We start from the raw sequence: 140740 nt of genomic DNA, 5'->3' as shown, positions 1-140740 counted from the left end.
AATTTTAATTTATACATCTTATTTCTTTCAAAAACTGTATTATCCTTGAAAGAGATTTAAATAATAATTTAAACATCTTTTTATTCACTCTCATAGTTACCATTTCTGGCACTCTTTATTCCTTTGTGTAGATCTAGACTTCCAGCTTGTGTCTTTTTTCTTCTTGAGTGACTTCCTGTAGCATTTCTTGTATGCAGTCTGCTGGTGATACATTCTTTCAGCTTTCATATATCTGAAAAATCTTTACTTAGCCTTCTTTTTGAAAGACATCTTTACTAGGTGAATTCCAGGAAGACACTTTTTTTCTTTCAATATGTTTAAGATCTTGCTCCACTGTTTTCTAGATTCATTAATTCTGATGAGAAATTGGCTGTCATCCTTATCTTCTTGTCTCTGTACATAATATGTATTTTTTCCTCTGGCTACTTTTAAGATTTTCTCTTAAATGAATTGGTTTAAGAAATGTGATGATTATGAAGTGCCTTGGTAAGGTTTTCTTCATGTTTTTGTGATTATGTTTGTTGAATTTCTTACATGTGTTAGTATATAGTTTTCATCAAATTAAGAAAATGTTCTGCCTTTAAAAAAAAATGCCTTCCCTCCCCTCTTTCAGAGATGCCAAATACATGCATATTAGATCACTTGACATTATCCCCCAGGTTACTGATGTTTTTCAATCCAAATTCAATTCAATTACAAATTTCAGTTCTTTTCTTCTGCAATTTCTAATCTGTCATTAATCTCATCTAGTATATTTTTCATCACAGATGTTGTAATTCTTGAAGTTTGATTAAAAAAATACTTCCATGTAATTACCTAATATATTTGATCTTTCCTCAAGCTTCTTGCACATATGAAATGGCATTATAACAACTGCTGTAATGTCCTTGTCTATTCATTTATTTTCAAAGTCAATTCTGGGTCAGTTTTGATTAGTTGGTTTTCTCCTTATTACAGATCATGTTTTCCTACTTCTTTGCATGACTGGTCATTTGCTGTTGAATGCCAGACATTGTGAATTTTATCTTGTTGGGTGCTAGGTATTTTTGTATTCCTACAAACATTCTTGAGTTTTGTTCTGGTATGTGGTTAAATTACTTGGAAATAGCTTAATCAATTCCAGACTTGCTCTTGAGAATTTTTTTTAGGTGAGACTACGGGAGCATTAAGGTTAAGGTTAATTTCCCCTACTACTCAGGCAAACTCTTCTGAGTACTCCACCCAAGTTTTATAATTGTGAGGTTTTTCATGCTCACTGGTGAGAACAGGCATTATTTTCAGCCCTGCATTTTTTTGGGGGGGTGGTATTGGTCTCTATAATAGTTTTGGGTAGGTTTTCCTTGGCCTCAGGTAATTTCCTCATAATGCTTGCACTGACCACTATTTAGTTGAATACTTGAGGGTGACTCTCTGAAGATTTGCCAAATTTTCTTTCTGTTTAGCTCTCTCTTTTCCGACATTATGCCCTATGAACTCCAGCTGTTTTGGATCCCTGAGCACCTTTATCTCTTTAACTCAGAAGACCACTGGGCTCTGCCTGTGTTCTCCTCACTCGGAGCCTCAGCCTGGAAACTCTCTCCACAGAGTAATCTGGGGCAATTGTACGGCTCACCTTGTTTGTTTCTCATTCCTCATGGACTATCTTCTTTCATTGCCTGATGTCCAGTGACTCCACAACCATTTTTTTTCATATATTTTGTGTTAGTTTTTCATTGTTTCATGCAGGAGAATAAATCTGGTTCCTACTACTGTATATTGGCCAGAATGTCCTTTTCTTTAGGAAAAAAACTAGCTTTATTGAGATATAATTCACATATCATACATTCCAAATATTTAAAGTGTGCAATTCAGTGGTTTTTAGTACATTCACAAAGTTGTGCAAATGTTACCACAATCAATTTTAGAACATTTTCATCACCCCCAAAAGAAACCCCATACCCTTTAACAGTTACCCCACCTCCCCTAATCCACTCATCCCATCCCGCACCTAGGTTTGTATATTCTGGTCATTTCATATAAATAGAACCATACAATATGTAGCCTTTTGTGTCTGGCTTTTTTCACTTAGTATAATGTTTTCAAGTTTGTGAAAATGTTCTAAAAATGATAAAATGTTCTAAAATTCACAACTTTGGGGTATTATAACTAATACTGTTTTGAATATTCATGTATACATTTCTGTGTGGACACATGGTTTCCTCTCTTCGGTATATACCTGTGAGTGGGATTGCTGGATCATCTGGTAACTCTATGTTTTCCTTTTTGAGGGACTTCCAGACTCTTTTCCAGTGTTGCTGTACCAGGGTTGTTCCCACCAGTGATGAATGAGAGTTCTGATTACTCCATATCCTTACCAACACTTTTTATTGTTTGTCTTTTTGATTGTAATCATCCTAATGTGTTTGAAGTAGTATCTCATTGTAGTTTCAATCGACTATAAATTAAATGACTAATCATGTTGAACATATTTTCATTTGCTTATTGGCTATTTGTATATCTTTCATGGAGAGATTTCTATTTGGGTCCATTGTACTTTTTTTAGTTGGGATGTCTTTTTATTATTGAGTTGTAAGAGTTCTCTATATATTCTGGACCCAAGTTTCTTGTCAAATATATGATCTGTGAATATTTCCCCCGTACTGTGAGTTGTCTTTTCATTTTCTTGATGGTATCGTTGAAGCACAAAAGTTTTTAATTTTGATGAAGTCTAATTTATGTATCGTTTTCATTTGTTGTTCATGCTTTTGGTGTTATATCTAAGAAATCATTGCCTAATCCAAGATCATAAAGATTTCCCCATGTGTTTTCTTTTGAGAGTGTTACAGTTTTAGCTCTTACATCTAGACTTTTGACCTATTTTGAATTAATTTTTGTATGTGAGTGAGGTAGGGGTCCAGTGTAATTGTTTTACATGTGGATATAGTTTTTCCACCACCATTTGTTGAGAAGACTATTCTTTCCCCATTGAATGCTCTTGGCAACCTTATCAAATATCAACTGACCATAGAAATACAGGTTTATTTCTAGACTCTTAATTCTCTTACACTGATCTATATATCTGTCCTTCTGTCACTACCACATTGTCTTGATTACTGGTTGCTTTGTAGTAAGTTTTAAAATAGGGAATTGTGAGTTCTTCGTCCTTGTTTTTTTTCAAGATTGTTTGGCTATTTTGGGTCCTTTGAGTTTCCACATTATATTTAGGATTAGCTTTCTAATTTCTACAAAGAAACCAGATGGGGTTCTTATAAGAATCTGAAGACTTTGGAGAGCATTTCATCTTACCAATATTAAGTCTGCTGATCCATGCACATAGGATATATCTCCATTTATTTGGGTCATCTTTAATTTTTTTCCACAATGTTTAGTGCTTTTCAGAGTATACATTTTCCACTGCATTTGTTAAACATATTCCTAAGTATATGCTCTTTTTTGATCTTACTGTAAATAGAATTATTTTCTTACTTTCATTTTTGGGTTGTTCATTACTAGTGAATAGAAATACAATTGAGTTTTCCCAGCTTTATTGTGATAATTGACAAATAAAAATTGTATATAATTGGGGCATCTGGGTGGGTCAGTTGTCAAGTGTCGACTCTTGGTTTTGGTTCAGGTCATGATCTCAGGGTTGTGAGATCAAACCCTGAGTCTGGTTGGGATTCTTTCCCTCTTCCTCTCCCTCCCCCTTTGCACCTCCCCCCTACTAGTGCTTTCTATCTAAAATAAATAAATAAATAAATAAAATCTTTAAAAATTGTATATATTTATGGTGTATAATGTGATGTTTTGATACATGTATACATTGTGAAATGATAACCACAATCAAGCCAATTAACATATCCATCACCTCACATGGCTGTAATTTTTTTGTATGTAGTGAGAACATTTAAGATGTTTCCTTAGCAAATTTTAAGTATACGGTATAGTATACTATCGCTATCATGCTGGATATTAGATCTCCAGAATTTATTCTTCCTGAATAACTGAAACTCTGTACCCTTTGATCAACAACTCACAACTGATTTTCGTATATTGATCTTACATCCTGCAACTTTGCCAAACTTCTTAGCTTTAGTAGTGTTTTTGTGGATTCCTTGGGATTTTCTATATACAAGGTCATGTCATCTGTGAATAATGGTAAGTTTACTTGTTTTTTTTTTTCTTTTTCCATCTGGATGCCTCCCCCCCCCACTTTTTCTTGCCTAATTGCTCTGGCTAGAACCTCTTTCCCTGACCTTGCCCATCTGATAAACTTCACTCATTGCTGCTGATTGCTTTGCCATTTTCAACAATGGCATACATTGCTTCACAGATCCAATTAAATTTAGGCTCATTTGCCAGGATAGTTTTTGAGGTCAGTGTTTAAAATTTGTTCTGACCCCGGGAGGGCTCTTCTTAGTTGTCTCTTCCTGATTTTCCCTGGTAAATTAGCTGGCTTAGGGTTTAGGTGATATGTCTAATGAAATTAACAGTCTTCTCTTAATTGTGTTTCACCACAAGCTCCATTGTTGTGAGAGTGCCTTTACGTTTGAGCTTCCTCATACTCAGGTGCAAATAAAGCCAGTTCACTTGGGAAGGGCTTCAGAGATCTTTGTTTCGTCCTGCCTTTCTCCCTGGGCAAAATTTCTTTCTTTCTTTCTTTCTTTCTTTCTTTCTTTCTTTTTTTTTTTTAAGATTTTATTCATTTATGTGATAGACAGCCAGCGAGAGAGGGAACACAGCAGGGGAGTGGGAGAGGAAGAAGCAGGCTCCCAGCGGAGGAGCCCGATGTGGGACTCGATTCTGGAAGGGATCACGCCCTGAGCCAAAGGCAGACGCTTAACGACCGCGCTACCCAGGCGCCCCCCTGGGCAAAATTTCTAAGCCATAGCTCTGAGCCTGGGGCAGGGTCAGTGATGGCTTCTCGCTGAGTGGTGACTTTGCTTTAGGAAATGGGCACTCATCCCGGGCCTTTGGATTCCTGGCTTGCTTCTCCCAGTGTGGAATCTCAACTTTATGAGTAAGCTTCGGCAAGGGTAATGTACATCCCAGTATTTTCAGTGTGCCATCTCCAAGGGAGAGCCTTGTGTCACAGTGAACGCTGAGCAGGAGAGTCCCCAACCTCTTGCCATACTCACCTGGAATTTAGCCTCTGCAACAGGTAGCTGGGGGTGCGTGCGCGGGGGGAAAATGCTGACGAACTGCCCTTCTCTGGACGATACTATCACTTTTAAGTTGGAGCTGGGTGAGGAGGGTGCCCTGTGTTTCTTGGCTTCGCTTGCCAGGAGTGGAGTTTCCATCACAGTGGGCTGGGAGGGGGAGGAAGGGAACAGGTTATGGTTGAAATGCTACAGACTCTCACTGCTCTTGCCACGTTTTAGTAGATTTTCTTGAATAAATATTTCATCAGCTGTATGCCTTCAGGTCTGTTTCCAGAGACTCTCTATGTATATGTATATACACATTAAATATTTTATATATGAAAATGTATATTATTTCTTAAAATGTAGGTGTATTTAAAGAATTAACAAGTATAATAAGTATAAGAAATAGAAATACAATTATATATAATATTTAATTATATCAATATAAATACATATTTATATATATCAATATAAATATATAAAAGCTTAGAATTTCACCAGTTTTGCTGGGGAATGGGTCTGTGGAACTCTTCATATCGCCGTTTCAAAATGGTTTTTGAAACTTTCCTCTCCCCCCATGGGTTTTGAAACTCTGGAAATGGATGCTCAGCTGGGTGCTTACACAACCTCCACTGCAGAAGAGACTTGAGGATAGATGCTCCAGTGAGTCAAACCTCCCACCTTCTTTCTTAATTAAAATTATTTTCTAGCCACACATTAATTTGTAAAATAAAACTCTTGTTATCTTGCGTTTAATTTTCCTAGCTCTTTTGGTGTAAAAGGGCACTCATAATCTAGCTAGTCTCCTAATCTTCTTTTGGGATTGGATTCATTCTCTCCACCTTGGCGGGACTGGGGCGCATGGGAAACAAGCCTGTTCAGTGTGTCAGCCCTCTTCCAGCATTCTCGCCACCTAGTGGGCAAATTTTGTACGGACCACCTTGAGCGTGGATTACATTTAGTGGTCTCTGGCACCCTCCAGTGATAAAACATATTAGTGCAGTGGTTTCTGGTCGTTTGATCATATTCGATTTGTGATGAAGTGATTTTTAACCCAGTGAATATGATCACCCTTGACAGGAAGCAAATTTGGAGTTAGCTGAGGGGCCAAAGTAAGCAACCTGTATGCATGTCCACAGGCTGCTGGCTGGCATTTCCCTTGGGCGTGGGTTGGGTTTGGGCCCATTGTGAGGACATTTAAGGCATGTGCTTCCTTAGGTCTCTAACTCCAGTATTCCTGCCAGGCCAGCGTCCAGAGTTACCCTATGGTTTTGGACCCGGGCATCTAGCTCAGCAGATTTTGGTAGTAATTACGAAGGGTAATGGCAATGTCACAGTATGGTCCTTCTCCCAGTTTTGCCGGCCAACAGTGAAAAGATGAAGAAGAGAGGCTGGTCTGGGGCTTATTGGTTTACACCTAGACTTTCAAAGAACATAACACATCCACATCACTCCCTTGTTGGGGTTCCTATGATTCCAGATCTCCCCCCCCCCGATTCCACAGAGCAGCAGGGGATCACTTTAATGGTTGAGCACCAATTATTCCCATTCGTTTTACTCCAGCAGAGAAGGCATCCATTGGGATTGATCTAACTGCAGGTGTCCTACCACCCCAGCCCACTGTCTATTGGTTGTCAGGCCAAATTGCCTGAATTTGTGGCCCAAAGGTTGAGAAGCCTGTTGTCCTTGTGGTCAGTCCAAAGCTATGATCTTGTACTCCTGAGCTGTAACCTGTGCTCTGTTTAGCTTCATTGGACAGCCAGTCCAGGGACTCCGGTTCCTTATTTTATTCCTGAAGGATCATTTAGAAAAAACAAAATCCAACCTCTCTGGTAGCAGTTTGTTCTGGAATGTTGGTTTTAATTGTCGCAGGCCAAACCTCTTCTGCCTTCTCACCTTCCATGAGATTTCTCATATGAAAAGTCCTAAAACAGATCGAGGAACAATCATTTTTGAAAAACATGACACTGGGGGCCATCCTGTGTGAGGCCATCCCTGAAGTCAGAAGTTCTGCACTCTGAGACATCATTACAGGTATGGAGAGATGATGGAATGATTTCCTCCATCCATGAGACTTGGAAACAGGGAAATGTGTAAAGAGAGAGGAAACTGAACATCTAGCCTTGCTTTCATCATGTGAAGCCTCTGGGAGGGGCAAGGGTAAAGGAAAATTGGCCCCCTCTTTTTTGATATGCGACACAGCCCGTATGTGCTTTTGGGCACATGCCCGGCCCATTGGCCCTGACTAGAGCTAGGCCTGAGGCATTTGCACAAGTGTTTATATTTGGTCCCAAGCTGTCGCAGAATCTGAGTCCATCAGAAATTTCTGATTTACACACCCCTGGACAGGCTGCTCTAACTTAGCTGTCCTGGGATTAAATCTCACAAACCCTAGGAGACCTTGCCCTTGACATTGCTTATTGGAGAGGAGACAAACACCCGCATCCATTCTTGGTTCCCTCCCTGCAACGGCCGTCCCAAAGAAAGCTGCCTGTGTTCTCACTGGCTGATCTGTCCCATTCGGTTTAACCCCAGTTTGGATTGGGCTTATCAGCAGTTGGGTTGTTCAGTCACCACATTTGCCTTTTGCTGTTCCCTGCGGCCGCTGGCTGTTTGCATCCTGTAGGACCCAGTGCCTGGAGGCCTCACCCGTTAGAACTCAGAGGACATGGAATGGAGTGGGGGGGGGGGCAGGCAGAAGTTTTGGGAAAGCCAGATGCAAAATGTTGCACTGTATTCCGCAGGAAGGAGGTTTCTCAAGAAGTCTTTGATAAAGATGACCCCAAAACTATCAGCCTTATCTCCTATGAAGTGGATTTCTCTTTTTAGCTAATGGTAATTGACTTCTACCTGTACAGGGGGCGGGTTACGTTCGAATGCATAATCTTTCCCACTCCCCCCATTGGGCCCAGGTCCCTTTAGGTTTTATCTGACTGCATGGGGTTACAGGTGAGTGAGGGTCTCTACATACCCTGAACCAATTCCTTCATGGTACTTCCCCTTTCCCATCTCCCACTTCCCTCTGGAGGAAGGTGTTTTTTATTTTGGTTTTGGCTTTTAGAGTAATGATAGCAACAGTTTGGAGATGACTCTGTTTCCAGACCATCTTTTTGGTGTCGTGCTGTTGCGGCAATTAGAGCCAAGACAGGAGACAGACAGCACCAATAATTTGATCAGGAAATGTTTACTATAAGGAGTTAACTCATCAAACAGGTAAAAGAAGGTGCCAAGAGGTGCCCTCATGTACTTTCCACTACTTCTAGGTGAAGCAAGACTGGACAATGAATAAACTAAGGGCTTTGGAGAGGGACTCCGTACAGGGCTAAGACCCAGACCTTTCCCAAGAGGGCATGACTTTGCAAAGATATACAGCCTGCTAGAGGGAAGGAAATGTGTCACAGGGTGGGTCAGGGCTGGTCCGCAGAAGTGGTTCATCATTGCAGAGGCCGTGTGTGGGGGGTGGTGTGGGCTGGACAGGTCTATAGGAGTAGCTCCTGGGGTGGGGAGACAGCTGCCTGAGGATGCAGCTAGAGCAGGTCTGTAGAAATAGCAGCCAGGGAGATATGTTTGAATTAATGATCCCTACCCCCTCCATGGCCTTCCAGGGATCTGGAAAAAAAATGGAGTCTGGACTAAGCAGAAGCTTTCTAGAACACACTATTGAAAAAAGAAAAAAGAGTACACTATCGAAGGGATTCAAATATGAACCTTCAGGGGTCAGCAATCTGTTGGGGATTGGGGTGGTCAAGAGTTAAGCATAATGGTTTTCCTATTTCTGGAGGCTACCCTCATTTCTCCACCTAGCCTAGCACAGGTGGGGATATAAGGCTCTGAGATCTGGGAGCCATCTCTGACACATGAAATCAGGGAGGTCTTGGACCAAGGAAAAGCCTTGGGGTTTGGGGCCAAATTCCAGGTCCCAGGAGGGAAGACTCATCATGAACAAATGCTTCCGGGTGTGCTAGCTGCGTGACTCTTGTTCTAGGGATGCTGCGGTGACTGCTTCGGGTTGCTACGCTGTTCTGGTAGTTCTCCATTGCGGGTAGGCTGCTGGTCTGCAGTGGTGGTCTGCTGGCATGACATGGGAATTTACTGCCCTGTAAGGTCACTTCTTATTCCAACCCCTGGAGCCACTTCCACCCAACAGGGAGGAAGACCTGCAGGGGTCCCCATCATGGTTCCTCCAGGCATTGAGTCTTTTCTGGAGATGGGCGACCCCTGAGCCAAACAAGACAGAGGGGAGAAACCTTTGGTAGGTGGGGTGGGGGTGGGGATGGGGTTTCTTATTTCTTTTCTCACACTCTAGACCCTTCTCTATGTGGTCTGGGACTTGCTTGGCTCTACCACCAGATGTCGCTGTCCACTCGTACAGAAGCACAGGGAGCCAACTGTTGCCAGCCCCTACAAGAGAACGACGCACCAGGCAGCTGCAGAGTTGGTGGTGTGTCGGAGACTGCTTGCACCAGCTCACGAGAATTGCTGATTGAACAATCTCTCACTCGTCTATACGTGTCCAAGAGACATTATATCCACAGCTAATTACATTAATTTCTCAAGATCAATTACAGTTCCATTGAATACTCTGCTAACCTCCAACAACTTGTATATAAAATGTCAATGAGAAGCAGAAAAGAGAAAATGGCTAATACAAATACATATAACAAGCAAAAATTAAAAACCAGTTAAAGTTTTTGGTCATGAATAGAGTTGCCAGATAAAATACAGGATGCCCAAACAATGAATAATTCTTAGTGTAAGTGTGCCTCAAATATTGCACAGAATATGCTTATACTTATGCTAAGTCTGGTGACCCTAGTTAAGAGGCCAAAGTTGATATCTATGACTTTTATTCCTCTACCAATTTGATATTTCTCTTGTATGTAGCTAGAACCTCAGCTGGTGATGGATCTTCACCTGGTGGTTGAGAGGGAGATCTAAACCTTCATTCTTAAAGGCTCTGAGTACTAAGAAGTACTAAGATGCTTAGTGCTTTGGGTTCTAGACAAAGCCCTCCCTGCCCTCACGGTGCAGCACCAATCTGATCTCTCCTTAGAAATCTGGACCAATCTGTTCAACTAGTAGAGTAGCCCCTTTTTCTGCCTGTTGCGTTTTAATGTAATGGAAGCATTGTAGTGTGCCCTGGTGGAAACATTATCTTCTTGGGAACTCAGTTTTTCAAAGCAGCAGATCTCAAAGCTGCCAGCATGGAAAGCAAACATTCTTTGAGTAGATTATTAGGATTAATTATGGGAGAAACGACTCTCACTTCTATCGCTTGAGTCCCAGACTTGTGTATTCTGGCTCTGGGGAGACACTGCATCATATAAGGGTCTTTGATTCAAAGCATAAGCTGCATCCTATAAGCCAGAAGCCCATATTTCATGGTGTTATCTCTCAACTTGTGCCATAACTGAGTCTTCAGTAAGCCACTCCACTTTTTAAAATTAAAAAAAATTTTTAAAAAAAGATTTTTAAAAATTTTATTTGTCAGAAAAAGAGAGAGCACAAGCAGGGAGAGCAGCAGGCAGAGGCAGAGGGAGAAGCAGGCTCCCTGCTGAGCAACGAGCCTGATGTGGGACTCGATTCCAGGACCCTGGGATCATGACCTGAGCCAAAGACACTCAACCGACTGAGCCACCGAGGTGTCCCAGCCACTCCACTTTTTTTTTTTTAAAGTCTCCACGCCCAGTGTGGAGCGTGAACTCACAACCCTGAGATGGGGACCTGAGCCAAAATCGAGTTGGACACCTAACCTACTGAGCCACCCAGGCGCCCCCAAGCCACTCCCCTTTTAAATAGGCCAGCCCCTTCTGGGTGATGGGGAATGAGTTAAGACCAGTTAAGTCCATGCTACACTTCTTTTGCCGTGGAATAATTTCCTTGATTAGACACTGCTGTGGGGTGTTAAGTAGTTAAGGCATCCCAAGAGTCCAGGGATGCTGTTACTGGAAGAAGGATTATAGGCAGGGAAGGCAAATCCATATCCAAAATTTGTGCCCCTTCCACGAGGGAAGAAGTGCAATGGTATCAACCTGCCACCAGGTGGCTGGCTGGTTCCCCAGGGAAAGATGCTATCATGGGGGCTCCGTGATGGTCTCTGCTCTTGACAAAGTAGCCACTAGGTGGCAGCAGTAGCCAAGTCAGCCTTGATAGACTATGTTGATGAGCTCATGCCCAGCCTCCAAGTCTGTCACCATGGCCCCTTTGTTCATAAGCCCATTGGGCAAAACCCTGGGATGGCTGGGAATGAAGCTGACTGACATTGTAAAGTGTGCCATTTTGTCTACATGATTATTGAACTCTCCTCTGCAGAGAGCATTCTCATGTCACTTGGTGATATGGGATGGGACCAGTTTCACATTCTGTCCACTCCAAGAAGCCTATCCCCATACCTCTTCTCACTCATTCCTTGTCATTAATTTTCAAATAGTGACCCTTGATCCTTCTGAGTCCCTGACTGTCTCAGTCTGTTTGGGTTGCTATAACATAGCAACTGTTTGGGTGGCTCAAACTGCAGACATTTATGTCCCACTGGTGGCTGGAAAGCCTGAGAGCAAGGTGCTGGCAGATTCAGTTCCTCATGAGGACCCTCTTTCTGGCTTGCAGACACCTGCTTTCTCACTGTGTGCTCACATGGCCTGTCCTTGGTATGTGTGTGTGCAGGGAAGGAAAGAGAGAGAGAGAGAGATGAAGCTCTCTCTTCCTCTCCTTATAATCCCATCACAAGGGGCCCCTCATGACTTCACCGAAATCAAACTCCTAAAGACCCACCTCCAAATATTATCATATTGGTGGTTAGGCCTTTAACATATGAATTTGGGGGTGGACACAAACATTTAGCCTAAAACACAGACCATCTAACCAAACCACTAGTAACTCCTGTGAATCGCTGTGGGTCCATATTTCTTGCTATCTCTCAATCCAGCCCAAGTAGACCTGAGATGTACCTCTCAGTCTTCGGTTCCTGGGAAAGCTGTCCTTCACTGCTATCTTTCAGGGTCACCCCTGAATGGGGTCGTAATGCTGCAGCTGGCCACTTTCAGTTGGTACCAGCATATGGTGCTGACCCATCAAAAAACCAGGCTCAAGACCTTCTCCTTCCTTGGATGTGTCATGTGCTGGGGTGAAGTCCTGCTTTGCTGGAGCTGTTTTGCCATCATGAGGGAAGTCAGCCAATGTGGAGACAAGGACAGAGCAGGGAGAATCCTAGAGGAACAGGGCCAGGACCTCTGGGTTCAGGCAGCCCTAAGTGTCCCATGTCTGGAATCCCAGTTACGTGAGCCAATAATTCTTTCCTTGTTTGAGACCACTTTTTGGTGTGCTCCACAGGATCACTGACTGACACCACCTATAACAGAGGTCTGCACACATGCTCTGGAAGCATGGAGAGCTGCCCAGTAATTCTGCCCCAGCCTCAAATATTGCAGGGAAAAGGCCAAGAAGTTCCATCATACAAAGGTAACTAAAGTGTTGGAAATGTAAGGAGCCCAGACGTTACTCTTGTACAATGTAAATGCTTGGTACACAGTTCACAAATGAACGTTGCATGAAGAAACTCATTTAGAGAAGTGCTTCCATTTCCAGGAATGGTGGACTAGGTAATAACTCGAAATAACTGATGGGGCGCCTGGGTGGCTCAGTCGTTAAGCGTCTGCCTTCGGCTCAGGGCGTGATCCCGGCGTTATGGGATCGAGCCCCACATCAGGCTCCTCCACTGGGAGCCTGCTTCTTCCTCTCCCACTCCCCCTGCTTGTGTTCCCTCTCTCGCTGGCTGTCTCTCTCTCTGTCAAATAAATAAATAAAACCTTTTAAAAAAAGAAATAACTGAAATAACTTGAAGAAGATAGCAGATTGGAAGACTTAAATGACTTGTCCTAATGGATTTATAGGACATGAATCCAAAATTACAGTATGTATATTCCCTGCAAGCAGGAAAGAGACATTGACCAAAACTGACCACATACTGGGTCATAAAGCAAGCCTAAACAAATTACAAATGACTGAAATCATTCAGCATATGTTCTCTAAGCAAAATACTAGAAATCAATGACAGGGAGGTAGTAGATATCCTTATATGTTTGGATGCCTTTTATTTCTTTTTCTTGTCTGATTGCTTTACCTAGAACTTCTAGTACTATGTTGAATGAAAGTGATTTGCATGGACATCCTTGTCTTGTTCCTGATTTTAGGGGAAAAGCTCTGTTTTTCACCACTGAGTATGATGTTTAGACATCCTCCCATGTTCGAAAATAAATAAATATGCTCCCTGTGGTTTAGAGAAGGACTCAAATTAGAAATAAGATAACATTTTGAACTGGGCAATAATGAAATCCCTACATAAAAATCTTAAGGGGTACAGCTAATGTAGTACACAGAGGGAAATGAATAACCTTAAAATGTATATTGAATTTGATAGAAAATAAAAAGCCCGAAAATTAATGAGCCAAGCATATACTCTGCAAAGCTGGAAGAATAAAATAATCTCAAAGAAGACTAGAATGAAGGCAGACAGAAAGGGAAGAGCAAATACTGAGGAAACAATATCCAGCGGGTATGATGAAACAAGAGAGCAGAGAGCTGGTTGCTTTATAATATGACTGATATTGAAAATGACCCGGTGAATTTATCAAGAACTACAGAAAGAAAACAAAAATTACCCAAATCAAGAACAAAAAAGGGGACATTTTTTCCGGTCATGGAATACCCAAAGTGGAAAATGACAGTCTTCTAACAGCATAATGTGAATCATTTGAGATGAAATGAGAACATTCCTAGAAAAATCTAATCCAACATGGATATTTGACTCAAGGAGAAATAGAAAATCTCAGTTCTTCTAAAGTCATTGAATCAGTGGCCGAAAACTTTCCCACAATGAAAACTGGCTCAGAGAGCTTCACTTGTATGCCCTTGTAAGCAATTCTAATCTTACACAAATTCTTCCAGAGAAGAAAACAATTCTTTTGCAGGATAAACATTGTCTCATTTTATAAAAAAACTAACACAACCTAGATTGTGAAGCCTGACAAGGGCAGCAAAAGGAGGATTACAGCTTTCTCTCACTCAGGAATATAGATGCAAACATTTATTAAAAAATATTTTATTTATATGACAGAGAGACAGCCAGCGAGAGAGGGAACACAGCAGGGGGAGTGGGAGAGGAAAGCAGTCTCCCAGCGGAGGAGCCCGATGTGGGGCTCGATCCCAGAACGCCGGGATCACACCCTGAGCCGAAGGCAGACGCTTAACGACTGCGCTACCCAGGCGCCCCAGATGCAAACATTCTAAACAAAATATTATCACACTGAATTCCAGCTATAGTGCGGATACTACATAAAGGACAAGTCTGGTTCATGCATTCCAAGAAGGCAAGATTGGCTCGACACTAGAAAAATCTATGCAAATTTGCAACATAAAAAAAAAAACACTGTATAATAAAACTCAGAAAAAGTATTTTTCTTTTGAATAAAATCCAACAATTGACTTTAATAGACCCATCACACAAGGACTATAACAGCACTTTGTTTTAAGATTTATTTATTCATTGGAGAGAGAGAGAAAGTTACAGAGTGAGCGCGTGCATGAGTGGAGGAAAGGTCAGAGGGAATGAGAATCTCAAGCAGACTCCCCGCTGAGCTGAGTGCGGAGCCCCATGCAGGGCTCAGGGCTCCCGGTTGATCTCATGACCCTGAGATCATGACCTGAGCTGGAAATCAAGAGTCTGGTGCTCAACCAACTGAGCCATCCTGGTGCCCCTAGAACTTTCTTCATCTATGAGAGAATCTTATGCCAGGCATCATGTTTTATAATGTAATGTTTAAAAACATCCCTTTGTGGGGTGCCTGGGTGGCTCAGTCGTTCAGCGTCTGCCTTCGGCTCAGGGCGTGATCCCGGAGTCCCAGGATCGAGTCCCCACATCAGGCTCCCTGCTCCGCTGGGAGCCTGCTGCTTCCTCTCCCACTCCCTCTGCTTGTGTTCCCTCTCTCTGGTTCTCTCTCTCTGTGTCAAATAAATAAATAAAATCTTTAAAAACAAACAAACAAACAAACAAACAAACAAACAGTCCTTTTGTGACAAGGATGCCCACTATTCTCCCCGACGTTGCACCTCTGTTACTGTACCAGCGGAGAGAGTAAGCAAGGCAAAGAAATGAAATGTATATAAGAATTGAGAAAACAGTAAGAACATTGCTGTTATTCACAGATATTATGTTTAAGTATGTAGCAAGTCCCATAGAATGTACAGATAAATTACTAGAACCCATAAAAAAGTGTAGTAAATTTACCAGATCCAATTTCAAATATAGAAATGTACTGTATCTCTGTATATCAGCCAATGAATAGAAAATGACATTTAAGAAGGATACAATTTACAACTGCATTAAAAATGTCAGTTAAGTAGGGATTAATCTAAAGAGATGTCCAAGCCATCTGTCTATGGGAAAAAGTCTACATACAACTTCGTTGAGCATTTCCCCCCCCACAGGCAGGTGAAACAATTTTATTTCACAGTTGTCTTTAAAACCACAAAGACACTATGTTCTTCATGTAAAAACATTAGTGCAGATAACTGTACTTTCTAGAAAATGATTTTTTAGACCCTCTTGAAGAAAAATGCATACCGTTATATGGTTTCAGACAAGTTTCTTGGGAAAAAACCCATCTGGACTGATTCCTAAAACATACCATAAGACCACCTTGCATCTTTTGGTTCAAAGTATGCAGATAGTGTCATCCGTGTGTGCTCCTGCATTCTTACAGACTTGATAACACACATATAGACAGGTTTGTGACTTAATGTTCCATTGGTTCATCAGCCTTTTCTGCAGCTCTGTCAGCAGGGTAAGCAGGCTGAGCCTGTCTCTGTGGTTTTTCTTCAGGACCTTCCAGGAATGGAGATATATCATCATCATCATCATAAGCTGTAAACTCCAAGTCTTTAACAACAATTCCAATGGAAACATTCTTTGTAGTTACGTCCTGTTTTGCAGGAATATGTCCCTTGTAAGGCACGCAGACCATGTTTAACCAGTTCATTCAAACTGTACTCCATAAACCCAGACATATGTCTTTCCAAGTAAGTATAAGCTGACTGAGAATGGGCTCCAATGGACAAAGCTCTACAGTCAAAATAGTTGATGGATGGACAGGTTTGGAAAATGTGAGGGACCACAGCATCACAACTAGCAATAAGCTGCCCAGCACCATATGGTCTCCGGCCATATTGTGTTGGTATCTGGGTCTTGCTTCCAATTAGAGATGCAAGACAAGACACAGAAAGAGGTCTGTCAAATACAAATCTGGAATCCAAACACTTCTGCCGGATAAAATTACAGAACAGTCTAGCAGCCACAGTAAGTCCTGCAATTGAGATACCAATATGGTTGTCAACATTGAGAATTTTTTTTTCTGAAGAGTTACAAGCTCTGAGTGTGCTCTCTTCAGTGCAACCAACACTGCATGGGTTTTTGATTTCAGGCCAACTGTGGCTGAACCTTGTTTGACAGCTTCCACTGCATACCCAATTTGATGAATCTTGCCCTGAGGATTCCCTCCAAACCATGACATCATTGTCATACTGGTTGCAAAATATGGTTCCGGCACAGGTCTGGCTGCCTTCCTTGAGAATTATTAAAATCTATTAATGGAAGAAGGAGAAGATATTGATGGATTGAAAGATTCAATGCGGTAGGATGTTAATTTTTCCCAAATCGATTGGTAAATTCCCCTGAGAACTGGTTCAAGGTGCAAAATACCTGTACCTTTTTGGGGGGGGGCAGAAGCCGTGGAAACTGATTCTAATTAAAAGAAGCTCAGACCCTCTTGCTTGAGATGAGTGCTCTTCTCCTTCCCCCTCATCCGGGCATCCTCAAGGTTACAATCAAGAAGGGCCTGGTTCCCTCCATTGCCCACTCAGAATTCTCCCTCTTTGTCCTTGGGGGCCCTAGAACCTGGTCTTCCTTTCCCTAACCCAGGAGGTGACCTAGCGGGGTCCCTGCTATGGACACACCGCTGGTGCAGCTTCTGCGCAGAGTGTGGGTCCCAGGGAGATGCTCTCTCGGGGGGGGGGGGGGGGGGGGGGGCTCCCTGTGCTCTCCCGGGGCCGTCTCGCTCCATCCGGCTCTAGCCTCCATAAATCTGGCCCGGGCTCCCGGACCCGCGTCACCCTCCTCGGCCACCAGGGGTCTCCGTCCCCCCGCTAGAAGAGCTGGGTGGGGCTCCGGCGCGCGCAGACCCAAACAAGCGGAGACCAGGACCGTGGGGTGGGCTCAGGGACCTCCGAGTGACGCCAGGGGAAACTGAGGCTCGAGAGTCCAGGGTCGCACTAGGCAGGGCAGAATGGGGACCAGGGTGGCGGGGCTTAGTGACCGCCGAATGACGCCAGGGGGCTTTACCCGGGTTCTCAGTGCCTCCGGGGGGTGCGCACCGCCGGGGCAGCAAGCCTCGGTGTCAACAACACAAGGAAGGAAGGGAACGTGGGGAACGGGGCCGTGGCCTGTCGCAGGGCTGCAAATGAGTCCGGCTGCTCTGGAGAGCCGGCTGCAGCTCAGAGTGAAAGTGACCATAGACGCCCCGTGTCCCCGCAGTCCCTGCAGAATACAGACGCCCTGTGCTCCTGCGGTTCCAGGTCTGGTGTGCCCCCCCCCCCCCCCCCGAAGCGCTGGTTCGTGCACCGGGGGCGCGCCCGGGTTCTCTGGGCCAGTGTTTGTGAAGGAGGAACCGGAACTGCCCCAACGTCCATCCATCTACCGGGGTGGCCAGTACCGCGCTGTCTATTCACTCCGAGCCATCCAGCTCACAGGTTACATCCCAGCCATTATCCGTGTAGGAAGTTAGGATATGTGTAGGAGCAATATATGTCGGCGTGATTTTCGGGTACATTTGAAAACTTGGGACAAAACGCAAGGTGCTCAGCGTTTGCTGCAAGGCCCCAGGAACATGCAGCCTCCCTCTCCTGCCTCCCTACCCTTCCTGGGATGGGGCCACACTGGCCTTCTTGCTATTCCTGCAACTCGGCAGGGTACACCCAACCCCAGGGCCTTTGCACTCACTGTTCCTTCTCCAGGGAGCACTCTTCCCCAAGCACCTTCCTGGGCTGGTCCTCTCACTTCCTTCAGGGGTGGCCTCTCCTGACCATCCACCCAAACCCACAGTTGTCACTCTCTCCCCCTTAACCCCTTCCTTTCCCTCAGGAACTCATCACACCACATGTTACAGCAGAACGTGTTGTTTGTTCTGGCCTCTGTCACCCACAGGAACTTTGCTCCGGGACTTGGTCTCTGAGGGCACAGCCATGTCCCCAGGTCCTACAGCAATGCCAGTCTTCAGAGCAGATCAGTTTCTACCTGGGGAGTGAATGGTGCTCGTTTTCTTTCCAGGAAGTAGGAAAAGCATGGGACTTGGGGTGGAAACAAGGGGAGTCCAGCATGACCAGTTGGTTTTCTTCTCTTAGTAAAAGGCGTGAGCTAGTTGACCACACGTTAGCATGTGTTGCTTCTACGTGGCAGGTCTATATCAGTGTTCTTGGTATTTTTGGGTTTCTGTAAAGTGCAGCCGCCTCCCCTCCCAACTCCGCCCCATCTAGCACAGAGAACACTGCTCTCAGGGACCCTCTGGTCTGGAAATTCCTCTTCCCCAAGGTACCTTCTTCCCTCATGGTGGGTCATGCACCTTGCGTGTGAGGGAGGTGGGAGTATGAGACCCTCAACTCCTCTGCCCCAGTCCCTCCCTGGGAGGACTCTAGCAAGACCCTGGGAACTGGAATGAGCTGGAATCTGAGTACCTAGGCTTTGGGGAAGAGGGCGAGAACACTGGTCTGAGAGGGGCCAGGCTTCCATGTTACCTGCTGTGTAGTCACATCCGTCTCTGTGAAAGGACAGAATGATCTTCCCAGACTTGGGCATCTGGGATTTCTGATGAACATCCCTATGGTTATTACTGGTTAGACTGGGACCTTTTAGAGAAGTGACAACAGCAGCCACTAGCGGGTGCTGTCAATTCGAGCTTTGGTGCGTGCACCGGAGTGACTGTGAATGTGTGAGCACTAGTGAGCGTGAGGGTGTGTGACTTGTGTGTGCATGTGCGAATGTGTGAGTGTGTGTGTGTATGTGTGTGTTGCACTGTACAGGGACACTCAGGATATGTTGACCAGAAATGCAGCCAGGACATCTCCCTTATGGCCCATGGAAGACAGTCAGGGGAGGTGGTGACATCCCCTATGTGGGGGATCACCACTGTGCACCCACAGTGCACCCGCCTGGCTGGGTTCCCAACCCCTTGGCCATCCTTCTCCTGGGGTCAGCTCCTGACAGGCCTGAGCTGCTCTCTGCGAGGACACACCTGAGGCCCTTTGGGCTGGGGGAGTGCTGGGCGGGGAGGGGCTGGCTTGTCAGAACGGACCTGAGATGTGAGGTGTGAGGCCTGGAAGGAAGGCCTGTAGGAGGGGACTGCTTTTTCACTCAGACACTGGGCATCCTTCGTGCTCACAACACATAAGCACCAGACATCATTCCGGGGTCCCCTTGTGTGCTGTCTGCTCCAGGTGGGACAGAGACCCGCTCGCGGAAAGATCACACGGGGCTCCCTGTGGGCATTGGCCCTGAGCCTGGGGTCGGCTGGCAGGATCTTGAGTGAGAAGCTGAGAGACTGGGCTGTGATTTTCAGTCTTGAATGTGTTTCAGCTCTGTAGGCCCAGAGGAAGGCAGGCAGGTAGGCACTGGGTTTGCATGAGCTAAGCCAGACTGGGGCCTGTAGACCAGAGAGGACCCTGAGGCCGGGAGGCCTGGAATGGGGAATGCTGACTTTCTGGACTTGAGTGCTGACATTGAGGGATCTTCAGCTCAGAGTAGTTAATGCTGAGTCTCAGGGTACAGCTCACAGAGGTGGAGGCCAGGGGAGAGGGGGGCCTCAGGGCCAACGGCTTGTGAGTGCCACGTGGAAGAGAGCACTGACCTTGAGTCTGGTGGCCAGGCTTACAGTGTGACCTGAGCAAGTCCTTTGTTACCTGCAGGCCTCAGTTTCTCCTGTGAAAACCGAGTGGGTGGAGCCCAGTCTCTAAGGTCCCTGCTCTTCTCCAGCAACCCCCTTCAAACTCCCTCTGGCTCCTGGGACAACTGGACTGGGCAGCTGGGACCCCTGATGGGCCTGACAGCCCAGGCTCTGAGACCCTCCCACCAGGGCGGAGGCAACAGGCCCTGCTGCTGGAGGTCTCCCCTCCAACCTCCACATCAAGGGCAGCCTCCCCGAGAAGGCCAGATGGGTCTCCGGCCTCAGAAACGGAGGGGCTGTGTGTTATCTGGGGCAGAGGGGACCAAATCCCTTTCTTGGGCCCTGACTGTGGGGACCACCAGCAGGGCTTCTGGTGCCTTCCCAGAGCCCCACACATGTAGGTTCCACAGACCCAGGCCCACAGCCCCCCATTCCAGCACGCATACCCTCCCAGCCCCCTCAGAGCAGCCAGAGGCCAAGCTCACAGCCCTGAGCCTTCTCCTCCCACCTGGGGCTCGGTGCTGCCAAGGAGACACAGAGTAATCACTGGGGAGAGGGGTCTGAGACCTCCTGAGGAGGGGCCACCACGTGGCGGGTGCCCCAAGTTGCTGGGAAGAGGCCTCAGAGTCCCCCTCTGCCCCCTGCCTCAGAGCAGAGCTGAGGTCGGAGTGGGACCGGTGGGAAGGCAGCGCCCTTGGGTGCCTTTCTGTCCACGTCCCGGCTGTGCCTTCCTCAGGATCCAGGCGGGACTTCCGGGCTCTGAGGGCTGGGGGGGTGGTATGTGCTGCTTTTCTGGAAGTTGATCTATAACGTGCTTCCCAAGCCTTAGACAGGCATGACCTTGATCCATGCGGTGATGGTCAACCTGAAGTCTGTGGTGGGACTTGCGCACAGGGATGGAGACCAGAGCAGTGGCTCTGTCTTGTATGGAACAGTGGCGCTGGTGGGACCCGGGACAGGCTGCCTGAGTGTCATTAGAACCTCAGGCCCACCGTGTGATGCACGCTCAGGTTTCCGCACCCCTGTGGCTGTGCTGTTCGCTGACAAGAGAAACCCTCCATCTAGCTCTCGTCCGTCATCTATCATCTCTTGTCCGTCGTCTGTCTATCGTCCATCAGTCATCTCTCATCTATCTTCTGTCTCTCGTCTCCCGTCTGCCGTCTGCCATCTCTCATCTATTTGTTGTCCGTGTGGAATGCGACGTCAGGCCTGGAAGGACGTACACCAGATACGACCAGCACAATCTCCAGGCTGTGCTGGCAGCTTCTCTATGCTTTTCTTCTGTTTTCTTTTAAAAGAGTCTTTGGATTTTGTTTTGTAATTAGGAAAAAACTAAGCTGTCTCTATTTTTAAAAAGAGAACAAATGAAAACAACGTGCTGCATGGCACCAGGGCCCCGGAGAAAGCCTCACTCCGGGCAGCAGGGGTGTCGGCTCTGGGGGCAGCCGTGCCCAGTGTCGCCCAGGACCGGGAGCGGCCAGGTGGTGGCTCGTCCGTGCCAGGCGAGCACAGGAGCCTCGTCAGGTCAGCGGGGCCGGACGGTGCAGGCACCGGGTGGAGACGGAGAACACACGCGGTTCCACTGGATCTATGGGAAGTTCCAAACCCGGCGGAGCTGAGAAATACTGGTGCAAGGGCACACAGGGGCCATAAAACCACGGGAAAGAGTGAAGGGACGGTTAAGCCAGGGGCCGCTGAGGTCCTGGGCATGTTCCGAGCCCACGAGGCTGATTAATGAACAGTCCACATTATAGAGAGTTCACCGTTGCAAAGGAACAACTGGGTCGCCTGGTACATTCACCACGTTGCGCAGCTTCACCCCTGCTATTGTTACTTATTAAACTTACAGATGCATTTTATTTATTTTGTGGTTGTTACACTTTACAATGAAAATAGGATTAAAATAGAAGGAGATCCATCAAAATATCAGCAGTGGCTCTTCTGGGTGCAGTGCGAAGGGTGGTTTTTTCCCCTCTGGTTTGTTTTTCTGTACTTCTCATGTTGTTGACAGTGAGCACTTATTATTTTAAAACTAAAGAGCAAGACCAACAAACTCTATTTTCAGAGGACCTCTGAAAACAAACAAGGTGATTCTTCCTTAGGCTGAGCTGACACCTGTGTTCCTGTCTTGCGTCTACATCCTGTTGCCTCCACCTGGGCCTGGAGTTTGGACCCCCCCACCTCCACCTCCAGAGGTGCCCAAATCTGTCTGCTAGGATGGCCCTGAAATAGGAGAGAAATCTCTTCCAGGCTCAGCAATCCCCTTCCTGGATTCTCCGCTCCACGTCCTCTGGCCGACTCCCCCGTCACACTCGTGTTTGAGAAACCCTTTTTGTTTCACACTCTGGTTTTGTTGGTTTTTGTTAACAGGAGCTCATGAACTAGAACTGCAGGTCCCCTGGGGAGCGGGTTGAGTTGTTTTTCCACAAGCCGCTACCTCTTTCTCCCTCAACTTTACTTTGTTGTTCAAGCCCTCTTATAACAACTTTGAGAGACAAATTTAAAAAGGAAGTTGAAATTTGCCCACAATCTTATTGCTCCATCTAAATGGTGGCCCCTGCTGTTTCTATCCCCACTCCCCCTAGACCCGGAAGCCTCTGCCTGGTGTATGCTGCTTCCAGGTGGCAGTAATACTATCTCAGGCCTGTGTTCCAAGGCAGGGCCCTGCTCCTGGGCAGGGAAGTTCTCACAGTGGACTGAATCCCTGTGTGCTTTGCTGTCCCCTGACCCACAAAGATCTCTTGGGTGAGCCTCTGGTCTCAGTTTCCTAAATGAGGGTTGTAGATTAGATCAATGTGGTTAACTCTCAATGGGTCATGGTCTCTTTCTGCCCAAAGCCCTGAGCCTTTCTGCACAATGCACATTTATACAGATACATTTCAGGGTTTTGTGAACTCCTGAGTTAGATACCCTAGAATACTTCGGGTCTCCAGAGCATCCTATTGTGGGGAGGGGGCAGTTGGGCCTCTTTTTTGTGACTCCAGACAGCAGACCTCAGATCCATTATTTTACCCCTGCCAGGTGCTGTGCTGAGCACTTTCCAGAATTATCCCCCTGAATCCTTACACAGCCCTGAGGGATGGCTGTCACTATCATCACCTGCACATCACAGAGGAGGACATGGAGAAGACAGTCACCTGCTCAAGGTCATGCACTTGGGAAGTGGTGGAGTCAGGACTAGAATCCAGGTCTGTCCAGGCTACAAGCTCAGGCTCTTCCCACAAGCTGTGATCCAACTCCAGGGCAAGTCAGCTCAATGACCTGCAAGATCCTTCCACACCTAGAGTGCACCTGGGAAGACTTCTAGAGTTCCGAAAGCACCTTCATGCCTGCTATCCTTTCAGTTGACTTCCGAACAGCTGAGCTGGTGAGGTGGGCAGGGCAGGTACTGACCCACATCTTGGTTGCCTGTGAGGGGACAAGGCTTAGAGACATTGAGGTAATGACAGCCCCAAGGTCACACTCGGGTCAGCATCACCATCAGAACCCAAGTGTTGTGTTCAGTCGCTGCTTTGCGCAGAGCTGCCAGGCGCCAAGGGTCTGTGTTTCTCATGGTTGGGATCTACCCACCCACCCACCTGTCCATCTGTTCACACATCCAAATACCAACTTATCCATGATCCATCACTTTGCCTACTCATCTACCCATCCATCAATTATCCATCCACCCATCCACCCATTCATCAATCATTCACTCCGTACACACAGCCATCTCTTCTTTCCTTCTTCCCTCATTCAAACTGCGTGTTGAGAACCTTGCGGTTCTCAGGCACTGAACTGGGACAAACAGTCTGCAGACCCGGGAAGGAGCCATATCTCTTGGGGACAGCATCTTTCCCCTTGTCAATGATGGTCCTGGAAGGGGCAGCTGAGGCAGGAGGCGGGCAGACTGGAGTGATGGCTGTTGAATTCCTGCTCTTTTGGACTCTCGGTCACAGCATCCGACTAAAATGGGGGCTAAAAACTTGTATTTTTCTGGGGGAGAAAGTGAGGAGTGAACAGCCAAGGCATGGTGGCTGTCCTCATTGTTACTTATAGAACAGATGGGTGGCAGTGACCTTAAGTGGAGAGGTTTTTAAAAAAACATATATTTATTTATTTGAGAGAGAGTGAGAGAGAGAGAGAATGAACAGGAGAGGCAGAGGGAGAGGGAGAATTTCAAATAGACTCTGAGCTGAGTGAGGAGCCTGACGTGGGGGCCAACCTCATGACCCTGAGATCATGACTCTGAGATCACAACCTGAGCTGAAACCAAGAGTCAGATGCTCAACTGACTGAGCTACTCAGGTGCCCCTTAAGTGGAGGGTTTCTTTTGAGATTTTGAGAATGTAAGAAGAGAAATGACATCTATAGAACTTACTATATTACTAACATAAACACGATCAGAATTAAACAACTACGGATACTGTAAAGTGAGACTCCAGTAACCATTTCTAACCTGTTTCACTGATTCACTGAACCAGGCTTTCTGGGAAGGGATTTGTGTACATTTTCTCATGCATTCCTCATAATGGACATGGGAGGTAGCAACTAATATGATCAATATCGACTAGATCAGAATATGGGGAGAGGGAGTAGTTGCCAATGTACATTGTCATCTGTGTGGCAGAGAAGTTTGTCAACCTAGGTCTTCCCACTGTGCATACCAAGCTCTGACCTGCCATATAATTCTTCCTGTCCAAGGAACTGATGAAAACTCTCTAAGTTTATTCAGAGAGTGCTTCTTTCCTTCACATCTGCCAATTCTGGACTCACCTTGTCCCACATTAATCGGCTTTATTTGTAGGAAGCTTTGTATTACTATTTGCAGAAATTGCTTAAACTTTTGCTTTGCGATCGCTCATGCTTCTGTTTTCAGCTGCCTTTAAAAGGCATGGCTTTTCTCCAAGCTTCCTTGCCAAATGCCTGCTGCTAATTCTTCACCACCCCCAAAATACCTTCTTTTATTAATGGTCCAACAACTTCCCTGCTGCTTCCTGTCTCTGTGTGGAGCCGGAGCTAGGACAGAGTTTCATAAATATAGGCAGGACCTGAGATTTAGGGATAAGAACCCATGTTACTATTGAAATGACCTCTTTCCATATACATTCTGCCCGTTGTACCACTACGCAAGGGGGACAGCTCTCTGTCTCTCCATTAATCTCATCCCAAACCCTGCTCCTGGCCTATCATGGCTGTAGCAGGTAAGCAGGAAATATTTTCTGGATGGGAAGTGGTTGGAATAAATATGCTTATTTAAGTGGGAAAAGACTTGTTTTTCATAACGTCACAATAAATGCATAGTCTTTGTAGAAAAGCCAGAAGAGTCCAATGTGCAAAATGGAAACCAAGCTTACCCGTAGTTCCAGCCACGGGCAGCTCCAGCTCAGAGATACAGAGATGGGTGTAACATGGTTATAGAGGCAGAGACACATGCTCACATATGTCACATCTTGTCTTGCAACCTCTCTGTGATGCCTCTTTCAGATGCCGTTCAAGTCTTCCAAGTCACTGTTTTTAGAGGATCATTGATCTTAAATCAGTTTATTGCTTTGTTTTCTTTTTGTTTTTTTTTTAAAGATTTTATTTTATTTATTTATTTGACAGAGAGAGACAGCCAGCGAGAGAGGGAACACAAGCAGGGGGAGTGGGAGAGGAAGAAGCAGGCTCCTAGTGGAGGAGCCTGATGTGGGGCTCGAACCCAGAACGCCGGGATCACGCCCTGAGCCGAAGGCAGATGCTTAACCACTGCACTACCCAGGCGCCCCTATTGTTTTGTTTTCTGATTATGAAGGTAACACATGTTCTTTGAGAAATCAGAAAATACAGAAAAGAATAAAAAGGAAAATAAAGTGAACATCTGATCTCACTACCAGAGAGGACTCCTATTGGTATGTTGGTGTGTATGCTTGCTTCCAGACTTTTCTCCACATAGTCATGTCCTTTTCACAAGAATGAGTTCAGATGAGACCTTTTCTTGTCATATGCTTGTGTCCCACTGTCCTGCACTGTGGAAGTGTCCCACGGCACTTACCTGAGGCTGTTTGGAGCTGTGAGCATCAGGCTGTCTGAACATATGGCTGTTAGAAACCCACCACAAGGTGCCACAGGGTGCACAGTCCTGGTGATGAATTTCTACCAGCAGGACTCCAAGATCAAAGGGAAATGCTTTAACAGGCCATGGACACAGGGGATGAATTTCCTCCAGAAAGGCTGGACTGTGTCTCCCTGAGTCCCCTTGGAATCGTGGGGTCTTGGGAAGTCAGAATGCTTGTGCTCACCCACTGGCCCACTCATCTGTTCATTCTGTTGCTGGGAGGACTTGGGGCTGGGGTTCCAGAGCCCAGGCCCTCCCTCCTGTGCTGATTCCCTCTGTGACCCTGGTCATCCCTTCCTTGGTGCCCTACTGGCAGTGGAGGACACCACTGGCTGCTTCTGAGATCCCTTGAGGCCTGGCCCTCCAGGATTCCAGGACTCAAGGTGGAGCTCGAGGAGGCAGCCAGGGGGCAGCACCAGGACCAGGCCAAGGCTCAAAGGGGGCTGGGTTGGGGAGGGCTCTGCTACCCCCACCTGTGAGCTGCACAAACATCCGGTTACCACCCTGAAACTGCCCCTGTCCTAGTCCCCAGCCACACCTGGCCCTGTTTGTCACACGTCCCACGCCCTGCTGGCTGCAGGCTGGGTTTCTCTTCCCCTTACTTCTCTCTTTTGGTTACCCTGAGTTCTGGTTTCAGCCAACGCGGGGTTAACTTTAGCCTGGGGGTTCCCAGGGGTGGCCAGCTGCAAGCAGGGCCACCACTCTGCTTCCCTTGCCTGAATCCCCTCCCCCACTCAGCTCCCACCCTGGGCCTCACTGCCCCTGCAGATCCAGGGCCTCCCTGAGCAGACCCTTCATCCAGGAATCCTATTTTCTCACAGTTTCTGGCCCTCGGGGCTTCTCACCCAGCTCTCCTTGAGCAGACAGGGAGGCTGGGGCCCAGAGAGGGGAAGGGAAATGCCCGGGGTCACACAGCATGTCAGAGGTGTCCCCTGGGCAAGAGCCCAGAAGATGACAGCAATAGCTGGTGGTTGTTGAGGGTCACCATGGGCAAGGCACGTCACAGGCTAGAATCCCCACACCCACCCTGTGGGGGAGAGACGAGTTATCTCCCCCTTGTACAGATGAGGAAACTGAGGCCCACGGAGGGGACGCAAATCACCCAAGGTCAAGGGCAGAGAATGGCTGCATGTGGGTGAAGACTCCTGCCTGCCCGACCCTGGGATCTGGGCTCCCACCGCAGAGTCTCCCCAAGGCCCTTTGCCTGCTGGCCTTCCCTCCTCTCAGCCGTGGGGTAGAGGGACTGTCACTGGGGTGTGCAGTCCTGGCTCAGCCCGATGTCCACTCTTGGGCCTCCTTTCTGCACCCCTGTAAAGGAATGATAGAGGGAGCTCAGCCCACGTGAGCATGTCTGGTGCCTGGCAGAAGGCAGCTCTCTATACAGAGCAACCCTGTGTGAGCTCAGGTGGGCCCCATCCTCTGCTGGCCTCAGTCTCCCCATCCATCAGGTGGGAGGCCCCAGGCTGGGACTTGGGACAAGCAGGAGCTGCTCCGGCTCTCTCTGGGATGTTAACCATTTTGAGCCTCAGCTTCCCTACCTGTGAAATGGGACGATGATCCTGGCTGTCAGCTCACAGAATCCTTGAGTGGCTCAGCTGAATACCATGTGTCCCCATGTTTTGTAAGTGCTACAGGGACAATAGGCCACTCACTAGGGTCTCAGGGATCAGCTGCTTTTGGAACCAAAGATCTAGTCAGTGCTGAGGACTTCAGGGCCCTGCCCCTGCCCCTCTGCTAGGCTCCAGGCTCTGGACACTCCAGTCTGCTGGCTGGGCTCAGCATGTGTGTTCATGCCCTTGCCCTGTCTATCCCCTGCCTGCAGCACTGACCACTCCTCTACCCTGGAGAACTCCTGCACGCCCCTGGGACCCTGCCCTGGCCTGCTTCCCAGCATCCTCGGCACGGCCCTTCTCTGCCGGGTGGTCCCTGTCTACGTCTGATTCGCCTTCCTCCCAGGGCTGGACCCAGCCACATGGCACAGAATCCAAGGGCTTTCTGGGTGGTGAGCAAGGTGGTGGGCCAGGCGGCATGGGAGACGAGTCTGGGGTCTTCAAGGTGGAGGGGTCAGGGAGCTTCAGTGGAGCTGGAGAGCACCAGCTGAGGGGTGCTACAGTCCCCCTCTGTGCCCTTCCTCATACTGCGCCCTCCCAGGATGCCCTCCCTACCTCTGTCATTCCAGCCCTGGGGGTCCAGCTCCCAGGCCCTATTTTGAGGTTACCAAAGTTGCTGCTGCTGCCAGACCACCTTTGCCTACTGTGCAGGACCCCCAGAATGCCCCACTCCCTGTCTTCTCCACTAACGTTTGTTGGGGAGGAGGGTCTCATCTGCACTGTGAGCTTCACTCTCCTAGCTTCACCCCCAGGACCTGACCTGGGCCAGGCACATATGCGTCTATTGTGAGGGGTGATGTGAGTGAACAGTGGTTGATGAGCTGATGGACTGTGGCTGGGGTGAGGGCCACACTCCCCCGGGCTCATGAGCAGGGGCACTTGCCCCAGGCCTGTCCATGGGACACTTTATATCTCGTGTGTCAGGTGTCTTGGTGTTATGGCCGAGGCCAGTAGGCCTGGCTCCTGGCTTGCCTGGGTTGGGGGAGTTATTGGTGGTGCCTCCAAAGAATGAGCTGGTGGAAGGGATTTGCCATCTTTGGGGGTAACTGTGCTGGGTACTGGGTTCCCATCCCCCACTCCCACCAAGACCTCAGAGCTCCGGAATGTCCTGGGAGCCTCTCTGATTGGAGAAGGATGGGGGGGTGGAGAAGAGAGTAGGGGAGTTCAGCATGGAGGGTAGATCAGGAAGGCCTATAGTGGGGGGTGGGAGGGAGCTTGGAGAGTTTGATTACCCACTAGGCGGGGGTCATCAGGCCTTACCGTGCTGGCCCACCTTTGCCCTTAGCATCTAGACCTAGCTCCCAGTACAGGGCCAGACTAGGTAGTGAATGGTACCTGAAGCCCCTCTTCCAAAGGTGAAGCAAGTACATTCCAGGTCTCACTTTGACCTTGACTAGACCAGTCGTACCTTTCCTGGGGCATGGACAGCTGAGAGCCCCTCCCAGGCCGGACCCCTAGAAAGCCTCAGGAAGTCTTCATGCATGGATGGGTGGATAGATGATGAATGGATGGACAAACAGATGGAGGTATGGACAGATCAATGAGTGACTGACTGATCTGAGGTCCTGACTACTGAGGAAGGACTCCATGAGGCCTCTTGAGGGACAGCTGTGCTTCCAGGCTACCCAGACCCTGGGCTCACAGGGCAGTGATTGTGAGGGTCTATGTCTCCCTACTCTCTGTACTTGGCCCAATCCCCAGAGTTCCAGGTCTGGGAGCAGCTGGTGAGGTGTGGCCCAGTGTCCCACATCCAGCCCTGACCAGCCATGCCCACTCAGGGCCCTTCTGAGCTCCAAGTGTTTGCCTGTGTCCCATGGTCAGAGGCACTCCATGCATGGCACTTAGGAAGGTTCATGGGCATCCCAAGGAGGGGGCAGGATCGACATGAACACAATATTCTGCCACTGAATACAGCTCCTGACTGTTGACTGTGATCTCAAACCCTGGCTGGCTCAGGTCTGGGCACAGGGGCTTGGACGACCTTAATGCTGGGATGCAGGCCCCTTCTCCAGCTGGGCTTGTGGAATCTTCTGGAGCTGGAACCCCTGCCCCCTCTGGGGAGGTAGAGGCACCTGCTACTGGGGCTGGGGCCGGTCTGGGTTTCCCCAGCTATTTCGGGCATCGGGGACTCTTGGTTTCACCAGGCCAGCTGTACTGGGGTGAGGGTGCCAGGCCTGTGGGGAGCCAGCCGCAGGCTGGGGTGTTGGCCTGAGGCCGGCTGGGGTTGGAACAGCGCAACGATAACGACAGCCACAATTAACCACAGAGACAAACTAAACATCCATTTAACATGATTGTCGCTCCCCTCCCTCCAGGGGTGAGGTTCCATTATTGTTAACCAGGCTGCACAGAAGGGAAACTGAGGCCCCAAGCAGCCAATTCCAGCTTTGGGGACCGTGCCCCCAGTCAGGGCTCCTCCTGGCCCCTGGCCTCCTCCAGCTGCGTGGGTGGGAGACCCCGGCCGGTTGCCGCCTGGCTCCTTCACCCCACTTTATTTCTCCAAGGCACAAACCCCATCTCCTGTGCCACACCGCCCACATTACTGTCAGACTTGTTTCCATGTCCCCCAAACGTGAGTGCTCCAAGCAGGGCCACGTCTGCCTTGCCCCCGTTGTGGGCCCACACATGGTGGGTGCTCAGGGAAGAGACGCCGAGCAGGCGACTTTGCTCTGGGTCGTGTCTACACCGGCTCATCCATGCTGGGCCTCGGTCCACACTAGAACTGAGGTGGAGCCCCTGTCTGACTAGGGACCCCCGAGGATGGGGCTCCCCTGGCTGGTCTGGGGTCCCACCCTCTCCAGCCTGCTCTGTCCTGCAGCCCCGGGCCCAGCACCCCTTCCCTCAGAGAGCCGCGCTCTACCGCCTGGCCCACGGCAGCCTTTCTGTCCTCTGCTGGGAGTCAGGCAGGGGCTGGCCGCCCCTTCCTCTCTCCCCCCAGGGTGGTCAGGAGACCCCACATCTCCCTACGAAGGACAGGCACCTGGTGAGGACACACGGCTGGTCCTGGCTCCGGACCACAAAGCACCGGGCACAGCGCATGCTCAGTGGACCCTCGGTGGCCGTCAGCCCTGCCATCAGATGTCCTTGGGCTGGACGCTGAAGAGCAGGAAGGCCCTGGGGCCGAGTCCAGGGTGTTCATGTGGCCAGGGGAAGAGGGTGTGACTACGGGGGGGGGTGCCCTGGTGGGTCATGCTGACCATCAGCCACTCTGTCCCCAGAGTGGACACAGGGGCGTCTCATGACCCCGGCTCCGTGACACTGGGCACAGAAGTCACCCCGACCTGTCCCTGGTCCCTGTTCTGGTTCCCCAAGACATTCTCCCTGATTCCTGTTGGGTTCCCGGGGACAAAGGCTGCCAGAGCAGGGGTCTGGGTCCCCACACATGCTGTATTGTCAGGATCACACCCGGGGGCTCCGGCTGGGACCCACGGAGACCAGGAACCCTATGGTGACCATGGGGTGTGGCCCCTGGTGAGGTCAGCCTGGCGACTGCGGGTCCCATTGTGGTGCCTCAGTCGAGGCTGGCCCACAGAGCACCCGATGGTGCTGTGCTGCGAGTGTGTGGCACGGCTGACCTTGGGGCTGGGGGCTGGCCTTGGCCCCCCACCCCCATTACAACTCATTACATAGAGCACCATTCAGTCATTCAGCAAACAGTTATGAGCTCAGATGATTAAAATTTATCATCAAACTGTGACATTTCTGGGAGTGGAAAGGGTGCTATTAATAATTAACACCAGGACACAGGCCTGAACTGGGAATGTCCAGGAAAATCCAGGACACAGGTCCCCTGCACCCCCCTCAACCCGTGCTAGGCACAGGTGTTCTGTTCTTGGAGTGACTGTCACGTATGGGGTTCTTGGAGTGACTGTCACGTATGGGGTTCTTGGAGTGACTGTCACATATGGGGTTCTTGGGGGTGAATGTCACTTATGGGGTTCGTGGAATGACTGTCACGTATGGGGTTCGTGGAGTGACTGTCACATATGGGGTTCTTGGGGTGACTGTCACGTATGGGGTTCTTGGGGGTGACTGTCACTTATGGGGTTCTTGGAGTGACTGTCACTTATGGGGTTCTTGGGGGTGACTGTCACGTATGGGGTTCTTGGAGTGACTGTCACTTATGGGGTCCTTGGGGGTGACTGTCACTTATGGGGTCCTTGGAGTGACTGTCACGTATGGGGTTCTTGGAATGACTGTCACATATGGGGTTCTTGGAGTGACTGTCACTTATGGGGTTCTTGGGGGTGACTGTCACTTATGGGGTTCTTGGAGTGACTGTCACGTATGGGGTTCTTGGAGTGACTGTCACGTATGGGGTTCTTGGGGTGACTGTCACTTATGGGGTTCTTGGGGTGACTGTCACGTATGGGGTTCTTGGGGGTGACTGTCACGTATGGGGTTCTTGGGGGTGACTGTCACGTATGGGGTTCTTGGGGTGACTGTCACGTATGGGGTTCTTGGAGTGACTGTCACGTATGGGGTTCTTGGAGTGACTGTCACTTATGGGGTTCTTGGAGTGACTGTCACGTATGGGGTTCTTGGGGATGACTGTCACGTATGGGGTTCTTGGAATGACTGTCACGTATGGGGTTGGGGGTGACTGTCACATATGGGGTTCTTGGGGGTGACTGTCACTTATGGGGTTCTTGGAGTGACTGTCATTTATGGGGTTCTTGGGGGTGACTGTCACTTATGGGGTTCTTGGAGTGACTGTCACGTATGGGGTTCTTGGGGTGACTGTCACGTATGGGGTTCTTGGGGTGACTGTCACGTATGGGGTTCTTGGAGTGACTGTCACTTATGGGGTTCTTGGAGTGACTGTCACTTATGGGGTTCTTGGAGTGACTGTCACGTATGGGGTTCTTGGTGATGACTGTCACTTATGGGGTTCTTGGAATGACTGTCATGTATGGGGTTGGGGGTGACTGTCACATATGGGGTTCTTGGGGGTGACTGTCACTTATGGGGTTCTTGGAGTGACTGTCATTTATGGGGTTCTTGGGGGTGACTGTCACTTATGGGGTTCTTGGAGTGACTGTCACATATGGGGTTCTTGGGGGTGACTGTCACGTATGGGGTTCTTGGAGTGACTGTCACGTATGCGGTTCTTGGAGTGACTGTCACGTATGGGGTTCTTGGAGTGACTGTCACTTATGGGGTTCTTGGGGTGACTGTCACGTATGGGGTTCTTGGAGTGACTGTCACGTATGGGGTTCTTGGGGGTGACTGTCACGTATGGGGTTCTTGGAGTGACTGTCACGTATGGGGTTCTTGGAGTGACTGTCACGTATGGGGTTCTTGGAGTGACTGTCACGTATGGGGTTCTTGGGGGTGAATGTCACTTATGGGGTTCTTGGAGTGACTGTCACGTATGGGGTTCTTGGAGTGACTGTCACGTATGGGGTTCTTGGAATGACTGTCACGTATGGGGTTCTTGGGGTGACTGTCACGTATGGGGTTCTTGGGGTGACTGTCACATATGGGGTTCTTGGGGTGACTGTCACTTATGGGGTTCTTGGAGTGACTGTCACATATGGGGTTCTTGGAATGACTGTCACTTATGGGGTTCTTGGAGTGACTGTCACTTATGGGGTTCTTGGAGTGACTGTCACGTATGGGGTTCTTGGGGTGACTGTCACGTATGGGGTTCTTGGAGTACTGTCACATATGGGGTTCTTGGAATGACTGTCACTTATGGGGTTCTTGGAGGTGACTGTCACGTATGGGGTTCTTGGAGTGACTGTCACGTATGGGGTTCTTGGGGGTGAATGTCACTTATGGGGTTCTTGGAGTGACTGTCACGTATGGGGTTCTTGGAGTGACTGTCACGTATGGGGTTCTTGGGGGTGACTGTCACTTATGGGGTTCTTGGAGTGACTGTCACGTATGGGGTTCTTGGGGTGACTGTCACGTATGGGGTTCTTCGGGGTGACTGTCACTTATGGGGTTCTTGGAATGACTGTCACGTATGGGGTTCTTGGGGGTGACTGTCACGTATGGGGTTCTTGGAGTGACTGTCACGTATGGGGTTCTTGGAATGACTGTCACGTATGGGGTTCTTGGGGGTGACTGTCACGTATGGGGTTCTTGGAGTGACTGTCACGTATGGGGTTCTTGGGGTGACTGTCACGTATGGGGTTCTTGGAGTACTGTCACATATGGGGTTCTTGGAATGACTGTCACTTATGGGGTTCTTGGAGGTGACTGTCACGTATGGGGTTCTTGGAGTGACTGTCACGTATGGGGTTCTTGGGGGTGAATGTCACTTATGGGGTTCTTGGAGTGACTGTCACGTATGGGGTTCTTGGAGTGACTGTCACGTATGGGGTTCTTGGGGATGACTGTCACTTATGGGGTTCTTGGAATGACTGTCACGTATGGGGTTGGGGGTGACTGTCACATATGGGGTTCTTGGGGGTGACTGTCACTTATGGGGTTCTTGGAATGACTGTCACGTATGGGGTTCTTGGGGTGACTGTCACTTATGGGGTTCTTGGAGTGACTGTCACGTTGGGGTCTTGGGGGTGACTGTCACGTATGGGGTTCTTGGAGTGACTGTCACGTATGGGGTTCTTGGGGTGACTGTCACGTATGGGGTTCTTGGAGTGACTGTCACTTATGGGGTTCTTGGAATGACTGTCAGTTATCGGGTTCTTGGAGTGACTGTCACTTATGGGGTTCTTGGGGGGTGACTGTCACTTATGGGGTTCCTAGTCAAATAAAGTTTGCTGTAGTCCCAAGTGATCAACTGGCTTTTTAGAAAAATGGGCCCTGCCCCAACCCCATTACCCTCCGTGGCATCTGCGACCATCTGCAATTGCTCCGTTTCTGAATGGGAGCAGAGGTTCCCCTGGATCACCCTAGAGGGAGCGAGTCCTCACAAAGGGGTCCCGTGCGAGGTCTCTGGGGACGTTGCACAGCAGTGTGTCTGGGAAAGACCCGGCCAGCTCCGCTGATGCTGGTTCGAGCTGGTCCTGTGCGTGTGGTCGGTCAGGGCCGCCTTGCCTCCTGCACTTCCTGTTCGGGAGCCACATGGAGGAGGTCAGCTGCAGGATCACACAGGAAGATGCAGATCCTGATGGGGGCCACAGAGGCCCTGGAGAAGACTGCTGTGTGGGAAGGGAGGGAGGGTGTCGAGGCGCCCACTCTGAGATGTGGACGGTCACTGGGCTACGTCCTGTGTCACTAAGCCAATGGGCATTCCAGTGGGTGACTGTTGGATGCCCCTGAAAGCTGTATTTTCCAGGCGCCTGGAAACCTAGGTTTGTATCTTTGTTTCTTAATCGCCATAAGACACAGGCTGGGGTCAGACCCCATTCCCACCGCTGCTGGGCTCAGTGAATTAGCCGGGGGTGAAGGAAGAGTGTGTCCTCCTGCCCAGGCTTGGCTGGGCAGCAGTGTCTTGTGCCTGTGCAGCCTCAGAGTGGGGCCGGGCAGATGGGAGACTCAGCTCAGTAGGAGCCCTGGGCTTCCCCCATACTCTGAGCAGTCACCTCTTCTTCTCCTCCCTCCCCTCCCCCAGGGTGCTCAGCAGTCACCTCCCTCTCCTACCCTCCCCCAGGGCCCAGAGCTGACACCTCTCCTTCTCTTCCCTCCCCTCCCCCAGGGTGCTCAGCAGTCACCTCCCTCTCCTACCCTCCCCCAGGGCCCAGAGCTGACACCTCTCTTCCCCTCCCCCCAGGTCCCTCTGCCCTCCCCTGCCTGAGGTTATTCTGGGCTCTGGCTTCTGGGCAGAGAAGGAAGCCACAGCCTCCCTCCCCCCAATATGACTCAGTCACAGTCCTGTCCTTTAGCCCAGGCCTCCAGCAGGAAGGAGGCCAGGAAGGGAGGGGGGTGCCCAGGGTCCTACAGCTATGGCAGGGCAGGGCCAGGTCAAGCCCCCCTCCCAGGACCTGTCACTCTTCTCCATCCTGCTGTGGACCTGCCCGCCTGGTGCCCTGGGGCCATCACTCCTTCCAGGGAGGGATGACCCTGCTCTGAGCTGGTCTGGGCTTCAGTGCGACCCTCCTGGTCAGTGACCTTCAGTGAAATGGGCAATGACAGCCCTGACTGGGACGTCAAGGGTCCATGAGGGACTGTGACGGCATCCTGCCGATGTTTCTGTTGGTTCGATCTTAAGTGAGCAGAATCTGCAAGCATCAGACGCTCCCTGCGCTGGGAGCTGATGTAGGGGCTCAGGGATAAGGGTGGAGGTCAGTGGCAGTCTCCCCAGCTGTTTCCTCACAGCATATGAGCTCTTCCTGGCCATGTGGTCCTTGTCCCTTGCTTCCAGCCCTGGCCCACAGCAGTTCTCGCTGAGGGACTGTTGAACGAAGGAGTGTGTGAATGAACGAATGACACGTCATGTTGGGCTGAGCTGCTGTGGAAAGAGCCAGGGGAGCGGGTCAGCAGCAACCAGCCATGTGACCCTGGTAGTGCCCCTGCCCATCCCACCGTCAGAGCCTCAATTCTCTCACCTGTGAAATGGGTACACAGCTCCTGACCCTGCTTTGCTTTGTGGATTCAGACAGTCCTCCCATGACGCCCCTCCTGCCTGCCTCCTGCCCATCCTGAGTCAATATAGAACGAAAAACTCAGGTCCTACAGAGCCTTCAGGATGCCTCTGATTTCTGGAGGTTGTGGGGTTCTATATGCATAGCACCTTTTTGTGGTCTGATCCAGGCATGGCCTCCTCACAAGGGACAGTGGCTTCAGGTTGGGGATCCCTGAACACTAGCAGGACCCAGGCAGGCACAGCTTCCTGTCCAGCATGGGGGGAGGGGAGGCATGGTGACCTTGGGTCAGGAGCCTGGGTATCTCCCATCTGTGTGACTCTGACAAGCTCTGGGAACTTGTCTCCTCCTCCTTAAGATGTGTGTGTGTGGGATATTACCTGCCTGTTGGGGTGGCCTGGGAATCACACAGGTCAAGCATGTGTCAGACATCAGCGCCAAGCTTCCCTAGAAGCAGCGCTCAGCTAGGGGTCACCGTCCATATGGCCGGTGGGATAACACCTTAGCAGAGCAGGGGACAGTCTCACCACAGGGCAGCAGTCATGGAGGGTCCCGTGACGTTAGCCCAGCACCCGGTCAAGCACCAGTGGGACGAATGGTGGTGAGGCCCCACCTCAGGACGGCCGTCCTGCCTCAAGCTGACTCAGGTTGGTGGGCTCTGCTGGAGCAGGGCACCACCTTTCCGGAGTGAGGTCAGCTGCCTGGTTGGGTTGTTGAGCCCAAGGCCAGGTTGGGAGATTGGGTCAGCAAAAAAAAAAAAAAAGACCTTTTTAGATCCAGTTTATGACTTACAAAGAGAAAGAAAAAATAGCCAAAGGGGTCAGCTCCCTGTGGCCCTGATGGGTGACAGCAAAACAAAGAGGGTGGTGGAGGATGGAGGATAGAAAAGAGGACTCAGGAGATGGGCCTTGGGGGCCAGAGGAGTTCAAGACGGGGAGAATGGTGTGCGGTGCTCAAGTCAGCCCAGAGGTCAGCAGAGAGGAAGACAGTGAGGAGATGTTGGATCGGGACACTTGAGGGCCATTGGTGCCCTGGCAAATGCAGGGGACAGGTGGGGGTGATAGGAGACCACCTAGTTTGAGACAGGGTGAAGGGGTACATGGAGCCCTGGAGTACAGGGCAGGGGAGAGGTAGGTAGCAACAGGAGAGAAGGTGGCATACAAGACGAGTTCTGGGAGTGGGAGAAAGAGTAGGTTTATGGCCAGAGGGACAGGAGAAGGTGACTGGCAGGTGGATTGGCCTGGATGTGCCATCCTGGAGGGTCAGAGCATGCATCGGGGAGGGGTGCCTGGAGGGGCAGACTGAGGTGCCAGATGGTCTACTCTGGAATGAACCGAATGCCTTGGAAGCCACTGGGGATGCCCAATAACTGAGGGAGGTTAGAGGTCAGAGGCCTTGATGGAGTGCCCAGTGACCCAGCTTTAGGGGAGCTTTCGCACACAATCCGTTAGAGGATGTTTTCACACACAGATGCCCCATTATTTTCTGTTTGGGAAATAGAATCCTCAAGAGTCTGTTGGGTCATAGATGGGCCATCTCCAGGCATTTCATTACTTCCGGATTACTTTTCACCCCCGGGATCATGTCTGTGGTCCTCTCATGGAGGGAGAGTGGCTCCTCATGTGGAGATGTGGACTCCTGAAAGCTGGTGCTGGACCAAAGAGACACTCCTCTGTTGGAGATGGAGGGCCCAGAAGCTGCCCTGACTGCTGGCCATTACTGCTGCAGCCAGACCAGGCAGGGCCAGGGGAAGGGGATTGGAGGGGTACGCAATTGCAGTGACCTCAGGGAAATGGGTGTTACTAACATTTCATGGGGGTGGGGTGGGAGAGTTTTTGGGAGGTGGGTCCCAGAGGACAAAGCACCTCCCCCTACCCCAGACCCTGTACTTCCTCACAGGGTATCTGTCCATCCTGGGCCGGAGTGTTCCAGAAGTCCCATCTCCTCTGCTGGATGCCCTTTTGCACCTTCCCCTGGAGCTTTGGTGACATCTCAGGGCAGCAGATGTGATCCTGGAGGAAATGGGTGCTCCGGAAGGTCCTTGGCAGGAAATGGCAGGGGTGGAAGTGGACTGGGGGTTGTGGTGGGGGTCAAGAGCAGAGTGGAAGAGCAGCCCCGTGTCCTCACCTGTCAGGATGTGTGCTGTCCTGGCCTCCTACCTGCAAAACAGCTGGCCCTGAAGCAGCTTCTGTGCTTGGCACTGGACCCCCTTCCCCTGGACCCCCATACCAGCAGTTTTGTGTGTTTTTCCCTCAGGAAATCATCCCCCTGACTGAAGATGTTACAGAGCATCCCTGCATCCTGAGGGGGAGCAGATGGGTCAAGGGAGTTGGGGGACTGAGCTGGAGAAGACAACTGCCAAGGATGGACTCCCTTGGTGCTGGGCAACCAAGGGTGAACCTGCTATGACCCTCACGTCCCAGGACTGAGACTGAGGTGGGGGTCTCCAGGAGGAGGGGACCCTCTCTTGGCCCCTCCCCTGAGTGCCCTGACCCTGATTTTTGAACCAGAGGAAGGTAAAAGGACATGAGGAATCCAAACACTCTGACTCGAGACTCTGTTCCCCTTGGTCCCTTGTTGGCCCCCACAACTCTATCCCCTTAGGCCGTGGGTCCTGGGAACCTGAGTTCTGGGGGGCTCAGAGCTCTCCAGGGAGGTAGCTGGATAAATCGGGAGGGCCTGGCTGGAGTGGGCAGGGCACTGACTGTGGCCTGGGACCTGGGTTCAGGAGCTGAGATCTGGAGTAGCTGGTGATGGGGTGTCCAGGTTCACTCTCTGCTGTGACTTTGGGCAAGTCACTCACCTTGGTGTCTCTGTCCATAGGACAAGGATCATAATAGGATCTTCTTCCAAGGGCAGAAGACAGTGATAGTTAAGGCCTAGAGAGCATTTAGCTGGGGACCACCTGGAAAGAATGCCCCAAAGCTGTAGCTAAAATCAAAGTCCCTTTCCTGTGACCCCAGGAGGAGAAGGGGCTGAAAGAGGCCAGGGAAAAAGGGGGGTGAGCCTGGGCTGAGGAGCCCCAGGAGTGGCCCAGACTGGACAGGATGCAGGGAGGGAGAGGGACATAGGAGGAAGTTCCCAGGCCCCCAGGGAATAGGGCAATGGAGTTGTGGTAAGCCAAATAAGGCCCCCAAAGGTGTCCATGTCTTAACCCCCAGAACCCGTTCTTCTACCTGGCAACAGAGATTTTGCAGATGTGATGGAATTAAGGATCTTGAGGTGGGGAGGTGGTCCTGGATTATGTGGGTGGCCCCAGGTAGAGTCTTTCCAAGGGAAGAGGGAGGCGGGGGCTCAGAGAGAGAGAGAGAGAGAGAGGAGTTGTGGTGGTGGAAGCAGAGGTCAGAGAGAAAGGGAGAGACTTGAAGATGCCACTGCAGCTTTGACAAGAGAGAAGGAGATGTCATAAGTGCAAGAATGTGGGCATGGATTCTCCCCTGGAATCCCCAAAAGGAGTGGCCCTGCGATGCCTTGGTTTCTCCCTTCGGGCCCTATTTCAGACTTCTGACCTCCAGATCTATAAGAGAATAAGTGTGTGTTGTTTTCAGGAGCTAAGTTTGCGGTGATCTGTGACACAGCCACAGGGAACGAACTCAAGGAGCCAAGGGAGCAACTTATCCAGGACACTTGGTGTGGCTACCACTGAGTGGTGACACTCCTGGTCCATCCCCCTGTAGCCCCCAGAGTGCAGGGAAGGAGAGGGAGCCCAGGGGCCCAGCACAAAGGGCTGAGGGTGTTGGGGTCAGGCCCACTCCCAACCCCTCATGTCAGAGAGCAGCTGGAACCCCAGACCCCCGGAACCCCACAGCACCACCCAGAAAATCCCCTGATGGACCCTGATTTCCCCAGTGACTTCCAGGGTTGAATGGAGAGAATTCAGAATAAACATGTGTCCCCCTCCCCCAGAAGATGGCAGGTGACTTTCTGAGCCATACACCTGAGACAGTACCCCATCTTTCTTTGGCAGAGCTGGGACATGAGTGGGGGAGAGGCCCATAGGCCCCAGAATACCCAAGGGGCCATCAGGCCGACTGGGCGTGAGCTGGACGTGCAGTGGGTGCAGGGCTCTGGGACTTGGTGCCAAGGGTCCATTCTGGATCCAGGGTCAGGAGCCTGCCTGCCCGGGCCACACTGGGCCAGATCAGGGGACTGTAACTACGTAACCACCCCCGCCCCACTGGGCCATGGTGACCGAGTGGTAATGGAGACAGGAACACGGGGGGCTTCCCGTGCAGAAGGAGTGGTAGCATCCTCATGGTCATTGCCATAGCCTGAGGCTGCCGGGTGGTTATCTGTATGTGGGTCAGAGCCTGATTCCCATCAATGGGGAGGTCCCCATTTTTATTACGGTACAAGATGCCTGGCCTCAGCACTGAGACACCAGTTTCCCCCCAGCAGGGTGTCCTCAGAGAAATCATGAGGCACCTATTTCCCTCCTTGCACTGGTTCCTGGGGAGCTCAGAGCTTATTTTGCTGGTGCCCAAACCTCCTGGCAGGCCTTGTGTGCCATAGTTTCCTTCCTGGCTTCCTCCTATTCCTCTCACATCTCTGAACCTGCCTTCTGGTGACGAATCAAAGTGACCCCCAGATTTAAGAGCCTGTGAAGCCAAGCTACTGGGGTGTCCTGGCCCCCATGGTTGGTCCAGCCTGAGGGAGCAATAGGGCAGGGGGTAAACATGGGCAGAAGCTGAGCTCGGTGGGGTTGGGGGGAGGAGGGCACAGGGGGGCTAAGGCCAGGAGCAGAGGGGGGGGTCCAGGCCAGAGCAGGGTTTCCAGGCTGAGGAAAGAGAGGACACCAGAGTGTAAAGGGTCCCCACAAGGTCAGGTAGGCAGGGCTTATCTGCAGGTCACCAGCCACGGCGGCTCCGACCAGAGAGACAGCAGGGAGTGGGCATGGTTCTCTGCTGGAGGAGGAATGGTGGAAGGAGAGGACAGAAGGACTGAGGTTCTAGTGACCAGACTCCTCATGTCCCAGGGAGACTGTGAGCCTCTCCTCTTGGGCTACTTTCCCACTGGGTGCCTAGGATCCCATGCATCTCACCCTGAGAATCCTGGAGAGGCTGCAAATTAAATATGAGACCCCCCCGCCAAAATTAGCAGAGAGCATGAATTCTGATTGACAAAAGGACATTTTATTGAGAGCTGATTGGGTGCTGGGAGCAGGGCTGGGGATGACAGGCGTGAGCCCTGGTTAGAGCCCCCCAGGTCTGTCGGGAGCATCCCAGTGCCCCAATCAGGGGAGACCTGGCACCCGCTCTTTGGTCTCAGTCCCTCTGCAGGTTCACCTGTCCTCATAACTCGCCATCCCACCCCTGAGCAGTCTTGTTCCTGGCTGGCATCAGCCTTGAGACCTTAGAGTTTCTAGAGAAATCCATCTGTCCTCCAGCAGCAGTCTCTCTGAGATCTCCCCCAGTAACTCTCTGTAGTATCTACGTATAGGGCTTCTGTATTTGGCTTGGTGTCTGTCTTTCAGGCTCTCCTCCCTTCCAGGGAGAGGCTTCTTGCCTCACAGTCCCAGCCAGTGAGACCCCAGGATTCCAGGGAGGACCTTAGCCATTAAACCAGGAAGCCATGGGGAACCATGGGCAGTGGGCCCCAAACTGCTGGGGGTGGACATGGTCCACACAAGAATGGTAAATGTAGGGAAGGAGCAGAGGGTGGGTTGTCCTGTCCTGCTGGCCTATCTTTTATATTCTGAATATTCTCTGGGCTATTTGGGTAAGAATGAAATTACCCCATAAGGAAACCTAAGATTCCTTCTATCCCAGAGGCCAGAGGAGATGGTCAACTGGAGAAACAGCTCTGAGTCACAGCGAGGAGGGGCAGGAGGGGGTCACTGGAACTGGCCCATCCTGTCCCCACCAGGTGCTTCAGAGCAGGCATAAGCTACAAGGGGTGAGTTGGCCAGACAAAAAGGTGAAGTTTCCAGAATGCCAGGACAATTCAACCCCAGGCACGGTCAGACAGAAAGGAGAGAAAAATGCCCACAAATATCACTCTGGTCCCAGAAGAGAGAGAAAGGGGGAGACTCACCTAGGACGGTCAGCTGGGTCCCTGTGCCGAACACATAACACAGTGATACAGCCTCAAACACAAACCCTCTGTCACCCCTGGCATCACACCCCCTCCCCATGAAACTCAGGCCCACCTGCAGCTGCTTGGGAGGCTCAAAGTCCAGCCTCCTCTTTGTGGGGGCTGGTCTGGCCCATGGGAGCTTGAGAGGGGGGCCCCCTCCCCACCTGCATCTTCAGTTCCTTGGGGGGTGAGCCTCCCCCCATCCCCAGCCATGGAGGGGTAGGAGGGACTGTCTGAGTGACATATCTCACCCCAGGTAACTTCCCGGAAGGAGCTCTGTCTATGGCTCCGCTTGCTTGGGGAATGCCACCTGGAAGAACGGACAGTCCTGTTTCCAACACAGACATGATGGGGCCTGTGCCCTCTGCTGAGGTGAGGTCCATGGAGGCTAATGGATGCCACCACACATCCTAGACACGTGCCCCACATGGCCACGTGTGCGATGGCAGGCATGTGTGTGGACTAGCGTGTGCATGCAACTTGATCGTGCGTGCGTACGTGTCCAGTCTGTCTGTGGGACACGGAGCCTGGACTCGACATCCTGAGCTAGCTCCTAGCACAGCAGTCTTCCTGGTTCTCAGGGCCCGTTCCCAACTGCTAAGAAGGTGAGTCAGTGCACACAGTTCACAGCTGTCCAGGGCACAATCCGGGATGTAATCTTGACATTGAACCCATGGCCCCAGTGACTACCCATGGACATTTTGGCTTTAGTCCTTGTGGTGAGGTCAGTGATGGATTGGACTCTCCAGGGTCCCTGACACCCAGGGACCTTGAATATAGCTGGGACCCCCAGGAAACACGTGGGAGGAGGAGCCCTGAGTGGCAGTGTGGGATTGAATGACTAGGGTCCAGGAACTGAGGGTCCTGTGGTGAGTGTGACAGAGACGTCTGTGGGAGGGGCACAGGACAGTGTCACTGGGGTGGCCAGAGCAGGAGATCCCCCAAGGAAGGGCGAATGCTTTAGGTTGTGACCATAGGCAATGGCCATATGGGGTAGGAAACCAGGGAAAACATGGCAATGAGTGGGGGCATAAAGGAAAGGAGAATGGACATCTCTGAGGGGGGCTTGTACTACATGGTGAGGCTCCAGGTGCACGGAGGAGCTCAGACATTATCCAGGAGTCCATGGGGAACCAAGCGCAGTGGGCTTGGTACTGCTGGTGACTGATGTCCACAGTGGACTGATGGTCCACATCACAAGAGCAAGTAAAGAGGCGTTGGGGAGGATGGGCTACCTTGGTTCTGCTCTTCCTATCTCTGGAATATTCTCTGGCACTTCTGGGTGAGAGTAAATCTAGCCCTCTGAAAAACATGAGGACGCCTCCTGCAGACTCCTTTCCCCCCAAATCAAAACAATGATGTTCACCCCTAAGTGTGGTTGAGCTCGGGACACAAAATATTTGAAATGCAATGAGGAGAGAGCACGATTTCTGATTGAATAAAGGACATTTTATTGAGTGTCGACTGGGTGCAGGGAGAAGGGCTGGGATGACCCTGGTGGGAGAGCAGAGCTCCTGGAGGTCCTGTGGCTCCAGGCCCCCTTGGGTGGGGGAGGGTGTCGGGGACCTAGGAGCACTCTGCGGGGACCACCTTCTTCTCCACGGTGCTCCCCTCGTGCGTGACCAGGCAGCTGAAGCTGCTGTGAGATTTCCACTTGTCAGGTGACAGGCTCAGGTAGCTGCTGGCCGCATACTTGTTGTTGCTCTGTTTGGAGGGCTTGGTGGTCTCCACGCCCTGGGTGATGGAGCTGCCGTCTGCCTTCCAGGCCACCGTCACGGCGCCGGGGTAGAAGTCACTGACGAGGCACACCAGGGTGGCCTTGTTGGCGCCCAGCTCCTCAGAGGAGGGCGGGAAGAGCGTGACCGAGGGCGCGGACTTGGGCTGACCTGTGGGGAAGGAGGGGCCGCAGGTCAAGGTCAGAGGTTTATTCTGCAGCTCCTACCTCAGTCCTGATGTAGGGGTACAGCTGTGTGGTGTCCCTGGCTTGGGCCTCAGGCCGCTGTTGCCCACCTGAGGTCAGGGCAGCCAGGGGCTGGCTCCCTCGCCTTCTGTGGGGAAGAATCTGAGTGCCAGATCCTCTAGTTTGTCGGCCCTTGCCTGACCTCAGTCTCTCTCCAGCTCCCAGAGTCTTTGAATGCACCCAGCCCACCCCCTGGAACTGGCTCTGCCGGCCTGGAGACGCTGGTTGCCTTCTGGATGTGTCTGTCCTTGGACCTCATTCCCAGTGGGACATCCCCAGGGGCTTCCCCGCCATTTCCTAGAGCTGGTGTGTCCCTTGTCGCGGGGCTCTGTTACCATGTGACAAGGAGGTGTCCTGTCCCCAGACCGCCTCACCCCCTCACAGCAGTCTTGCCCACATCCCCACGGACACTCCCCACCCCCGTCGCCCAGGGATGCTGAGTAGGGAAGGGCCGGCCCTGAGTCCCTGGTGCCGGAATCCAGGGCAGGCAGCAGATGGAGGGTTTGCGTGCGGGATGAGTTTTCAGTTCTGAGGCTGGCACTGTGTCTGTTGTGAGGGGTCTCCCTGGTGTGTGAAGTTCTGCCAGGGAGTTTGTCTGTCCTAGGATTTCTGAGTGCCCGACAGGCGCTGTCTCTCTCACCTGACCCTATCAGGCACCCTGGACCCAAATATCTGCTCAAGGGGCTCTCCAGCCGTGGTGGTCCGGGAAGGGATGGACCTCTGTTGCCCCAGTGTCCTGAGACCTGTCCTGTTCTTAGTGTCTGACTGTCCCCAGCACCCTGGGCCCTCTCCTCTTCTGAAGTCCTCGCTTCATCCTGGACCACTTGGCCTGCTTCCCCCTTCTGGTCTCCAGGCCCTGAGACCAAGGCTCTCCTCACTGTGCTCCTGGCAGCCCTCTGGCCGGGACCCCACAGAGATAGAAGCTAGCACCTGAGCGGTCCCCAGCAACCTTCCCTCAGCCTATGGCCCTGCTGACAGCCTGAGCCCCCCTTGTCCTCGTCCTTCACCCCTCAGTTCCCCCCAGACTCTTAAAGCCAAGAGGCCCTGAGTAGGGAGCCCAGTATCCCCAAGTCCTGAGGAGAAGGTTCCCATGGGGAGACAACTGAACACACAATGAGCCCCGATTTTCTTAGATCAGTGGAGTTTGGGGCTGGTCCCACGCACCTCCCAATAGACACCAGACAGAATGGGACCAGTGGAGGCACGAGGGGCAGAGAAAGGGGCCAAATGTGCAGACCCCACAGACCTTCAGCCTCGGCACTAGTCCAAAAAGTTAGGAGAGAAGCGTTCCCCGAAATTGTACCCTGCATCCCAGAGAGGAGGGCAAGGGGGAGACTCACCGAGGACGGTCAGCTGGGTCCCGCTGCCGAACACAATACACTGTGACACAGCCTCGAACACAAACCCTCTGTGAGCCCCTCCAGCTGTGCCCAGGCCCACCTGCAGCTCCTCGGGAGGCCCAGAGTGCAGCCTCCTTGTCACGGGTGCTGATCTGGCAGATGGACGTGCGGTGGGGGCGGCACCTGGGCACCTGGAATTTCATCTCCTTGGAGGGGTCAGAGGCCCTCCATCCTCAGGCATGGCGAAGGGTTGGAGGGAATGTCTGGCTATGGCGTCGGAATTCCCAGCCCACTCCATCCTTGGGAAGGAGCTGTGTGCTCTCCTCAGTGTGTGTCAGGGTACATTTGTGGAATGGGTGAGGATGTGTCACACACAGAGGATGGAGCTGGGATCCCTGTGCAGCCTGGGGACTCGTGGAGAGGGTCCCGGATGCCACCACATCCTCAGCACAGGGGGCCGTGCAGGTTTGGGGTCAGGAATGGGAAGTGGGTGGAGGGGAAGCATGTTTCCCCCCCAGCGCTCAGATCTCTCCAGGGGGCCCTGTGCTCCGGAAACCCTGCCTTTGCGGGTTCTGCGGGAAGGTATAGTGGATGCGGAACATTATTCCCTGAAGTGTTCCTGGGGAGTTCAGAGCTCAGGCTGTAGAGGTGTGTGGGCTGAAAGTCGGGTGCATAGATCGGAGGACCCCTGGTTGGTGGGCGGCAGTCACTGCTTCCAGCAATTTCTCCTGGGGCTGCAGTGTGGGGTCTGTGCCGTCCACTGGAACCGACTGAGAATCACACGTGCCCCACGTACGGGAAGCACCACTAGCATGTAGGACACATACTGTACCCCGGCACTGGACCTTCACGCGGTGAGGGGACCTCGAACCCCGGGGCCTCGGGGATCCTGCATCCTGGCCTGGGGACGTCACCCGCAGAGCTCAGCCAGGGGACACACAGGCCTGGCCTCCTTCTCTCTGGGTCACGGTGGCAAGCGGCCCCAGCACTGCTGCTGTCCTCCCTGATCTGTCTGCCGCTTCCCGTCCAGACTCCATCCCTGGAGCTCATCAAGTCCCTTGTGTCACTCCATCCTGGACCTGAATCTCCCTGGCCTTCTCTGTGTCACTGGCTGGCTGTGCCGGGGACTGCAGAGACTGGGTGTTCTTTGCTCACATCCCACCCGGGGACTCCGTGTAGACCCTCGACTGCGGCTCTTCCCGATCCTCCCGAGAGATGGCCACCGTGGCAGTGTCGGGAAAGGGACCAGTGCCTTTGTGATCGTCATGTGTGTGCTTGCGTGTGTTTGTGTTCACTCTACCGTGGGGATGCGTTGGTGTCCCCGCTCAGCTCTCGCACTGGGCTCCTAGGTAGATGAGTCGGGGAGAGACCTGCTGGCAAACCATTGGCACAATCTGTCGCTGGATGTGTGCAACAGAGAGGCCCCAGGCAGGTCACCCCCGCACAAGCGGTGGGCTCATGGGTTGGCTTGGGCTTGGAGGACTCCCAGAGAGTGAAGCTGGTGTCTGTCCCCCAGAGAACATGAGTACAAGCGGGGACCAAGGTACACTGTTGTACGAGGGGCCACCAGCGTGAGTGGAATTGGGGGTGGCGGTGCCAGTGTCTAGGCAGGGGGTCCTGGCTTGAGTGTGACAGGGAGAATCTGTGCGAGGGGCCACAAACGGTGTCCCTGGGGAGTCAGGGGAGTGGTCTCCTATGGAGTGGAGGATGTTGTAGGGTGTGATGGTGGGGAAGGTCCGCCAAGAGTTGGAAATCAGGGAAATTATGTCGCTGAGAGGGTGGCCTCTAGGGAAAGGAGAGTGGACATTTCATGGGGGGGGCAGGTTCCAGAGTCTGAGAGCCCAGGCTCAGGGAGGCACTCAGAAATGATTCCCAAAACACCGGGAGCAAGGGCCGCGAGGGCAGCTCTGACTCGCAGTGGGCATGGTCCACACAAAGAAAAGAAAACACAGAGGCACTGTGGAGGACAGTCTTCCATCTCGCATGTGCTGTTGGTATTTGCTGTTCTGCAATGTTCTTCTGCTCCTCTAGGTCAGAGGACAACTACCCATCCGCAAACCATGAGGATGCCTCCTGCAGACTCCTTTCCCCAAAGGAAAAGATTGATCTTCACCCCTAAGTGTGGTTGAGATCGGGACACAAAGGGTTTGAAACGCAATGAGGAGAGAGCACGATATCTGATTGAATAAAGGACATTTTATTGAGTGTCGACTGGGTGCAGGGAGAAGGGCTGGGATGACCCTGGTGGGAGGGCAGATCCTCCTGGAGGTCCTGTGGCTCCAGGCCCCCTGGGTGGGGGAGGGTGTCGGGGACCTAGGAGCACTCTGCGGGGACCACCTTCTTCTCCACGGTGCTCCCCTCGTGCGTGACCAGGCAGCTGAAGCTGCTGTGAGATTTCCACTTGTCAGGCGACAGGCTCAGGTAGCTGCTGGCCGCGTACTTGTTGTTGCTCTGTTTGGAGGGCTTGGTGGTCTCCACGCCCTGGGTGATGGAGCTGCCGTCTGCCTTCCAGGCCACCGTCACGGCGCCGGGGTAGAAGTCACTGACGAGGCACACCAGGGTGGCCTTGTTGGCGCCCAGCTCCTCAGAGGAGGGCGGGAAGAGCGTGACCGAGGGTGCGGACTTGGGCTGACCTGTGGGGATGGGGGCCGCAGGTCAAGGTCAGAGGTTTATTCTGCAGCTCCTACCTCAGTCCTGATGTAGGGGTATAGCTGTGTGGTGTCCCTGGCTTGGGCCTCAGGCCGCCGTTGCCCACCTGAGGTCAGGGCAGCCAGGGGCTGGCTCCCTCGCCTTCTGTGGGGAAGAATCTGAGTGCCAGATCCTCTAGTTTGTCGGCCCTTGCCTGACTTCAGGCTCTCTCCAGCTCCCAGAGTCTTCGAATCCACCCAGCCCACCCCCGGAACTGGCTCTGCCGGCCCGGAGACGCTGGTTGCCTTCTGGATGTGTCTGTCCTTAGACCTCATTCCCAGTGGGACATCCCCAGGGGCTTCCCCGCGATTTCCTAGAGCTGGTGTGTCCCTTGTCGCGGGGTCTGTTACCATGTGACAAGGAGGTGTCCTGTCCCCAGACCGCCTCACCCCCTCACAGCAGTCTTGCCCACATCCCCATGGACACCCCTACCCCTGTCGCCCAGGGATGCTGAGTGGGGAAGGGCCGTGAGTCCCTGGTGCTGGATTCCAGGGCGGGCAGCAGATGGAGGGTTTGCGTGCGGGATGAGTTTTCAGTTCTGAGGCTGGCACTGTGTCTGTTGTGAGGGTTCTCCCTGGTGTGTGAAGTTCTGCCAGGGAGTCTGTCTGTCCTAGGATTTCTGAGTGCCCGGCAGGCTCTGGGTCTCTCACCTGACCCTATCAGGCACCCTGGACCCAAATATCTGCTCAGGGGGCTCTGTAGCTGTGGTAGGCCTGGAACGGATGGACCTCTGCTGCCCCAGTGTCCTGAGACCTGTCCTGTTCTTGGTGTCTGACTGTCCCCAGCACCCTGGGCCCTCTCCTCTTCTGAAGTCCTCGCTTCATCCTGGACCACTTGGCCTGCTTCCCCCTTCTGGTCTCCAGGCCCTGAGACCAAGGCTCTCCTCACTGTGCTCCTGGCAGCCCTCTGGCCGGGACCCCACAGAGATAGAAGCTAGCACCTGAGCGGTCCCCAGCAACCTTCCCTCAGCCTATGGCCCTGCTGACAGCCTGAGCCCCCCTTGTCCTCGTCCTTCACCCCTCAGTTCCTCCCAGACTCTTGAAGCCAAGAGGCCCTGAGTAGGGAGCCCAGTATCCTCAAGTCCAGAGGAGAAGTTTCCCTTGGGGAGACAACTGAACACACAATGAGCCCCGATTTTCTTAGATCAGTGGAGTTTGGGGTTGGTCCCCCGCACCTCCCAATAGACACCAGACAGAATGGGACCAGTGGAGGCACGAGGGGCAGAGAAAGGGGCCAAATGTGCAGACCCCACAGACCTTCAGCCTCGGCACTAGTCCAAAAAGTTAGGAGAGAAGCGTTCCCCGAAATTGTACCCTGCATCCCAGAGAGGAGGGCAAGGGGGAGACTCACCGAGGACGGTCAGCTGGGTCCCGCCGCCGAACACAGTACACTGTGACACAGCCTCGAACACAAACCCTCTGTGAGCCCCTCCAGCCGTGCCCAGGCCCACCTGCAGCTCCTCGGGAGGCCCAGAGTGCAGCCTCCTTGTCACGGGTGCTGGTCTGGCAGATGGGCGTGCGGTGGGGGGCGGCACCTGGGCACCTGGAATTTCATCTCCTTGGAGGGGTCAGAGGCCCTCCATCCTCAGGCATGGCGAGGTTTGGAGGGAATGTTTGGCTATGGCGTCGGAATTCCCAGCCAAATCCATCCTAGGGAAGGAGCTGTGTTCTCGCCTCAGTGTGTGTCAGGGTATATTTTTGGAATGGGTGAGGGGGCCTGTTTCACACACAGAGGATGGAGCTGGGACCCCTGTGCAGCCTGGTACTCGTGGAGAGGGTCCCGGATGCCACCACATCCTCAGCACAGGAGGCCGTGCAGGTTTGGGGTCAGGAATGGGAAGTGGGTGGAGGGGAAGCATGTTTCCCCCCCAGCGCTCAGATCTCTCCAGGGGGCCCTGTGCTCCGGAAACCCTGCCTTTGCGGGTTCTGCGGGAAGGTATAGTGGATGCGGAACATTATTCCCTGAAGTGTTCCTGGGGAGTTCAGAGCTCAGGCTGTAGAGGTGTGTGGGCTGAAAGTCGGGTGCATAGATCGGAGGGCCCCTGGTTGGTGGGCGGCAGTCACTGCTTCCAGCAATTTCTCCTGGGGCTGCAGTGTGGGGTCTGTGCCGTCCACTGGAACCGACTGAGAATCACACGTGCCCCACGTACGGGAAGCACCACTAGCATGTAGGACACATACTGTACCCCGGCACTGGACCTTCACGCGGTGAGCGGGCCTCGAACCCCGGGGCCTCGGGGATCCTGCATCCTGGCCTGGGGACGTCACCCGCAGAGCTCAGCCAGGGGACACACAGGCCTGGCCTCCTTCTCTCTGGGTCACGGTGGCAAGCGGCCCCAGCACTGCTGCTGTCCTCCCTGATCTGCCAGCCGCTTCCCGTCCAGACTCCATCCCTGGAGCTCATCAAGTCCCTTGTGTCACTCCATCCTGGACCTGAATCTCCCTGGCCTTCTCTGTGTCACTGGCTGGCTGTGCCGGGGACTGCAGAGACTGGGTGTTCTTTGCTCACATCCCACCCGGGGACTCCGTGTAGACCCTCGACTGCGGCTCTTCCCGATCCTCCCGAGAGATGGCCACCGCGGCAGTGTCGGGAAGGGACCAGTGCCTTTGTGATCGTCATGTGTGTGCTTGCGTGTGTTTGTGTTCACTCTACCGTGGGGGTGCGTTGGTGTCCCCGCTCAGCTCTCACACTGGGCTCCTAGGTAGATGAGTCGGGGAGAGACCTGCTGGCAGCCCATTGGCACAATCTGTCGCTGGATGTGTGCAACAGAGAGGCCCCAGGCAGGTCACCCCCGCACAAGCGGTGGGCTCATGGGTTGGCTTGGGCTTGGAGGACTCCCAGAGAGCGCAGCTGGTGTCTGTCCCCCAGAGAACATGATTTCAAGTGGGGACCAAGATACACTGTTGTTTGAGGTGCCACCAGCGTGAGTGGGATTGGGGGTGGGGATGACAGTGGCTAGGCAGGGGGTCCTGTCTTGTGTGTGACAGGGAGAATCTGTGCGAGGGGTGTCCCTGGGGAGTCAGGGGAGTGGTCTCCTATGGAGTGGAGGATGTTGTAGGGTGTGATGGTGGGGAAGGTCCGCCAAGCGTAGGAAGCCAGGGAAATCATATCGCCAAGAGGGGGGCCTCTCGGGAAAGAAGAGTGGACATTTCATGGGGGGGCAGTTTCCAGAGTCTGAGAACCCAGGCTCAGGGATGCATTCAGAAATGATTCCCAAAACACGGGGAGCAAGGGCCGCGAGGGCAGCTCTGACTCGCAGTGGGCATGGTCCACAAAAGAAAAGAAAACACAGAGGCACTGTGGAGGACAGTCTTCCATCTCGCATGTGCTGTTGGTATTTGCTGTTCTGCAATGTTCTTCTGCTCCTCTAGGTCAGAAGACAACTACCCATCCGCAAACCATGAGGATGCCTCCTGCAGACTCCTTTCCCCAAAGGAAAAGATTGATCTTCACCCCTAAGTGTGGTTGAGATCGGGACACAAAGGGTTTGAAACGCAATGAGGAGAGAGCACGATTTCTGATTGAATAAAGGACATTTTATTGAGTGTCGACTGGGTGCAGGGAGAAGGGCTGGGATGACCCTGGTGGGAGGGCAGAGCTCCTGGAGGTCCTGTGGCTCCAGGCTCCCTTGGGTGGGGGAGGGTGTCGGGGACCTAGGAGCACTCTGCGGGGACCACCTTCTTCTCCACGGTGCTCCCCTCGTGCGTGACCAGGCAGCTGAAGCTGCTGTGAGATTTCCACTTGTCAGGCGACAGGCTCAGGTAGCTGCTGGCCGCATACTTGTTGTTGCTCTGTTTGGAGGGCTTGGTGGTCTCCACGCCCTGGGTGATGGAGCTGCCGTCTGCCTTCCAGGCCACCGTCACGGCGCCGGGGTAGAAGTCACTGACGAGGCACACCAGGGTGGCCTTGTTGGCGCCCAGCTCCTCAGAGGAGGGCGGGAAGAGCGTGACCGAGGGTGCGGACTTGGGCTGACCTGTGGGGATGGGGGGGCGCAGGTCAAGGTCAGAGGTTTATTCTGCAGCTCCTACCTCAGTCCTGATGTAGGGGTACAGCTGTGTGGTGTCCCTGGCTTGGGCCTCAGGCCGCCGTTGCCCACCTGAGGTCAGGGCAGCCAGGGGCTGGCTCCCTCGCCTTCTGTGGGGAAGAATCTGAGTGCCAGATCCTCTAGTTTGTCGGCCCTTGCCTGACCTCAGGCTCTCTCCAGCTTCCAGAGTCTTCGAATCCACCCAGCCCACCCCCGGAACTGGCTCTGCCGGCCCGGAGACGCTGGTTGCCTTCTGGATGTGTCTGTCCTTGGACCTCGTTCCCAGTGGGACATCCCCAGGGGCTTCCCCGCGATTTCCTAGAGCTGGTGTGTCCCTTGTCGCGGGGTCTGTTACCATGTGACAAGGAGGTGTCCTGTCCCCAGACCGCCTCACCCCCTCACAGCAGTCTTGCCCACATCCCCACGGACACCCCTACCCCTGTCGCCCGGGGATGCTGAGTGGGGAAGGGCTGTGAGTCCCTGGTGCTGGATTCCAGGGCGGGCAGCAGATGGAGGGTTTGCGTGCGGGATGAGTTTTCAGTTCTGAGGCTGGCACTGTGTCTGTTGTGAGGGTTCTCCCTGGTGTGTGAAGTTCTGCCAGGGAGTCTGTCTGTCCTAGGATTTCTGAGTGCCCGGTAGGCTCTGGGTCTCTCACCTGACCCTATCAGGCACCCTGGACCCAAATATCTGCTCAGGGGGCTCTCTAGCTGTGGTAGGCCTGGAACGGATGGACCTCTGCTGCCCCAGTGTCCTGAGACCTGTCCTGTTCTTGGTGTGTGACTGTCCCCAGCACCCTGGGCCCTCTCCTCTTCTGAAGTCCTCGCTTCATCCTGGACCTCTTGGCCTGCTTCCCCCTTCTTGTGTCCAGGCCCTGAGACCAAGGCTCTCCTCACTGTGCTCCTGGCAGCCCTCTGGACGGGACCCCACAGAGATAGAAGCTAGCACCTGAGTGGTCCCCAGCAACCTTCCCTCAGCCTATGGCCCTGCTGACAGCCTGAGCCCCCCTTGTCTTCGTCCTTCACCCCTCATTTCCCCCCAGACTCTTGAAGCCAAGAGGCCCTGAGTAGGGAGCCCAGTATCCTCAAGTCCAGAGGAGAAGGCTCCCCTGGGGTGAGAGCTGAACCCCCAATGAGCCCCAATTTCTTTACATCAGGGGAGTTTGGGGCTTGTCCCCTGCACCTCCCAATAGACAGCAGACAGAATGGGACCAGTGGAGGCATGAGGAGCAGAGAAAGGGGCCAAATGTGCAGACCCCACAGGCCTTCAGCCTCTGCCCTAGTCCAAGAAGTTAGGAGAGAAGCGTTCCCCGAAATTGTACACTGCAACCCAGAGAGAAGGGCAAGGGGGAGACTCACCGAGGACGGTCAGCTGGGTCCCGCCGCCGAACACAGCACACTGTGACACAGCCTCGAACACAAACCCTCTGTGAGCCCCTCCAGCCGTGCCCAGGCCCACCTGCAGCTCCTCGGGAGGCCCAGAGTGCAGCCTCCTTGTCACGGGTGCTGGTCTGGCAGATGGGCGTGCGGTGGGGGGCGGCACCTGGGCACCTGGAATTTCATCTCCTTGGAGGGGTCAGAGGCCCTCCATCCTCAGGCATGGCGAGGGTTTGGAGGGAATGTCTGGCTATGGCGTCGGAATTCCCAGCCAAATCCATCCTAGGGAAGGAGCTGTGTTCTCGCCTCAGTGTGTGTCAGGGTATATTTTTGGAATGGGTGAGGGGGCCTGTGTCACACACCGAGGATGGAGCTGGGACCCCTGTGCAGCCTGGGTACTCGTGGAGAGGGTCCCGGATGCCACCACATCCTCAGTACAGGAGGCCATGCAGGTTTGGGGTCAGGAATGGGAAGTGGGTGGAGGGGAAGCATGCATCCGTGCCAGCACTCAGATCTCTCCAGGGGGCCCTGTGCTCCGGAAACCCTGCCTTTGCGGGTTCTGCGGGAAGGTATAGTGGATGCGGAACATTTAGTCCCTGAAGTGTTCCTGGGGAGTTCAGAGCTCAGGTTGTAGAGGTGTGTGGGCTGAATGTCGGGTGCATAGATCGGAGGGCCCCTGGTGGGTGGGCGGCAGTCCCTGCTTCCAGCAATTTCTCCTGGGGCTGCAGTGTGGGGTCTGTGCCGTCCACTGGAACCGACTGAGAATCACACGTGCCCCACGTACGGGAAGCACCACTAGCATGTAGGACACATACTGTACCCCGGCACTGGACCTTCACGCGGTGAGCGGGCCTCGAACCCCGGGGCCTCGGGGATCCTGCATCCTGGCCTGGGGACGTCACCCGCAGAGCTCAGCCAGGGGACACACAGGCCTGGCCTCCTTCTCTCTGGGTCACGGTGGCAAGCGGCCCCAGCACTGCTGCTGTCCTCCCTGATCTGTCTGCCGCTTCCCATCCAGACTCCATCCCTGGAGCTCATCAAGTCCCTTGTGTCACTCCATCCTGGACCTGAATCTCCCTGGCCTTCTCTGTGTCACTGGCTGGCTGTGCCGGGGACTGCAGAGACTGGGTGTTCTTTGCTCACATCCCACCCGGGGACTCCGTGTAGACCCTCGACTGCGGCTCTTCCCGATCCTCCCGAGAGATGGCCACCGCGGCAGTGTCGGGAAGGGACCAGTGCCTTTGTGATCGTCATGTGTGTGCTTGCGTGTGTTTGTGTTCACTCTACCGTGGGGGTGCGTTGGTGTCCCCGCTCAGCTCTCACACTGGGCTCCTAGGTAGATGAGTCGGGGAGAGACCTGCTGGCAGCCCATTGGCACAATCTGTCGCTGGATGTGTGCAACAGAGAGGCCCCAGACAGGTCACCCCAGACAGAAGCGGTGGGTTCATGGGTTGGCTTGGGCTTGGAGGGCTCCCAGAGAGCGCAGCTGGTGTCTGTCTCCCAGAGAACATGATTTCAAGTGGGGACCAAGATACACTGTTGTTTGAGGTGCCACCAGCGTGAGTGGGATTGGGGGTGGGGATGACAGTGGCTAGGCAGGGGGTCCTGTCTTGTGTGTGACAGGGAGAATCTGTGCGAGGGGTGTCCCTGGGGAGTCAGGGGAGTGGTCTCCTATGGAGTGGAGGATGTTGTAGGGTGTGATGGTGGGGAAGGTCCGCCAAGCGTAGGAAGCCAGGGAAATCATATCGCCAAGAGGGGGGCCTCTCGGGAAAGAAGAGTGGACATTTCATGGGGGGGCAGTTTCCAGAGTCTGAGAACCCAGGCTCAGGGATGCATTCAGAAATGATTCCCAAAACACGGGGAGCAAGGGCCGCGAGGGCAGCTCTGACTCGCAGTGGGCATGGTCCACAAAAGAAAAGAAAACACAGAGGCACTGTGGAGGACAGTCTTCCATCTCGCATGTGCTGTTGGTATTTGCTGTTCTGCAATGTTCTTCTGCTCCTCTAGGTCAGAAGACAACTACCCATCCGCAAACCATGAGGATGCCTCCTGCAGACTCCTTTCCCCAAAGGAAAAGATTGATCTTCACCCCTAAGTGTGGTTGAGATCGGGACACAAAGGGTTTGAAACGCAATGAGGAGAGAGCACGATTTCTGATTGAATAAAGGACATTTTATTGAGTGTCGACTGGGTGCAGGGAGAAGGGCTGGGATGACCCTGGTGGGAGGGCAGAGCTCCTGGAGGTCCTGTGGCTCCAGGCTCCCTTGGGTGGGGGAGGGTGTCGGGGACCTAGGAGCACTCTGCGGGGACCACCTTCTTCTCCACGGTGCTCCCCTCGTGCGTGACCAGGCAGCTGAAGCTGCTGTGAGATTTCCACTTGTCAGGCGACAGGCTCAGGTAGCTGCTGGCCGCATACTTGTTGTTGCTCTGTTTGGAGGGCTTGGTGGTCTCCACGCCCTGGGTGATGGAGCTGCCGTCTGCCTTCCAGGCCACCGTCACGGCGCCGGGGTAGAAGTCACTGACGAGGCACACCAGGGTGGCCTTGTTGGCGCCCAGCTCCTCAGAGGAGGGCGGGAAGAGCGTGACCGAGGGTGCGGACTTGGGCTGACCTGTGGGGATGGGGGGGCGCAGGTCAAGGTCAGAGGTTTATTCTGCAGCTCCTACCTCAGTCCTGATGTAGGGGTACAGCTGTGTGGTGTCCCTGGCTTGGGCCTCAGGCCGCCGTTGCCCACCTGAGGTCAGGGCAGCCAGGGGCTGGCTCCCTCGCCTTCTGTGGGGAAGAATCTGAGTGCCAGATCCTCTAGTTTGTCGGCCCTTGCCTGACCTCAGGCTCTCTCCAGCTTCCAGAGTCTTCGAATCCACCCAGCCCACCCCCGGAACTGGCTCTGCCGGCCCGGAGACGCTGGTTGCCTTCTGGATGTGTCTGTCCTTGGACCTCGTTCCCAGTGGGACATCCCCAGGGGCTTCCCCGCGATTTCCTAGAGCTGGTGTGTCCCTTGTCGCGGGGTCTGTTACCATGTGACAAGGAGGTGTCCTGTCCCCAGACCGCCTCACCCCCTCACAGCAGTCTTGCCCACATCCCCACGGACACCCCTACCCCTGTCGCCCGGGGATGCTGAGTGGGGAAGGGCTGTGAGTCCCTGGTGCTGGATTCCAGGGCGGGCAGCAGATGGAGGGTTTGCGTGCGGGATGAGTTTTCAGTTCTGAGGCTGGCACTGTGTCTGTTGTGAGGGTTCTCCCTGGTGTGTGAAGTTCTGCCAGGGAGTCTGTCTGTCCTAGGATTTCTGAGTGCCCGGTAGGCTCTGGGTCTCTCACCTGACCCTATCAGGCACCCTGGACCCAAATATCTGCTCAGGGGGCTCTCTAGCTGTGGTAGGCCTGGAACGGATGGACCTCTGCTGCCCCAGTGTCCTGAGACCTGTCCTGTTCTTGGTGTGTGACTGTCCCCAGCACCCTGGGCCCTCTCCTCTTCTGAAGTCCTCGCTTCATCCTGGACCTCTTGGCCTGCTTCCCCCTTCTTGTGTCCAGGCCCTGAGACCAAGGCTCTCCTCACTGTGCTCCTGGCAGCCCTCTGGACGGGACCCCACAGAGATAGAAGCTAGCACCTGAGTGGTCCCCAGCAACCTTCCCTCAGCCTATGGCCCTGCTGACAGCCTGAGCCCCCCTTGTCTTCGTCCTTCACCCCTCATTTCCCCCCAGACTCTTGAAGCCAAGAGGCCCTGAGTAGGGAGCCCAGTATCCTCAAGTCCAGAGGAGAAGGCTCCCCTGGGGTGAGAGCTGAACCCCCAATGAGCCCCAATTTCTTTACATCAGGGGAGTTTGGGGCTTGTCCCCTGCACCTCCCAATAGACAGCAGACAGAATGGGACCAGTGGAGGCATGAGGAGCAGAGAAAGGGGCCAAATGTGCAGACCCCACAGGCCTTCAGCCTCTGCCCTAGTCCAAGAAGTTAGGAGAGAAGCGTTCCCCGAAATTGTACACTGCAACCCAGAGAGAAGGGCAAGGGGGAGACTCACCGAGGACGGTCAGCTGGGTCCCGCCGCCGAACACAGCACACTGTGACACAGCCTCGAACACAAACCCTCTGTGAGCCCCTCCAGCCGTGCCCAGGCCCACCTGCAGCTCCTCGGGAGGCCCAGAGTGCAGCCTCCTTGTCACGGGTGCTGGTCTGGCAGATGGGCGTGCGGTGGGGGGCGGCACCTGGGCACCTGGAATTTCATCTCCTTGGAGGGGTCAGAGGCCCTCCATCCTCAGGCATGGCGAGGGTTTGGAGGGAATGTCTGGCTATGGCGTCGGAATTCCCAGCCAAATCCATCCTAGGGAAGGAGCTGTGTTCTCGCCTCAGTGTGTGTCAGGGTATATTTTTGGAATGGGTGAGGGGGCCTGTGTCACACACCGAGGATGGAGCTGGGACCCCTGTGCAGCCTGGGTACTCGTGGAGAGGGTCCCGGATGCCACCACATCCTCAGTACAGGAGGCCATGCAGGTTTGGGGTCAGGAATGGGAAGTGGGTGGAGGGGAAGCATGCATCCGTGCCAGCACTCAGATCTCTCCAGGGGGCCCTGTGCTCCGGAAACCCTGCCTTTGCGGGTTCTGCGGGAAGGTATAGTGGATGCGGAACATTTAGTCCCTGAAGTGTTCCTGGGGAGTTCAGAGCTCAGGTTGTAGAGGTGTGTGGGCTGAATGTCGGGTGCATAGATCGGAGGGCCCCTGGTGGGTGGGCGGCAGTCCCTGCTTCCAGCAATTTCTCCTGGGGCTGCAGTGTGGGGTCTGTGCCGTCCACTGGAACCGACTGAGAATCACACGTGCCCCACGTACGGGAAGCACCACTAGCATGTAGGACACATACTGTACCCCGGCACTGGACCTTCACGCGGTGAGCGGGCCTCGAACCCCGGGGCCTCGGGGATCCTGCATCCTGGCCTGGGGACGTCACCCGCAGAGCTCAGCCAGGGGACACACAGGCCTGGCCTCCTTCTCTCTGGGTCACGGTGGCAAGCGGCCCCAGCACTGCTGCTGTCCTCCCTGATCTGTCTGCCGCTTCCCATCCAGACTCCATCCCTGGAGCTCATCAAGTCCCTTGTGTCACTCCATCCTGGACCTGAATCTCCCTGGCCTTCTCTGTGTCACTGGCTGGCTGTGCCGGGGACTGCAGAGACTGGGTGTTCTTTGCTCACATCCCACCCGGGGACTCCGTGTAGACCCTCGACTGCGGCTCTTCCCGATCCTCCCGAGAGATGGCCACCGCGGCAGTGTCGGGAAGGGACCAGTGCCTTTGTGATCGTCATGTGTGTGCTTGCGTGTGTTTGTGTTCACTCTACCGTGGGGGTGCGTTGGTGTCCCCGCTCAGCTCTCACACTGGGCTCCTAGGTAGATGAGTCGGGGAGAGACCTGCTGGCAGCCCATTGGCACAATCTGTCGCTGGATGTGTGCAACAGAGAGGCCCCAGACAGGTCACCCCAGACAGAAGCGGTGGGTTCATGGGTTGGCTTGGGCTTGGAGGGCTCCCAGAGAGCGCAGCTGGTGTCTGTCTCCCAGAGAACATGATTTCAAGTGGGGACCAAGATACACTGTTGTTTGAGGTGCCACCAGCGTGAGTGGGATTGGGGGTGGGGATGACAGTGGCTAGGCAGGGGGTCCTGTCTTGTGTGTGACAGGGAGAATCTGTGCGAGGGGTGTCCCTGGGGAGTCAGGGGAGTGGTCTCCTATGGAGTGGAGGATGTTGTAGGGTGTGATGGTGGGGAAGGTCCGCCAAGCGTAGGAAGCCAGGGAAATCATATCGCCAAGAGGGGGGCCTCTCGGGAAAGAAGAGTGGACATTTCATGGGGGGGCAGTTTCCAGAGTCTGAGAACCCAGGCTCAGGGATGCATTCAGAAATGATTCCCAAAACACGGGGAGCAAGGGCCGCGAGGGCAGCTCTGACTCGCAGTGGGCATGGTCCACAAAAGAAAAGAAAACACAGAGGCACTGTGGAGGACAGTCTTCCATCTCGCATGTGCTGTTGGTATTTGCTGTTCTGCAATGTTCTTCTGCTCCTCTAGGTCAGAAGACAACTACCCATCCGCAAACCATGAGGATGCCTCCTGCAGACTCCTTTCCCCAAAGGAAAAGATTGATCTTCACCCCTAAGTGTGGTTGAGATCGGGACACAAAGGGTTTGAAACGCAATGAGGAGAGAGCACGATTTCTGATTGAATAAAGGACATTTTATTGAGTGTCGACTGGGTGCAGGGAGAAGGGCTGGGATGACCCTGGTGGGAGGGCAGAGCTCCTGGAGGTCCTGTGGCTCCAGGCTCCCTTGGGTGGGGGAGGGTGTCGGGGACCTAGGAGCACTCTGCGGGGACCACCTTCTTCTCCACGGTGCTCCCCTCGTGCGTGACCAGGCAGCTGAAGCTGCTGTGAGATTTCCACTTGTCAGGCGACAGGCTCAGGTAGCTGCTGGCCGCATACTTGTTGTTGCTCTGTTTGGAGGGCTTGGTGGTCTCCACGCCCTGGGTGATGGAGCTGCCGTCTGCCTTCCAGGCCACCGTCACGGCGCCGGGGTAGAAGTCACTGACGAGGCACACCAGGGTGGCCTTGTTGGCGCCCAGCTCCTCAGAGGAGGGCGGGAAGAGCGTGACCGAGGGTGCGGACTTGGGCTGACCTGTGGGGATGGGGGGGCGCAGGTCAAGGTCAGAGGTTTATTCTGCAGCTCCTACCTCAGTCCTGATGTAGGGGTACAGCTGTGTGGTGTCCCTGGCTTGGGCCTCAGGCCGCCGTTGCCCACCTGAGGTCAGGGCAGCCAGGGGCTGGCTCCCTCGCCTTCTGTGGGGAAGAATCTGAGTGCCAGATCCTCTAGTTTGTCGGCCCTTGCCTGACCTCAGGCTCTCTCCAGCTTCCAGAGTCTTCGAATCCACCCAGCCCACCCCCGGAACTGGCTCTGCCGGCCCGGAGACGCTGGTTGCCTTCTGGATGTGTCTGTCCTTGGACCTCGTTCCCAGTGGGACATCCCCAGGGGCTTCCCCGCGATTTCCTAGAGCTGGTGTGTCCCTTGTTGCGGGGTCTGTTACCATGTGACAAGGAGGTGTCCTGTCCCCAGACCGCCTCACCCCCTCACAGCAGTCTTGCCCACATCCCCACGGACACCCCTACCCCTGTCGCCCGGGGATGCTGAGTGGGGAAGGGCTGTGAGTCCCTGGTGCTGGATTCCAGGGCGGGCAGCAGATGGAGGGTTTGCGTGCGGGATGAGTTTTCAGTTCTGAGGCTGGCACTGTGTCTGTTGTGAGGGTTCTCCCTGGTGTGTGAAGTTCTGCCAGGGAGTCTGTCTGTCCTAGGATTTCTGAGTGCCCGGTAGGCTCTGGGTCTCTCACCTGACCCTATCAGGCACCCTGGACCCAAATATCTGCTCAGGGGGCTCTCTAGCTGTGGTAGGCCTGGAACGGATGGACCTCTGCTGCCCCAGTGTCCTGAGACCTGTCCTGTTCTTGGTGTGTGACTGTCCCCAGCACCCTGGGCCCTCTCCTCTTCTGAAGTCCTCGCTTCATCCTGGACCTCTTGGCCTGCTTCCCCCTTCTTGTGTCCAGGCCCTGAGACCAAGGCTCTCCTCACTGTGCTCCTGGCAGCCCTCTGGACGGGACCCCACAGAGATAGAAGCTAGCACCTGAGTGGTCCCCAGCAACCTTCCCTCAGCCTATGGCCCTGCTGACAGCCTGAGCCCCCCTTGTCTTCGTCCTTCACCCCTCATTTCCCCCCAGACTCTTGAAGCCAAGAGGCCCTGAGTAGGGAGCCCAGTATCCTCAAGTCCAGAGGAGAAGGCTCCCCTGGGGTGAGAGCTGAACCCCCAATGAGCCCCAATTTCTTTACATCAGGGGAGTTTGGGGCTTGTCCCCTGCACCTCCCAATAGACAGCAGACAGAATGGGACCAGTGGAGGCATGAGGAGCAGAGAAAGGGGCCAAATGTGCAGACCCCACAGGCCTTCAGCCTCTGCCCTAGTCCAAGAAGTTAGGAGAGAAGCGTTCCCCGAAATTGTACACTGCAACCCAGAGAGAAGGGCAAGGGGGAGACTCACCGAGGACGGTCAGCTGGGTCCCGCCGCCGAACACAGCACACTGTGACACAGCCTCGAACACAAACCCTCTGTGAGCCCCTCCAGCCGTGCCCAGGCCCACCTGCAGCTCCTCGGGAGGCCCAGAGTGCAGCCTCCTTGTCACGGGTGCTGGTCTGGCAGATGGGCGTGCGGTGGGGGGCGGCACCTGGGCACCTGGAATTTCATCTCCTTGGAGGGGTCAGAGGCCCTCCATCCTCAGGCATGGCGAGGGTTTGGAGGGAATGTCTGGCTATGGCGTCGGAATTCCCAGCCAAATCCATCCTAGGGAAGGAGCTGTGTTCTCGCCTCAGTGTGTGTCAGGGTATATTTTTGGAATGGGTGAGGGGGCCTGTGTCACACACCGAGGATGGAGCTGGGACCCCTGTGCAGCCTGGGTACTCGTGGAGAGGGTCCCGGATGCCACCACATCCTCAGTACAGGAGGCCATGCAGGTTTGGGGTCAGGAATGGGAAGTGGGTGGAGGGGAAGCATGCATCCGTGCCAGCGCTCAGATCTCTCCAGGGGGCCCTGTGCTCCGGAAACCCTGCCTTTGCGGGTTCTGCGGGAAGGTATAGTGGATGCGGAACATTTAGTCCCTGAAGTGTTCCTGGGGAGTTCAGAGCTCAGGTTGTAGAGGTGTGTGGGCTGAATGTCGGGTGCATAGATCGGAGGGCCCCTGGTGGGTGGGCGGCAGTCCCTGCTTCCAGCAATTTCTCCTGGGGCTGCAGTGTGGGGTCTGTGCCGTCCACTGGAACCGACTGAGAATCACACGTGCCCCACGTACGGGAAGCACCACTAGCATGTAGGACACATACTGTACCCCGGCACTGGACCTTCACGCGGTGAGCGGGCCTCGAACCCCGGGGCCTCGGGGATCCTGCATCCTGGCCTGGGGACGTCACCCGCAGAGCTCAGCCAGGGGACACACAGGCCTGGCCTCCTTCTCTCTGGGTCACGGTGGCAAGCGGCCCCAGCACTGCTGCTGTCCTCCCTGATCTGCCAGCCGCTTCCCGTCCAGACTCCATCCCTGGAGCTCATCAAGTCCCTTGTGTCACTCCATCCTGGACCTGAATCTCCCTGGCCTTCTCTGTGTCACTGGCTGGCTGTGCCGGGGACTGCAGAGACTGGGTGTTCTTTGCTCACATCCCACCCGGGGACTCCGTGTAGACCCTCGACTGCGGCTCTTCCCGATCCTCCCGAGAGATGGCCACCGCGGCAGTGTCGGGAAGGGACCAGTGCCTTTGTGATCGTCATGTGTGTGCTTGCGTGTGTTTGTGTTCACTCTACCGTGGGGGTGCGTTGGTGTCCCCGCTCAGCTCTCACACTGGGCTCCTAGGTAGATGAGTCGGGGAGAGACCTGCTGGCAGCCCATTGGCACAATCTGTCGCTGGATGTGTGCAACAGAGAGGCCCCAGGCAGGTCACCCCCGCACAAGCGGTGGGCTCATGGGTTGGCTTGGGCTTGGAGGACTCCCAGAGAGCGCAGCTGGTGTCTGTCCCCCAGAGAACATGATTTCAAGTGGGGACCAAGATACACTGTTGTTTGAGGTGCCACCAGCGTGAGTGGGATTGGGGGTGGGGATGACAGTGGCTAGGCAGGGGGTCCTGTCTTGTGTGTGACAGGGAGAATCTGTGCGAGGGGTGTCCCTGGGGAGTCAGGGGAGTGGTCTCCTATGGAGTGGAGGATGTTGTAGGGTGTGATGGTGGGGAAGGTCCGCCAAGCGTAGGAAGCCAGGGAAATCATATCGCCAAGAGGGGGGCCTCTCGGGAAAGAAGAGTGGACATTTCATGGGGGGGCAGTTTCCAGAGTCTGAGAACCCAGGCTCAGGGATGCATTCAGAAATGATTCCCAAAACACGGGGAGCAAGGGCCGCGAGGGCAGCTCTGACTCGCAGTGGGCATGGTCCACAAAAGAAAAGAAAACACAGAGGCACTGTGGAGGACAGTCTTCCATCTCGCATGTGCTGTTGGTATTTGCTGTTCTGCAATGTTCTTCTGCTCCTCTAGGTCAGAAGACAACTACCCATCCGCAAACCATGAGGATGCCTCCTGCAGACTCCTTTCCCCAAAGGAAAAGATTGATCTTCACCCCTAAGTGTGGTTGAGATCGGGACACAAAGGGTTTGAAACGCAATGAGGAGAGAGCACGATTTCTGATTGAATAAAGGACATTTTATTGAGTGTCGACTGGGTGCAGGGAGAAGGGCTGGGATGACCCTGGTGGGAGGGCAGAGCTCCTGGAGGTCCTGTGGCTCCAGGCTCCCTTGGGTGGGGGAGGGTGTCGGGGACCTAGGAGCACTCTGCGGGGACCACCTTCTTCTCCACGGTGCTCCCCTCGTGCGTGACCAGGCAGCTGAAGCTGCTGTGAGATTTCCACTTGTCAGGCGACAGGCTCAGGTAGCTGCTGGCCGCATACTTGTTGTTGCTCTGTTTGGAGGGCTTGGTGGTCTCCACGCCCTGGGTGATGGAGCTGCCGTCTGCCTTCCAGGCCACCGTCACGGCGCCGGGGTAGAAGTCACTGACGAGGCACACCAGGGTGGCCTTGTTGGCGCCCAGCTCCTCAGAGGAGGGCGGGAAGAGCGTGACCGAGGGTGCGGACTTGGGCTGACCTGTGGGGATGGGGGGGCGCAGGTCAAGGTCAGAGGTTTATTCTGCAGCTCCTACCTCAGTCCTGATGTAGGGGTACAGCTGTGTGGTGTCCCTGGCTTGGGCCTCAGGCCGCCGTTGCCCACCTGAGGTCAGGGCAGCCAGGGGCTGGCTCCCTCGCCTTCTGTGGGGAAGAATCTGAGTGCCAGATCCTCTAGTTTGTCGGCCCTTGCCTGACCTCAGGCTCTCTCCAGCTTCCAGAGTCTTCGAATCCACCCAGCCCACCCCCGGAACTGGCTCTGCCGGCCCGGAGACGCTGGTTGCCTTCTGGATGTGTCTGTCCTTGGACCTCGTTCCCAGTGGGACATCCCCAGGGGCTTCCCCGCGATTTCCTAGAGCTGGTGTGTCCCTTGTCGCGGGGTCTGTTACCATGTGACAAGGAGGTGTCCTGTCCCCAGACCGCCTCACCCCCTCACAGCAGTCTTGCCCACATCCCCACGGACACCCCTACCCCTGTCGCCCGGGGATGCTGAGTGGGGAAGGGCTGTGAGTCCCTGGTGCTGGATTCCAGGGCGGGCAGCAGATGGAGGGTTTGCGTGCGGGATGAGTTTTCAGTTCTGAGGCTGGCACTGTGTCTGTTGTGAGGGTTCTCCCTGGTGTGTGAAGTTCTGCCAGGGAGTCTGTCTGTCCTAGGATTTCTGAGTGCCCGGTAGGCTCTGGGTCTCTCACCTGACCCTATCAGGCACCCTGGACCCAAATATCTGCTCAGGGGGCTCTCTAGCTGTGGTAGGCCTGGAACGGATGGACCTCTGCTGCCCCAGTGTCCTGAGACCTGTCCTGTTCTTGGTGTGTGACTGTCCCCAGCACCCTGGGCCCTCTCCTCTTCTGAAGTCCTCGCTTCATCCTGGACCTCTTGGCCTGCTTCCCCCTTCTTGTGTCCAGGCCCTGAGACCAAGGCTCTCCTCACTGTGCTCCTGGCAGCCCTCTGGACGGGACCCCACAGAGATAGAAGCTAGCACCTGAGTGGTCCCCAGCAACCTTCCCTCAGCCTATGGCCCTGCTGACAGCCTGAGCCCCCCTTGTCTTCGTCCTTCACCCCTCATTTCCCCCCAGACTCTTGAAGCCAAGAGGCCCTGAGTAGGGAGCCCAGTATCCTCAAGTCCAGAGGAGAAGGCTCCCCTGGGGTGAGAGCTGAACCCCCAATGAGCCCCAATTTCTTTACATCAGGGGAGTTTGGGGCTTGTCCCCTGCACCTCCCAATAGACAGCAGACAGAATGGGACCAGTGGAGGCATGAGGAGCAGAGAAAGGGGCCAAATGTGCAGACCCCACAGGCCTTCAGCCTCTGCCCTAGTCCAAGAAGTTAGGAGAGAAGCGTTCCCCGAAATTGTACACTGCAACCCAGAGAGAAGGGCAAGGGGGAGACTCACCGAGGACGGTCAGCTGGGTCCCGCCGCCGAACACAGCACACTGTGACACAGCCTCGAACACAAACCCTCTGTGAGCCCCTCCAGCCGTGCCCAGGCCCACCTGCAGCTCCTCGGGAGGCCCAGAGTGCAGCCTCCTTGTCACGGGTGCTGGTCTGGCAGATGGGCGTGCGGTGGGGGGCGGCACCTGGGCACCTGGAATTTCATCTCCTTGGAGGGGTCAGAGGCCCTCCATCCTCAGGCATGGCGAGGGTTTGGAGGGAATGTCTGGCTATGGCGTCGGAATTCCCAGCCAAATCCATCCTAGGGAAGGAGCTGTGTTCTCGCCTCAGTGTGTGTCAGGGTATATTTTTGGAATGGGTGAGGGGGCCTGTGTCACACACCGAGGATGGAGCTGGGACCCCTGTGCAGCCTGGGTACTCGTGGAGAGGGTCCCGGATGCCACCACATCCTCAGTACAGGAGGCCATGCAGGTTTGGGGTCAGGAATGGGAAGTGGGTGGAGGGGAAGCATGCATCCGTGCCAGCACTCAGATCTCTCCAGGGGGCCCTGTGCTCCGGAAACCCTGCCTTTGCGGGTTCTGCGGGAAGGTATAGTGGATGCGGAACATTTAGTCCCTGAAGTGTTCCTGGGGAGTTCAGAGCTCAGGTTGTAGAGGTGTGTGGGCTGAATGTCGGGTGCATAGATCGGAGGGCCCCTGGTGGGTGGGCGGCAGTCCCTGCTTCCAGCAATTTCTCCTGGGGCTGCAGTGTGGGGTCTGTGCCGTCCACTGGAACCGACTGAGAATCACACGTGCCCCACGTACGGGAAGCACCACTAGCATGTAGGACACATACTGTACCCCGGCACTGGACCTTCACGCGGTGAGCGGGCCTCGAACCCCGGGGCCTCGGGGATCCTGCATCCTGGCCTGGGGACGTCACCCGCAGAGCTCAGCCAGGGGACACACAGGCCTGGCCTCCTTCTCTCTGGGTCACGGTGGCAAGCGGCCCCAGCACTGCTGCTGTCCTCCCTGATCTGTCTGCCGCTTCCCATCCAGACTCCATCCCTGGAGCTCATCAAGTCCCTTGTGTCACTCCATCCTGGACCTGAATCTCCCTGGCCTTCTCTGTGTCACTGGCTGGCTGTGCCGGGGACTGCAGAGACTGGGTGTTCTTTGCTCACATCCCACCCGGGGACTCCGTGTAGACCCTCGACTGCGGCTCTTCCCGATCCTCCCGAGAGATGGCCACCGCGGCAGTGTCGGGAAGGGACCAGTGCCTTTGTGATCGTCATGTGTGTGCTTGCGTGTGTTTGTGTTCACTCTACCGTGGGGGTGCGTTGGTGTCCCCGCTCAGCTCTCACACTGGGCTCCTAGGTAGATGAGTCGGGGAGAGACCTGCTGGCAGCCCATTGGCACAATCTGTCGCTGGATGTGTGCAACAGAGAGGCCCCAGACAGGTCACCCCAGACAGAAGCGGTGGGTTCATGGGTTGGCTTGGGCTTGGAGGGCTCCCAGAGAGCGCAGCTGGTGTCTGTCTCCCAGAGAACATGATTTCAAGTGGGGACCAAGATACACTGTTGTTTGAGGTGCCACCAGCGTGAGTGGGATTGGGGGTGGGGATGACAGTGGCTAGGCAGGGGGTCCTGTCTTGTGTGTGACAGGGAGAATCTGTGCGAGGGGTGTCCCTGGGGAGTCAGGGGAGTGGTCTCCTATGGAGTGGAGGATGTTGTAGGGTGTGATGGTGGGGAAGGTCCGCCAAGCGTAGGAAGCCAGGGAAATCATATCGCCAAGGGGGGCCTCTCGGGAAAGAAGAGTGGACATTTCATGGGGGGGCAGTTTCCAGAGTCTGAGAACCCAGGCTCAGGGATGCATTCAGAAATGATTCCCAAAACACGGGGAGCAAGGGCCGCGAGGGCAGCTCTGACTCGCAGTGGGCATGGTCCACAAAAGAAAAGAAAACACAGAGGCACTGTGGAGGACAGTCTTCCATCTCGCATGTGCTGTTGGTATTTGCTGTTCTGCAATGTTCTTCTGCTCCTCTAGGTCAGAAGACAACTACCCATCCGCAAACCATGAGGATGCCTCCTGCAGACTCCTTTCCCCAAAGGAAAAGATTGATCTTCACCCCTAAGTGTGGTTGAGATCGGGACACAAAGGGTTTGAAACGCAATGAGGAGAGAGCACGATTTCTGATTGAATAAAGGACATTTTATTGAGTGTCGACTGGGTGCAGGGAGAAGGGCTGGGATGACCCTGGTGGGAGGGCAGAGCTCCTGGAGGTCCTGTGGCTCCAGGCTCCCTTGGGTGGGGGAGGGTGTCGGGGACCTAGGAGCACTCTGCGGGGACCACCTTCTTCTCCACGGTGCTCCCCTCGTGCGTGACCAGGCAGCTGAAGCTGCTGTGAGATTTCCACTTGTCAGGCGACAGGCTCAGGTAGCTGCTGGCCGCATACTTGTTGTTGCTCTGTTTGGAGGGCTTGGTGGTCTCCACGCCCTGGGTGATGGAGCTGCCGTCTGCCTTCCAGGCCACCGTCACGGCGCCGGGGTAGAAGTCACTGACGAGGCACACCAGGGTGGCCTTGTTGGCGCCCAGCTCCTCAGAGGAGGGCGGGAAGAGCGTGACCGAGGGTGCGGACTTGGGCTGACCTGTGGGGATGGGGGGGCGCAGGTCAAGGTCAGAGGTTTATTCTGCAGCTCCTACCTCAGTCCTGATGTAGGGGTACAGCTGTGTGGTGTCCCTGGCTTGGGCCTCAGGCCGCCGTTGCCCACCTGAGGTCAGGGCAGCCAGGGGCTGGCTCCCTCGCCTTCTGTGGGGAAGAATCTGAGTGCCAGATCCTCTAGTTTGTCGGCCCTTGCCTGACCTCAGGCTCTCTCCAGCTTCCAGAGTCTTCGAATCCACCCAGCCCACCCCCGGAACTGGCTCTGCCGGCCCGGAGACGCTGGTTGCCTTCTGGATGTGTCTGTCCTTGGACCTCGTTCCCAGTGGGACATCCCCAGGGGCTTCCCCGCGATTTCCTAGAGCTGGTGTGTCCCTTGTCGCGGGGTCTGTTACCATGTGACAAGGAGGTGTCCTGTCCCCAGACCGCCTCACCCCCTCACAGCAGTCTTGCCCACATCCCCACGGACACCCCTACCCCTGTCGCCCGGGGATGCTGAGTGGGGAAGGGCTGTGAGTCCCTGGTGCTGGATTCCAGGGCGGGCAGCAGATGGAGGGTTTGCGTGCGGGATGAGTTTTCAGTTCTGAGGCTGGCACTGTGTCTGTTGTGAGGGTTCTCCCTGGTGTGTGAAGTTCTGCCAGGGAGTCTGTCTGTCCTAGGATTTCTGAGTGCCCGGTAGGCTCTGGGTCTCTCACCTGACCCTATCAGGCACCCTGGACCCAAATATCTGCTCAGGGGGCTCTCTAGCTGTGGTAGGCCTGGAACGGATGGACCTCTGCTGCCCCAGTGTCCTGAGACCTGTCCTGTTCTTGGTGTGTGACTGTCCCCAGCACCCTGGGCCCTCTCCTCTTCTGAAGTCCTCGCTTCATCCTGGACCTCTTGGCCTGCTTCCCCCTTCTTGTGTCCAGGCCCTGAGACCAAGGCTCTCCTCACTGTGCTCCTGGCAGCCTCTGGACGGGACCCCACAGAGATAGAAGCTAGCACCTGAGTGGTCCCCAGCAACCTTCCCTCAGCCTATGGCCCTGCTGACAGCCTGAGCCCCCCTTGTCTTCGTCCTTCACCCCTCATTTCCCCCCAGACTCTTGAAGCCAAGAGGCCCTGAGTAGGGAGCCCAGTATCCTCAAGTCCAGAGGAGAAGGCTCCCCTGGGGTGAGAGCTGAACCCCCAATGAGCCCCAATTTCTTTACATCAGGGGAGTTTGGGGCTTGTCCCCTGCACCTCCCAATAGACAGCAGACAGAATGGGACCAGTGGAGGCATGAGGAGCAGAGAAAGGGGCCAAATGTGCAGACCCCACAGGCCTTCAGCCTCTGCCCTAGTCCAAGAAGTTAGGAGAGAAGCGTTCCCCGAAATTGTACACTGCAACCCAGAGAGAAGGGCAAGGGGGAGACTCACCGAGGACGGTCAGCTGGGTCCCGCCGCCGAACACAGCACACTGTGACACAGCCTCGAACACAAACCCTCTGTGAGCCCCTCCAGCCGTGCCCAGGCCCACCTGCAGCTCCTCGGGAGGCCCAGAGTGCAGCCTCCTTGTCACGGGTGCTGGTCTGGCAGATGGGCGTGCGGTGGGGGGCGGCACCTGGGCACCTGGAATTTCATCTCCTTGGAGGGGTCAGAGGCCCTCCATCCTCAGGCATGGCGAGGGTTTGGAGGGAATGTCTGGCTATGGCGTCGGAATTCCCAGCCAAATCCATCCTAGGGAAGGAGCTGTGTTCTCGCCTCAGTGTGTGTCAGGGTATATTTTTGGAATGGGTGAGGGGGCCTGTGTCACACACCGAGGATGGAGCTGGGACCCCTGTGCAGCCTGGGTACTCGTGGAGAGGGTCCCGGATGCCACCACATCCTCAGCACAGGAGGCCGTGCAGGTTTGGGGTCAGGAATGGGAAGTGGGTGGGAGGAGAAGCATGTTTCCCCCCCAGCGCTCAGATCTCTCCAGGGGGCCCTGTGCTCCGGAAACCCTGCCTTTGCGGGTTCTGCGGGAAGGTATAGTGGATGCGGAACATTTAGTCCCTGAAGTGTTCCTGGGGAGTTCAGAGCTCAGGTTGTAGAGGTGTGTGGGCTGAATGTCGGGTGCATAGATCGGAGGGCCCCTGGTGGGTGGGCGGCAGTCCCTGCTTCCAGCAATTTCTCCTGGGGCTGCAGTGTGGGGTCTGTGCCGTCCACTGGAACCGACTGAGAATCACACGTGCCCCACGTACGGGAAGCACCACTAGCATGTAGGACACATACTGTACCCCGGCACTGGACCTTCACGTGGTGAGCGGGCCTCGAACCCCGGGGCCTCGGGGATCCTGCATCCTGGCCTGGGGACGTCACCCGCAGAGCTCTGCCAGGGGACACACAGGCCTGGCCTCCTTCTCTCTGGGTCACGGTGGCAAGCGGCCCCAGCACTGCTGCTGTCCTCCCTGATCTGTCTGCCGCTTCCCGTCCAGACTCCATCCCTGGAGCTCATCAAGTCCCTTGTGTCACTCCATCCTGGACCTGAATCTCCCTGGCCTTCTCTGTGTCACTGGCTGGCTGTGCCGGGGACTGCAGAGACTGGGTGTTCTTTGCTCACATCCCACCCGGGGACTCCGTGTAGACCCTCGACTGCGGCTCTTCCCGATCCTCCCGAGAGATGGCCACCGCGGCAGTGTCGGGAAGGGACCAGTGCCTTTGTGATCGTCATGTGTGTGCTTGCGTGTGTTTGTGTTCACTCTACCGTGGGGGTGCGTTGGTGTCCCCGCTCAGCTCTCGCACTGGGCTCCTAGGTAGATGAGTCGGGGAGAGACCTGCTGGCAGCCCATTGGCAGAATCTGTCGCTGGATGTGTGCAACAGAGAGGCCCCAGACAAGTCACCCCAGACAGAAGCAGTGGGTTCATGGGTTGGCTTGGGCTTGGAGGGCTCCTAGAGAGCGCAGCTGGTGTCTGTCTCCCAGAGAATATGAGTACATGTGGGGACCAAGATACACTGTTTTATGAGGGGCCACCAGCGTGAGTGGGATTGGGTGTGGCGGTGCCAGTGTCTAGGCAGGGGGTCCTGGCTTGAGTGTGACAGGGAGAATCTGTGTGAGAGGCACATTTCGTGTCCCTGCGGAGTCAGGGGAGTGGTGCCCTATGGATGGGAGGATGTTGTATGGTGTGATGGTGGGGAAGGTCCGCCAAGAGTTGGAAATGAGGGAAAACTTGTCACTGAGAGGGGGGAATCTTGGGAAAGGAGGGTGGACATTTCATGGGGTGGCTTGTTGCAGAGTCTGAGAGCCCAGGCTCAGGGAGGCACTCAGAAATGATTCCCAAAACACCGGGAGCAATGGCTGCGAGGGGAGCTCTGACACGCAGTGGGCATGGTCCACAAAAGAAAAGAAAACACAGAGGCACTGTGGAGGGTCTTCCAACTCGCTTGTGTTGTTGTTATTTGCTGTTCTGTAATGTTCTTCTGCTCCTCTAGGTCAGAGGACAACTACCCATCCGCAAACCATGAGGATGCCTCCTGCAGACTCCTTTCCCCCAAAGGAAAAGATTGATCTTCATCCGTAAGTGTGGTTGAGCTCGACATAAAGGGTTTGAAATGCAATGAGGAGAGAGCACGATTTCTGATTGAATAAAGGACATTTTATTGAGTGTCGACTGGGTGCAGGGAGAAGGGCTGGGATGACCCTGGTGGGAGGGCAGATCCTCCTGGAGGTCCTGTGGCTCCAGGCCCCCTGAGTGGGGGAGGGTGTCGGGGACCTAGGAGCACTCTGCGGGGACCACCTTCTTCTCCACGGTGCTCCCCTCGTGCGTGACCAGGCAGCTGAAGCTGCTGTGAGATTTCCACTTGTCAGGCGACAGGCTCAGGTAGCTGCTGGCCGCGTACTTGTTGTTGCTCTGTTTGGAGGGCTTGGTGGTCTCCACGCCCTGGGTGATGGAGCTGCCGTCTGCCTTCCAGGCCACCGTCACGGCGCCGGGGTAGAAGTCACTGACGAGGCACACCAGGGTGGCCTTGTTGGCGCCCAGCTCCTCAGAGGAGGGCGGGAAGAGCGTGACCGAGGGTGCGGACTTGGGCTGACCTGTGGGGATGGAGGGGCCGCAGGTCATTGATTCAATTTCCATTTGTGGGAGACCCTGTTGTTAGTGTATCAGGTGGGTGTGGGTCTCTAGGCCCAGTTCATGCCCCTCTTTCAGCTTCTGTCTGACTATTTATTCCCAAGAGAGTGGATTGGCATCTTCCTATGACTACTTCCCATCCCTCCTGGGTAGCTGTCACACTGCACACCTGCCATCTCCTGTCCTGAGACCCCCCTGGGCCCTGGCCTGTCACACAGATATCTGACCCTCACTCTCTTGCCTTCTTCCTCTGACATCCTGTCTGTCCCCAGAGTAGATGACAAGAACTCTGAAAGTCCTGGGGGTTCTTTGTGATCTGGCATTTCTGCTCTGGGAGCCTCTGGGTCTTTCCTCTGTAGAGACTTCATTTACCCACATGTGTCTCTCTTGAAGTCTGTAATGGGCCGAGGACCCTATAGGATCACAGTCTGTCTGAAGGTTCTTAAGTGTCCCCTCTGCCTTGTCCCTTGGTGTTTCCCCTGGCCAGTCAATTCAGTAGCCATATTGTGCGAAGGGATCTGGCTTTCATTTTGTAATTGGTAATTTCCCACAAGAGCCAGGAGTCCACCTTTTCCTCACACCCTGTCATTCCATGACCCTTTACCGGGGTTTCTGACTGGAGCACCTTCTCCTCCCTGCTCTGTACTGCCTCTTACAGGGTTGCCTGGCTCCCAAGCCCATTCAGGGCTGTGTGGCAGCCTGGAGACGCCTGAGGGGGCCACCCCACCCCACAACCATCCTTGGATCCTGTGTCCCAGAGCTCTGGGCACCTTCTCAGAACCTCTGACCTGCGTGTCCCCAGCCTTGGACCTGATGGTGCTGGGTCCCTCTAAGGGCTCCAAATGGTCATCCCCCCAATGTTCCCTGTTCCCTCTTCCCTTTCTGACAGGGGACCCTAGTGCCTCCCAGAGATAAGAGTGGAACGATAGAAGGCCAGACAGGAGAGGACAGAACAGAGCACATCTAGGACCCAACATGACCCTGGCAGACAGATAGAGGAGTTTTTAGGTCATCCCAACCATTGCCTGCCTCTCAGGTTGGAGGTGAGGGGCTGGTGGTGACCAAAGAAGTAAGCAGGAAAGTTTGCACAGGGAGGGGAGGAGGTCAGGGTCCCAGAGGTTGGGATCCTGGGTGAAAGCATGACCAAGGCTGAGACAAGACACCAAGAGAAAAAACACAGCAGAAAATTGCCCAAACCTCTGGGAGAGCAGGGAAGGATGGAGAAGGTGAGACTCACCAAGGACGGTCAGCTGGGTCCCTCCGCCGAACACCCAACACTGTGATACAGGCTTGTACAAAAACCTGTCCCTCGGAGGCCCTGCCCCACCCACTAGCCCCCCACCTGCAGCTGTGATGGAGGAAGTGGGGGCAATGCTCCAGGCTGGTGTGTGCTCAGTGGCGGGGGTTGGGGGGGCACACATCCCCCACCTCTAGCAGATGACACACCAATAACCCATGTGTTCTGCAACAGGATCCTTGGAAGCAATTCTTCCAAAGGAAGTTGGTGTCTGATCTGCTCTATCTTCCGGGATTTGGAATGAGTTGGTGGAGGGCCTGTGTGTCATTGTCAGTTAGGTTCCATGGAAATGAAGAGCACATCCCTTCTCTTCATTTTCAAACAATCCCAATTCCTTGGTGATTCCATGATGTGTGGGTGGAGGGTGTCCCCTCCCTTCCAAACCTTCCTTTTCAGGGAAAAGCAAGTTGGTCTGGGTTTATGGGCCATTGGAGACTTCCTATGTTCCCAACCATCACTCCAGAGGGCGAGGGCTCAGCTTTATCTTCCTGGGAATGTCCTATTTAGGGACTGTCCTAAGTAAAGCCTGGGCTGGTCCTGTAGGACATGCCAACCTGTGTCCGGGTGACCTTGGGAGCAGCCCCAGACAATCTCCCATCTGGTCTCATGCTGGGGAGGGTCTGGTGTGTGGCTGTTGCTCTGCTTCTTTCAAAGAGTCTTCAATCCCACCTCCACTAACTGGAACTGACATCAGTGACTGATTTTGGGCCCGGGGTGGGTAGGCACAAGATGAGCTAGAGTATGTTGTCAATCAACAAGGAGGAGCTTAGAGACCTGCTGGGGTCATGTGCGTGTCCCCAGGAGCCACCTGAAGAGGCTCCCACTGGACTGATGTTCCTATGTGCAGCCACATTGCCATCATGCATAGAGGACAACCCTGGTGTGATCCCCCTCCCTGATCCATTGGATCCCAGAGTTTACCAGGTCACCACACAGTGATGACTCAGCAGGGGAAGATGGAGGGAGCAGACCATCATTGTATAAAGTGGGCAACAATAGGAAAGCGTTTACATTTCTTCTTTTCCCTAGATATGAAAGGTGCCATGGGGAGAATAAAGAGCAGATGAAGGCACTCCCCTCGTGGGCACGTGCTGCCCTGCCCTCACAGGAGAAGGAAGACAGAAGAAATACTGCCATGATGCCCCCTTCCCGTCAGATGGATGAAGTCATTGAACATCCAGGCAGTTAATGCTACCTATGAAGGTCCACTTTTTTAAAAAAGATTTTATTTATTTATCTGAGAGAGAGAGTGAGAGTGGGGTGAAGGGCAGAGAGAGAAGCAGGGAGTCTGATATGGGGCTCGGGTCACGACTTGAGCTGAAGCAGATGGTTAACGGACTGAGCCACCCAGACACCCTGAGAAAGGTTCACTTGGCCTGAGTCCTTTGATGCATAGTAGCCAACTGTCCTGGGTGTTGGTTTTGCCAAGTCCAAGTTAGACCACCTGAAGCCCCTGATGCCAGAAGTCCTTTGCAGGAACAAGAAGCAGATTGAAGGGGTCGGGGAGGCTGTGGCTTCATATTCACATTGAAGAGTGTCAGGACTGGGAGCTCAGCCCCCACAGCTATTTCCTTGCAAGGAAAAGCAGAGTGATTTGGGACATTTTTATTGACCCAATGGACCTGAAGATACATCCACCAATCACAGCTTCAATTCTTATTCCATACTCATAAAAAGAAAAGGAAATACCACCAAATAACAAAGGCATCAATTGTATAACTCCATGAATTCACTTATGACAACTATGAGGATTTTGCAGAGAAACAGACTATTATTTTGATATTAAGAAGTGCATCTGCAAATCAGTCTGATACACAACATTAATAAAAGAAAGGACAAGAACCATTGATCCTCTCAATAGATGCAGAAAAAGCATTTGACAAAATACAGTATCCTCTCTTGATAAAAACCCTCTGCCATGTAGGAATAGAGGGAACATACTTCAACAGCATAAAAGCCATATATGAAGGATTCACAGCGAGGATCAGCCTCAATGGGGAAAAACTGAGAGCTTTTCCCCTAAGGTCAGGAACACAGCGTGGATGTCTACTCTTACAATTGTTGTTCAACATAGTACTGGATGTCCTAGCCTCAGCAATCAGACAACAAAAAGAAGTAAAAGGCATTAAATTGTCATGGAAGAAGTCACCCTTTTACTCTTCGAAGAAGATACTATACTCTATGTAGAAAACCCAAAAGACTCCACCAAAAAATTGCTAGAATTGATACAGGAATTTAGCAAAGTCACAGGATATATAATCAATGCTCAGAAGTCAGTTGTGTTTCTATGCACTAACAATGAAGCAGAAGAAAGAGAAACCAAGGCATCGATCCTATTCATAATTACACAAGAAAACCATAAGATACATCAGAATAAACCTAACCAAAGAGGTAAAGGATCTGTACTCTGAAAACTATAAAATGCTTATGGAAGAAATTGAAGAAGACACAAAGAAATGGAAAAACATTCCATGCTTATGGGTTGGAAGAACAAATATTATTAAAATGTTTATGCTGCCCAAAGCAATCTACACATTCAAAGCAATCCCTATCAAAATACCATCAGTATTTTTCACAGAGTTGGACAAACAATCCTAAAATTTGTATGGAACCAGAAAAGAATCTGAATAGCTAAAGTAATGTTGAAAAAGAAAACCAGAGCTGGAGGCATCACAATTTTGGACTTCAAGCTATATTACAAAGCTATAACCATCAAGACAGTATGGTAGTGACACAAAAACAGACACATAGATCAATGGAATGGAACAGAGAACCCAGAAATGGACCCTTGACTCTATGGTTAACTAATCTTCTACAAAGTAGGAAGAACATCCAATGGAAAAAAGAGGGTCTCTTCAACAAGTGGTGTTGGGAAAATTGGACAGCCACATGCAGAAGAATGAAACTGGACCACTTTTTTACACCATACACAAAAATAAACACAAAATGACTGAAAGACCTAAATGTGAGATAGAAATCCATCAAAATCCTAGAGAGAACACAGGCAGCAACTTCTTCGACCTCTGCCGCAACAATTTCTTACTAGACGTGTCTCCAAAGGCAAGGGAAAGAGAAGCAAAAATGAACTACTGGGACTCCATCAGGATAAAAGCTTCCACACAGCAAAGGAAACAATCAGCAAAACTAAAAGGCAACCTATGGAATTGGAGAAGATATTTACAAATGATAGATCAGATAAAGGGCTAGTATCCAAAATCTATAAAGAACTTATCAATCTCAATATCCAAAAAACAAACAATCTGGTCAAGAAGGGGACAGAAGACAATAGCAGACACTTCTCCAAAGAAGACACACAAATGGCCAACGGACACATAAAAAAATGCTCAACATCACTTGGCATCAGGGAAATATAAATCAAATCCACAATGAGATACCACCTCGCACCAGTTAGTATGGCTAAACTGAACAAATCAGGAAACAACAGATGTTGGGGTAGATGTGAAGAAAGGGAAACAGTCTTACACTATTGGGGGGAATGCAAGCTGGTGCAGCCACTCTGGGAAACAGTATGGAGATTCCTCAAAAAGTTAAAAATAGAACTACCTTATGAATGTACCAGCAATTGCACTACTAGTTATTTATCCAAAGGATACAAAAATAGTGATTCAAAGGGGCACATGCACCTCAATGTTGATAGCAACAATAGCCAAAATATGGAAAGAGCCCAGATGTCCGTGGGTGGATGAATGGATAAAGAAGATGTGGTATACATAGACAATGGAATATTACTCAGCCATCAAAAAGAATGAAATCTTGCCATTTGTCATGATGTGGGAAGGAACTAGAGCGTATTACACTGAAAGTAATGTCAGTCAGAGAAAGACAAATAACATATGATTTCATTCATATGTGGAATTTAAGAAACAAAACAGATGAACATAGGGGAAGGGAGGGAAAAATAAAGTAAGATGAAAACAGAGAGGGAAGCAAACCATAATAGACTCCAAACTATAGTAAACAAACTGAGGGTTGTTGGAGGGGAGTTGGGTGGGGGGATGGGGTAACTGGGTGATGGGCATTAAGGAGGGCACTTGTTGTAATGAGCATTGGGTGCTAATATGCAACTGATGAATCACTAAAATCTACCCTTAATAATAATACACTATATGTTAACCAAATTGAATTTAAGTAAAAAATTAAAAAAAGAATTTATTAATGGTTTCTGCTTAGAATTGATAATGATATTGTAGTAGTTATATTTCAGGTCCTGTCTTTCCAGTCCACAAATGAATTATATATAGAATAAATGATATGATCTTAAATTTGTTTCAAAATGCTGCATAAGGGAGGAGTTATTCTTCTGTGAGTGGGTCACTAAGACTCTGGGACCTGGTTGATAGGAACGTGGGTGTTCTCCTTTGTCTTGTCTCTTTGTGTACTCAGTTTTTCATAATGAAAACTTAAAACAATGAATAGAAGAGTTTGTCTAGGGGTGACATTAGCTCTGGGTAGGGTGGAATGTGTCATTCTTCCCAGCAGGACCCTTAAGATGAGGGAGACCTGAGTGGTCCCCTTGTCCCTTGGGATCTTAGTTTTTCTGTCTGAGAAATGGACTCAGGCAGATGCTGATCCTTATGTTTCTACCATATCCTAAGTAGATTTGGGGACCGATGGCTCGGAAGAAGCTCCAAGGGGGTCCTTATCCTTTGATGCATTGTGGCCCAAGAGCACGTTGCCCTTGAAAGTTCTGTCCCAGGGCAGTCCTGGCCCCCCAGCAGGTCTGGGGAAGGCAGCTCCATGTCGCTGAGGAGCTGGAGGCTCAGACAGGGTATCTGTCAAAACTAGGGACTGGAGGACTGGCAGAGTGAGCAGGGCCTGTGCCTCTGAGAGGTTGACATGTGTGCCTCAGGCCCTGGAGTGAGTGTGTCCGTGACTTGAAACAACAGGTGCACTCTTGATGAGGCCATAGTGATGGTGGGTGGAGGAGTCCTATGGGCCTGGTGTCTGAAGTCCCTGAGTCCAGGGGGAAGCCTGACCTTGCCATGGGCCTCAGGCTGGTCTGACCTGATTTAACTCTACTTCTGAATTAGAATTGACTCTGTCTTTGGGACAATCACTGGATGCCTTTCCTGAGGCCGGAATGGTGGCTTTCTCATTGACCAGTTCTCCCATGCCACTCCTTTATGCAGGCTGACATCACCTGCTCCATCCATAATCCAATGATAAAATAATGTGTCAGGTGTCCAGACATTCATGAATGAGATCCCAGACACTGCCAGGGTCACCCTGAGCCCACTGACAACACACGAATCTGAACAGAGACTCATTGTCCCCAAAACACTCCTTATTTCTGCCTGATCCCCTTGGGACCCCAGTCCTTCTCATTTAGCTCTTCCCTTTCCCATGGGGACAAGGACCGCAACCCACGAGTAGGCCCACAGCAACAATTTGTTCCTCATGATCACAGCCCAACTGGCATATGGGGAGAAAGGGTAAATCAGATCTCACTTCACAAGTGTCCCTTCCTAATTACTGAGACTTTACCTCAGAGACATGACAAACAGAGAATGTACATCAGAAATGTCGGATGATAAATGGTAAGGTCTTTATTGGGCACAAGTAGAAACAGGGAGGGTATTGGGACCTGCCTGCTCTGAGCAGATCCAGGGTGGGGGCTCAGGGGTACATGGTGAGCTGGGAAAGGGGTGTCTGGGAGAGGAAGGCCCCCAACCCTGGAAGTCTTGGGGACCTAGGAGCACTCTGCGGGGACCACCTTCTTCTCCACGGTGCTCCCCTCGTGCGTGACCAGGCAGCTGAAGCTGCTGTGAGATTTCCACTTGTCAGGCGACAGGCTCAGGTAGCTGCTGGCCGCGTACTTGTTGTTGCTCTGTTTGGAGGGCTTGGTGGTCTCCACGCCCTGGGTGATGGAGCTGCCGTCTGCCTTCCAGGCCACCGTCACGGCGCCGGGGTAGAAGTCACTGACGAGGCACACCAGGGTGGCCTTGTTGGCGCCCAGCTCCTCAGAGGAGGGCGGGAAGAGCGTGACCGAGGGTGCGGACTTGGGCTGACCTGTGGGGATGGAGGGGCCGCAGGTCATTGATTCAATTTCCATTTGTGGGAGACCCTGTTGTTAGTGTATCAGGTGGGTGTGGGTCTCTAGGCCCAGTTCATGCCCCTCTTTCAGCTTCTGTCTGACTATTTATTTCTAAGAGGGTGGATTGGCATCTTCCTATGACTACTTCCCATCCCTCCTGGGTAGCTGTCACACTGCACACCTGCCATCTCCTGTCCTGAGACCCCCCTGGGCCCTGGCCTGTCACACAGATATCTGACCCTCACTCTCTTGCCTTCTTCCTCTGACATCCTGTCTGTCCCCAGAGTGGATGACAAGAACTCTGAAAGTCCTGGGGGTTCTTTGTGATCTGGCATTTCTGCTCTGGGAGCCTCTGGGTCTTTCCTCTGTAGAGACTTCATTTACCCACATGTGTCTCTCTTGAAGTCTGTAATGGGCCGAGGACCCTATAGGATCACAGTCTGTCTGAAGGTTCTTAAGTGTCCCCTCTGCCTTGTCCCTTGGTGTTTCCCCTGGCCAGTCAATTCAGTAGCCATATTGTGCGAAGGGATCTGGCTTTCATTTTGTAATTGGTAATTTCCCACAAGAGCCAGGAGTCCACCTTTTCCTCACACCCTGTCATTCCATGACCCTTTACCGGGGTTTCTGACTGGAGCACCTTCTCCTCCCTGCTCTGTACTGCCTCTTACAGGGTTGCCTGGCTCCCAAGCCCATTCAGGGCTGTGTGGCAGCCTGGAGACGCCTGAGGGGGCCACCCCACCCCACAACCATCCTTGGATCCTGTGTCCCAGAGCTCTGGGCACCTTCTCAGAACCTCTGACCTGCGTGTCCCCAGCCTTGGACCTGATGGTGCTGGGTCCCTCTAAGGGCTCCAAATGGTCATCCCCCCAATGTTCCCTGATCCCTCTTCCCTTTCTGACAGGGGACCCTAGTGCCTCCCAGAGATAAGTGTGGAACGATAGAAGGCCAGACAGGAGAGGACAGAACAGAGCACATCTAGGACCCAACATGACTCTGGCAGACAGATAGAGGAGTTTTTAGGTCATCCCAACCATTGCCTGCCTCTCAGGTCGGAGGTGAGGGGCTGGTGGTGACCAAAGAAGTAAGCAGGAAAGTTTGCACAGGGAGGGGAGGAGGTCAGGGTCCCAGAGGTTGGGATCCTGGGTGAAAGCATGACCAAGGCTGAGACAAGACACCAAGAGAAAAAAGCACAGCAGAAAATTGCCCAAACCTCTGGGAGAGCAGGGAAGGAGGGAGAAGATGAGACTCACCAAGGACGGTCAGCTGGGTCCCTCCGCCGAACACCCAACACTGTGATACAGGCTTGTACAAAAACCTGTCCCTCGGAGACCCTGCCCCACCCACCCACTAGCCCCCCACCTGCAGCTGTGATGGAGGAAGTGGGGGCATGCTCCGAGCTGGTGTGTGCTCAGTGGCGGGGGTTGGGGGGGCACACGTCCCCCACCTCTAGCAGACGACACACCAATGACCCCATGTGTTCTGCAACAGGATCCTTGGAAGCAATTCTTCCAAAGGAAGTTGGTGTCTGATCTGCTCTATCTTCCGGGATTTGGAATGAGTTGGTGGAGGGCCTGTGTGTCATTGTCAGTTAGGTTCCATGGATATGAAGAGCACATCCCTTCTCTTCATTTTCAAACAATCCCAATTCCTTGGTGATTCCATGAGGTGTGGGCGGAGGGTGTCCCCTCCCTTCCAAACCTTCCTTTTCAAGAAAAGCAAGTTGGTCTGGGTTTATGGGCCATTGGAGACTTCCTATGTTCCCAACCATCACTCCAGAGGGCGAGGGCTCAGCTTTATCTTCCTGGGAATGTCCTATTTAGGGACTGTCCTAAGTAAAGCCTGGGCTGGTCCTGTAGGACGTGCCAACCTGTGTCTGGGTGACCTTGGGAGCAGCCCCAGACAATCTCCTATCTGGTCTCATGCTGGGGAGGGTCTGGTGTGTGGCTGTTGCTCTGCTTCTTTCAAAGAGTCTTCAATCCCACCTCCACTAACTGGAACTGACATCAGTGACTGATTTTGGGCCCGGGGTGGGTAGGCACAAGATGAGCTAGAGTATGTTGTCAATCAACAAGGAGGAGCTTAGAGACCTGCTGGGGTCATATGCGTGTCCCCAGGAGCCACCTGAAGAGGCTCCCACTGGACTGATGTCCCTATGTGCAGCCACATTGCCATCATGCATAGAGGACAACCCTGGTGTGATCCCCCTCCCTGATCCATTGGATCCCAGAGTTTACCAGGTCACCACACAGTGATGACTCAGCAGGGGAAGATGGAGGGAGCAGACCATCATTGTATAAAGTGGGCAACAATAGGAAAGCGTTTACATTTCTTCTTTTCCCTAGATATGAAAGGTGCCATGGGGAGAATAAAGAGCAGATGAAGGCACTCCCCTCGTGGGCACGTGCTGCCCTGCCCTCACAGGAGAAGGAAGACAGAAGAAATACTGCCATGATGCCCCCTTCCCGTCAGATGGATGAAGTCATTGAACATCCAGGCAGTTAATGCTACCTATGAAGGTCCACTTTTTTAAAAAAGATTTTATTTATTTATCTGAGAGAGAGAGTGAGAGTGGGGTGAAGGGCAGAGAGAGAAGCAGGCTCCCTGCTGAGCAGGGAGTCTGATATGGGGCTCGGGTCACGACTTGAGCTGAAGCAGATGGTTAACCGACTGAGCCACCCAGACACCCTGAGAAAGGTTCACTTGGCCTGGGTCCTTTGATGCATAGTAGCCAACTGTCCTGGGTGTTGGTTTTGCCAAGTCCAAGTTAGACCATGATGCCAGAAGTCCTTCGCAGGAACAGGAAGCAGACTAAAGGGCTCTGGGAGGCTGTGGCTTCATATCCACATGGGAGAGTCCCAGGACCAGAGCTCAGCCCCCATATCCACTCCCTTTTAAGTTAAAGTAGAGTGATTTGGGCTATTTTACTGACTCAAGTGACCTGAAGACACATCCACCAATGACAATGTCAAATCTTATTCCATAGTCATTAAAGGAAAAGGAATACCACTAAATAATATTTAGAACATATTCACTTAACTGTGGATCAATATCCAAATATATGAAGAGTTTCCATAGATCCTTAAGAAAATATAAGAAACCGAATGGAAAAATAGGCAAAATTACGACTGGTAAATTCACAGGAGAAATAAAATCAGTCAAAAAATATGAAGGGAAAAAAATGCTCATTAGCGATCAAATAAATGATAAAACAGCAAACATATCCTCAAATACTCATCAGGTATGAACAAATAAAAAAAAGATCAGCAGTATCATAGGATCGGAAGGATGTATTGCAAGAATTGCATAGAGGAAAGGGCACCATCATTCACTGCAGTGACTATCAGCTGGGACAGACTTCCAGAAGGATATTTGGGTCCCATATAAGAACATTCCAAAAGCACATTCTCTCTGGTCCAGCAAGTCCAGTTTTAGCCATTAATCCAAAGTACATACTTTGGGTTAATGCACTTTAAGTGCACATATATATAACACATGCACACATATGTGGGTTTTCCATGGCAGCGTCACTTGTAATTAATCTTTTTAAATGGAAACAACCTAAATGTCCATTAATAAGGGAATGATTACATACAGTCTGGTTCATCCAAATTTTGAATTCTTACAAAGCCATTATAAGAACATGGGAGATCCATACAGATTGATATAGAAAGTGTCAGGAACAGACTGTTTAAGAAGCTGGTTATAGGATAATATGCAGAGTATGATTGTATTATTTGAAAAGTAAAACCCCCCAAACCAACTAGGTGTGTGTGTGTGTGTGTGTGTGTGTGTGTGTGTGTGTGTGTTTTCAGGGACATACACACATGGGAGAAGGATTGGAAGCATATAGACCAACCTGATAGTAGTCATCTCCAGAGAATGCGTTTTAGGGTAAGATGTGTGGGGATGGTAAGCAGAAACATTGGATTTTTTTTCTTCAATAGATGTTTTTGCTTAACCTTTTAAAAAATATTTTACAATAAGTACATGTTACTCTTATATTAAAAATTATTTTAGAGGATAAAAACCAAATATATCTTCCTGTGAACATTTTCAAATGTATAGAAAATTAGAAGGCAAAAGTTTACATGAGGTGAAATCCCATCAGCCAGAGACACACCATTGATATTTTTCTATCTTTTTGGACAGGCTTTTGAAAATGCACACATACTTTAAAAACCCAATTTCAGACCCAGTTTTGGAGGCTTGTGTAAGATTCCTTATGATGGGTGTCCCATACTGTATTTGGTCACACCCTTTCTGCGGGATATTTAGATTATCTCCAGTTTTCTCCCACCATTAATAATGTTGAGCTAGCCATTCTTGTTTGTAATCCTTTGGTTACATCTTTGATTATCCTCCCCCCTTGAATTCCTATTAGTGGTATTACACAATTTAAATAAATATACTTTTTAAAAATGACTTGCTGCATATTATTAAAATGGTTACACATTTTAGACTTCTATAGATAGGCCATGAGAGTGCCTATTCCTCCCTGGTCAAACTCTGGTACTTGCTAGTTTTATAGATCTTGGTACTTTGCCCTTCCTCCCCATCCCCAAGGCGCAAGCTTTGGCTGTTACCAGTCCTTGGTGCTCTAATCTGGCCTCACACCAGTCTCCTACCTGAAAACGGTTTTCCAAACACGAATCCGACCCTGACAGTCTGCTACTTAAATCCCTCAACAACTCCTCTGGACCCCAAGATCAAGGACGCAGCGCCTAAAACACAACGCACAGCACAGTGTGGCGCGCATGCTTTCCCCAGACTCCGGTCAGGGAGCTCCCTGCCGCGCCTGCGCGCCTGCGCACTTTTCTCCTCTCAGCCCAGGCGGCTCCCAGTGCCTGGAGTGCCCGCCTCATGCGTCAGTGTCCCCGCATTTGTCAGATCAGTTTGATCTGTCCCGGCGCCTGAACATGACCCCCTTGGTTCAGGCCCATCCTCTTTGGGTCCCCAGGCCTGGCCCCTGTAAGTATTTATGAATAAGTTGCAGAGTGGACATCTTTGGGGGAGACTCAGCCAAGCCCTTGCTCCCCTCTCTAACTGCCTTGCAGACCACCTCTTCTGTTGCACCATTTTGTTTCAACACAGGACACACTGATGGGATCACAGCGTTCAGGCCTCAGACTTCTTACAGTCCTGAGACCGTGCCTGTGTCCTGTGGGACCTTGGGTAGGTCAACTTACCTCTCTGGACCTCTATCTTCTTCTGCAAGATGGGAACAGCAGGATCTGACTTGTGGGGCTACAGAGAGAGACGTCTGCCCCTGAAACTGCCCCTGTGGGCACATCCTGTTCCTGCGTCCCTGTTTCTGCCCCACCAGAGGACAAGGGTGAGGCAAGGGTGGCACTAGTGCAAAATTTAAGGGGTGCCAAAAATTCAGTCATCAAGATAAATCATATTTTCATACAATATTAGAAGCTAAAAATCAAAGCAAAAAAAATCCACGCAGGACAAATATCAACACTTTAAATACAGCCAGTGTCTGCCCAGGCCCCTTCTCTCTGGCTGCTTCTTCCTTCACCTCCTTCTTCCCCTCACTGCTGCTCTCCTCCTCGGATGCCCACTCCTGGCTCCCACCTCAGGGAGCTCCACATACTCCCACCATGGCTCTTTTGGCTCCTTACCTGTCTCATAGGCTTCGAAAGCTGGACAGGCTCCTTCCTGCTAGGGCTCTGCTCGGTGGTGCTGCACTGGGGACAGCGGGCCATGGGTTCCTGTGGCCAGGCTTAGCAGCAGTAGGGGCCAGCACAGCCTGGGGCGAGGCTCTACCCCCCCAGGAGCCTCACAGTGTACTTAGCCTGTCTGGGGACTCATCTGCCCTCAGGGTGGAAGCTTGGCTTGAACTTCCTGGGGGGGGGGCTCCCAGTCCCTCTTGCTGGCATCAGCTGTCCCAGTGAGCCTGGCCCACATGGCCCTGTCTTCTGCCTGGGACTTCTCTGGTCCCTGCACCCAGTGCCCAGCCCTCTCCAGGGCCCATGGCTGTTACCCCTGGGGATCTCCCTCAGAGTGACATCTGCCAACTGCCCTGCTGTGTTAAGATCCTGAGCTCCACCTCCTCTCACTGAAGTCCGCCCACAGTCCCTGCCCCTGGGGTCCTGGGTGGGGCATACTTGACCTGCTTTATTTTCTTATTCCCCAGTGGTGTCCCAGATCTGTGGAGCATCTCCTTGGGGCTTGAAGGGGCCACAAGGAGCAGCTGAGTGCCCACTGAATCAGGAATCACCAAGGCCTGATTCCTTGTGGTGGGGCTGGGACTAGGGCTTCTCTTCTGACCAGTCCCTCAGGTCGGGTCGCTGTACACTGCACTTCCTTGGTGGGTTTGGTCAAGACTGGCTGTTTCCCCTGTGGTCATCTCAGCTTCTCAGCCAGGCAAGGGTCCTGCAGGGAGTGATTCTTGAAACCTTCCAGACCTAGGTCACTTCTGGGCCTCAGTTTCCTCATCTGTAAAATGGACACAGTTCCTCTGCAGCAGGGCGGTCATGAAGATGAATGAGATCATGTGAGTGCTAAGCCCTGTCTGTGGCAGGTGTTGACTGATTGCCCCTCGGACTTTGGGCTTTAGAACAACAGTTGGCATGTCCTGGGGGGCAAGTGTGCCTGCTTTACAGGTGAAAAAAACTAAAGTCCAGAGAAAATGAATGCAGGGGCCAAGGTCGTTCTGGGAGTGGGCTGCAGGGTGAGCGAGAATCAAGAGTGATCTCATCCCCTGCATTGCAGCCCTCTGTCCACCTGGAAGGCTCATGCCTTGCTTGCAAGGGAGCCGAGGTTTGGGTTCTGTTGGGCAGGGGTGTAGGAGGGATGGGCCGCACAGATGCTTTGAGTGGGGTCCATTGAAAAGCCCATGAATATAATACGTGAGACTGAGGCGGGCAATGGGGCTGGCTGCCCGCTGGGCTGAGATTGTCTTGAGCATTTGAGAATGAGGAAATTGATGTTCAAGCAGATTCTATGCAGAGGCCTGGCCCTGGCACGGCTCCAGAACATGCTTTGTTGATGATGACCCCACTCTCTGGGCCGGGTGAAGTCACAATGCTCAGTGTAGGGCAGGTGGCAGGATCCCTCCTGTTACCCAGCGCCTGGCCTCTTGCCTTTCAGTTGCCTTTTCTGCTGCAAGGTCTTTCACACACCTGCTCAAGTCTGGGTTTGTAGCGACACAGGGCTTCTCGTTTCTGTGTCAGCAGCTCTAAAAGACGCCTCCCAGGGCCTGCCAAAGTGACTTTCCTGGGAGGTCCCTTTAACAGTTGTCTGGCCAAATTTTGAGTCAGGCACTCCTTAACTTTCCTGCTACATTTGGTGAAGATTGTCCTTTCCATGGGATGAAGCCCATGCCTGCCTCTGACCTTGGGTTCTTGGCACCATGCGGGCTGGGGCAGGACGGGCCTCAGGGGTCCAGGCTGAAGCTGTTCCCTCTCAGCATCCCTGTGTGGGTGTGACACTCACCTGCTACCTAAGACCCAGAATCTGTGGTTCTGCGGGGGACAGCCCCAGGTCTTGGGAAGAAGAAGGGGCTCTCCCTAAAGGCAGCATCCCAGCTGTGCCTCCTTTCCCACCCCGGCACCTGCCACAGCCTCTGGGCAGCCACTGTCTCAGACCACATCCTCTTGAGGTGGCTGCGGTCAGAAATCTGGGTCTGGGCTATTTCCTGGGGACCCTTGGGGGGGGCTGGGTCTTCCCAGCTGGTGCAGCTGCAGCTCTGGTCCACTCAGGCCTGCTCCTCACCTCCTCCCTGGATCGAGTTGTACCAAGGGCTGGATTCAGGCTGGACCAGAGGAGTCTGGGTGCAGCTGTCCTGGTGGGCCCCCTGCTGAGGGTCTCTGGCTCCTCTGTGCCCTGCCCCAGCCCTTCTCTCATGGACTGGAAGGGGTGTTCCCCTGTCCAGTCACTTCAGCCCTGCTTCCGATGTCAGAGGGTGCCCCCTGCTTCCTGCTGATCAGTCTCCTGCCCACGCTCTATTCCACAGACCTCAGAGACTGCCTGCATCCATATCTCCTCAGCTCCTGGCTCTTCTCCACCCCAAACTCAAGCTGGCTGGGCCTTTTCATCTCACTGTTGTGCCGTGTGTGTGTGTGTGTGTGTGTCACAAAGTATCGGTCTGGGGGATGTGACAAAGGTTCTGGAATCTCTCAGAATCCTCAGAGTTAGGGTCTGGCTCTGCAGCTTCTGAGCCCCCCTCTGAGGGGTCCCCAGGAGCCCTGAAGACCCCCACTCCTCTGGTGATCCTGGGAGTGCAGCACCCCCCCCCCCCAGCTCTCTTCCAGCAAATGGAAAGGGAATTCTATTGCTTCTGTAGATGTCACAGACTCACCACGCTTGTGGGGACCTTCTAGCTGATGAAGAAACTGAAGCACAAAGAGGGAGAATTTTTCCCAAGACACACAGCAATTTGGTGTAAAGACTGTGTTCTGGGACTTAACCAGTACCAGTCAGAGACCTGGGAGGACCAGCCTTTTTTTGCACAGGAGGTGGGACCTGCCTGGAACTGACGGGAGGGGGTGCTTCCAAACAATTCAGTGCTTTAACCTCTAAGGCTCCCAATCCAGCCGCCTGGGGTGCAGCCCCAAGAGGGCGATCCAATAGGGGGCATCAGAGACTAGCAGTAGAAGGAGGCTAAACCCCAGAAAGGGCTGGTGCCCCGGAGGGGTTGGCGGGAGGCCAGGGAAAGTCTCCTGCAGTGTGGGGAGGTGGGAGGATGCAGAGGCTGGACTCTGGTTCTGCATCTTCCTTGGCGCCCACCTCATCCCTGGAACCACCACCTGGGCGGCGGGGGGTCGGGAGAGGGGGAGGCGAGTGAACCCAGTGTAGGGTGGGATCCTGACCTGATTTGCAGTTTTGATGTTCTAGTCATCATGGAATTTTTCTGCATCCATTGCGATTTCAAAAAATATTGCATTAGATATTATTTATCTTGATTACTGGGTTTGGGGGTCCTCCCCTAAATTTCACACGCAACGATGGTATCTTACTCGGCTCACACTAGTCCTGGCTGTGTCTGGAACTCCTGCAAACCTGTTGAGGGGGTGGGGGTTAAGCGAGGGGCGGGGTTCCGGAGTGGGCGTGGCCAGCGCCCTGAGGTTCCAACCTCATCTGACGAGGTGGGTTGGTATTTGTACAGCGGAGCCCTGGTTTCCAGGCCCTTTCCAAAGTCTGACTGATACCTGGGAGCATCGTGAGGACCTGCGTGGCAGGTGGTGGCTTTGTAGCAGCCACAGCTCTTTCTGCTGTGCCATCAGCAACAATCATCCTGGCAGGTCTGCATCTGGACAACTCACCTTAGAGGGTGGTGCAATCTCCTTTATTACATTCATAGGAAGTGCTCCATCCAGATGGCCACCAATACTAACATGATTTATATCTGATTCTGACTTCATTATTCCCCAAAGCCCACACACCCTCACATTAATTTATAACTCTTCGTGGCGTAACATAGTAGCTATTGCACTGTATGTTGCCAATTAAATTGACAAATAGCCTAGCGACCTACCTTGTTTATAAAAAGTTATTATAAAATAGATAAGCACATAATATCGACGTCATTTTATTGCTTGACCATCTCTCCAGACACATCCTTTGATTTTCAGTGATTTTATAATATTCCCCCAAATACCCACCCACATGTTTACTTGTGTTGACAAATAGAGCCAGCCGGTTACTAACAGAAGCACATCTGAATAGTATCTTTGACAGTGAGGACTGGCTTTGCCAATTAGATTACACAGTGGGACTTCTCCCTGGATTGAATGGTTCAAATCTGCAGCACCGAGTTTTGGAGAAAAAATATACCTGAAGCACAGGAGAAGATGAAAGTATGTTTCTCAAAACATTATTGTATTTTGCAAAGATGCACAGTGATCACAGATATTTTAGTTTTTTTTCCCAATCTCTTAAACTCTATCACACACAGGGGGTCTCTTAGTAACTTCCGGTCAAGTTCCTTGGTGCATATCCCTGATACGAACCTGGGAAAGTGGACGATGACAAATGGCTGGGTGACACCCCATGCAGGTGGTTTCTCACCCCATCCCCCACGAAGCTGATTCTGGGATGATGCCAGACCGCAGGAGGTTTACAGGGAGCGTGTTTGGGACCAGTCTATGTGCCAGGGATGGGTGGGAAGCAGGGTGGGCAGAGGGAGGAATCAGCTATAAGGAGCTTTGCTGTTGGGATGGTCCTTCTCAGCTTCCCTAAATGGGCTGAGAGGCTGGGTCTTCAGACCGTCACATCGATCAGCTTTCAGAGGCCAGCTGCCCAGGGCAGGACCATGGCTCGGCTCCCGGTGGCTCTCTTCATCAAGGGAGCTGACAGATGAGGGCAGGGCTGTCTGTGGGCGCCTTTCCCAGCAGATGGCGCAATAAGGCTTTCATTCCAGAAAGGGTCTGGTGGTGCATCAACCTGTCTACCAGTTCAAATCCTCTCAAAGGCAGTGGTTTCCAATTCTTTGCTTTCAGCAAAATTAGAAGGATATGAAACAGAGCTGTCAGCTGATAGATCACTGAAAAAAATAATTTTTGACCATCAACCACTAATGATTTTTGGCACATAAGTAGGAAGAAGCTCAGATCTGTGATCGAAATTCTATTACAAAACTTCTGTTTATGAGGTCAAGGTTTCTTTGAGTTTCATAACAAAAATGAAAGCCAGAACAGAACAGAGGCAGGACCCTGCTTCATTCTGCCAGGACACCGTATTCATCAACGGATCCACAAATCAACACTATTTAATGATCATCTATGTAAATTTTAATATGTTTATGTTGCTTCGATCACATACTGCTACGAAAAATTAAGATGCTCACTCAGTGTGGCAGAAAATAATGTAATGGTCAAGGTCACAGGCTATGAAACTAAATCTTAGAATGTAAACTTCATGTATAGTTTTAGGACAGAGATGTATAGCGGGGCCATGAATAAAAGACTTGGGTATAAAAATGTATGAGCGGATCAAATTCAGTGAGGAGTGTGGAGGGAAAGCAAAGTTCAAGATGAGGGAAGAAAGATGGAAAATTTCCAAATGTTAAGAGAAGAATTTTTAAAAAGAGTGGGTGTCCAGTCGTAATGATACTCACTTCCATTCTCTCTATATAGAAGAGCATTGAGAACGTTTTACAAACTTCTGGTGAAAACTTTACGTGTTTACTTACAAAGCAGCGGGGAGCATAACTCTGGTTCTTTTGGAGGGTGGGTGGGCCTGGTGCCCGGGGCTCGGCTGCAGGCCCTGTCACCCTCCCCCAAGGAGGCTCTTCTCTAATGCATAAAGGTCCTGGTCTCAGCACAGTGTGATTGCATAAACTAACAAGCAGAAGGACCTCCATGAGTTGGGGGCCAGCTCGGAGCTGTGCCCTTTCCTTCCAGTATCTTGACTCCTCCAATCATGCCTGAGAGAAGTGAGTGAGGAGCTAAGCCTTGAGAGGGTACAAGGAAGTCCCGGGGCTCAGCTGGTAGGGGGACCTCTGGACCCACAGGGCGCTGACGACAGCTTCTGTGACTCAAAACAGACCCCCACCTGCCATTTCTCAGCAGGGTAAACAGAGGCCCTGAGAGGGCAAAGAACCTGCTGGAGTCTCCCGACCCTGGAGGGTCGGAGCCGGGACCAGAGAGGATGCCTGGCCCTCAGGCCTACGGTTACTCAGACGGCTGGTGAGAGTGTCAGGCCAGGGTAGGAGGGTTTGTGTTTCACTTCCCCACCTGTCTGTGTCACTGTGAGTGATTGAAAACTGCTCCCACTGCCATGGTAGATGGCACAGTAATAGTCGACCTCGTCCTCGGCCGGGGCCCCGCTGATGGTCAGGGTGGCTGTGTTCCCCAAGTTGGTGCCTGAGAACCGGTCAGGGATCCCTGAGGGGCGGTTGCTATCACAATAGATAATCAGCACTGGGTCTAGGCCAGGCTTCTGCTGTACCAGTGAGAATATTTATTTCCGATGTTGTCTCCCCAACACGTGATCCTGGCGGTCTGTTCCAGGTTCACCGACACCGAGATGGGCTGAATCAGCACGTAAGCGGCTGTGGAACCTGCAAGAGAGGACATGAGAGGTGGGCTTCCAGCTAAGGGGACTCTGCCTTTCTGGCCTGGACTGAGCTCCAGGGGTTCTCTTGGCCCCCAGAGTTGTCCCCTCCCAGGGATTTCAGCCCAAGGGACCCACGGGCCTGGATAGAGCCTTTGAACCAAGGTGAACGCCCGGCCCATTTCTCTGGGCAGGTGCAGTCTCTTAGAGCTCACACACAGCCAGTGAGCACAATAGGGGGTTTTACCCCTCTAGCCCCTCATCCTGCAGCAAGGTGAAGAGATCTGTCCCCCACTGGATCCCAATGAACCTGGGCACAGCACCTGTGCAGTAAGCGAGAAGGCCGAGGAGGAGAGGGGTCCAGACCATGGTGGAGGCACCCTGATTCTGCTCCCAAGTCCCGACGCTGGGCAAAGTTCCTCCCAGGCCTCTCTTACCCCTTGCTGGACAGACCTGATGGTTATGCAAATCAGCCAGAGCCCAGAGGCTGCTGCTGAGGGGCCTTGTGGGTTCAGGGAAGAAAGGGCTCAGCCCCAAGGGACACAGAGAGGGGAGAGGTGTCCCTCGGAGTCCTCACCCTCAGCCCAGGGGATCCTTCTCCTGGTGGTCTCATAGTCTGGGGCTACAACTCCAGTTTTAGGCTGTGCCTTGGCCTAGCTCCAGGGCTATTCTGGCCACTGAGAAGCAGAGTCTCTCTGATTTCCAGGGAATCTAAGTTCCGCTCACGGAATCCTCCTGGGTCCTGTCATGAAGGTGGCCGGAGTCACAGTGGTAATGCTGAAATTGTTCTGGGCCCCCAGGTCTTTCCTCTGTTCCATTCTGGCTCAGGAGGGAGAGGGTTAATGTCATCCAGGACTCTTAAGTGTCTCATCCATCCTTGTGTTGTGATGGAGGCCGCATGCTGGTCCGCTCCCAGCCCCACCTTCAGAACTTTCCATGCTGTGTCTCCTCTGACATTCCCAGGCCCCAGTGCAGTGACCCTCGTCATTCACACTCCAGGGACACCCTATGTGCTTAGATAGGGGCAATGTCCTACCACAGATCACAGTTGGTGAGGTGTGAACACCAGAATCTGAGTAAAATGCCCCCCTTGCTTGGTGCATATGGGGTTGGTAAAGGTCCTGGAGGTGCTGTAAGTGTTGGCCCTTGACCATGAGCTCCTGGACAGGGAGTAGGTGCCATTTCTCCGTATCTCCAATGTGTGGCTGGGCCAGGGAGACATCATGTGCTCAAAAGATATGATTTGAGTATATGTGAATAAAATTTGGTTGTGAATTATAAGACTGCCTCATGTGAAATTAAAATTATATTTTAAATTTCAGTCGCTAGCAACAATGCGTAAGTAATAAAAATTATTAATATAATTTATGAGGTTGAGTAATGGTTATTGAATAACTGCTGTGTCCTTGGAGTGGAAAAAAGATACGGAAAAAAAATTGGCACCAGCCCCCTGGAGAGAGAGGGGGAAAGGAGGAACTCCTTGTGGTGAGACAGGAAGCTCTTGGAGCAAAGTGGGGGGAGGATGTGTGTTCTCAGAGGGAGCGGGGTTTGACTTTCGAGAGCTTTAGCACCACTGGGGTGTGTAAGAAATCCAAGTCCCAAATCTGTGCCAGAGAAATGGCTAATTACTGCAAGATCTGGATCAGAATAAGAAGGAGCCAAAGGATTTTGGCATTAGCATCAAACATGATACTTGAGAAGGGAGAAAACTTTCCCTTCAGATCTCAGGTCATGGTAACTAAACCCCCTGCATGTTAGGACCCCTGGTGCCAGGCCCACTCCATCACCAGGTGGCTAGCCAGGTGATCTCTGCTGCCCGCTGGGCCGTGGCAATAGCACAGGGGTTCGCGTCACGTCCTCTGGGATGCCGCATATGCTTTCAGCATCGTATGTTAGACATATGTGGTATTGCTTCTCCTCCGGTCAGGATTCACAGGTCTAGGAATCAGGGTGGAAATGGGAGTGGCAGCACTTACTCTTATCTCCAATGAGCCACCAGCAAATGTTCCCTTCTCATCCCTGGAATTTTGTGCTCTGCTTGACTGCACCGTACTGCTGGCTGAGAGTGCGCCGTGGCCCTTCCTGGCGCCTTCTTGCAGCGAGGCACCGGGAAGAGTAGGGGACACTGGCTGCTGTGATTCATGGTGACTATCACGGGGGACTTGGGTATCTACTACTGAATTGGGGTGATCAGGTGTGTGTATGGATTCACGAGATCCTCTGATACGCCCAGGGACTGTGATAACAGTCATAAATTCACTGCAATCCGATGCAGCAGGTCTGACAATGGACAAATCTTCCAGAATGAAGGTTTGGTCGTCCCATCTGGTGGGGACTTGCTGAGGGAAGGCGAATATGGGGTGGACAGTGAAGAAGGTAATTATGGGCACCACACTGATCACAGGTAGTGAAAACATGAGGAGGATACAAGGACAAGTGTTTCTTCCTTATATTGACATGAATATGTGTGGAAATATATTAATCATATGCTTCTGTTTTATTCTCCTGTCTCATCCCATTATTGCCTAACGTCAGATGTGTTAATAGGTAACTTTATATCTCAACGTAGAAGTTAGAGATAGCAAATCAGCTGGGACAAAACAACTATCACCACAGACAACAGTATGTTTGGATTCCTCTTGCGGGGAAAGGGTGAGCATGTTTGAAATTTTTCATTGGATAGTTTCATCATATTAGGTGGAAGCAAGGTTACCAATATTCTCTTCATTTAGAGACTGGTTAGCCTGGATTGGGTGGATTTCATGTGGATGAGGGGTGGACTGTGGTGGCTTATTAAGTGTCAATGTTGACAAGCTGACTGTATCCACAGAATTGTTGTCTGTCCATATTTCTGGGTAGGGTGAGTGTAAAGAGAGATTATCGTGCAGGATGTGGGGGGTAGAAGTGAGGCAGCACCCATCCTGTGTCTCACTCCCGTGGTTGTGTGTCTCTGGCCACTCTGTAGGAAGAGGCAACTCTCCCAATGTCCCTCATTCACCCTCAGGATGGATGGGACTCCCCAACTGTCTGTCAGAACCCAGAGCACCTAGTGTGTTGGCATCTTTTTCATTGTTTAAAAGCACAAGGAATGAACTGATCTGTTGGGGATTTTGACACACGTAATAGGGTTTGGGAGGACAAACCAGAGTTTTGTGTGTATACAGTGGCCTCCTCAGGTCCCTCAGGACCCTGTCGGGGATGCCAGCCTTCCTGGATTGGGTTCCTGGAAGCAGACTCTGAGATGGAGAAGGGCATGTGCAGGAAATCTGGAAGGAGTTGGGGAGGTCAGACTGGGCAGGAGAAGGGACCCACAGTGAGACATCAGGCAAGGTCTCTTTCCTGCAGGGAGCTCTAAAGCTGGGACCTTTCAGGACATCTGAACCTGAGGCAGGGTCTTGGGACCATGGACTCAGGCCATCATTCAAGGGAATCTCTCTGCGAAGGGTCGGAAACCTGGGGGAAGTAATTTTCTGAACCAAGAGCACTTCCCAGCAAGGAACCCCCCTGTGAGCTACCAGAGGTTTCAGACAAAATGAATGCGTGTGTGAGCCCAGAAGAGGGGTGTTCACAGTGGGTAATGCACTGGTCTGCTCCACTCAGAATCCCCAGCTGCCATGCTGATATGGCTTCAGGACCTCTACTGAGCTGGAAAATTCTGGACTCTGATCCTGGTCAGTGAAGAAGTGGCCCATGATCACCATATGGAAATGCAGGGACAATGACCAGTGTATGGATGTTTCTTTCTGTTTGTCCTTCCATCCAGGCCCTCTGTTTCCAAACATACTCAGGCTGTGACAATCTCCTAGCCCCAAATCAACCCCGATACACCCTCTGCTGGTACTGCCTGAAGGGTGGGTGGCCAGGGAGGTCTGGGGACCTTGGATCTGGGGACCTGGGTCAGACCTGCTCATGCTCTGTGCACAGGCCTCCTGGGGCTGGAGGAGAGTGAGACACAGACGGGGAAGGGGTTTGTGTCTCACTTCCCCATATGCCTGTGTCACTTGAGCAGTATCACTGCTATCTGATGACTCACAGTAATAGTCAGCCTCGTCCTCGGCCCGGGCCCCGCTGATGGTCAGGGTGTGTGTGGTCCCGGAACTGGAGCCAGAGAATCGGTCAGGGATCCCAGAGGGCCGCTCAGTGTCCTTATAAATGACCATCACAGGGGCTTAGCCTGCCTTCTGCTGGATCCATTGTGTATATGTTTTACTCAGTATCTCTCCAGAGCAGGTGATGGTAGCCATCTGTCCCAGGGACACTGACACCGAGGGAGACTGAGTCAGCACACTGGAGCCCACAGAGCCTGAAAAGACAGAAGAGGAGAGGTTGGTGTGTGGTTCAGGGGCTCATCCCAGGGACCCAATCCTGAGTCTGTGCTGGTCTGAGCTCAGGGTTCACTTGAGACCCAGCTCAATCCTGTGGGGGCTGAGCGTGTGGGCAGTCTTGGGCAGGGGACGGCACCTGTGCAGAAAGTGAGGATGGGGAACAGCAGAGGAGTCCAGGCCATGGTGGATGTGCCCAGAGCTCTGCCTCCTGAGACCCACAGCATTGCTGGGCTCCATCCCAGCCTCTCTTATTCCCTTCCAGGCCCTTGGGACTGTGATTGGTAGTACTTATGCAAATTTCCTCCATTCCTGGGGCTCCTACTTGATAAACCAGTATTGAGATCAGAACATGTGACTGAGGAGGAAGAGGGGAGCCCCCAGCTCCCTCCAACCAGCTTTGAGGTCAGACACCAGCCTTTGTCTGCAAGGTCTAGGATCACAGGCGCATTCTGGGGATCAGACCACATGACAACCCTCTGCGACCACCTTGATTGCAGTCTGTCCTTGGCTCCCTCTGTGTTTTTCAGGAGCCTGACTATGCAGCTGGGCTGGGCCCTCTGAGAGTTACAGTCAACACTTGATATAGGGAGTATGGCCTGTGGCCTCATTCCCTTCTCCTCCTGCACCATGTCCCCCCTGCATCCCTGAGGCACTGTGGTCCCATGCTTCCCATGTCACTATACTGTGGAACTTTCTCATTAGAATGTTTGTGCATGATTTGGTCTGTGAGTCCACTTGTGAAACTACCACCTGGTGTTGGAGATTCATCACAATTTCTAGTCTATTCACACATGGTGCTTTTTTCTCCCCCTAATCTGCAACATCGGAGCAATTGGCATTGTCAACAATTTTATTTTAGGTTTTCCTCAATATTAGATGCAATCACGCAAATTTCATGAGAAACCATCCCTGACTTAACAAATCACCATCAAGCTCCATGTCTTGTCAGGGTCCCCAGGGTTAGGTCTTCCCATATGGGGTGAGCTTGGTGTCCAGAGCCAGGGTCCCTGCAGGAGCTGGATCCTGTCACTGACCCAAGGACAGCTCAGGGAGCAGAGCTGTGGCCTCTGGTAGTGAGACCCCACTTCACTCTGGAGACAGTCTCACAGGGAGGCTGTGGACCCCTCATTCCAGGCACCAGGGTCTCGGAGTGCTCCGCCTCCACCCTCTGACACACTCCTGAGCAAAACCTGCAGCCCCGGCCTGACTCTGCCTGGAGGTGGGAACAGAGGCAGGAGGTGAATGGTCAGGGTGTTCCCGACATGTCCAGCTCGGATGAGTCAGCTTCCGGAACACTGGTGCCCAGTGCAGGAGCTGCAGTTCCCATGTGAGGCATTCACTGTGTCATCCCGTCAGTGTCCTGGGGGTCAGTGTGGGTCTGACCCTCAGAATAAGGTCCCTTCAGCCACTGGTGATGGGGTTGACCATCCCAGCTTCCTCCTGAGGACTGGCCAGGAGTCCCTGTGAGGCTCCCCCTGGGCAGCCCCAGCCTCTGTCCTGCTGCTCCTGCTGTGGCTCTGCTGCCCCATGCTGGTGGAGGAGGACTCAGACCAGGAGCTTCCCTCCTACAGGTCACCCCACAGCACCTGTCACCTGAGGAACGGTGTGGACCAGGGTTTCCTGCCTCCCACAGCCAGCTGCTCCCCTGCCCTGCCCAGCCCAGCACAGAAGGTCACATACATGGTGAAGGAGGCAGGACAGGTGGGATTCCTGTACTTGTCCCAGGGTTGAAATGCCTTGGCCTGGTCCCTTGTGTTCATACAACAGGGAGAGTGCAGGGGACAGTGGAGTGCATCTGAAACGGGTCAGGGTGCAGACAAACCTGTGTGATGTCCCACAGCCAGCAGATTCCTGCGTATTTAGGAATCAGGACCGATGCTTCCTGCATCCCCATCAGTGTAGTTGGGTCATCAGAGCAACAGGTGATGCTTCTGGAGCTAAGCTCAGTTGAGGAGGCAAACCTTTATTTAACTCTTATTAGTGCTATCTTTACTACTATTATTTTTATTACAAGTCACATCTGGTTTTTGGTGTGGGAGGATTTTGAACTACCTGTCTGTGAATTGGGAATCTGCTCACTCAGACGTGGATACAATTGCACATGATAATGGTGACAGAGTAGCTAAAAACCTTTCCTTGTGAACCCACAGAGTCAGACAGGAGCCTCCAACACCAAGGTTAACTCACTGAGACCCCACTGCATCCACCGAATTGATTAAACTCTTCAATATTTTGTATCATTTAATTTGAAAACAAGTGTTTCTCATAGCAATATAAGCTTCCCCATTTCACAGCAGGCAAGGTGAGTCCCCAGAGAGGCTCGCTTCCCAGGAAAGCAGAGAAGAGTGGGGTAAGTCCAGGAGTGGAGCCCTGGCGTGCTGGGTTCAGATCCTGGGGTCTTTGGGGGCCGAGGTTGACCAGGGTGGGCGGGAAGGAGTATGACTTCCCTGCTCTGGTTGTGGAGAGTGTGCCATGGCTCCTTCTGACTCCTCCTGGCAACGATTCAAAGTAGGGGGCACTGCCTGGGGTGTTTCATAATGACTATCATGGGGCAATTGGGTGTGTCTACAACACAATTGGGGTGAGCACGAGTATAGGGATTCAGGAGATCCCCTAAGATTCCTGGGACTGTGATTGAGTCATCAGTTCACCACAGTCCAGTGCAGCAGGTCTGATAATGGATGCAACTTCCAGAATGAAGGTTTGGTTGTCCCCACTGGAGGGATCCTGACTAGCTCAGGTATTTGCTGAGGGAAGGGGAATATGGAGTGAGCAGCGAGGAAGGTGTTATAGACACCACACGGACCACAGGGTAGTGGCAGAAATGAGCAGGATAAAAGTAGCAAGTGTTTATTCCTTATGTTGACATGAGTATGTTTGGATATATATTAATGTACCTGTTTTGTTCTCCTGTCTATCTAACATTCTCATCTAACATCAGATGTGTTAACAGTAGCTAACATTTTATCTCAATTAAGCTGGGGGAAAAATAAAGATCACTAGCAGACAAACGTGTATTGTATATCCTCTTGTGGGGAAAGGGTGACCATGTTTGTAATTGTTCACAGGATAGTTTTATCACATTAGGTGGAAGCATGGCTGCCAGCATTCTCTTCATTTGCAGGTTTAGGTTAGTGGGGCTCTTCTTAGATTTCATGTGGACGAGGGGGAACTGTAGTGTCTTATTAAGTGTCATTGTTGACAGGCTGAGCTGTGTTTCACAGAATTGTTGTCTGTCCATGTTTCTGGGTAGGTTGGGAGTGAAGAGAGATTCTTGCAGATTTGGGAGGTAGAAGTGAGGAAGGACCCATCGTATGTCTCACTCCTGTGGTTGCATTTCTTGTGGCCACTGTGCCGGTGGCGGCAACTACCCCATCGTCTCCCATTCAGCATCAAGATGGATGTGACTCTCCAACTGCCTTTTAAAATCCAGAGTACCTAGTGTGTCTGTATCGTTTTCCACTGTATAAAAGTACAGGGAACAGTCTGAGCTGTCTAGGGATTGGACAAGCACATTGATGACCTGGGGGAGAAACCCCAGCTTTGTGGGTACACAGTGGCCTCCTCAGGTCCCTGAGGACCCTGTCAGGGATGCTGGCCATCCTGCATTGGGTTCCTGGAAGCAGATTCTGAGATGGAGAAGGGCATGTGCAGGAAATCTGGAAGGAGTTGGGGAGGTCAGACTGGGCAGAAGGAGAAGGGACCCACAGTGAGACAGCAGGTGAAGTCTTTTCTTGCAGGGAGGTCTAAAGCTGGGACCTTTCAGGACATCTGAACCCAGGCAGGCCCTTGGGATGTTGGACTGAGGCCATGATTCAACTGAACCTCTCTGAATTGGGGCAGAAACCTGGGGAGGCAGAGTTTTGAAGCACAGTGCTTCACTGTGAGGAGCTCCCTTGTGAGCCGTCAGGGCCTCCTGCAGGGGTGGGTGGGTGAATGGTGAGTGTTCACAGAAGAGGGGATGTAGGTGGCCCCACAGTGTCCCTGCATATGTCTGCTCCACTCAGAATCCCACAGCTATGGACCAGGGTTTCAGGAGCTCAGCTGAGCTGGGAATTTCTGGGTTCAAATCTTGGGTTGTTCGGTGAAAATATTTCCCAATGACCACAATACGGAAATGGAAGTCTCTCTGTCTTTCTATCTACCCAGGCCCTCTGACCCGGATTTATACCCCGGACAGACAAGCAGGGCAGCCAGGTCCTGTCAGCCCTCAATGCACTCATGAACCTCCCTGTACAGAGCCTGCCTGGAGGGTTGAGGAGAGAGGGACCCCTGGGGATCACACATGTGGGGACCTGGATCAGACCTGTTCATGCTCTGTGGCCTCCTGGGGCTGGAGGAGAGTGTGACACAGACGGGGAAGGAGTTTTTGTCTCACTTCCCCATCTGTCCGTGTCACTGTGAGCAGTACCAGTACTACTACTATATGATAGACAGTAATAGTCAGCCTCGTCCTCAGCCTGGGTCCCGCTGATGGTCAGGGTGGCCGTGTTCCCTGAGTTGGAGCCGGCGAACCGATCAGGGATCCCTGAGGGCCGGTTGCTATCGTTATAGATAATCGTCACGGGGGCCTGGCCAGGCTTCTGCTGGTGCCAGGAAACGTATGTACTTCCAGTGTTGTCTCCCCCACAGGTGATGCTGGCCGTCTGTCCCAGGGTCACCGACACTGAGGGGGGCTGAGTCAGCACATAGGAAGCCACGGAACCTGCCAGAGAGAAAAGGAGATGTGGGCTTTCAAACTCAGTTCTCGTTTTCAGGAAGCCCCCACCCACCTCACCCAGATTTGGACTCAGGGATACTCTGGGCACAGAGGGCACCTCTCCCATCAGTCTCAGCCCCAGGGCCCCCTGGCCAGGCTGGTGGATAGAACCTTTGAACAAATAAGAACCCTGACCCTCTTTCCCTGGCAGGTGCAGCCCCTCAGGGCGCACACAGAGCCAGTGAACACACTGGGGGGAGTTCACCCCTCCAGCCCCTCATCCTGCAGCTGGGTCCTGAGCACCCTGCCCCACACAGGCAGTGCCCTGCTGAGCTCTGAGTCAGGGCCAGCCTTGTGACTGTTCTGTGGGTCTGGGTGGGTGTGAGCCTGAGTTCAGCACCTGTGCAGTGAGCCAGGAATCCGAGGAGGAGAGGGGTCCAGGCCATGGTGGAGGTGTGCCTTGATTCTGCTCCCTGAGGCCCTAGGCTGGGCACATTCCTTGCCAGGCCTCTCTTATCCCCTTGCTGGAAACACCTGTGGGTTATGCAAATTATTTGGGGCTCAGGCTCTCTGCTGAGAAGCTTTGTGGTTTCAGAGAAGGCTCAGCCCCAAGGGTCACAGGGAGGGAGGCGTGGCCCCTGCAGACAGACCTCCCATCAGCCCAGGGGATTCTGCTTCACCCACTTGTCCCATAGTTGGTTCCGAATGTCTTCTCCTGGGTGACCTTAAGAGGCTTAGGTCAGTGCAGTTTCCTTGCTCCTGGGTGAACTTAAGAGGCTTAGGTCAGTGCAGTTTCTACCCAGATCCCTGTTTGTGACCATCAAACGTGAAGAAAATTCTTCACTTGCTAAGCACACATGGAGTTTTGCAGGAACCATTGAGGTACTGTAGGTGATGTCCTCAGGGAGAGCTCCTAGGACAGGTCCTAGATTCTGTGACTCAGTATCCCCAGTGTGCACTCAGCTCCTGGGATAGATGCCATGACTTACAGGGATTGACAGTGACTGGGTTTTAGCAGAAATGGTCTGGGCTGGAGAGGCATGACATCCTGGACCTGTGCAAGAGACAGAGGCAAATTCTAGAAGAGAGAGATGTGAGGGACACGGAGTCAGAATTTTATGTCGGTGGTAAAGGCGACACTATAGAAAGCCTATATGACTTTTCCTTTAGGTCTCAGGTGGTGACGAACCCTCCCTCCCTGTTAGAACCCCTAATGCCCAGAGCCTCCCCATGTCCAGGTGACTTTGCCAGGTGATCTCTGCTGCCCCCTGGAGGCCACTCCATGTTGGCGGCTGCAGGTGCAGGGAAGACCTACCTCCAGGTGGAGATTGTGAATCCACTTCTGAGATCCTGATTTCCTGATCTATGGACTTTTGGCTCCATGTGAGAAATTGCTCTTCTCTAAGTAGTCCCTGCCAGCCCCAAGATGATGAAGAGCATGTCAGATTACCTGTGAGAATATGAGCAGGCTCATGCAGAGGAGGAGAAGGCAGGGTTCATCTGAAGTATGGGGTGGTGTGGTGTTGGACCTTGGCACTAGGGGACACAGGACTCAGGGACTGCCTCTTTGGTCCGGTGGGTGGTGCAGGACCAAACTGGGGCAGAGGTGACTATTGCCTCAAAGCCAGAGACAGGAGAACAGTCACTTAACAAGCATTCATTCAGACCCACTTTGGTCTGGCAGACATTCCATCCTGGAAATTAGTGTGAACAGAACACAGTCCCGTTGTCAGAGTTTCCATCTTGGGGCAGGAGCAGCAGAATGTACATACATGCTTTGCTGACAGAGCATATAGACTCCAACCCCTTCTACCTGCATCTTGTCTTCTATATTCTTTTAGAAGCTACGCTATGGCTATTCTCAGGTGCCACTTGGTCAGCATTGACCCCATCCATGGCCCAAAACTGGCCCATGGACGTATCATGTGGCTGGGGATCTTTTTGGGGACTTCTGCTCTTGTGAAGGAAGTAAACAAACTAGATTTATGCAGTGCTCTTTCTCTTGTACTCAGGTGTGCTAGCTGGAGCTGCAGCAGCCATCCCGAGGTCTGCTGCCAACAATAAGGCAAAGCAAAGCCTCCATAGTAGTGTTGGTGGGAGAGAAAGTGAGAAGATTTGGGACCTCACAGAACAGGTGAGTGCCTAGAGACCCACCATCTGACTTCTGACTTATTTCTGTGGGAGAAACATTAGTATCTGAATGTTTGTGCCTCTTGTTGAGATGTGCATGTATTGCCTTAAAATCTTCCTGACCAGTTAGGATAACAATAAACACAAGGACTTGCTTCCTTTGACTAGAATGGTTCCTCCCAAACTATCACCCTTGGACTTAGAGGATGCCTCACGCACTGTAGTATTTCAGGGAGGTTTCCGTCCAAGGTACGTATTTCACAGCAAATGAAGGGCTGCAATGTGCCCATGTGCATGGAATTCACTGGTTCTACCATCTACCCCACCCCCCAATTCTGAAACAGCTGGCTTGAATGAATGGACTAATGTCCTCTTGAAGACTCAGTTACTTTACCAGGTATGAGACAACACCTGTGGGGCTGGGGCAACATGTTTCAGAAGGTGATATTTGCACTGCATCTGTTTCCAATTTATGGTGCTATTTCTCCCACAGCCAGCATTCATGGGCCCAGGAATCTAGAGTTGGAATTAGGAGCATCCTCACTCACTAATATTCCTGGTAACCTGCTGCAAAATTATTGACTATCACCATGACCTTACATTCTGCTGGCATTGAGGTCTCAGTTCTAAAGGAGAACTGTTTCCACACAGAGACATAAAAATGATTCTATTCAACTGACAGGTCAGACTTCCCCTTGTCACTTTGAGGTTTTTTTTTTTATCTCCATTGATGTTTCTCTGTCGGTCCTCCCAGCCTGGTCTTCCAACCCCAAACAAACTGTAGTGAAGAAAACATGGCAGCCCCAGCCTGCCTCCTGCACATGCACTCCTGATCCACACGGTGCAGAGGTTGCCTGGAGGGCTGGACTGGGAGACAGGTCTGGGAATCTCAGATCTGGGGCCCTGGGCCAGACCTATTGTGCTTTGTCTGCAGTCCTCCTAGGCTGAAGGAGAGTGTGACTCAGGTGCAGAAGGGATGTGTGTCTCACATCCCTGTCTGTCTCTGCCACTGTGAGCATTACTACTGTCCCACACCTGACTGTAGTAGTGAGCTTTGTCCTTGGCCCTGGTCCTGCTGGTGTTTAGGGTGGCCGTGTCTTCCAAGTTGGAGCTGGAGAATCAGACAGAATCCCTGAGGGACGCTTCCTATTGCCATATATGACCAGCCAGTGTCCTGTCCTGGCTTCTGCTGGTACCACTGTACACCAGATTTCTATACTGTCTCCCTGACAGGTGATCATGGCCACCTGTCCCATGGTCACTGAGCACAGACCAGCTGTGTCAGCACCTGGGAGACCTTTCAGGATCCTGGCCATGGGGCTGAGCTGGGCCCTCGCAGAGCTACAGACCACACCTGACTCAGGGAAAGGAGGTCCTGTGGCCTCATCTCCTACCCTTCCTACTTCATGTCTCCTCTGTGTCCCCAAGCTGCACTCTGGTCCCATCCTTGGCATGTCACCAGAATGGAAAACTCTCATTCTGACACTTGTTCAATATGGTGCGTGTGGGAATTTACATGTTATACAATCCCCTGCTCTTGGGGATTCATCACAACCTCTGGTCTATTTTCACACAGTGCTTCTGTCTCTATGACACCCCCCACCCCACAGGAGACCAGAGACTGGCATTGTCAACACTCTGATTCCTTTCACTTTTTTCATCCATGTTTCAGGTAAATTTATGAAAAGTCCCAGAACCCACCCCTGACTGTGGGACTCACTTCCAGCTCTGTGTCTCTGTGAGGGTCCCCAGGGTCACGACTTTGCACACAGAGTGACCTCTGGGACTGGAGAGTCAGGGGTCCCTCCTGGGAACTGGGTTCTGTCACTGGAACAAGGACAGCACAGGGATCGGAGATGGGGCCTGAGGCTGTGGGAATCAGTTCACTCTGGAGACAGTCTCACAAGGAGGCTGCAGACCTTCCTTCCAGGGACCAGGGGCTCTGAGTGCCCCACCTCCCGTCCCCTGAGACACCGTGAGCACGGAAGTTACAGCCCTGGGTCTGAGTCCACCTGGAGGTGGGGATGGAGAGGGAGAGGGTGAAGGGTCAGGGCTTCTCTGGACGCGCCCAGCACAGAAGGCTCAGCTCCCTGGGACCTTAGGTGGGGAGTGAGTACCTGGAATTTCCCAGGTGAACTATTCATTGTGTCAGGACTCTTGTCAGTGTCCTGGGTGACACTGTATGAGTCTGACCCTCAGGTCGTGGCCCTGAGCCTGAGGAGATAAGGATGGATCATCCCTACTTTCTTCTGAGGACTGAACCCTGGACCCCTGCGGACCCCCAAGCCTGGTGTCCCTGTGAAGGTTCCCCAGCCTCTGTCCTGCTGTTCCTTCTGGGCTCTGCTGCCCCCTGCTGGTGGAGGAGGAGTCAGACCAGGAGCTTCCCTCCTGCAGGTCACCCCACAGCACCTGTCACCTGAGGAAGGGTGTGACCAGAGTTTCCAGCCTCCCACTGTCAGGTGCCCCCCCTGCACTGCCCAGCCCAGCATAGAAGGTCACATACACGGTGAAGGAGGCAGGACAGGTGGGATTTCTGCCTCTTGTCCAGGGGTTGAAATGCCCTAACCTGTCCCACTGGCTGTTGCAACAGGGTGGGTTTGGGGTAACGTGTAGTGTGTTTTGAAAGGGTCCCAGTCAGGAAACCTTTGTGACATCCTATTGGCATCCCTTTCTCTCCATTTATGAATTGAGTGTGATGCTGCCTGCATTCCAGTGAGTGTCGCTGGGTCACAGTGGAACAGGTGACGCTTCTAGAACTAACGTTCACATGTGCACCTAATTCTTTATTAGTATTACTGCTGTCATCTCTGCCACTGCTGTTTCTATTACAACCCATAGCACTAGCAGTCTGGAGAAGGAGGATTTCTACACAAGCCTCTTGGGTGATTCGGATGAAACTGGGAAGCTGGCAATTCAGACCTGGATGTGCGATTTCACATCATACACATCACACTTTTGCTGAGCCCCTTTCCTTGGAGTTCTGCAGAGGACAGACAGGAGACTCCCAGCCCAAAGCCCACTCACTGCAACCTCTGTTTCATTCATTAGACTCTGTCAATGTTTTTATATCATTGAATTTAGAAACACAGTGCTCTCACATCAGTATAATCTTCCCCATTTCCAAGCATATAAAGTTGAGGTCCAGGAAGACTAGGTTCCCAGAAAAGCAGAGGAAAGAGGTGAGTCCAAGATGGAGCCCAGGTGTGCTGGATTCAGATCCCGGTCATCAGGGCAGAGCTTGAGCGGGATGGGAGGGAGGGAGGGTTGCTGGGCAGCAGGCTTCTGTCCCTGGGCTCACTGCCATCTCTATCCTGGCAGGTCTATGAAGGAGCCGCTCAGCCTGCTTGTGGGGAGGGTCAGCAGGGTCATGTCCCAGGTTAGAGTTGTATCGGTAGGGACAGTGGAGACTGTTTGGCCGTGCAGGGACCTGACCTGGGTCTTGGTGGCTCTTCTCTGTATTATTGCTTGGTCTTCTCTGTCCTCCAAGTTCGAGGGACTAACAGGGGTCTCTGGCCACAGTACTGGGGTCAGATGAGTCTTGTAGCGGACACAAGCCCTACAGGTTCGTGACACCGTGGGGCTCATTCTCTGGGTCCCGCCTCCTGCAGCATCTCGGGGTGGACCTTAGGTTCAAGGTCATGCTCAGGGTCCTGGGGGTGCTGAGCCTGTGGGCAGGGGCTATGGTAGCACCTGGGCAGAGTGAGGAGGGGGAGCAGAGGAAGGTCCATCCATGGTTGGCACTCCAGATTCTGTCTCTTGAGCCCACAGCTGAGGCTGGCTGCACCAAGCCTCCTTCATGCTCTCGCTGGTTCCTGTGAAAATGCTCCTTCTCAGGCTGGTGGGGAGAATCTCTGCTTCTGGTCGGGCTTCATGGATCCGGTTCACACGGAGCTGTGCTCACCTCTGGGCTGCATAGGGGAGCTCTTGTCACTGTGTGTTTGAACATCTTAAAGGCTGAGGGTGAGGAGGGAGAGGTGAGGGCATTACTGTTCTCATGAGATGTGCCCTGTGATCCTTTGCTTCCATTTTTGTGAGTGTTTCAAATTCACATGACATGAAATATTGCATCCTAAGCGTTTTTAAGAGTTCAGTTCATCTTCCTAGATGCTCTCTCTGTCCTGTGACTTTTTTCATATCTGGAATTGTGGAACGGAATTGAGTGGTAATATTGTCCTGAAATTGGCTTAATGCCATTTTATTTACTGTAGGTTTCTAATACTTGTTTGTCGCTGGTAAAGTCAAGTTGACAAATATTACCTTTTAATTGTGGCATTTACACCATTTCCTGACTGTGGGTGGAGACATAGGTTATTAGATCCCATATTGCTGTTTATTTTCTATATGTTCCATGAGTTCTCTGTCCTGTTTTCCATTTATCTCTTTCTTGAGTAATGGAGCATTTTGTTATGATCCATTTTATTTTTCTGTTTGGCTCATTAGTTGTAACTCCTTGCTGTCCTGTCATCTGTGACTCGTCACAGGCTCCACTCAGGTGACGTCACACCACCTGACAGCATCAGACATTGGAGCCCACTTCCCGTGCTCTCTTCTCAGCGCTGTGGTAGGAATGTCATACCCGTCACTGCTGGTGCGTGATAAATTCCAGCATGTGCTGTGAGTAGATCTGCTGTAGACAGTGATTTACTATTCAAAGGGAGTTAAGTCATCAGAAAAATTCTCCATACTTATCCCTGCAGTTATCATTTCTGACTCTTACAATCTTTTTGTAGATTCCGGTTCTTTCTGGCATCACTCCGTCCTGCCTGAGGGAAGTCAGTATTACTACCTGTGTTATGGGTCTGCTGGTGATCAGTTCCGTCACTTTGGTAGAGCTGAAAAATTGTTTTATTTTGCCTTCATCATTGAAGGATAGTCTCCCTGGATAAAGAATTAAGGGGGTTCTTTTCCTTTGTTTTTCTCAGAATTTGGAGGATGTTAATCCACTGTCCTCTGTGTGCATTTCTGCTCATGGGAAATCTGTCCGAATCCTTATCACTGTTCCCCTGAACCAAGTGTCTCTCCTCTCTGGTTGCTTTTCACAGTGTCTATTTTTCTCTGCCTTAAACAATGTGATATTGATGGGGGTTGGTGTGTTGGTTCCCCCCCTCCCCGCATATATCATTGCTTGGTGTTTTTCAAGAATTTGGCATCTGTAGGTTTTGAATTTTCATGACATTTAGAACAGTTTTGGTCAATACTTCCTCAAATATTTTTTTATCCTCCCCAGTCCACCCTCACTCCCTGGGTTCACAGTGACATGTGCATGACATTGTTACCATTGTCCTATGCTCAGCGCTGCTCTGCTCACTTTTAAAGTCTTTCTGTGCCTTTCGCTCTGCCGTGTCTGTGCTGTGTCTTCACATTCCCTCACCTTCTTCATTTTCTCCTGCCTGCTGCTGATCTCAGCCCTGTATTTGTGATTTGAGATATTATAGTTTTCATCTCCAACAGTTTGATTTGGATGCTTTAATTTTCTTCTTCTCTTAATGTGTTCAATCATTCAGACCAAATTCCACAGCCCTCTGTCCCATCCTGCAGCTTCCAGACCTGCCGCCCCAGGACTGTCTGAGCCGATTCTCATCGTGAGTGTCTCTCCCCCACGTCTCTGTCTCTCTGTGCATCACAGACAAATACACACATACACGCACATGACTCCCATGTCCTGTTGGATTTTTACCCTCTGGACAGTCCTAAGTCATGCACCTTAGTAGCTCTAACTCTTTGTGGTTAAAATGGTTTCATTTTAATGGTTTCTTCAGAGTTTACAGTTCTCACCTCCTTCTTTATCACAGTTCTTCCCCGTGACCCAGCATCACTCCCATGCAAGGTGAGGATGTCATAACAGGGTCTCATCTCCCTCATCATTTCCGCTCTCATCGTCGTGTGTATTATTTGTACCTCTATTATAAATCAAACACATTCTTTTATTTTTGCTTTAAGCAGTTGACTTTTATAGACATTAATCTTTAGCATTGTTTTTATATTTATCCATGAACTTATAACTTCTGATGCTCTTTATGTCCTTGTGTAGACCTAGACTTCACTCTGTCCCCCTTTCCGAGGGCCGTCCATCACTGTTGCTTGTGCTGAAGGTCTGCGGGTGATCCGTTCTGAGAGGTTTGCATCTGAGAAGGGTTTATTTTGTCTTCACGTTTCAATGACATTCTGCCTGGGTAAAGACCAAAGTTGACAGTTATTTTCTATTAGGAGTTTGAAGACTTTGCTCCCCTGTTTTCCTGCTCTCATGGCTTGTAATGAGACATGTGCTCCCCCCCACGATGCTGGTTCTCTGTAGGGCACAGGACTCTGCTCTCTGGCCGTGAGAGAATCTGCTTCGCTGGTTTGTAGCAATTTCACAGGACGTGTGCTGTGCTGTCTTTCAAGTTCCCTGTGTCTGAGCTTCATTGAGCTTCTTGGATATGTTGCTTCCCGGGTTTCACCAGTTTGAACACTTGGTGGCACTTTTCCCTTCAGATATGTTTGCAATCACCACCTGCCCCCACCTTGTCTTCCTCAGTTACTCCAATTACACACGTTTAGTTGGAGTGAAGCTCTCCTGCCTGCACTGAGGCTTTCTTCAATTTTCCAGCTACGCTCTGTGTTTCCTTTTGAACAGCGTCTCTTGCTGTGACATCAAGGTGACTCTCTGTTCTTTTGTACCTCCTAATTCACTGTCAATCTCCTCTCTGAATTATACATCTCAGAACATATGATTATCGTTCAGGGAAGTTGTAAAAGGTTTGGTCTTTGGAAAATGTCCTCTATATCTACTCCTAACGTGTTCGGTCATTCATGCGCTCACAGCCACAGATTGAATATGTTTACAAAAGAATGGACCCTTATCCTCTGCTGATCCACCATGAGCAGAGCCCACGTGGGCGGGTTGTGAGGACGGGGCAGCCTGTGGACCTCAGATGTGGGGACCTGAGCCAGACTTGCTCCCTGCTCTGTGCACGGGCCTCCTGGGGCTGAAGGAGAGTGTGACACAGACGGGGAAGGGGTTTGTGTCTCACTTCCCCATATGCCTGTGTCACTGTGAGCTTTACTACCATCATCATAGGACTGACAGTAATAGTCAGCCTCGTCCTCGGCCCGGGCCCCGCTGATGGTCAGGGTGTGTGTGTTCCCGGAACTGGAGCCAGAGAATCGGTTGGGGATCCCAGAGGGCCGCTCAGTGTCCTTATAAATGACCGTCACAGGGGCTTGGCCTGCCTTCTGCTGGATCCATTGTGTATATGCTTTACTCAGTATCTCTCCAGAGCAGGTGATGGTAGCCGTCTGTCCCAGGGACACTGACACCGAGGGAGACTGAGTCAGCACACTGGAGGCCACGGAGCCTGAAAAGACAGAAGAGGAGAGGTTGGTGTGAGGTTCAGGGGCTCAGCCCAGGGACCCAATCCTGAGTCTGTGCTGGTCTGAGCAGCTCAATCCTGTGGGGGCTGAGCGTGTGGGCAGTCTTGGGCAGGGGATGGCACCTGTGCAGAAAGTGAGGATGGGGAACAGCAGAGGAGTCCAGGCCATGGTGGATGTGCCCAGAGCTCTGCCTCCTGAGACCCACAGCACTGCTGGGCTCCACCCCAGCCTCTCTTATTCCCTTCCAGGCCCTTGGGACTGTGATTGGTAGTACTTATGCAAATTTCCTCCATTTCTGGGGCTCCTACTTAATAAACCAGTGTTGAGGTGAGAACGTGTGACTGAGGAGGAAGAGGGGAGCCCCCAGCTTCCTCCAAGCAGCTGTCGGGGAAAAAACCATCCTTGGCCTATAATATCCAGGATCAGTTACCATCCTGGTGTCTGAACACATGACAACCATCTGAAAATACCCTGTTTGGGGTCTATCCTTGGTTCCCTCTGTGTCTTACAGGGGCCTGGCCCTCTGAGAGATGCAGACAACGCTTGATACAGGGAATGGTGGTCCTGTGGCCTCATTGCCTTCCCCCTCCTGCGTTGGGTCCCCCCTGGTTCCCTGGAGGCACCGTGATCCCATGCTTCCCATGTCATTAGATTGTGGAACTTTCTCAGTAGAATGTGCACCGTTTTTTTGTCTGAGCATCCACCTGTGAAACAAGCACCTGCTGCTGGAGATGCACCACAACTTCTAGTCTAACGACACGCGGTGATGTCATCTCTGACACCCCCCATCCCACAACAGACCAGCCCTTAGCGTTGTCAAAACTTTGTTTCCTTTATGATTGTTCATCAGTGTTTCGTGTAAACCGTGACTTGCACGAGAAATCACCAGGACTCAAAAAGACACGTTTGAGCTTCATACTTTGTCAGGCTCCCCAGGGTTATGTCTTCTCACGTGGGGTGAGCTTGGAGGCCACAGCCATCATCTCAGCAGGGAGCTGGACCCTGTACTGATGCGTGGACAGCCCAGAGAGCAGAGCTGTGGCCTCATGTAGTGAGACTCCACTTCACTCTGGAGACAGTGTCGCAAGGAGGCTGGTCCTTCTAGGCTGGTGGATGGTCCTTCTAGGCACGAGGGTCTCCCTGTACCCTACCATCTGCCGCCTGAAGTCTCCTGAGCAAAGGAGCTATAGCCCTGGTTCTGAGTCTTTCTGGAGATGCGGAAGGAGAGGCTGAGGGTGAGGGGTCAGGACATGTCTGGATGTGGCCAGCACAGAGGAATCAGCTCCCTGGGGACACTGGTGGGCACTGAGGGGACTAGCATTTCCCAAGTGAAGTATTACCTGTCTCAAGACTCCTGTCCTTCAGTGTCCTGGGTGAGACCTTGCAGCCCAAGGAGGTAGGATGGAATATCCGTGCTTTCTTCTGAAGACTGAACCCTGGAGCCCTGCTGACCCCCAGGCCTGGTGTCCCTGTGAGGCTCCCCCTGGCCAGCCCCAGCCTCTGTCCTGAGGCTCCTGCTGCAGCTCTGCTGCCCCCTGCTGGTGGAGGAGGACTCAGACCCGGAGCTTCCCTCCTGCCCCTCCCTGCAGAGCACCTTTTACATGAGGAAGGGTGTGGACCAGGGTTTCCCACCTCCCACAGGCAGCTGCCCCTTGCCCTGCCCTGTCCAGTCCAGCACAGACAGGTCACATACACCATGCAGGAGGCAGGGTATCATGATTCCTGTACCGTGTCCCAGGGTTGAAATGTCCTGGCCCCTGGCCGGTTGTTACAGAGGAGAGGGCCTGGAGCTGGGGTGCACTTGCAAAGGGTCAGGGTCTAGGACATCTGTGTGATGTCCCACAGCTTCCCTTTCCCTGTCCACTTAGGAATCCAGACTGATGATTCCGCATCCCAGTTAGTGCTGTCAGGTCACGGTGGGAGTAGGTGATGCTCCTGGCACTGATGCTCACGTGGGCGCCCAATCTTTATTATGATTACTACAATCTCTGCTACTGCTGTTTTTATGACAGCCCACATCTCTTGGAGTTTGGGTGGGAGGGTGTCTGCACTAGCGTAGTTGGTGGTTTGGACGACGTTGGAAATCTGCTAATTCAGACCTGGACATGATTTCACATCATACAACTCACACTTTTGCTGAGCCCTTTTCCTGGATTTCTGCAGAGGACAGACGAGAGACTCCCAACCCAGCGCCCACTCACTGAGACCCGGCTGAGACTCTGTTTCGTTAGTAAGGCTTTGCCAATATATTTGTAACACTTAATTTCAAAACAAATGGTTTCTGATATCAGTATAATCTTCCCCATTTCCCAGCACATAAAGTTGAGGCCCAGAGAGGCTCAGTTCCCAGGAAAGCAGAGGACAGTGGGGCGAGTCCAGGAGTGGAGCTCCAGTGTGCTGGATTCAGACCCTGGGCTCTTTGGAGGCGGAGCTTGACCAGTGTGTGACTGCCCTGCTCTGGTTGTGGGGAGTGTGCCGTGGCTCCTTCTGACTCCACCTGGCAGGTACTCAAAGTAGGGGGCACTGCCTGGGGTGTTTCATGATGACTGTCACGGGGCAACTTGTGTGTCTCCAACACAATTGGGGTGAGCAGGACTATTTGGATTCAGGAGAATGCCGGGACACCCTGGGACTCTGATTGAGTCATAAAAACACCACAATCCAATGCAGCAGGTCAGATCATGGACCCACCTTCCAGAATGAAGGTTTGGTCTTCCTAGCTGGGAGGGATCATGACTAGCTCAGATATTTGCTGAGGGAAGGGGAATATGGAGTAGGTGGTGGAGAAGGTATTATAGGCACCACAGTGACCACAGGGTAGTGACAGAAATGAAGAGGATAAAAGTAATAAATGTTTCTTCCTTAGGTTGACACGAATAGGCTTGGGTATATATGAGTCATATGTTTCTGTTCTCCTGTTTCATCCCATTATCATCTACCATCTGATGTGTTAACAATATTAACTTCATACCTCAATACTGAGGTTATAGAATATCAGATCAGCTGGGACAGAAATAAAGATCACTAGCAGACAGAGATGTATTGTATATCCTCTTGTGGGGAAAGGGTGAGCACGTTTGTACTTGTTCACGGGATACTTTATCATATCAGGTGGAAACATGGCTGCCAACATTGACTTCATTTGGAGACTGTGGTGTGTGGGGATCTGGGAGGGTTTTAGATGGATGCGGGGTTGTTTGTGGTGTCTTCTTAAGCGTCACTGTTGACAGGCTGAGCTGTGTTTCACAGAACTGTTGTCTGTCCATTTATCAGGATGGGTGTAAAGAGAGATTCTTGCACAAGATTTGGGGAGTAGAAGTGAGGAAGGACCCATTGTGTGTCTCGCTCCCGTGGTTGTGTTTCTTGGGGCCACTGTGTCGGCAGCGACAACTACCCCAATGTCCTCATTCACAATCAAGAAGGATGTGACTCTTCAACTCTCTGTCAGAACCCAGAGTACCTAGTGTGTCTGGATCTCCTTTCATTGTATAAAAGTACAAGGAACAGTCTGAGCTGTCGAGGGATTGGACAAGCACGTTGGTGATCTGGAGGAGGAACCCCAGCTTTGTGTGTATACAGTGGCCTCCTCAGGTCCCTGAGGACCCCATCGGGGTTGCCAGCCATCCTGGATTCGATTCCCAGAAGCACACTCTGAGGTGGAGAAGGGCATGTGCCGGAAATCTGGAAGGAGTTGGGGAGGTCAGACCGGGCAGAAGGAGAAGGGACCCACAGTGAGACATCAGGGGAGGTCTCCTTCCTGCAGGGAGCTCTAAAGCTGCAACCTTTCAGGACATCTGAACCAGAGCGAGGGGTCTGGGCCTGAGGTGATCATTCACATGAACCTCTCTGAGAAAGGACATAACACGGGGAGGCAGATTCCTGAAGCCACAGCACTTCCCAGCAAGGAGAACGCCTGTGAGCTGTCAGGGGCTCCAGGCAGCAGTGAGTGGGTGTGTGAGCCCAGATGAGGGGATGTGGGTGAGCCCTCATTGTCTACTGTACCCATCCTCTCCACTCAGGTGGAGATGGCTCCACAGATGCCAGCAAGGCTTTAGGAGCTCAGCTGCTCTGGGAAATTTGGGTTCCAGTGCTGGTCAGCTGTGTGAAGAGTGTCCCCCAGCACAAGGAAAATCAGAGATCATGAGCACTGGACAAAAGGCTCCCTCCATCTTTCCTCCACTGAGGCCTCTGTCCCATATTCACACCTAGGCCTGGAGCCCAGGGCAGCCTAGTGCTGTCAGCTAAATGCTCTCCTGACCCAACCTGTGCAGAGCTGCCTGAAAGCAGAGTTGGGGAGGAGCTCTGGGTTCCTCAGACGTGGGGGTCTGGGCCAGACCTGCTCGATGCTTGTCCACGGTCCTCCTGGGGCTGGAGGAGAGTGTGACACAGATGGGGAAGGGGATTGTGTCTCACTTCCCCATCTGCCGGTGTCACTGTGAGCATTACCACTGCTGTCATAGGACTGACAGTAATAGTCAGCCTCGTCCTCGGCCCGGGCCCCGCTGATGGTCAGGGTGGCCGTGTTCCCTGAGTTGGAGCCTGAGAACCGGTCAGAAATCCCTGAGGGCCGCTCATTATTTTTATTAATTACAAGCACAGGGGCTTGGCTTGGCTTTTGCTGGTACCAATATGCATATCTTTTCCCCAATACATCTCCAGAGCAGGTGATGGTAGCCGTCTGTGCCAGGGCCACCGACACAGAGGGCGGCTGAGTCAGCCCACTGGAGGCCAAGGAGCCTGAAAAGACAGAAGAGGAGAGGTTGGTGTGAGGTCCAGGGGCTCATCCCAGGGGCCCAATCCTGATGCTGTGCTGAGGTTGAGCTCAGGGTTTGGAGAAGACACAGCTTAGGTCCCGTGGGGACTGAGCATGTGTGCAGGGCCTGGGGGCTTCACCTGTGCAGAGATTGAGGGCAGGGAGCAGGAGAAGGGTCCAGGCCATGGTGGATGTGCCCAGAGCTCTATCTGCAGAGACCCCCCTGCAGGGAAGGCTCACCCAAGCTTCTCTTATTCCCTCCAGACACATGGGGCAGGGATATTAGTATGTATGCAAATGTGTTCCTCTGTGGGTCTCTAATTGGCTTAGTCACTTGTGAGATCAGACATGTGACTGAGGAGGAAGACAGGGCCCCCGGCTTCTTCCATGGAGCTCTCTGGTCAGAAAATCAGCCTTGGTTTCCAAGTTCTGGGATCGGTAGTCCAATTCCTGGGGTCTGACCCTATGACTCTGTCTGAAATGTCTGTGCCTGGCGTCTGTGCTGGGCTGGCTTGGGGCCTTGCAGAAGCCTGGCCATGGGGTGAGCTGGGCCCCTGAGAACTGCAGACAAGTACGAATTCAGGGAAGGTGGTCCTGTAGCCTCATTACCTACCTCCAACTGCCTCATGTCCCTCTGTGTATCCCAGAGGCACTCTGTTCTTATGCTTGGCATGTCATTACAACGGGGAGCTCTCTCATTCTGAGGTTGGTTCACTGGGGGTTGACTTGTTAACCAGCCACCAGCTGCTGGAGATTCCTCACAATGTCTCATCTGTTGACACGTACTCTTTTCATCCCTGTGATAGCCCTCATCCCACAAGACAGCAGAACCTGGCCACCATGATATTTTCATCAGTGTTTCATGTAAACATGTGAAGGGCATGACAAATGATTGGAAGCAAACTTTAAGCTTCCTGGTCTTTGTGTGGGTCCCCAAGGTCACAGGATCCCCCAGCATGAGCTCTGGGCTTGAGACAGCGTCCCTGCAGGGAGCAGATCCTGTCACTGCACAAGGACAACCCAGGGACCAGAGCTGTGACCTGAGCAGGGAGAATCCACGTCACTCTGGAGATATTCTCACAAGGAGGCTGCTGAGGCCCCATCCAGAGACCAGGGGCTCACCGTTCCCTGCTCTCCCTCCCTCAGCTGTTCCTGAGCAAGGAGCTGCACCCTGGAGGAGGGAAAGATGAGCTGAGGGTGAGTGGAGAGGGTGTCTCTGGACATGCCCAGCACAGAGGATTCAGTGTCCGGGAAGACTGGTGGAGAGAGAAGATCTGCATTTTTCACCCAATGTGTCAGGACTCCCATCAATATTCTGAGTGACGCTGTGTGTCTGACCCTCAGAACATGGTCCCTGCAGCCTGAGAAGATACGGTGGATCATCCCGACAGCCTCTGAGGACTGAACCCTGGAGCCCTGCTGACCCCAGGCCTGGAGTCCCTGTGAGGCTCCCCCTGGGCAGCCCCAGCCTCTGTCCTGCTGCTCCTGCTGTGGCTCTGCTGCCTCCTGCTGGTGGAGGAGGACTCAGACCAGGAGCTTCCCTCCTGCAGGTGACACTAGAGCACCTCTTATTTGAGGAAAGGTGTGTACCAGGCTTTCTGCCCCTGCTCTAACCAGCCCAGCCCAGCCCAGCACAGACAGGTCGCATACTTGGCACAGGATGGAGGGCAGATGAGATTCCTGTGGTTGTCCCAGGGTTGAAATGCCCTGGCCTGGCCCCTTGTGTTCATACAACAGGAGAGTGCAGGCTAAATTGGAGTGCATTTCTAGGGTCTCAGGCTAGGGAAGAAACCTTTGTGAGCTACTATCGGCACCCGTTTCTCTCCATTTAGGAGTCGAGTCTGTTGCTGTCTGCATCCCAGTGAGTGCCGCTGGGTCACAGTGGAACAGGCGATCCTTCCAGCATAATGATCACACCGACTCCAAAATCTTTATTAGCATTACTCCTGTCATCTCTGCCACAGAGAAGCTGGGCATTCAGACCTGGATGTGCAATTTCACATCATACACGTCACACTTTGATGAGCTCTTGTCCTTGGATTTGCAGAGGACAGACAGGAGAACCCCAGCCCAGCGCCCATTCACTGAGACCCACAATCTCTGTTTCATTCATAAGACTCTATCAATGTTTGTATAGCACTGAATTTGAAAACAAAGTGTTCTAACATCAGTATAAGCTTCTCCATTTCATATCACATAAAGTTGAGGTCCAAGGGGACTAGGTTCCCAGAGAAGCAGAGGTAAGTGGGTGAGTCCAAGATGGAGCCCAGGTGTGCTGGATTCAGATCCCGGGTCGTCAGGGCAGAGCTTGAGCAGGATGGGGGGGGGTGAGGCCTGGCTGGGCAGCAGGGCTTCTGTCCCTGGGCTCACTGCCATCCCCATCCTGGCTGTTCTATAAAGGAGCCCTCTCAACCTGCACCTGGGGAGGGTCAGTGGGGTTATGTCCCGGGTTAAAGCTGGATCTGTAGGGACAGTGGAGAGTGTTGGGCTGTGTAGGAGCCTGGCCTGGGTCCTTCTGGCTCTGCTCTGTACTATTGCTTAGTCCTCTCTGTCCTCCAAGTTCGAGGGGATGGCAGGGGTCTCATGGCCTCACAACAGGAGTCAATGGATCTTGCAGTGGACACAAGCCCTGCAGTTTCAGGGCACCGTGGGGCTCATTCTCTGCGTCCCACCACTTGCAGAACCCTCTGCATTAAGGTCAGGGTCAGGGTCATGCTCAGGGTCTTGTGGGGGCTGAGCCTGTGGTCAGGGCCTGGGGCAGCTCCTGGGCAGAGAGTGACGAGCGGGAGCTGGAGATTCCAGACCATGGTGGACACTCCAGATTCTGTCTCTTGAGCTCACAGCTGAGTCTGGCTGCACCAAGCCTCCCTGGTGCTACCAACAGTTCCTGTGAAAATGCTCCTTCTCAGGCTGGTGGGGAGAATCTCTCCTCCTGGGCGGGCTTCACGGATCCGGTTCACGCGGAGCTGTGCTCATCTCTGGGCTCCATAGGGGAGTTCCTGTCACGGTGTGTTTGAACATCTTCAAGGCTTGAGTGAGAAGGGGCATGTGAGGACATTTCTGTAGCTGTTCTCATGAACTATGCCCTGTGGACCCTTCTCTGTGTGGGTAAAATACATAACAAAATTTCCACGCTGTATTTAAGTGTCCACATTATCTTGACAGATTCTCTGCCTATTTTGTGAATGTTTCATGTCCCACATTGAGGAGCAGATTGGGTGTAACTTGTCCTGACTTTCTGTTTATTTTTTTTTATTTTTTTTTAATAATGATTTTTTATTGTATTATGTTAGTCACCATACAGTACATCCCCGGTTTCCGATGTAAGGCTTGATGATTCATTAGTTGCATATAACACCCAGTGCACCATGCAATACGTGCCCTCCTTACTACCCATCACCGGTCTATCCCATTCCCCCACCCCCCTCCCCTCTGTAGCCCTCAGTTTGTTTCTCAGAGTCCATAGTCTCTCATGTTTCATTCCCCCTTCTGATTACCCCCCCTTTCTTTATCCCTTTCTGACTTTCTGTTTAAGTCTTAGTGTCATTTCCTTTACTGGGGGTTTCTGATAGGCCACATCTCGTTGGGTGCTGCTGTGAAACTCCATCCGACATCCCTGTCTTGTAATTGTGGTGTTTAGACCGATTCCTGAATGTGATTAGTACTCTCATTTCAGTGTAGCATCTTGCTTTTATTTTCTCTTTGTCCCATGTGTTCTTGTTTCCTGTTTCCGCGTATCTCTCTTTCTTTAAATCTAGCCCAGCACTGTCAAGTGATTCCATTTCTTCTCAGTATTTTGACTCATTGGCTCTAACTCGTTACGACCTCATTACCTCCCCCTTCCCCCCCTTCAAGTCTACATCCAGGCCATGTTAGAACACTGTCACTTCAGAGCAAGAACCTGAGAGCATACTTCTGTGTTTGCGCTCTGGGTTTTTCCTGTCATGTTCATGCGTAATACCATTAGCTGTTCTATCATTCCAACATAGGTGCAGTTTATATTTGCTTTAGACAGTGAGTCACCTTTAAAGAGATTTGAATAATCAACAGCATTACTATCTAGCCCAGTAGGTGGCCTTGGCGTTTCCTTCTTTCATTTTGTAGATTCAGCTTATTCTGGAACCACTTCCTCCTGCCTGAGAAATGTGCATTCTTATTCCGTATGTTACACGTCAGCGGATGATCCCTTCTGTCACTTTTTGTATATCTGAAAAAATTTTATTTATTCTTCATTTTGAAAGATATATTCTCTGGGTAAGGAATGAAGTTCTTTTTTCGTTTTTTAATATATAAAAAGTGCTAATCCACCATCTCTCTCTGCGTTTCTGCTAATGAGAAATCTGCTAGAATCTCGTTTGTTCCCCTGAACATAGTGTATCATTCCCCCTCTGGATGCTTTTAATATTGTTTCTTTTCATCTTCCTTTTTTAAAAAGATTTTATTTATTTATTTATTTGACAGAGAGAGACAGCCAGCAAGAGAGGGAACACAAGCAGGGGGAGTGGGAGAGGAAGAAGCAGGCCTCCAGTGGAGGAGCCCGATGTGGGGCTCGATCCCAGAACACCGGGATCATGCCCTGAGCCGAAGGCGGACGCTTAATGACTGAGCCACCCAGGTGCCCCTTCTTTTCATCTTCCTTAAACAATTTGACATTGATGGCTGTTGGATTTGGTTTTTTAAAAAATATATTTATTGTGCTTGAGGTGTTGAACTTTTTGGATCTGTGGGTTTTAGGTTTTCATGAAATTTAGAACAGTTTTTTTTTTAAAGATTTTATTTATTTATTTGACAGAGATAGAGACAGCCAGCGAGAGAGGGAACACAAGCAGGGGGAGTGGGAGAGGAAGAAGCAGGCTCCCAGAGGAGAAGCCTGATGCGGGGCTTGATCCCAGAACACCGGGATCACACCCTGAGCCGAAGGCAGACGCTTAACCGCTGTGCCACCCAGGCGCCCCTAGAACAGTTTTGAGTAATATTTCATTAAGTATTTTTCAAGCTACCTGCCCTCCTTTGCGGACACAGTCACACCCTCTTACACTGCTCGGGCCGTCCCAGGCTCAGTGATGCTCTGTTCACTTTTTAGAGAGTTTTTTCTGTCTTTCACTTTGCAGCCTCCGTGCTGTGTCTTCAGGTTCCCTCACATGCTCTTCTTGTCGTGTCTGCTGCTCATCTCAACCCCGATATTTGTGATCTGAGACATGTTAGATTTCATCTGTAGAAGTTTGAGTTGGATCCTTTCATTTTCTTCTCCTCTTACTGTGTTCAGTCGTTCAGACTAAATTTGGACCAAACTTTGCAACATGGTTCTTACTGGAATGTCCAGCCTTCTGTCCTGTCCTGCAGCTTCCAGACCTGCCACCCCATGACTGCCTGAGCTGGTTCTAAATCTAAGTCTCTCTCCGTCTCTTCTGCTCTCTCTCTCTCTTTCTTTCCCTGTGTATCACGTATGAATACACTTATGTATATATAAGAGATACATGTCCTACTGCATCTGTATTCTCTGGAGAATCCTAACTTATTGACCTCTTTAGCTGTAAGTCTTTGTTGTGAAGAGGTTTTATTTTAATGGTTTCTTTAGATTTGGGTCCTCATGTCCTAACTGATCATACTACTTCCCCGTGACCTGACCCCATTCACATGTAGGGTAAGGACGTCATAACATGGTCTTCTCTCCCCCACCACCTTTGCTCTCATTGTCCTGTGTTTTATTTTCACATCTGGCATAAATCACAACACATGGTTATCATTTCTGATATAAGCAATTGACTACTTTTTGTACACATTGACAAATACAAATGCTTTTATATTTATGCACATATTTACGATATCTGATGCCTTTTATATCTTTACATAGATTCACTTAAGTCTCTACTGACCTGTCCTTCTGTCTGAGGGACATCCTTGTAGCGAGGGTCTGCAGGAGGTCAATTCTATAAGATTTGCAACAGAAAATGCTTTATTTTGCTTTCAATTTTCAAGGATATTTTCAGTGGGTAGACATCAAGGAGGACAGGTGTGTTCTTATAATATTTTGAAGATAATGCTTCAGTCTTTTCTAGCTTACATGGCCTGTAATGAGAAATGTGCTCCCACCACGATGCTGGTTCCTCTGTACTGAACACAACTCCTCCCTGGTTGTGAGAGTGTCCACATCGCTGGTTTGTAGCAAGCTCATTACGATGTGTGCTGTGCTGTCTCTAACGTTCCCTGTGCCCAAGCTCCTTTGAGCTTCCTGGATATATTGGTTCATGGGTTTCACCTGATTTTAAAACTTGTTGGCTTTTTTCCCTTCATATCAATCACCCCCCACCCCAACTTCCCTGCCTCAGTTACTCCAATTTCATATCTTTAGGTGCAGTGAAGCTGTCCTGCACTGAGGCTTACTTCAATTTCTCCAGCCTCACGCTGTGTTTCATTTTGAACAGTCTCTATTGCTGTGACATGAAGGTGACTAGTCTGTTCTTCTTCAGCATCTAATCTGCTGTCAGTCTCATCTCTGTATTTTTACATCTCCGAACTTACAATTATCACTTAGGGATGTTTTAAAAGATTTGGATTTTGAAAAATGTCTCTGTATCTGCTCCTAACATATTCAGTCATTCATGCGCTCACACCCACAGATTGAATATATTTGTAATAAATGTATCCCTATCCTCTGCCGATCCATCTCCTGCAGAGCCTGCCTGGAAGGGTGTGAGGTGGGTCAGCCAGGGGATCTAGATCTGGGACCCTGAGCCAAACCTGCTCCTTGCTCTGTGCAAGGGCCTCCTGGGGCTGGAGGAGAGTGTGACACAGACGGGGAAGGGGTTTGTGTCTCACTTCCCCATCTGCCCGTGTCACTGTGAGCTTTAACATTGCTGTCCCATGCTTGACAGTAATAGTCAGCCTCGTCCTCGGCCCGGGCCCCGCTGATGGTCAGGGTGTGTGTGTTCCCGGAACTGGAGCCAGAGAATCGGTCGGGGATCCCAGAGGGCCGCTCAGTGTCTTTATAAATGACTGTCACAGGGACTTGGCCTGCCTTCTGTTGGAGCCATCGTGCATAGTTTTTGCTCAGTATCTCTCCAGAGCAGGTGATGGTAGCCGTCTGTCCCAGGGACACTGACACTGAGGGAGACTGAGTCAGCACACTGGAGGCCACTGAGCCTGAAAAGACAGAAGAGGAGAGGTTGGTGTGCGGTTCAGGGGCTCATCCCAGGGACCCAATCCTGAGTCTGTGCTGGTCTGAGCAGCTCAATCCTGTGGGGGCTGAGCGTGTGGGCAGTCTTGGGCAGGGGACGGCACCTGTGCAGAAAGTGAGGATGGGGAACAGCAGAGGAGTCCAGGCCATGGTGGATGTGCCCAGAGCTCTGCCTCCTGAGACCCACAGCACTGCTGGGCTCCACCCCAGCCCCTCTTATTCCCTTCCAGGCCCTTGGGACTGTGATTGGTAGTACTTATGCAAATTTCCTCCATTTCTGGGGCTTCTACTTGATAAATCAGTGGTGAGATGAGAACATGTGACCGAGGAGGAAGAGGGAAGCCCCCAGCTTCCTGGTACCAGCTCTCAGGTCAGACACCAGCCTTTGTCTGCAGGGTCTGGGATCACAGACACCTTCTGGGGATCAGACCACATGACAACCCTCTGCGACTACCTTGCTTGCAGTCTGTCCTTGGCTCCCTCTGCGTCTTTCAGGAGCCTGACTATGCAACTGGGATGGGCCCTCTGAGAGTTACAGTCAACACTTGATACAGGGAGTACGGCCTGTGTCCTCATTCCCTTCTCCTCCTGCACCATGTCCCCCCTGCATCCCCAAGGCACTGTGGTCCCGTGCTTCCCATGTCACTATACTGTGGAACTTTCTCATTAGAATGTTTGTGCATGATTTGGTCTGTGAGTCCACTTGTGAAACTACCACCTGCTGTTGGAGATGCATCACAATTTCTAGTCTATTTACACATGGTGCTTTTGTCTCCCCCAATCTGCAACATTGGAACAATTGGTATTGTCAACAATTTTGTTTTAGGTTTTCGTCAATATTAGATGCTATCATGCAAATTTCATGAGAAACCATCCCTGACTTAACAAACCACCATCAAGCTCCATGTCTTGTTGGGGTCCCCAGGGTTAGGTCTTCCCATATGGGGTGGGCTTGGTGGCCAGAGCCAGGGTCCCTGCAGGAGCTGGATCCTGTCACTGACCCAAGGACAGCTCAGGGAGCAGAGCTGTGGCCTCCGGTAGTGAGACCCCACTTCACTCTGGAGACAGTCTCACAGGGAGGCTGTGGACCCCTCATTCCAGGCACCAGGGCCTCTGAGGGCTCCGCCTCCACCCTCTGACACACTCCTGAGCAAAACCTGCAGCCCCGGCCTGACTCTGCCTGGAGGTGGGAACAGAGGCAGGAGGTGAATGGTCAGGGTGTTCCCAACATGTCCAGCTCGGATGAGTCAGCTTCCGGAACACTGGTGCCCAGTGTGGGGAGCTGCAGTTCCCATGTGAGGCATTCACTGTGTCATCCCGTCAGTGTCCTGGGGGTCAGTGTGTGTCTGACCCTCAGAATAAGGTCCCTTCAGCCACTGGTGATGGGGTTGACCATCCCAGCTTCCTCCTGAGGACTGGCCAGGAGTCCCTGTGAGGCTCCCCCTGGGCAGCCCCAGCCTCTGTCCTGCTGCTCCTGCTGTGGCTCTGCTGCCCCCTGCTGGTGGAGGAGGACTCAGACCAGGAGCTTCCCTCTTACAGGTCACCCCACAGCACCTGTCACCTGAGGAAGGGTGTGGAGCAGGGTTTCCTGCCTCCCACAGCCAGCTGCTCCCCTGCCCTACCCAGCCCAGCACAGAAGGTCACATACATGGTGAAGGAGGCAGGACAGGTGGGATTCCTGTACTTGTCCCAGGGTTGAAATGCCTAGGCCTGGCCCCTTGTGTTCATACAACAGGGAGAGTGCAGGGGACAGTGTAGTGCATCTGAAACGGGTCAGGGTGCAGACAAACCTGTGTGATGTCCCACAGCCAGCAGATTCCTGCATATTTAGGAATCAGGACTGGTGCTTCCTGCATCCCCATCAGTGTAGCTGGGTCATCAGTGCAACAGGTGATGCTTCTGGAGCTAAGTTCAGTTGAGGAGGCAAACCTTTATTTAACTCTTTTTTTTATAAAGATTTTTATTTATTTATTTGACAGAGATAGAGACAGCCAGAGAGAGAGGGAACACAAGCAGGGGGAGTGGGAGAGGAAGAAGCAGGCTCCTAGCGCAGAAGCCTGATGTGGGGCTCGATCCCAGAACGCTGGGATCACACCCTGAGCCGAAGGCAGATGCTTAACGACTGCGCCACCTAGGCGCCCCCTTTTGTGTTTTTTTTTTTTTTAAAGATTTTTTATTTATTTACTCGACAGAGATAGAGACAGCCAGCGAGAGAGGGAACACAAGCAGGGGGAGTGGGAGAGGAAGAAGCAGGCTCATAGCGGAGGAGCCTGACGTGGGGCTCGATCCTGTAACGCCGGGATCACACCCTGAGCCGGAGGCAGACGCTTAACTGCTGTGCCACCCAGGCGCCCCTATTTAACTCTTATTAGTGCTATCTTTACTAGTATTGTTTTTATTACAAGTCACATCTCCTGGTTTTTGGTGTGGGAGGATTTTGAACTACCTGTCTGTGGTTTGGTGAATTGGGAATCTGCTCACTCAGACTTGGATACAATTGCACGTGATAATGGTCACAGAGTAGTTAAAAACCTTTCCTTGTGAACCCACAGAGTCAGATGGGAGCCTCCAACACCAAGGTTAACTCACTGAGACCCCACTGCATCCACCGAATTGATTAAACAATACTTTATATCGTTTAATTTGAAAACAAGTGTTTCTCACAGCAATATAAGCTTCCCCATTTCACAGCAGGTAAAGTGAGTCCCCAGAAAGGCTCGCCTCCCAGGGAAACAGAGGAAAGTGAGGTGAGTCCAGGATGGAGCCCTGGTGTGCTGGATTCAGATCCCGGGTCGTCAGGGTGGAGCTTGAGCAGGACGGGAGGGAGGGAGGGTGAGGCCAGGCTGGGCAGCAGGGCTTCTGTCCTGGATTCACTGCCATCTGTATGCTGGCTGGTCAATGAAGGAGCCCCTCAGCCTGCACGTGTGGAGGGTCATGGGGAGCAGGCAAGGGTCTAGGCCATGGTGGGCACCCCAGATTCTGTCTCTGAAGCCCACTGCTGAGCTTCGCCACACCAAGCCTCCCTCATGCCCTCATTGGTTCCTGTGAAAATGCTCTTTCTCAGGCTGCTGGAGAGAATCTCTGTACTTCTGGGAAGGTCATAGGTTGGCTTACGTGGAGTTGTGCTCAACTCTTGGCTCTGTCGGGGAGCTCTGGTCAATCTGTGTTTGAATAGCATAAAAAACTGGGGGTCGGAGAGGTGAGGGCATTTCTGTCGCTCTTCTCATGAAATGTGCCCTGTGATAATTTGTTTCCATTTTTGTGAGTGTTTCAAATACACATGACATGAAATATTCCATCCTGACCATTTGTAAGAATTCAGTTCATCTTCCCAGATTCTCTGTTCTGTGTTTTTTTCCTACATCCTGAATTATGGAACAGAATCAGACTAAATAAGTCTATTTAGTGTAGGTTTCTTATCCTTGAGTGTTACTGTTAAACTCAATTTGGCAACATCTATCTTTTAACTGTGGGGTTTAGACCGTTTCCTGACTGTGAGTGATAACATAGTTTATTAGATCCCATCATGCTTTTTATTTTCTGTTCCTCCGTGTCTTCTCTGTTCTCCTTTTCCATTCGTCTCTTGTTTTTGAGTAACAGAGTATTTTTAGGGTCTATTTTATTTCTCTGTTTGGCTCGTTAGCTGTAACTCCTTGCTGTCCTGTCATCTGTGACTCGTCACAGGCTCCATTCAGGTGACGTCACACCACCTGATAGGGAGCATCAGACATTGGAGCCCACTTCCCGCGCTCTCTTCTCAGCGCTGTGGTAGGAATGTCATACCTGTCACTGTTCGCTACATGATAAATTCCAACATATTCTGTGATTAGATTTGCTGTAGACAGTGATTTACTTTTCAAAGGGAGTTAAGACTTCAAACAAAGTCTTCATATTATCCCTGCAGTTATCATTTCTGACTTTTACAATCATTTTGTAGATTCCGGTTCTTTCTGGCATCACTCTGTCCTGCCTGAGGGAAGTCAGTATTACTTCCTGTGTTATGGGTCTGCTGGTGACCAGTTCTGTCACTTTGGTAGAGCTGAAAAATTTTTATTTATCCTTCATTACTGAAGGATAGTCTCCCTGGATAAAGAATTAAGGGGTTTCTTTTCCTTTGTTTTTCTCAGAATTTGGAGGATGTTAATCCACTGTCCTCTGTGTGCATTTCTGCTCGTGGGAAATCTGTCCGAATCCTTATCACTGTTCCCCTGAACCAAGTGTCTCTCCTCTCTGGTTGCTTTTCACAGTGTCTATTTTTCTCTGCCTTAAACAATGTGATATTGATGGGGTTGGTGTGTTGGTCCCCCCCCCCCCACATATATCATTGCTTGGTGTTTTTCAAGAATTTGGCATCTGTAGGTTTTGAATTTTCATGAAATTTAGAACATTTGTGGGCAATTATTCATCAAACATTCTTTTCCACCTCCCCACCCTCACTCCCTGGCAACACAATCACATGTGCATGACGTTGCTAACGTTGTCCTACACTCAGTGCTGCTCTGCTCACTTTGTCTTTCTGCCCTGTCCGTGCTGTGTCTTCACTTTCCCTCACCTTCTTCGTCTTGTCAGGTCTGTTGCTGATCTAAGTCCTTGTATTTGTGATCTGACACATTGCAGTTTTCATCTCTAGCAGTCTGATTTGGATGCTTTCATTTTATTCTCTGTCTCCTCTTGGCATTCAATCCTTCAGACTGAATTTGGATGGAAGTCTGCAATATCGTCCTGCCTTCCACGCACAGCCCTCTGTCCTGTCCTGCAGCATCCAGACCTGCTGCTCCAGGACTGCCTGAGCCGATTCTCAATGTGAGTGTCTCTCTCGCACTGTCTCTGTCTCTCTGTGCGTCACAGACAAATACACACATACACGCACATGACACCCATGTCCTATTGGATCTGTACCCTCTAGACAATCCTAAGTCATGCATCTTAGAAGCCATAACTCTTTGTTAAAATGATGTGATTTTAATGTTTTCTTGTGGATTTGCTGTCCTCACCTCCTACTTTATCAGAATGCCTTCCAGTGACACGACATCACTCACATGCAGGATGAGGACGTCATAACATGGTCTCATCTCCCTCATCATTTCTTTTCTTTTTAAGATCTTATTTATTTATTTGACACAGAGAGACAGCCAGAGAGACAGGGAACACAAGCAGGGGGAGTAGGAGAGGAAGAAGCAGGCTCCCAGCAGAGGAGCCTGATGCGGGGCTCAATCCCAGAACACTGGGATCACGCCCTGAGCCGAAGGCAGACGCTTAACGCCCAGGCGCCCCTCCCTCACCATTTCTGCTCTCATCGTCATGTGTTTTACTTGTTCCTCCATTATAACTCAAACACGTTGCTATTGTTGTTGATTTAAGGAGTTGATTGTATTTACAGACATTAACCACTAAAATCTGTTTTAGGTTTATCGATGTAGTTATGATTTCCCCAGCTTATTATCATCTGTGTAGACTCACGTTTCCGTCTGTCACCCTTTCCTTCTGTCCGAGGGGCGTCCTTCCTGTCGCTTGCACTGAGGGTCTGTGGGTGATCAGTTCTGGGAAGTTTGCATCTGAGAAAGGCTTAGTTTGTCTTCACTTTTCAATGACATTTTTCATTAGTAAAGACCAAAGACGACAGATATTTCCTATTAGTATTTTGAAGACGTTGCTCCTCTGTTTTCCAGTTTATACGGTTCATGACGAGAAATGTGCTCCCATCATGATGCAGGTTCTCTGTAAGGAACACGTCTCTCCTCTGCCTGTGAGAGTGTCTGCATAGCTGGTTTGTGACAATTTCATACAATTTGTGCTGTGCTGTCTCTCGTGTTCCCTGTGCCCGAGCTTCATTGAGCTTCTTGGATATATTGGTTCCTGGGTTTGTCCAAACTTGAAGCCTTTTTGTAGATAATTTCTTCTTAGATTTTTTGCTTCACCCTCAGTTCCTTACCTTCCCTCCCACAGTCCTTACACTTGCACACTGTCTGGGTGGGAGACTGTGTCCTACAGGCACTGAGCCTTCATAAATTTTATTAGGTATTTCGCTGTGTCTTTCATTTTGAACACTTTCCATCAATATGGCATCAAATTCCCTAATCTCTATCTGCTGTCAGTTGTGTCCAGTGTATTTTTAAATTTCGAGGCATTTCATTTGGGGAAGTTTTAAAGAGTTGGTGTGTGAATGATGTCTTCCATTTCTGCTCCACCCATGTGTTGTCCTTCCTCCACCACAGTCCCGGAGGAAATGGATTTCTAATAACTGTTTACAAATCCCCTGCTGATCCACCCTTTGCAGCCTGCCTGGAGGGCTGGGAGGAAGGGGACAGACTGGGGACCTCAGTCCTGGGGACCTGGGTCAGCCCTGCTCACTGCTCTGTGCACAGGCCTCCTGGGGCTGGAGGAGAGTGTGATACAGACGGGGAAGAAGTTTGTGTCTCACTTCCCCATCTGTCCGTGTCACTGTGAGCGTCAGCACTGCTGTCATAGGTCTGACAGTAATAGTCAGCCTCATCCTCCGCCTGGGCCCCGCTGATGGTCAGGGTGGCCGTGTTCCCTGACTTGGAGCCAGAGAATTGGTCAAGGACCCCAGAAGGCCCATCATGATCCTCATAAATGACCAGCACAGGGGCCTGGCCTGGCTTCTGCTGGTACCACTGTACATAACATATTCTAGTTCCTCTCCAGAGCAGGTGATGGTAGCTGTCTATCCCAGGGCCACTGACACAAAGGGCGGCTGAGTCACCTCACTGGAGGCCACAGAACCTGAAAAGACAGAAGAGGAGAGGTTGGAATGAGGTCCAGGGCTCATCCCAGGGTCCCAACACTGAGGCTGTGCTAGGCCTGAGCTTGGGGTTTCGGGCAGGCTCAGCTCAGGTGCTGTTGGATGTGGGCAGGACTGGGGGCAGCACCTGTGCAGAGAGTGAGGACGAGGAGTGAGAAAGGGGTCCAGGCCATGGTGGATATGCTCAGCGCTCTGTCCTCTGAGAACACAGCTGGCCCAGCCTCACCCTGGTCTCTCTTATTCCTTTCCAGGCTTGGGTCTGTGATTGTTAGTATTTATGCAAATTTCCTCCTCTCTGAGACTCCAAATTGATGCAAACCACTGTGAGCTCAGACCAGGTGACTGAGGAGGAAGAGAGGAGCCCCTAGCTTCCTCCAAGCAGCTCTCAGGTCAGAAATGTGCCTTGGTCTCCAAAGTTTAGTATCACACTCACATTCCTGAGGTTGGAACACAACCGCTGTCCTACCCATTCTGCCTGGGGGCTGTCCGGGGCTGGCCCAGGGCCTTCCAGAATCCTGGCCATGGGGCTGAGGTGATTCTGCTGAGACATGCAGACAACACGTGATTCAGGGTGAGGTGGTCCTGTGACCTCATTACTTTCTTCCTCCCGTTTCTCATTCCCCTGTGTCCCCCAGGGTCACCCTGGTCCCATCCTTGGCATCTCATCAGAATGAAAAACCTATAAAAGCTTCAGGAAGGAAGGGCCAGGAGCATGAGGGGTCTGGTAGCCTCATCAGGAAGCCTTAGGCAGCCCTTCAGGATGTGGGGACACCTCATACAGGAAACCAGAGGAGGCATAGCCCCTGGGGCCCATCCAGGCTGCTTGTACCCAAGGAGAAGAGGAATTCCCACGGGACTGTGCTGTCTGAGACAGCTGTCTCCCCTCCTGTGGCACATGTTACACCTGGGGCCCCCATGATGTACAATGACATCCTAAATCTGTATTATGTACTGTAAAACCTGACTACAATCCCCTTAGAACAGCCCCCACTCTGCCACTGTCTGGAGGACAGAGAACCTGCTAGAGTCTCCCACCCGATGGGACTGGGCCAGGACGGGCAGGACACCTGATCCTGAGGCCTGAGCAGCTGGTGCTCAGAGGCCAGGTGAGAGTGAGAGGCAGGCCATGGCTGGATGGTTCCTGTCCCATCCCCCATCCTTCTGTGTCACCTGAGTCGCTGCCAGGCTCTCCCAATGCCACGTTAGGTGGCACAGCAATGGTCAGCCTAGTCCTGGTCATGCTCAGGGGGCCATTTACCTAAGGCCCATCCTCAGAATCAGCCCCGGGGGAGGAGTTAAGATGGCGGAGGAGTAGGAGACACCGTTTTCAGCCGGTCCTCCGAGTCGAGCTGGATAGGTACCAGACCAGCCTAAACAACCACGGAACCAGCCTGAGACGCAGGAAGACGCATCTGGATCTCTACAAATGAACATCTCCAGCGCTGAGTATTGAGGTACGAATCGGGGAGCCATGAAACTGTGCACAGATATCGGAAGATAAACGGAAGGGGGAGGGAGCCGCCGTGTTCGGGCGCCGGGAAGTGGTAGCCACTTGCACGGGAGAGCGGGCGGGGCTCGCGGACGGCACCCGCAAAACAGCAGACTGAGACCGTGAGCCGGGTGCGCGCGCCACCAGGCATCTCGCGGAACACCGGAATCCCGGTGCGCTTACTGGATCCAGACTGAGACCGGGAGATCCGGGAGCGCGCGCGGGGCGGCTGGCGGCTGGCGGCTGGCGGCATTAGAAACACAAAGGACAGAGACGCGCCGGCCCTGGAAGTGAGGGCTGGGACGCCGGGTGTGGGGCGCACATCCCGGACGCTGCAGGGTTGAGCAGCACCAACAGAAACAGAGTTAAAGTGGCCAGAACATTAGTAGAGAACAGGCCACAATCCCTCTGTTCTGTGACAGAGGCTGAAATTTGGCCGCTGCTGCTCTGACTCTCAGAAGAGGCACAGCAAACCGCCAGGGAAAGCCGCCAGAGAACAAAAGCCTGGAAAAACCGGCTCAGGGAGTGCCCATCCCCATCCCCCCTCGCAGGGGACGCCGAGACTCTACCCAAACATGGCTGCCTGAGTATCGGCGCTGCAGGCCCCTCCCCCAGAACACAGAAGGCAGGCTGAAAAATCAAGAAGCCCACAACCCGGGTGCCTGGGTGGCACAGTCATTGAGTGCCTGCCTTCGGCTTAGGGCGTGATCCCGGCGTTCCGGAAAGGAGTCCCTCATCGGGCTCCGCCGCTGGGAGCCTGCTTCTTCCTCTCCCACTCCCCTGCTTCTATTCCCTCTCTCGCTGGTTGGCTGCCACATAAATAAATAAATAAAATCTTTAAAGAAGAAGCCCACATCCCTAAGATCCCTATAAAACAAGGGGCACGGCCTGGGACCCAGTCAATAATTTGGGCTCTGGAAACCCCGCAACCTCTCTTCATCAGAATGACAAGAAGGAGAACCCCCCCCCCAGCAAAGAAAAGACAGTGATTCTGGGGCCTCTGCCACAGAAATAATGGATATGGATGTAACCAAATTATCAGAAATGGAATTCAGAGTAACGATGGTCAAAATGATGAGTAGAATTGAAAAAACTATTAACGAAAAGGTTACTGAGAATATAGAATCCCTAAGGACAGAAATGAGAGCGAATCTGACAGAAATTAAAAATTCTATGAGCCAAATGCAGGCAAAACTAGAGGCTCTGACGGCCAGGGTCGCAGAAGCAGAGGAACGGGTTAGTGAATTGGAGGATGGGTTAATAGAGGAAAAAATGAAAATAGAAGATGGTCTTAAAAAAATCCACGCCCACGAATGTAGGTTACGGGAGATTACTGACTCCATGAAACGATCCAATGTTAGAATCATCGGCATCCCCGAGGGGGTGGAGAAAAACAGAGGTCTAGAAGAGATATTTGAACAAATTGTAGCTGAAAACTTCCCTAATCTAGCAAGGGAAACAAACATTCGTGTCCAAGAGGCAGAGAGGACCCCTCCCAAGCTCAACCATGACAAACCTACGCCACGTCACGTCATAGTGCAATTTGCAAATATTAGATGCAAGGATACAGTATTGAAAGCGGCCAGGGCAAAGAAATTTCTCACGTACCAAGGCAAAAGCATCAGAATTACGTCAGACCTGTCTACACAGACCTGGAATGAGAGAAAGGGTTGGGGGAGCATATTTAAAGCTCTTTCAGAGAAAAACATGCAGCCAAGGATCCTTTATCCAGCAAGGCTCTCATTCAGAATTGATGGAGAAATAAAGACATTTCAGAATCGCCAGTCACTAACCAATTTTGTAACCACGAAACCAGCCCTACAGGAGATATTACGGGGGGTTCTATAAAAGTAAAAAGGCCCCAAGAGTGATACAGAACAGAAAGTCACAGCCAATACAAACAAAGACTTTACTGGCAACATGGCAACATTAAAATCATATCTCTCAGTAATCAGTCTTAATGTAAATGGTTTGAACCACCCCATAAAGTGCCACAGGGTTGCAGATTGGATAAAAAGAAATGACCCATCCATTTGCTGTCTACAAGAGACTCATTTCAAACCCAAAGATGCATTCAGACTGAGAGTAAGGGGATGGAGTACCATCTTTCATGCAAATGGACCTCAAAAGAAAGCTGGGGTAGCAATTCTCATATCAGATAAATTGGATTTTAAACTACAGACTATAGTTAGAGATGCAGAAGGGCACTATATTATTCTTAAGGGAAGTATTCAACAAGTGGATATGACAATTATAAATATATATGCCCCCAACAGGGGAGCAGCAAGATACACAAGCCAACTCTTAACCAGAATAAAGAGACATATAAATAAAAATACATTAATAGTAGGGGACCTCAACACTCCACTATCAGAAATAGACAGAACACCCTGGCAAAAACTAAGCAAAGAATCAAAGGCTTTGAATGCCATACTCGACGAGTTGGACCTCATAGATATATATAGAACACTACACCCCAGAACCAAAGAATACTCATTCTATTCTAATGCCCATGGAACATTCTCAAGAATAGACCATGTTCTGGGACACAAAACAGGTCTCAGCCGATACCAAAAGATTGAAATTATCCCCTGCATATTCTCAGACCACAACGCTCTGAAATTGGAACTCAACCACAAGGAAAAATTTGGAAGAAACTCAAACACTTGGAGACTAAGAACCATCCTGCTCAGGAATGACTCGATAAACCAGGAAATCAAAAATCAAATAAAACAATTTATGGAGACCAATGAGAATGAAAATACAACAGTCCAAAACCTATGGGATACTGCAAAGGCAGTCCTAAGGGGGAAATACATAGCCATCCAAGCCTCACTCAAAAGAATAGAAAAATCTAAAATGCAGTTTTTATATTCTCACCTCAAGAAGCTGGAACAGCAACAGAGGGACAGGCCTAATCCACGCACGAGGAAGCAGTTGACCAAAATTAGAGCTGAAATCAATCAAGCAGAAACCAGAAGTACAGTAGAGCAGATCAACAGGACTAGAAGCTGGTTCTTTGAGAGAATCAATAAAATTGACAGACCACTGGCAAGACTTATCCAAAAGAAAAGAGAAAGGACCCAGATTATTAAAATTATGAATGAAAAAGGAGAGGTCACGACGAGCACCATTGAAATTGGAAGGATTATTAGAAATTTTTATCAACAGCTATATGCCAATAAACTAAGCAATCTGGAAGAGATGGAATCCTTCCTGGAAACCTATAAACTACCAAGATTGAAACCGGAAGAAATTGATTCCTTAAACAGGCCAATTAATTATGAAGAAATTGAGTCAGTGATAAACAACCTTCCAAATAACAAAACTCCAGGCCCGGACGGTTTTCCTGGGGAATTCTACCAAACATTCAAAGAAGAAATAATACCTATTCTCCTAAAGCTATTTCAAAAAATAGAAACAGAAGGAAAGCTACCAAACTCATTCTATGAGGCCAATATTACCTTGATCCCCAAACCAGGCAAAGACCCCATCAAAAAGGAGAATTACAGACCGATTTCCCTAATGAATATGGACGCCAAAATCCTCAACAAGATCCTGGCTAATAGAATCCAACAGTACATTAAAAGGATTATCCATCACGATCAAGTGGGATTCATACCTGGGATGCAAGCGTGGTTCAATATTCGCAAATCAATCAGCGTGATACATCATATCAACAAGAAAAGACTCAGGAACCATATGATCCTCTCAATCGATGCCGAAAAAGCATTTGACAAAATACAGCATCCTTTCCTGATTAAAACCCTTCAGAGTGTAGGAATAGAAGGTACATTTCTCAATCTCATAAAAGCCATCTATGAAAAGCCTACTGCAAATATTATTCTCAATGGGGAAAAGCTGGAAGCCTTTCCCTTAAGATCAGGAACTCGACAAGGATGCCCACTCTCACCACTATTATTCAACATAGTACTAGAAGTCCTTGCAACAGCAATCAGACGACAAAAAGGGATCAAAGGTATTCAAATTGGCAAAGAAGAAGTCAAAATGTCTCTCTTTGCAGATGACATGATACTCTATATGGAAAACCCAAAAGAAGCCACTCCCAAACTATTAGAAGTTATAGAGCAATTCAGTAACGTGGCAGGATACAAAATAAATGCTCAGAAATCAGTTGCATTTCTATACATGAATAACGAGACCGAAGAAAGAGAAATTAGGGAATCCATCCCATTTACAATAGCACCAAAAACCATACGTTACCTTGGAATTAACTTAACCAGAGACGTAAAGGACCTATATTCTAGAAACTATAAATCACTCTTGAAAGACATTGAGGAAGACATAAAAAGATGGAAAGATATTCCATGCTCATGGATCGGAAGAATTAACATAGTTAAAATGTCCATGCTACCCAGAGCAATCTACACTTTCAATGCTATCCCGATCAAAATACCAAGGACATTTTTCAAAGAACTGGAACAAACAGTCCTTAAATTTGTATGGAAACAGAAAAGGCCCCGAATCTCCAAGGAACTGTTGAAAAGGAAAAACAAAGCTGGGGGCATCACAATGCCGGATTTCGAGCTGTACTACAAAGCTGTGATCACAAAGACAGCATGGTACTGGCACAAAAACAGACACATAGACCAATGGAACAGAATAGAGAGCCCAGAAATGGACCCTCGGCTCTTTGGGCAACTAATATTTGATAAAGCAGGAAAAAACATCCGGTGGGAAAAAGACAGTCTCTTCAATAAATGGTGCTGGGAAAATTGGACAGCTACATGCAAGAGAATGAAACTTGACCACTATCTCACACCATACACAAAAATAAACTCCAAATGGATGAAAGACCTCGATGTGAGACAGGAATCCATCAAAATTCTAGAGGAGAACATAGGCAACAACCTCTACGACATCGGCCAAAGCAACCTTTTTCATGACACATCCCCAAAGGCAAGAGAAACAAAAGATAAAATGAATTTATGGGACTTCATCAAGATTAAAAGTTTCTGCACATCCAAGGAAACAGTCAGAAAAACTAAGAGGCAGCCCACGGAATGGGAGAATATATTTGCAAATGACACTACAGATAAAGGACTGGTATCCAAGATCTACAAAGAACTTCTCAAACTCAATACACGAGAAACAAATAAACAAATCAAAAAATGGGCAGAAGATATGAACAGACACTTTTCCAATGAAGACATACAAATGGCTAACAGACACATGAAAAAATGTTCAAAATCATTAGCCATCAAGGAAATTCAAATCAAAACCACACTGAGATACCACCTTACGCCAGTTAGAATGGCAAAAATAGACAAGGCAAGAAACAACAATTGTTGGAGAGGATGTGGAGAAAGGGGATCCCTCCTACATTGTTGGTGGGAATGCAAGTTGGTACAGCCACTCTGGAAAACAGTGTGGAGGTCCCTTAAAAAGTTAAAAATTGAGCTACCCTATGATCCAGCCATTGCACTACTGGGTATTTACCCCAAAGATACAGACGTAGTGAAGAGAAGGGCCATATGCACCCCAATGTTCATAGCAGCAATGTCCACAATAGCTAAATTGTGGAAGGAGCCGAGATGCCCTTCAACAGATGACTGGATTAAGAAGTTGTGGTCCATATATACAATGGAATATTACTCAGCTATCAGAAAGAACGAGTTCTCAACATTTGCTACAACATGGACAGCACTGGAGGAGATAATGCTAAGTGAAATAAGTCAAGCAGAGAAAGACAACTATCATATGATTTCTCTCATCTATGGAACATAAGAACTAGGATGATCGGTAGGGGAAGAAAGGGATAAAGAAAGGGGGGGTAATCAGAAGGGGGAATGAAACATGAGAGACTATGGACTATGAGAAACAAACTGAGGACTTCAGAGGGGAGGGGGGTGGGGGAATGGGATAGACCGGTGATGGGTAGTAAGGAGGGCACGTATTGCATGGTGCACTGGGTGTTATACACAACTAATGAATCATCGAGCCTTACATCGGAAACCGGGGATGTACTGTATGGTGACTAACATAATATAATAAAAAATCATTAAAAAAAAAAAAAAAAAAAGAATCAGCCCCGGATGGTCACTCATATCTGTATATATATATAGTCAGCTCGGGGACCGGGCATGGTATCTGCTGGTACCTAGAGGCATGTTCACTCCTGGGCTCATCCCCAGAGCAGGGGGTCCTGGGGCTGTTCAGGACCACTGTCATGGAGGGAGTCAGCCTCAGGCAGGGGGAGCACAGAGCCTATAAGAGAGGAGAGGAAAGGGTCCTGGAGGAAGACAGGCTGAGTCAGAAGTGACGGTCACAGCCCTGTGAGGGGAGGGGGCCATGTGGACATGGTGAGTGCAGGGCCCTGACCCCCAGGACCCGGAGTGGGAGGGAGAGCAGGGCACCTGTGCCTCACCCCGTGCCCCCTGTGGCCTCTCCCCTGAGCAGCAGCAGCAGAGCAGGGGTGAAGCCACGCAGAGGGTGGTCCTCGGAGGATGAGCACCACAGGCTGAGCTGGGAGCTGTCCTACCTGCAGATGCCCAGCCCCCCCCCGTCCTGCTGCAGCTACGTCTGCATCTTGGGGAGCACCTCCCTGCCCCCCGGGACTGTGTGCTCACTGAGCTTCACAGGGTGGGGGTCTAGGCCACTGTGGAGAATCTCACGCCCTCCACTGATCTCCCCGGCCCTACTCGGCAGCCTGAGACATGGGGCTTAGCTGACCTGCTCTGGTTAAGGGAGCTTGAATCAGAGTCTAGACCCCTATGATCTGAAACACTGCTTCAGAATGGACTCTTTGACCAGCCACATGGAGGGTGTGCTGTGGGTGGGTGATCCCCCGGGAAGTATCGACGGCCTGGCTCTGGTGGCAGAGACCGAGCCTTGCTCCTTTCAGCTCCTCCTGGGAGTGAATCATGAGGGAAAGTGAGGACACCGGCTGGGCTGATTCATCAAGGGGGGAGACTGTCAAGGGGGGACTGGGTGTCTACTACACAAGTGGGCCAGCAGGCATATACGGATTCAGGAGGTCCCCTGATAGTCCCTGGGCTTGTGACGACAGCCACAGATGTGCCACAATTCAATCCAGCAGGTCTGATAACGGACTGATGCTCCAGAATGAGGGTTTATCCTGCCAACTGCAGGGATGATGACTAGCTCAGGTAATTGTCGAGGGACGGGGATCATGGGGTGGGTGTTGAAATACGTCATGACAGACGACCCTCTGACCCTAGGTGGGTGGCAGAAGTGAGCAGGAGAGAAGTAACAGGTGTTTCTCCTTATGTTGTAGGAGTATGTTTGCATACATAGCAACCATATGTTTCTGTTTTCCCCACCTGTGTCCTCCCATTATCCTGTAATATCAGATGTGTTAATGTAGGAAACTCTCTATGTCAATATTGATGGTTAGGACATCAAATCAAGTTGGACAAAAATAAGAATCCCTAGCAGACAAAAGTGTATTTTGCATCCTCTTAGGGGAGAAAGAGCCCATTTGTGGTTGTCATGGGATAGTTGCACATGGTGAGGCAGAAGCAAGGTCCTGACAGTCCCTTTATTTGCAGCCTGTGGTCTGTGTGGGTCTAGCAGATTTCATGTGCATAAGGTGGGACTCTGGTAGCTCATTACGTGTCAGATTTGACAGACCGGACTGCATTTCATAAAATTGTTTTCTGTCCATATTTCTGGGTAGGGTGGGTGTAAGGAGAGATTGTTGTGCAGGGTTTGGGGGGCAGAGGTGAGGCACACCATGTGTGTCTCACTTACAGCGTTGTGTATCTTCTGGCCACTTTGCAGGAGGAGAAAACTGCCCCATCGTCCCCATTCACCGTCAGCATGGATGTGACTCTAACAGGCTTTCAGAACGCAGAGCACCTAGTGCGTCTGCATATTTTCTCAGCATATAAAAGTAGAAGAATGACCTGATCTGTCTGGGGATTGGACGTGCACACCGGGGGTTTGGGGGAGAAACCCAGCGTTGTTGGTGTATGTAGTGGCCTCCTCCACTCACTGAGGACTGTCTCCAGGATGCTGGCCATCTCACACTGGGTTCCGGGAAGCAGACTCTGAGGCCAAGAAGTCCATGTGTAAAAACCTGGAAGAAGGGATATCAGCCTGGGCAGAAGGAGAGCGGCCCACAGAGACTGAGCCATCAGATGAGGCCTCCTTCCTGCAGGGAGCTCACCGCTGGGACCTTTCAGGACGTGTGAACCTGAGGCAGGGCCTTGGGATCTGGGCCTCTGGAGATGGTTCATCTGAATCTCTCTGAGAAGGGACAGAACATGGGGACAGATTTCTGAACCAGCAGCACTTGCCAGCAAGGAGCCCCCCTGTGAGCTGTCAGGGGCTCCAGGCAGCAGTGGGTGGCTGTGTGAGCCCAGAAGAGGGGATGTGGGTGAGCCCTCAGTGTCTGCTGTATCTGTCTGTTCCACTCTGGTAGAGGAGGCTCCAGTCCTGTCCCCAGGGCTTCAGGAGCTCAGCTGAGCTGGGACAGCTTGAGCTCTAATCCTGGTCAGTTCGGAGAGCATTACCCATGACCATGACACGGAAATAATGACCACTGGATGACAGCCTCCCTGTGTCTTTTTTCTACGCAGTCCCTCTGCCTCCAGTTGACACCCAGGCCCAGAGAAGCAGGGCAGCCTAGGCTATCAGCTGTCAATGCTCTCCTGACCCTCTCCTGTACAGAGCCGCCTGGAGGATTGGATCGGGAGGGAGGTCTATGGAACTCAGATGAGGGAACCTGGTTCAGACCTGCTCACAGCTCTGTGCACAGGCCTCCTGGGGCTGGAGGAGAGTGTGACACAGACGGGGAAGGGGTTTGTGTCTCACTTCCCCATCTGCCCGTGTCACTGTGAGCATAAGTACTGCTGTCATAGGTCTGACAGTAATAGTCAGCCTCGTCCTCGGCCCGGGCCCCGCTGATGGTCAGGGTGGCCGTGTTCCCTGAGTTGGAGCCAGAAAATCGGTCAGGGATCCCCGAGGGCCGCTTGCTATTCTCATAGATAATCAGCACTGGGGCCTGGCCTGGCTTCTGCTGGTACCAAGAAGCATATTTCCTTCCAATGCTGTTTCCCCCACACGTGATCTTGGCAGTCTGTCCTAGGTTCACCGACATCGAGGGGGGCTGAGTCAGCACATAGGAGGCCATGGAGCCTGCAAAAGAGAAGATGGGAGGTCGGGTTCCAGCCTGGGGTGTCTCCCCTGGGTACTCCCACCTGCTGGCTTGAGGTCTTTCGAGTCCCTAAGCCATTTCCACCCTGCTGTCATCTTAGATCCTGGGCCCCTGGGACCTGCCTGGTAGATGGAGCTTTGAACAAATGAAATGCACCCACCCCCTTTCTCTGGGCAGGCCCAGCCCATGTTGTTCCAAGGAGCCAGGGAGCACAGTGGGAGGTTATCACCCCACCAGCCCCTCATCCCACAGCAGGGCCTCAGTCATCCTGCCCCCCACTGACAGTCCACTGCTGAGCTCAGAGTCAGGGCCAGGATTGTCCCAGAACCCAGGGCTGGGGTGGGGGTGAGCCTGGGCTCAGCACCTGTGCAGTGAGCCAGGAATCCGAGGAGGAGAGGAGTCCAGGCCATGGTGCTGGTGCCTCGATACTGCTCCCTGAGGTCCAAGGCTGAGCAGGGTTCCTTCCAGGTCTCTCTTATCCCCTTGCTGGAGACACCTGCAGGTTATGCAAATCAGCCAGAGCCCAGAGACTGCTGCTGAGGGGCCTTGTGGTTTTAGAAATGGGCTCAGCTCCAAGGGGCAGAGATGGGAGGGGACAGCCCCCGCAAACCCATCCTCAGCCCTGGGGATTCTCATTCACTTGTGTTCCCATAGTCCGGGGTCCAAACCTTGTCCCTCTCCCTGTCCTGACCTGGCTCCTTGGTGGGTGTGGTCACAGCAGATCTGGGAGGTGGAGTCTGTCTGCGTTTCCTGAACCCATCATAGAATGTTTACTCTCTAGGTACTAGAGGATCATAGGTCAGTGTGTGTCCTACCCCTGGTCTGTGTTGCTGAACATCAGAACGTGAGCAAAATTCCTCCCTTGCCAGGTGCACGTGGATTTTTAGGGAGTCAGAGGTGCTGTTGGATTCTCTGGCAAGGGACAGCTCCTGGGACAGTTCATAGATGCTGTGCCTCAGTATCCCCAGGGTGTGCCCCGTGCCAGGGACAGACCCAGTGCCTGAGCAAGGACTGACAGTGACTGAG

At 52.1% G+C, this 140740-nt stretch overlaps 2 protein-coding genes, 2 pseudogenes and 12 gene segments (V, D, J or C); all 16 read right to left on the bottom strand.

Annotated features, from left to right (window-relative positions):
- Positions 1-15913: 15913 nt before the first annotated feature.
- On the bottom strand, positions 15914-18415 carry LOC113247062 (proteasome subunit alpha type-1-like; annotated as a pseudogene).
- A 25382-nt stretch (positions 18416-43797) lies between these two features.
- LOC125283027 (immunoglobulin lambda constant 7-like) lies at positions 43798-46265 on the bottom strand. The segment is given in 3 exon segments: positions 43798-44249; positions 45664-45815; positions 46225-46265. Coding segments are annotated over 3 exon segments (513 nt in total).
- A 1580-nt stretch (positions 46266-47845) lies between these two features.
- LOC125283026 (immunoglobulin lambda constant 7-like) lies at positions 47846-49912 on the bottom strand (the record flags this gene model as incomplete). The annotated part of the segment is given in 2 exon segments: positions 47846-48296; positions 49702-49912. Coding segments are annotated over 2 exon segments (531 nt in total), but the record flags the coding sequence as incomplete, so codon positions are not given.
- Positions 49913-51865: 1953 nt separating this feature from the next.
- Positions 51866-53944, bottom strand: LOC125283025 (immunoglobulin lambda constant 7-like; the record flags this gene model as incomplete). The annotated part of the segment is given in 2 exon segments: positions 51866-52324; positions 53731-53944. Coding segments are annotated over 2 exon segments (534 nt in total), but the record flags the coding sequence as incomplete, so codon positions are not given.
- Positions 53945-55898: 1954 nt separating this feature from the next.
- On the bottom strand, positions 55899-57977 carry LOC125283024 (immunoglobulin lambda constant 7-like; the record flags this gene model as incomplete). The annotated part of the segment is given in 2 exon segments: positions 55899-56357; positions 57764-57977. Coding segments are annotated over 2 exon segments (534 nt in total), but the record flags the coding sequence as incomplete, so codon positions are not given.
- Positions 57978-59931: 1954 nt separating this feature from the next.
- LOC125283023 (immunoglobulin lambda constant 7-like) lies at positions 59932-62010 on the bottom strand (the record flags this gene model as incomplete). The annotated part of the segment is given in 2 exon segments: positions 59932-60390; positions 61797-62010. Coding segments are annotated over 2 exon segments (534 nt in total), but the record flags the coding sequence as incomplete, so codon positions are not given.
- Positions 62011-63963: 1953 nt separating this feature from the next.
- LOC125283022 (immunoglobulin lambda constant 7-like) lies at positions 63964-66042 on the bottom strand (the record flags this gene model as incomplete). The annotated part of the segment is given in 2 exon segments: positions 63964-64422; positions 65829-66042. Coding segments are annotated over 2 exon segments (534 nt in total), but the record flags the coding sequence as incomplete, so codon positions are not given.
- Positions 66043-67994: 1952 nt separating this feature from the next.
- On the bottom strand, positions 67995-70072 carry LOC125283021 (immunoglobulin lambda constant 7-like; the record flags this gene model as incomplete). The annotated part of the segment is given in 2 exon segments: positions 67995-68453; positions 69859-70072. Coding segments are annotated over 2 exon segments (534 nt in total), but the record flags the coding sequence as incomplete, so codon positions are not given.
- Positions 70073-72039: 1967 nt separating this feature from the next.
- LOC113247046 (immunoglobulin lambda-1 light chain-like) lies at positions 72040-96390 on the bottom strand. The gene is given in 5 exon segments (XM_057305900.1): positions 72040-72491; positions 73766-73805; positions 79473-79480; positions 95899-96186; positions 96345-96390. Coding segments are annotated over 5 exon segments (702 nt in total). The 3' UTR covers positions 72040-72171.
- On the bottom strand, positions 79375-92252 carry LOC123000431 (immunoglobulin lambda-1 light chain-like). Its single transcript, XM_057305899.1, is given in 6 exon segments — positions 79375-79855; positions 81131-81170; positions 81883-81890; positions 91604-91774; positions 91777-91890; positions 92207-92252. Coding segments are annotated over 6 exon segments (699 nt in total). The 3' UTR covers positions 79375-79535.
- A 3403-nt stretch (positions 96391-99793) lies between the features above and the next one.
- On the bottom strand, positions 99794-101377 carry LOC130542425 (immunoglobulin lambda variable 3-1-like). The segment is given in 3 exon segments: positions 99794-99867; positions 100587-100913; positions 101308-101377. Coding segments are annotated over 3 exon segments (447 nt in total).
- Positions 101378-109835: 8458 nt separating this feature from the next.
- LOC123000433 (immunoglobulin lambda variable 3-25-like) lies at positions 109836-110589 on the bottom strand. The segment is given in 2 exon segments: positions 109836-110374; positions 110513-110589. Coding segments are annotated over 2 exon segments (585 nt in total).
- Positions 110590-112515: 1926 nt separating this feature from the next.
- On the bottom strand, positions 112516-115329 carry LOC123000434 (immunoglobulin lambda variable 3-25-like). The segment is given in 3 exon segments: positions 112516-112547; positions 114804-115127; positions 115284-115329. Coding segments are annotated over 3 exon segments (402 nt in total).
- Positions 115330-117797: 2468 nt separating this feature from the next.
- Positions 117798-122499, bottom strand: LOC113247063 (immunoglobulin lambda variable 3-25-like). The segment is given in 3 exon segments: positions 117798-117907; positions 121963-122286; positions 122425-122499. Coding segments are annotated over 3 exon segments (480 nt in total).
- A 6168-nt stretch (positions 122500-128667) lies between these two features.
- LOC113247064 (immunoglobulin lambda variable 3-19-like) lies at positions 128668-129256 on the bottom strand (annotated as a pseudogene).
- Positions 129257-139297: 10041 nt separating this feature from the next.
- Positions 139298-140151, bottom strand: LOC125283020 (immunoglobulin lambda variable 3-1-like). The segment is given in 2 exon segments: positions 139298-139695; positions 140079-140151. Coding segments are annotated over 2 exon segments (444 nt in total).
- Between the last annotated feature and the right edge of the window lie 589 nt (positions 140152-140740).

This window comes from Ursus arctos, unplaced genomic scaffold, assembly GCF_023065955.2.
Source record: "Ursus arctos isolate Adak ecotype North America unplaced genomic scaffold, UrsArc2.0 scaffold_34, whole genome shotgun sequence".
NCBI classification, from domain to species: domain Eukaryota; kingdom Metazoa; phylum Chordata; class Mammalia; order Carnivora; family Ursidae; genus Ursus; species Ursus arctos.
The sequence above is the reverse complement of the archived record's forward strand: the minus strand, read 5'-3'. Positions and strand labels throughout refer to the sequence as shown.